Here is a 144,179-nt window from a genome sequence, read left to right as displayed (position 1 = left end):
CTTTTGTATGAAATACAAATTAGGATATTTAAATAAATTGCAGGAGAACCATTTCTATACTGGTTTGGGCCAAAGCCTCGCATTTGTATCTTCGACTATGATTTGGCAAGGCAAGTTCTGTCAAGCAAGTCAGGACATTTCGAGAAGAATGATGCACCCCCGACTCTGGTGGCTGCGATCGGCAAGGGACTCGCGTTGTTGGACGGCTTAGATTGGGTGCGTCATCGTAGGGTAATCAACCCTGCTTTTGCCATGGATAGGCTCAAGGTAGTACCTGAATCTCTTAACTCGTTATCATGCTAAAAAACTGTAGTTGCAGGAGCAGCAACTTTAATGCAACCTAAACAGCTGTTGCATGAGCGGACCCAGCATTAAGCGAGCGGGGCACAGGTCTCGCTCAGATTCTTGTTTTTCAGACGACTTTAGTGTATCTAGTATTTTTTTTTTTAAGTTGCAAATGCACAATCATTGTTATGCCCCTGCTCAATTTTTAACCTGGGTCTGCCCCCAGCTTGTTGTATGAGGGACTCCATACACAAGGAAGAGAAAAAGAAAGGCATATCTCAAATTTGGGCCAAAGGCTCTAAAGAAATAGCAGGCGCCTACGTGTTTCTAAAAAAATAACTTCATGTTGCCTTTTCACATTGTGAAACACAGATGATGACAGAAACAATGTTGGCTTGTGCTCAAAGCATGGTCAAGGAGATGGAAAATCAAGCATCCCAAAACAAGAATGGAGAAATAGAAGTGGATTTCAACAAAGAGTTCAGAGAACTAACAGCTGATGTTATATCGCACACTGTCTTTGGAAGAAGTCACAAGTTAGGAAAGGAAGTCTTCCAGACACAACATGACCTGGTGGCAATCAACATGGCAAGTCTCCTTGATGTGCAGATACCAGGATTGAAGTAAAACGTCTACTTCCTTCAATCTAGAACTTGTAGAAGAGCACTTGGTTAAATTTCTAAACACTTCTGCGCTTATGCATTTTCAATGTACCCTTTTCAATTCAGGTATCTTCCTACTGAAAGGAATAAGCTCAAATGGATGCTTGAAAAGAAACTTAGGAGCTCACTTCTGCAAATCATACAACCACGATTAGCTTCTACCAGTAGTGACTGTGGAAATGATCTGCTCGGTCTGATGCTTGACACTTGCATGGCAGCCAAGCAAGGAGGGAAGGAAGGGGGTCCCAGCTTGAGCATCGATGAGATTATACATGAATGCAAAATGTTCTTCTTTGCTGGTCATGACACCACATCACTTCTGCTAACTTGGACAGTGTTCTTGCTCAGTGTATACCCAGAATGGCAAGAAAGGCTCCGGAAGGAGGTTTTGAGGGAATTGGGAAGGGAATATCCCAGCGCCGATGCCCTTAGCAAATTGAAAGAGGCAAGAAACAAAAGAAAATTGGACCTTTTTACTGGAATGTTTGTGATTCTCTTATAATATTCGAGTACATCTGATTCATTTGATATTTCAAGCTACAGCTGACTATAACAATATATTGCAGATGACAATGGTGCTCCTCGAGACCTTGCGGCTCTACTGCCCTCCTCTTTTCATGCAAAGAAAGACCGTAACTGATATGACAGTGGGAGCAATAAAACTGCCCAAAGGCACAGCAATTGTCATACCTATTCCAATTATGCACCGAGACAAGGAGGTTTGGGGTGACAATGCAAATGAATTCAATCCATTAAGATTTCAGAATGGGATCACAAGAGCAGCAAAGGTTCCACACGCCCTACTAGCATTTTCAATAGGACCAAGATCATGCATCGGTCAGAACTTTGCGATGTTGGAAGCGAAGTTGGCACTGGTCCTGATGCTCCAGAAGTTCTCGTTCACTATTTCCCCTAAATATGTGCATGCGCCCGTGGATCTGTTTATGCTGAAACCTAAGTTTGGTCTTCCTGTAATTCTGAGGCGGCTGGATGTATGCAACTAGACTATTTGGCATGTAACAATGGCATACATCCGAGAATTTGTGAACCTGAGTTGTTTATGATGATATGTGGTGTATTGTATCAGTGAATCTATACATGCAAAATAAAGTGTATATATAGTGGAGTATTTTGATTAACAGTCTTGCCTTGCCCCGAAGTCATCTATTCAGAATATTTCAAGGCCATCTTGATGTCTATGCAAACATGTCATAATCTAGAAATACAATAATTGTCTTGGGCTCTAGCCATGTATTTTCGAATAATTAATCATTTTTTTCTGGCATGTGTCATCATAGCTTTAAAAAACAACTATTTTGGAGGAAAGGTGGTGATTATCAACTTTATAAAGTAAAACTCCTGTAGTCGGGACTTGGGAGGCCGTTCGATTTACTCTGAAATTGCTTAAAGACGCTTCATTTGGAAGGGCCGACAATGGTGGGAACCCAACTCGATAGATTGGGCTCGAAATGCACAGATGGAGGAGTTCAGATTTGGCCATGGTGCGATTCGGCCGTACGGTCTCAACTTGAGACAGGCCCGCTTGTGCACACCGAGCTGAGTAGACCACGCGGTAGAGCTCAGTGGCCGGCCCATCCTTTATATTTTATTTATTTTTTAGAAACAGCCATGCTGACTCGGCCTTTATGAGAGGCCTTACTGGGGTGTGCGAGACGAGGGAATTAAACCTGCACCGGTTTGGCTCCATCCTTAAAGCTTTACCATCTACTTCTAGACTTGCAGAACAATGCACCAAAAGTCCAAAATTGTGTCCTACGAATGAAACAATGAGGATATCATCCTGCCCATTGAACCTGCCTCTCCAATCTTTCTCCGATGACCACGACTAGTTTTCCTACAAATCGCATAGGAACAACATCCATGCACAACTTGTTAGTTGCATCAGCGTGGCATGTTGGTATATCAGTGCCTCGTGGCCCATGCTTAGGCCGCATTACAAAAATATTGTAGTCGAACATAAAATACAGATATTCGTAACCTCTGCATAATAACTATAGTTGATAACCACAGAGTAGTGTTATAGTGGTTATGAGGATTCTCGATCTGTAATTTTTAAGTCTTTGGATCATCAACGTCGAAATTTCACCAATCGACTTATTATATTGCCTTTCAAAAGATCAGGCAAATACGCATCAAGAGGTATCAGAACCTCGGTTGCCTGTTAGGTAATATCAGTTATTTCCTTTATTTCGTCGTTTTTTATTACCCAGAGTCCAGAAAATTACCACACAAAAATATTTAGATCTTAATTTTTTCGCTGTCCAAACTACTTTCTGCCTTCGTAATTTCGTTTTCAGTATTCGCGTTATTGAGTTTGAGTCCATCGTCGGTGTCTTTGTTGCTGGTTGAGTCATTATGATCTAGTTTCTAGTGTCAAGTCTTGCTGTTTAGTCGTCGTGTATCTCGGTCTGACCTTGTTTGCTATAGCCGAGATTGTGTCTCTAGTCAAGTCGTCCATCAACTCGTATTCGACCACTAGTCGCTTTAACCATCTACTCGAGTTCGATCACTAGTTGAGTCAACCATCAAGTCGTATTCGACCATTAGTCGCTTTAACCATCTACTCGAGTTCGACCACTAGTCGAGTTGACCAACAAGTCGTGTTTGACCACTAGTCTCTTTAACCATCTACTCGAGTTCGACTACTAGTCGAGTCGACCATCAAGTTGTATTCCACCACTAGTCGCTTTAACCATGTACTCGAGTTCGACCACTAGTCGAGTTGACCATCAAGTCGTGTTCGACCACTAGTCGTTTTAACCATCTACTCGAGTTTGACCACTAGTCAAATCGACCATCAAGTCGTGTTCGACCACTAGTCGTTTTAACCATCTACTCGGGTTCAATCACTAGTCATTTTGACCACCCACTCGGGGTTCGACCAGGCACTCCGACCACCCACTCGGGGTCCCGACCAGTTATTCTGACCACCCACTCGGGATCCGACCAGGCACTTCGACCACCCACTCCAGGTCCTAACAAGTCACTCTGACCAGTCATTCCGACCACCCACTCGAGATCCGACCAAGCACTCCAACCACCCACTCGGGATCCTGATCAGTCACTCTGACCACCCACTCAGGTTCCTGACTAGTCACTACGACCACCTAGTCAGAATCGCTCACCCTCTTGGATCCGACCACCATAGCCGAAACAGAAGTAGCCAAAGTTTAGATAGAGAGAGTATCTTTTTATTACCTTTATACCCCTGCTCTCCGGAAAAAGTTTGTAACCCACCTATCTCACTGGTCTTAGAAAAGGCAGTAGAAGAGTTTTTGAGTTTATGTCACATTCGCAAAAAAAACGAAAGAAAAGAAAAGCAAGTAAGAAGCAAAGATTGCAAAAAAGAAGAAGCAAAGAGTGCAAAAAAAGAGAGAGAATTCAAGAAAAAGAGAATCAGTTTGCATTGCAAATTTTGTTTCATTGTGCTTGTGTCTATTATGGTTTTCGGCTTGCTTGAGCTAGTTCTAGGAACGTGTTCGGTCCAGCAACTGTGATGAGTAATGTGGACTTTTATTCAGCTTTGCTAATCTGATTTCAATTATTGCTATTCTTTGCTACTAAATATTGCATGTCCAAGCTACACCTTCTCTCGATCAGAACGGTTTCTTCCTTTGCAACTACCTCACTCGCACCAGATAAGGTATCACGAACCAGCCACCGGTTGTGCCAACTGCGGTGATCGGTAAGAACACTTGCAAGAGCGTGGTAAGACGCTTGAGAGTGTGTGACTCCACCTTCATCACCTAGTAGTCGATAGGGATAATTTAACTTTTGTTGGTTTCAATCTTCGACTAACCATGGCAGGAGAAGCATCGGATGCACAGGAGTGTGTTTTGAGGGAAGAACTCACAATGTTGTTGAATGATCATCGACAAGCTATTACTGACGACTTCGATAAGAAGTAGAGACAAACACTATATTGCAACGACTTAATGATAGTCTTGTCATGCTCAATACACGCTTTGGTTGAGTGGTTAATCAGCCACCAAACTATGGACATGTGAATCCTCATGGCGCAACCGATGAGGAAGAGGAGTCTTTCGCAGGTGATGAAATTTTGAGGCAAGAATAATACGCCTTTCATGCACAACAACGGAATCGATTGAACTTCAACCGTCAAGGTATGAGAGGTAATAATTTTCAGCAACATAACTCACGTGTTAATGATGATCCATTTGCTACGGTTAAGTTTACTATACCGTTTTTTACGGGTGCTTATGATACTGAAAAATGTTTAGATTGAGAGATGACGGTCGAACATAAATTTAATGCTTATTTGGTTCCTGAAGTGCATAGAGTTAGGCAAGCCACTAGTGAATTTAAGATTTTGCAATCATCTGGTGGAATAGAGTTTGCATCGATGGGTTAGCGCCTACTACAAAGTCATGTGAAAAGGATGACGGTGCAAATGACAAGGTGACCCGAGAGATTGGGAGTGGGAGAGACTTGCCGGCAATAAATATCGCAAGACAGAGGATACGTGTCGACATCCAAAGACTTGCTTAAGGTGTAAAAAAGTGGTTGCGAGTAATGCTTTGAGAATAGTGCAAGGTGGTTTCCCGGTTTGGTCGCAAAAACCGCCGGACGATGGAGTGCATGTGGCATCATCGAGAATCTTGCATCAAGACGAAGCTAAGTTATAAGACACCACAGCCGTCCGATGGACGAAGAAAATTTTGAACAAAACTGCCCCTAGTGGTAGGGGAGAGTGCATTATAAGTGAAGGGAGGTTTAGGGATAGGATTGCTTAAGGGTTAAGCTATCTCCTTAGTCCTACAAATAGAGAGGTAGGGCTATGTGGGAAGGTGAGCCAGTCATTAGAGAATTGTGTGGTTGAGTTTTTAGAGAGGAAGAGAGGAGTTCTTAGCCTATGTGTAGGTGAGATCTTTTATGAGCAAAATACTTTTGTAATCTGCTAAAAAGAGAGATGTCCTCAGTAAGAAATGAAATTTATTTTGTGTCATATGTTTATGTTCATCTCCTTCTAGTTTCCCTCAATTGACTCCTTTGCTTTGTTTCAAGTTTTTCTTTCTTGGATGAGATCTTCGTTTTGATTTGTGGGCTGAAATTTTTCTTCCATCTAAAGTTGTTCTTCTTGTTGCTAGAGGTATAAAATTTACATACGAATATATATAAGTTGGTATTGAATTCCCTTGCCTCTAGACATCAACTTATAGAACTTTTTCTTCCGTTGATCTTCTTTGGATCAAAGCGCTTCTCTCATCTAGTTGAAATCTTATTGTGACGATGATTTGTGCATTAAGTTTTATTAGAACCTAGAGTTCACATACAACCATGAGAGCCATGATTCTCATTGGGGGGGAAATACTCCAGCCTACAGATATTACTAAAGGGCCGTCATCAAGAGCTCCTCTAGAGCCATTGGGCTTTGGATCCCCAGCCGGAGGTCCAAATTTTGATGACTGTGAACCCCTCCTACGATTGCCTCTCAAGACAGGGGAAGTTGCTACTCTCCAGAAGAGATTGTTGGGGGTTGTCTTTAAGGACCCCCTATGCTCTTGACCCCATCAGCCTATTCTTGTGAATCTCAGGTCCTCGAAGGCCTCTCGGGTCTCCGAGCTCTGGATCTCTCCAGAGCCCTAGCCTCTCAGAGCCCCAATCCTCCAGAGTTTGGGCAAGCTCTCCGAAGCCCAGGGAGTGGGCCATCAAGCCATGGAGGAAAATCAGCTAGAGGGGCCTCACGAGCCGTCCTCTGCCTACAAGAAAGCGACTGATATTTAATGTCAGTGCAAGTGGTGGCCATCCTGACATGCGGGACAGTGCAGCATCATGCCACAATTAATGACCAACAGAGTATCGCACCCTCTTGGATCACTTACACTACTGTATTTGCTATAGTAGATAATATCTTCTAGTTAGGGGTAAATGTATGCTGCCTAAACTCAGACTGTATAATTCGACGCGCCCCATGTCCCTGTAGTATGGTGGTAACTTGCATCGCTATCTCTGTAAGGGTCTATTTATATACTTGCACCCCGAATAGCACTATAAATACATACTCATTGCCATCAGCAAGGGCCAATCTCATGGTGATAAACACATCAGTATTCATTTCTCTCCAATTTCTCTCCAAGCTTGAGTCCTCTCTATAGAGGAGGCTCTCGCCGTACTTGTTCGTGGAAGATATTTTCTTGCACCAACAATTATTTTTTACGTGGCAACTTGTTTCTCTCTAGATTTAGCTTCCGCTTGAGTTCTTTTTTCAGGTGCATTGGGTGAAACGTAGGAGAAGACCATCCGATTCGAAATAATTTGGTAAGGCGTCTTTTAATATTTCTTGTTAGCTATTATTTTTAGTCCTTTTGTTAGATCAGTTTTCTATCTGGTCGAGTCCAACTAGAACGGATGGTTCAGTTTCTTGTTCGAGTTAGACTTGAGGAGTTTGTGGTCGAGTCGGTTTGTAGTCAAGTTGGCCTGCACGCTGCTTTAAGCTAGGACCTCGTGCCTTTTATGGAACATGTTGAGTGTAGTCTGTTGTCGAGGGTTTCTCCTCCCACGAACAAGAAGAGGATGGACCCTTTTTCCTATCTATCCAGTTAAATTTTGCTTGCGTTGCTGCATGACCAGAGCTCCATGATCCCTGGGTGCATGACAAGTTCCTGCCATAATTTCTTCTATCTGGATCGTACCTTTGTTAGGTCATAGTTTGGAGAGTTTTCTGCTGCCGGTTTGCATCTGCTACCAGATTTATAAGCCTAATCCTATATTTTATATTCCTGCTACTGCTGTGCGAATTGGTGGCTCAGTTTTGCACAAGTTCTCGTTGCTATTTTTACTCTATCAGAGATCTAGGGCTGTTATTGTCGGGAAGAGATTATTGCTATTGTGTTTGTCCCTAAAAAGTGAAACTGAGCTGAAATATCTGGGTGTTTATTGTTGGGCCAATTGGAATATTTGAGGGGTTGTGGTTGCTGTTCACTTGAGCAGAAAAATTCAGGGAAAAGAAGTATTATTGTTATTAGTATCGTGAAAGAGAGGGAAAAAAATCATAGCATCATAGACGTGTGCTCATCATTAACCTTTCATCCATCTAACCAGAAGTGGGAGTCTCCTATAGTTTTTCTTACAGTTGAGAGAGGGATTTACTCATTCTTTGGAGCTAACAGACAACTGCAATTACCTCATTCTTTTGAGAAATCAGTTGCACAGTTTCTTTCAACCTTTTGGCATCAATAAGTCTCCCTCGCGTAAAATGATGGCCACTCTACAATAGTTGGACCACAGGTTTCTTGCTTGCACTTGCATATGACAAGGCGAGCAGAGCAGCTGTAGTTGTCACCCATACCGTCGGCCTGTGACTATCAGATTTTGTTTACTCTACCGAACTAGAGAATACTGCCACAGATCGACACAGACGACTGCTGCTCTTTGCCGTGGCATTCCGATCCTTCAAATCTTCAGCCTGCACACAAAAAAAAAAGGAAATGTCGCGTGCATTACAGAAATATTTTAGTCGAGCATAGCATGTTGTTAACATAAAAATTCGGAGAGATCTTGGTATCTTCTGCATGATTGTTGTGGGACCAGTCTCTCCTGTGTTGTTGCATCAGCCCTAGTGCACCATCACTTGTTGTCGACTTACCAATCATCGGCACTAGTACCCAAATGGCTTGTGCATGATCCCAGTCAGGTTGTTATTCTTGTTTGCTTTTGATCTAAGCGATTGTCACATAGTTTTCTCTGGACCATCTAACCCCAATAGCCCTGACAGAAGAATGTGTGGATGAGAAACTTACACGAATATATAACCCTGCATCTGTAAGCCTTTTAGCATCGAGGCGCGTACCTACACAGAAATTATTCCCGGAACCCAACGGTACTTGTATTGCTCCAGTCAAAAGAAAAGAAAATAAAAAGGAACTACTTGTATTGCCGTGATTGCACGGCTAGTAACCTAAGATTGTCACAGAAGCCTTGAGCCCGTGGCTATCAGATTACTTCATGTAGGGGTCACGAAGTCAAGATCTTCACAGTGATGTGTGTGTGAGGAAAGCACCTTTAATTGTTCTCTTCGATCCGTAAGTGCATCGCTTGCCAATGTTTTCTGGCAAGTATGTTTTCTGCTCTCGTCACTGTAGGGTAGAGAGCCGTGCCGGGGATTTAGAGAAGTAATTGTATCACACAAGTTGACCATTTTTTGGTTATGCAAAATGCAGACTTTCTGTGCATGCATAGAATGTACCCATCTTAGTGAAATTATTCTACATGAGGCATCATGCTTCACCGGTGACATGACCTACGTTTTTTCTTCCTACTGTGGCTGGTCACAAGTCACCATCCCTTTTAAAAAAAGACAAAATGGTCACGCCTATAATGCTGTAAGGCATGCATACAGTGTGATTCTCACTCTACATAGACTTTGTTGGATTGCATCCTGTGAATACATGGCGTACTTTCAAGTTACCAAAGTGGCCCTGCTGACCATCTCAACTCTCTTAGAATTACAAATTTACTATCCATATATTACAATGAAAAAATTAGATGTTGTAACATTAATCATAAACTCAAAGTATGAATATATGGATACACTATGGGAGCGCCATTGAACAAATATGTTAGAAGTAATACCGTAGTTTGATTTCAAATGAGATCCGAAAAATGAGAAGATTATCCGCTAATTTCTTTCATAATTTCTTTATTTATTTTCATTAGTAAAACAGATCTCATATTTGTAGCCGGTAACGAGGTAAGAAGGCTAGAGGACGAGGATGAGTAACAAAAGTAGGTAAATTATTTGAATTTTAAGAATTTTTAGTAGATAGGATGAGAGTAGTGGGGAGATGTGATGCAGCAACCAACTCGTGTTTTATATATGGACGCGACTAATGCAAGGTGGTGCATGCTATAGTAGTTTAGCATGCACACACCGATTAGGAAATCACCCCTGATTAAGAAACCACCATTTCTAACTAACTTGCATGTTCATCCATAAGAATAATCTATTTGTTATTTTCCTATTCACCCAACTAGATAAGTATTTTTTGTTAAAAGTTGTAAGCAAGCTAGAATAGACTTGGAAGCAAGATGGAATAAATGTGCAAGCAAATTGGCATAAACTCAGAGATCATAAAAGCAAATAAAAAAAGATTTATTTTGGTTAAAACAATAGATTGTCACAGAAGCCTTGAGACCGTGGCTATCAGATTACTTCATGTAGGGTTCACGAAGTCAAGGTCTTCACAGTGATATGGGTGTGAGGAAAGCACCTTTAATTGTTCTCTTCGATCCGTAAGTGCATCGCTTGCCAATGTTTTCTGGCAAGTATGTTTTCTGCTCTCGTCACTGTAGGGTAGAGAGCCGTGCCGGGGATTTAGAGAAGTAATTGTATCACACAGGTTGACCATTTTCTGGTTATGCAAAATGCAGACTTTCTGTGCATGCATAGAATGTACCTTGGCATTCGGACTCCCATCTTAGTGAAATTATTCTACATGAGGCATCATGCTTCACCGGTGACATGACCTACGTTTTTCTTCCTACTGTGGCTGGTCACAAGTCACCATCCCTTTAAGAAAAAAGACAAAATGGTCACCATATACAAAAAAGACAAAATGGTCACTCTACATAGACTTTGTTGGATTGCATCCTGTGAATACATGGCGTACTTTCAAGTTACTAAAGTGGCCCTGCTCACCATCTCAACTCTCATAGAATTACAAATTAACTAGCTAAGTACCCGGACATTACAATAAAAAATATATTAAACATTGTAATATCAATAATAAACTTAAAGTATAAATACACCATGGGAGCGTCATTGAACAAATACATCAGAAGTAATGCCGTAGTATGATTTCAAATGGGATCCAAAAAATAAGAAGATTATCAGCTAATTTCCTTCATAATTTCATTGTTTATTTTCATTAGTAAAACAGATTCCATATTCGTAGCCGGTAACGAGGTAGGAAGGCTAGAGGATGAGGATTGATGGTAAAAGTAGGCAAATTATTTAAATTTAAGGGTTTTTTTAGATGGGATGAGAGTAGGGGGAAGAGATGACACGAGAACCAACTCATGTTTTATGTATGGACGCGACTAATGCACGATCGTGCTTGCTATAGTAGTTTAGCATGCACACACCGATTAGGAAAGCACCCCTGATTAAGAGACCACCATTTCTAACCAACTTGCATGTTCACCCATAAGAATAATCCATTTACCCTGCCAGATAAGCATTTTTGTTAAAAGTTATAAGCAAACTAGAATAGACTTGGAAGCAAGATGGAATAAATGTGCAAGCAAATTGGCATAAACTCGGAGATCATAAAAAGCAAATAAAAAAGATTTGTTTTGGTTAAAACAATAGAGCTTATGTTTAAGATTGAAAAGAACCAAAATCACTGCAAGGTTTCACCTAGATAGTTGATTATAAGAAGCACAATTAGGATGGCTGCAAACAAAATAGAAAAGCAATTTTATATTTTTTTTTGGTAATGTTTTAGCAGTATATGTGCAGTTTGGTAGAACTACAAAACAAACCTAAAAAATCAATTTGATTTATTTTTTGGAAAATTTGAACCAATATATAGGAAAATTGATACAAAATACAAAAAGCAAATCAGTAGAATAGAGAGGTGCCACCGCTGGTGATGAACCATCATTTCTGTCTGCCAGATCTGCGTTCCCTGGTGGGATGCTCCAGTGACGCTCGGATTCGCTTTCCCCATTGCCCCCTTGTTTGGATTCCCCCTATCTTGGTGGGAGAGGAGAAGACCAGAGGGGATGGAGATGCTGACGGGTAGGAGAGGCAACGGTGGGATTCTTGGTGGGTGCTGCAGCTAATGGAGATGCATATTGACGAAGAGAGGAGGCAATGGTGGGGCTGTTGGTGGGTGCTGTCGCTGCTTGTTGAGGAGGTGGCAGCGGGGCGGGGCTAGTAGAAATGGTCGACGGTGGGGAAGGCGACACTGAGGATGGACGTGGCAGCGGGGCGAGCACAGAAGCTAGGCGGTTGCTTCTGTTACTGCTTGTTGAGGAGGTGGCAGCAGGGTGGGGGTAGTAGAAACGATTGTCAACAGAGGAGGAGACGTCAAGGATGGACATGGTGGCGAGGAGGGTGCCGGAGCTAAGTAGCAGCAGCTGCTGCTACTGGTAGGAAGAGGGTGAGTGAGGGGTGTGAAAGTGGAGGGGAACGAGATAAGGAGCAACATAAACAATGTGCGAACGAACACTATGTGAAAAAAAGATAAAAGAGCTATGAAATTAGTGACAGGTCGTAACATGGTGACGGATCAAGTTTAAGTGATGGGTCATCTTAGCTAGTCATTAGTAACGGGTCGTAACACTGATCTGTCACTAATGACAAACTCATCAGTGACAGGTCATCCTAGACCAGTCATAGGTGATGGGTCAAATTGTGATTCGTCACTAATGACGGTATTTTTCTTTTTTTTCCTCGTGTAGCACCAATGACGTTATTAGTGACGGATTAGTGTTACAACCCGTCACTAATGACTTATGACATAAATATTTTTTTATTTTTCTCTTATTATTTCTCACCTCTGTAGCACTAGAATAGGAGCCATTATACATTTCCGCTCAATTTTGATGTAAGGAGTGACGCTTATAGACATAAATGCGTATTTCGAAAACAGTGCAGAAACTTGAGAGGGTGATAACTGAATCTTCTAAGCCATTTTAGGCCTTATAAAATTTGGCGAACCCGATGAAGTGGGGAAAAAATGGATGTAACTTTTTCTGTAAATATCCGTAGAGTAAAAAAAACGTTGAAATCGGAGTTAATATGCAAAATTTATGCCTGTTTTACCAAAGGCACTCTAGTTCACTTATCAAATTATGATAGTTGGTATGAGATATTCAGAAATTCATAAAATATTTGTACAACTTTGGATGAAGAAATTTTTTACATGTAAATCATCAATTCAATAATCAACAATTCACTTAATTCAGTATCTAACAATTCAGTCGTCAACAATTCGGCAAAAACAATCATCAGTGAGCGGCAATGAAGGTTAAAATATCCGATTTCTAGCATAACGATGTGGTAGCTAAGGTGGTAAGGAGGGCTTGCACGTGAGGTGAGGTCATGGGTCCGATTCTCACATAACGTAGACTAAAAACAATTTAAAAAAGATGTAACTTGTGGGGCATATATGATAGGCCCTTGTGTTGGGGCGACTCGGTTGAATTTGTTTTTTGACTTTTTAGTGTCTAAAAATCACGAAAAATACTAATCTATCGTAAGTGATGGATCATTATTAAAACCTATCACTTATGTTCGGTCATAGATGATAGATTATAACAGTGACGGATGCCCGTTCCGTTATTAATGACGGTTACTACCGGTCACCAATGATCTTTTTGACAGTGAGAACGATAAAAGAATGCACTCAATAGCGTTATATATTAGATATTAAACATGCTGCTGCTGCACTTAGTAATGTGCTAGTTATGCTCGGCGACTCACCACCTATAATAATTCGACCCTCCTTTCTCTCGGCGCGAGACGCGGCCGATATTGTGTGAGAAGAACCACCACCCATCACACCTGGTGCGTGGGCGGCCCTGCAGGCAAATCTACCGGTCTCGCGAACGACGAGGAGAGAGGTATACGAGCCGAGCTGACACAGTTAGCTTGGCGGCATGGGGGCCGTGCAGCTGGCCGCACTCCTGGCGCTGCTGCTCGCGCTGTGGCGTCTCGCCTGGCGGCCGCGCGCCGTGGCGCGGGCGTTCGCGAGGCAGGGAATCCGGGGCCCGCCCTACAGGTTCCTGGCCGGGTCCTTGACGGAGGCGAAGAGGCTGCTCATGGCCGGCCGGAGAGGGGTGGCGCCCCTGGATGCCGGCTGCCACGACATCATGCCCGTCCTGTTGCCGCAGTTCCACAGATGGGTCGCTGACCATGGTAAACTGATCGCGCAACTAACAACTATTTCTTTTTCCCCCTTTTGTTATGATTCTGCCAAAATATTATACTGGCATGAAATGGTTGGTCAGTGATCCATTCAGTTTCATCCATATATACCTACCTTTAATTAACCTTCCATATTCACTCATTTTAATTGTTCATTCAGGGAGAACATTTCTGTTCTGGATTGGGCCAATCCCTGCAGTCTTCTCTACTGATCTACAACTGATCAAGCAAGTGCTCACGGACAGGACGGGCTTGTATCAGAAGGATTTCTTGATCCCCGTTTTGAAATTCCTCTTCGGCAACGGGGTCATATTGATAAACGGAGATGATTGGAAACGGCACCGGAAAGTGGTCCTTCCGGCTTTCAACCATGAGAAGCTCAAGGTCACGGCCGAGATTATATTATGCCTCTCCTTCACGAACCGGACATACTATGAACATTAATTGATTCAGTAATAGCTAGTATAGTAGCATGACTTTGATTGTGTTCATTGCTGTTTAGAGCATGTCGGCGGTGACGGCAGAGGTCACAGAACAGATGATGCAACAATGGCGCGACCAGATGCAGCAAAACGGCGACAAGGAATCAGCTGAAACAGTAGACATGACCCACGCCTTCAACGACCTGACCACAAAGATCAACGGCCGCGTCGCCTTCGGCACAAGCCACCAGGAAGTCGAGGAGGTCGTCGTCTTGATGCGGGAGATGCAGAAGCTTGCCACCGCGGCCATGCTAGATCCCCCGATACTCTGGTAGTAATCACTTCTATGTAAAGAATGCATGCATGGATCATTGGCGGGACCTGAATCCTAGCTCATGACGTACATTAACAAGAGTAATTTTGTTTTGTTTAGGTATCTACCAACTCGGCGCAACTTGCACGTGCGACGTCTGAATAAACTGCTGAGGAGCAAGATCATGGCGATCATGCAAGCGCGACTAGCCGCCAAGGGAGACAAGTGTGGCGGCGGCGGCTACGGGGACGACTTGCTCGGGCTATTACTAGAGGCGTGGACACCGGAGCGGCAAGGGAGCGGCGAGACGCTGACAACCCATGAGGTGGTCGACGAGTGCAAGACCTTCTTCGCCGCGGGGCAGGAAACCACCGCCACACTCCTCATCTGGGCCATGTTCCTGCTCGCCGTGCACCCGCAATGGCAGGACAAGGTCAGGGAGGAGGTCCTCCGAGAATTCTGCTGCGGTGGGGACGACGGCAAGGTTCCCAACGCTGAAATTCTCGCCAAACTGAAGCTGGTACGTACGTCTCAACTCTCGATCAAAGATACTACGGGCATGCACCACATGTAAACTCATCATTCCGACATGAATGCAGCTTCACATGGTTGTGCTCGAGACATCGCGGCTCTACCCCCCGATCGTGTACATACAACGGCGGGCCGCCTCGGACGTCGTCCTCACAGACATCAAGGTGCCCCAGGGGACTGTGATATCAATCCCCATCGGTATGCTGCACCGGGACAAGGAGGTCTGGGGCCCCGACGCCGACGAGTTCAACCCCATGAGGTTCGAGAACGGCCTCGCGGGAGCAGCCAGGGATCCGAAGGCACTGCTATCTTTCTCTCTGGGTCCGAGAGTATGCACTGGCCAGAACTACGGGGTCATACAAGTACAGATTGTTATGGCAATGATGCTCAGGAAGTTCTCCTTTTCCCTCTCCCCAAAATACGTCCACAAGCCGAAGTATCTCCTCTCCTTGACTCCCAAGCTTGGGATGCCTCTCATACTTAGGAACCTAGATGGGTGATAAAACATTACAAAAGTTCATTGTAATAATGCATTTACACAAATAAGGTAACATGTTCTTACCAGTTCCAATGTGATAGTATCATATGACTGATATAAGGCTCATGTATCAACTTCATAGTTTTTAGACAGTTCTGCCCAGGTTTAATTGAAACTCCACCGAGACCCAATTCACTTTTCAAACGCTTTCACAAGTTCCTTTTTCGAGTAATTGGGGGACGTTAAGTGAGCTTTGAAGAGAATATTCAAGCAGGCAGCTTTATTCGTTCATGTTTTTCACATGAGTTTTCATGCATGAGTTTGATGAATTTGAATTTTTAAAGGAACTTTCAAGAAAGCTTTGCATATTTAATCTCGTAAGTAGTTCGGGGCAGACAGCTATTATGTCACTAAAAATAATGTACATAAAGATATGTTAGTCCGATTGCCCTCAAATTTTAACATTAGAAACTAGACAATGTTATGAAACTATTACAATAAGAATCAAGTCAATTGAATCCCTAGATCAAGAGCTATAACCTTTGCAAGCAGACTATGACATGTTGTGACAAAAATAGATTAAACCATAAATTTGCAATTATGCAAGAATTACGAAAAATTAACCAACCAAAATTTTCAGAATTTTACTTTGATGCTCTATGAAGATTTTAGATAGATCAAATCAAAATAAATTACATTGACTAAAGGATACACCAAAAATCAACACGGAATGACAAAACAAAAAGCGCGGAGATAGAACGAAATTACCAATTCATCAAGTTACAAAATACGATCTTCATTGCATAGATGAGTTTACAGAATGTATCTGAAAGTATACCTAAAAGAGTCTCCACAAAAATCTAAATCGTTTTCCTTTGTTTCTAAAAGAAAAAACCCTCTTGGTCTGCTGTTCTGTTGCTTCACTACTGCAGATACCCTCATCAGTGTTGGGTCAAAATCGTCATGAGTGGCGGGTCTTGAACTGACACTGATTACTCGACACTCATAGTCTGTGACTATCAGTGATAGGTATAGAACCGGTACTGAAAATCACTATCAGCGCCGTGTTTTTAACAACCGGTACTGATAGGTATTTCCCGCCCTTTTCAAAATGTGGCGGTTGCTGCCAATACCGCGGCATTTTTAAATTTTGGTGGTTGCCAGCAATAGTATACGGCATATTTATGAACATGCACATATAAATTTAATTTATGAGACATCAAGCTTTATTGCAGCATATATATAACAAGCACATATAAATTTCATTTCTACAACATCAAGTCTCATCACACTATATATACACTGCCTAGGCTTCATTACATCAATGAAAAAGAGTTTAAGGTTTTTTGCTATCTGAAGGATCTGAACTCTGCGTTTTCTTGTTGGATGAAGGTATCGAGAGAGAGGAGCCAAATTCATGGAACTCGCCGGTTGGACTGATGACTTGGTCATTGATGAACCCGGCAAGTTGTTCTTGAAGTGCGCTGATTTCAATAGCCATGAGTTGATCTCTGGAAAGCGCTAGGAGCTGCAATTTCAACAATTGAAGAAATCAATCCTTATGAACACGTGTCGGACCTGAAAATTAGTCATCAAGATGTATGTCGCATACCTCAGCATCAAACACCTGGTACGACGTGTCTCGTTAAATCTGTGCATGAATTCCATTACATGAAAACCATTTATTGCCCGGGCCCTGCATCCTATAAGGAAAGTCATGTCGGATAATCCATTCTTTCACTAATGGCCAGTGTCTGACACTTTTGTTGATGTATCGTAGGTACACTCTGCATGTGTGTGATTATTACCGTAAGTAGACTTAGATCCAATCAAGTCAAATATTACAAGAGCAATAACGAAATGGTCGGGTTTTACCTTTGTAGCATGTCAATGACAGGTTGGTATGTTTCTTTTGGATTATTTTGTGAGTTGAAAACAACGATCTTGTTGATGTTTGGCTAGATGATAAGAGGATCCAGTGATAACTGCACATAGGTCATCATAGGTTAGTTGGTCCTAATTTCTAACTATGTATTGCTAAAAAGATTAGAACATTCATAGAGGGAAACACATAGCCAAAGTGGTAGGGCAAAAGTATGTATTTCTTCAATTGTAGCTCCAAAATATACTTCAATGCATAGTCCTCGGTTCCTTTTGGATCGGATTGCATCATTGTCAGATTTACATGATGTGGATCGATGAATCCCACATGGTCGATGCCCTCCATCTTGCATCTTTGTACTTCTATTCTACATAAGGAATAAGTTAAGACATTCAATCCAAGGGTACATGAATGTATACTGTGAATTATATGTACATGACACTTACAGAGTCCAACAACTCAAGGTAGACACATCGAGGGCATCTTGCTGGTACAGTCGATACATTTCCTCAAATAATATATAAATAGAGCCGTCCCTGTGGAGGAAATCTCAATCCTTGTATCTGGCCTCGAACATTTCTCTGCCATCCCACTACTCCTTCATGTATCACACATGGAATTTCTGAAATTGATATGTCAGTTTATCCCACATGTTTGGCGTGACCAAGAGTTTGCCCAACTTAAATTGCATCTCTCGGCTGTTTTTGGTTCCAGGGACTCGTCTAGAAATTGCTATTTTGTCATTTTAGGATCTTCAAGAAATCTTTCTAAATTCTGTTCTTGTCATATCTGTTCGATAGAAGACTCTTTCAAGTATTTCTTGCTTTTGATGCGTGCGTAGTCTGATTTACTCTTACGCTCAACAGGTTTGGCCATCTTCAAGAAAAACTTCTGTGTTTCTGCATGAATTGGTTTTTTCTTCTGAGGCTCTGGCTTTTGAAAGAATTTCTTGACACTGGCATCCACTGTCGATCTAGTTTTCTCTAGTGTTTGTTCATAAGGCAACTTCTCAGGTGCTACCACCTTCTTAGGTACTTTGCTTCTGGGATGAACCCAACTTCTGAGATGAACTCAAATTCTTAGACTGTGCAGCTATTGTCAACTTCGGAGGGGGAGAAGTTGCCTCTCTTGGTGGCACTGGTGCTGACTTCTGAGGGGGAGCAGTTGGCTCCCTTGGTGGCGACTTCGGAGTGGGAGGAGTTGCCTCTATTCTGGGTGACGGTGGCGGTGGTGGCGACCGTGGAGGAGTTGGCTCTCTTCTTTGTAACGGTGGCAGTGGCGATGACCGTGGAGGAGTCACATAAATTCTGTGTGGTGGGTCCGACTCTACATCGGACGACTCGTCGGTCTCATCTTCAAACACTATATAGCTCTTGGGCCACAGAACGAAGCCACCCACGTTTGATCCGAGCCTCTTGGAACCCGTCTCTCTGTGGTAATCCATATTAATCTTATGGTACGGCCTTTGCACGGAGTCCACATGGACCTTGGTGTATCCCCGTGGTATTGGAAGATCGTTGAAGAGGGCTCCTTCCACGCATTGGTCGACCCGCCCCATATCCACCGTTGTGGTAATGTTCAAGGTGGGCACGACAAGCTTGCACACTTTGCTTTCTGTGATGTCATCCACGGGGTAATGGGCTGATCTTCTTCTGCAAACCCCATGGACGCACAGCTGCTCTGACGACCACCAGGGCTCACAACATTTTCTTTGCCTTGTTGCTACATGTTTACTTGCTGAAATGCTTCTTTGATTTTGGCGTCTATCATCTGACGCTCCTGTACAAGTTCTTGTCGTACTACAGCCAACAGCTCTTTCAGTTCTTCTCTCCTTCTCTTCTGACTCCTGTAACTTTTGGCGACTTCTTGGAATCCCTCTTTCCAAGGCACCACACCCTTGCCTCTGGTGCGACCTAGGTGCTCCTTCGTTCCCAGAGCCAAGGTTAGTTGGTCTTTCTCCCTTTCTAGCCTGAAAGAGCCTTGGGAAGACTAGGTATGGGCATATGCAATTCTTTGCGTCACTTCTTGTTCTCTGTCGCTTTTGAAGATTAGGCTGCCATTTGCCGACAAAGTGACCCCTCTCGCATACAGATAGTGCTTCACTCGTTCAATCCAGTCGGGCCATCTGAGGTGTAGCACACTGCGGGTTACTTGTTCTTCTATCTCTTCCCACTCATCGTATTTCCCCACGTACCCATACGGGCCAGTTCTATGGGGGTACACGTTCTTATGAGAGTTGGTCTTGTTTACCTCACTTAGTCGTTGTGCTTCCTCTAACCGCCTGTACTCTACGAATTCATTCCAAAATGGTTCCACTATCGGATAATCATCCCATTTCGGTGTCTGACCCACCAAGTAATAATTTCTCCATAGCTTACACTTGAAATTCTTGAACGCGGTAGCCATTGTTGATAGGGCACAACGCTTTGATATGGCCATGTTGCATCCTTTAGGGTATTCAAACTTTGCCACCAACTTGCCCCACATAAGATCCTTGATGTTATCGGGAACTACCCACATGTCATCTCGTCTGTCTCTCCAACTTCTATATGTGATTGCAACATGGTCCCTCACTAGACACCCGATTGCTGTTTTGAATGGCCCCAGAACAACTTTAGGTCTCGTGGGCTCCCCAACTGAATTGACCTCCGTGATGATGAAACGTCCCTCGGGCATCCTCCTGAGACCTCGTCCACTCGTCTCTTCTCCTGTCATCTCGTTACCCTCCGGAGCATTAGCAACTAGATCGATCTGATCCTCTGGAGCATCATCTTTGGGCCTACTCTGCGCAACCTCAGCATTTGTCTCCAACTCAAACTGATCCATGTCCAGGTACGTACTCGAACTACCACCTCCCGTCTAGTCCAGCTCCATGTTTACAGGCTCATCTTGTACCGAGGCTGGAGTCGGATCTGAGGAGGGGCCTTGTATCGGATGGGGGATGGGATGGAGCAGTGCACAATGGTTGGATTTTGTATGTGACATTCCTACATAAAAATTTTAGAGACAAAATTAATGAGATACGTAATCAAATTATGGTCACAATATATGCATCGATTCACATTCAGAAAATGGCCAAGTAAAACATGCAGATGGTTAGTAAGTCGTTGTCATGCTCATGTACATGTCATAGCTGGCTAGGTAGCTATAAAGAATAGGACGCTTCTGATTTTCATATTAAGTTGCCAAGTTGTCGAACAGGCTGCCGCTAGACCATTAGTAGTGTTGATTGCCTCGAGCTCTCCTGATGGCTGTGGGGGTTAATGTCTCTGATTTGTCCGAAGTGCGTTCAAAAGACGTAAGTGTGGATCACAAGCAAGTTCTGAACCCAGGATCACAAGCAAGTTAATGTCTCTGATTTGTCCGCTAGACCATATCTGTATTGATTCTTTTTGGGAGAATAATTGTATTGATTTGTTTGAAGTTCTGAACCCAGGATCCTGATGTGAACACAAAAAAGTGAAAATAATTTCTTCTTTCAATCGAGCAGTGGAAAATAAGTTGATACGTAAGTTTGGATCGTTTGGTAAGATACCCTCGATCAGGTATAAAATATAAATTGATTTTTAACAAGTGTTAATTGGTATAACTGTGCAATTATATAATTCATCAAAATTTGTGTCTATTGTTTGACCTGAGGATTGCTAGGGCCTAATGACAAAAGCAATTACATCAATTGATATTTTTTGTGACGATGCATGCATCAATAAGATTTACAAGAGCTTGCAGGTTGTTTTTCCTAACAATTGATACACATATAGAAATACATCTACGTGAAATGTTACATACAATTCGCTAGTTTTTGACCAAATGCCACTAGTCCTTAGAGAAAACAGGCCAAAGATCAACACTAGTTTACTGCAAACCACGAACAAAACATGATATGTTCACTTGTTTCTTTGTGACGATGCATGCATCAATACGATTTACAAGAGCTTACAGCTAGCAGTACTGAGATTTCTACAAAGCATCAAACACTCGATCAAATTGAAAAATTGCAGCTAGTAGTTCTGAGATTTTCTAGTTGGAGTTCACGAACAGACCGGTACAAACATTCCATGTTTAATTAGAGGAATTGCTCAAAATTTTAAATAGAGGAATTGCACAAAGAGATACAAGTTTATGAAAGTTTGCTTATACATACTAGAAATTTTGCCTGCTAGAATTTCTAGAATTGCCTGAAAAGGAATCAGAAATGTAAAAAAGTTGCAAAGGATGTAATAGTAACTGGCCAGCATCATGTTTCTTCTTAGAAGATTTCAAGTATTCAATCTGTCCTTCAACAATAGCTAGAATAGAATTTATGTTTGCTGAGGCAACAAGATTTCCACATCCATTTGAAGGCCGGTGAAACATGACAGAATGTAATCAGCAGTCTACCAGCATACATGTAGAAGCATACATGTAGAATGTTGAAGGAATTACACCAACAAAACAACCAAAAGTGTTAGCTTGTCGTTCACATTTTTTCACTCACAAATTTGCATCCATCCATCCATCCATCCATCACCCATGAGCATCAAAATCTCTCAAAACTGCCCTAACCCTAACATACCAGCTAGGAGGAGGCGGCGGTTGGTGATGAGGAGCGTCGGTGAGGAGTGGTGCATCGGGGAGGACCGGCGGGGAGGAGCGGCGCGTCGGGGAGGACCGTCGGGGAGGAGGCACCCGTCGGGGAGTAGCGGCGCGTTGGGGAGGAGTGTCGGGGATGAGGCCCGTTGGGGAGGAGGCGATGTTTGGGGAGGCGGCGGCGCTCGGGGAGGATGTTGCACGTCAAGGTGAATGGAGCGAACGAGGAGAGCGGCTAAGTGTTCGACATATATAGGTAGCAGAAGTATCAGTGTTGGTTCTAGTTGCTAATTGGCACTGATATATGTATCAGTGTTGATTCTAGTAACCAACCAGCACTGATATTTGGAATATCAGTGCCGGTTGATACTTATAACCGGCACTAATAATGTTTTTATCCTAGACATATTCTTTTATTGTTAAATTCGGCTGAAAACTTGAAAATTTCATAGAAAAATGATTAGAGTTCAGAAAAATGTGAAACCAAATTTGTTGAGTTTGTATTACTGTCACCTACATGATAAAAATACTTGCCTCGTGAAATGTGCAGTGAATTATCTTTATTTCACTAATAAGTCCGTAACTTGTTAATTTCGTAACGAAATTATGAAATATCCATATATAAAAAACATGTGAAACCAATTATGTTAATCTTAATAATGACATTGTGGAATGAAAATATTGGTGACATGTAGTGGCAATGTACTGCTTTATCCACCAGTAGGCATATATTCCACTGCACCGAAACATCTTTCGGCCACTTTTCTAGTCCCATTGCACTGCTCCTTCTTTCTCTTTAGTATTGCGAATGGAAGATTTCATATTTTACGAGGAATCGGACTACTTCGACGGATTCAATTCTACCAAGAGGAGAGCTACTACTTTCACAATTTCAGGTAAGTATCCGTGTGTAAGTATATGGTTGTACAAACATTAGTTTTTTGTTTAGTACATTAGAAAGAAGATTTTATTGATTGAATCTGCCGTTTCCTTGGCATGCACCTTTCTGCCACACTTAGTGCTGATTACCTGTTGGGAGAGGAAGCGTTCTTCTCGACTGAGCATTTCTGTGCTAGTACTAGTTCATAGAACAGCTTCTCTTAAGGTGCTAGAAATCTTTGTAACAAGGATGCGTGCAAGCAAGCAAGCACTGTAATTTTTTTGGAGTTCATGTTCTTTCTTCTTGGAATGCAGATGAGTTTGACGACCTGTTTGAGGGTGACTCTGGAGTTTCTTGGCTCAAATGGAGGAAGCTTATCGCAATAGCAAGGAAGGAGACTGTGAGAAGGCACTGATCAAGCTGGAGTCTGATAGTGTGGAGAAGGGCACTCATATCAGAACTTTCAGAAAGTTACTCATCACCATACATGTCCTCCATACAAATTAAAGCTTATCATAAATTTATACAATTTTTATCAAATACATGAAAGCTTCTTTCTCTAACAATTAATGCTTCGTTATGGTCGCGGCGTATGTAGGTAGCTTCTTCAGTGTCATCAATGAGAGGCAGTTCAACATTCTCTCCAAAAGGAGGCAGGTCATCGAATTTGTCACAGTCTTCTTCGTCGATAACATCCTCAGCATCGACAATCTTTCTTTTCCTATGAAGAACCATGTGACGCTCCACCTTGTTAGCTGGGTCCGAGTCCTTTACATAGAAGACTTGTGCAACATCCTTGGCAAGAACGAACGGTTGTTCTCTGTATTCGATGAGTTTGAGGTCCACGGTAGTCATACCATACTTGTCGACCTTGGCTCCCCTAGGAGTTTGACCCATTGGCACCGAAACAGAGGGACCATCAAATTACCATATTCAAGCTCCCAAATCTCCTCTGTGAATCCATAGTAAGTCTCTCTATTAGCAGCGCGGTCATAGGCATCAATACGGACACCACTATTTTGGTTAGTGCTCTTGTTGTCTTGTTCTCTCGTATAAAATGTATAGCCGTTAATCTCGTATGCTTGGAATGTGTGAATCATAATTGACGAGCCATTAGCCAACAGTTCCAACAGAGCATCGTCGGTATCCTTACCCATCTTGTGTTGAAGTAACCAATTACCAAAATTATCTCTGTGCTCTCTTGCGATCCAATCATCTGACTTCGTTGGATTTGTGGAGCGTAGTATGCTCACGTGCATATTAACATACAAGCTCACTACAAATGACTGTTGCAGAACCGGAAAGTGTGCTTGAGTGAATGAAACACGATCTTTCATATGGATTGAAGTATGACTTATCATCTCTTTCCCCGTTAGCCTTCCCTCATAGCAAGATATAGGCATACCAATCGCGTTCAGTATCATGTAGTCAATGTAAAACTCAATGAACTCCTCCGTACTCCACCCTTGGGCAATGCAACCTTCCGGGCAACCTCGGTTACGAACATATTTCTTCAGAACCCCCATGAACCTTTAGAAAGGATACATCTGATGCAGAAACATGGGGCCAAGGCTCTTAATCTTACCCACAATGTGAATAATTAGATAGGTCATTATATCAAAACATATCAGAGGAAAAATAGTCTCAAACTAACATATAGTATGGACCACGTCTTCCTGCAGCTTTGCCAGTTTGTTCAGATCAATGCCCTTTTGGGAAATTGCGTTGAAGAACGAACACATCTTTATGATTGGGTCTCAGACCTTATCCAGCAAAATACCTCTAATTGCAACTGGAAGCATCTTCATCATCATCACATGATAATCATGAGACTTCATGCCAACTAACTTCTTATCTTTCATGTTTACTAGAATCCTGATGTTGGAGGAGCAACCACTCGGAACTTTGACATCACACAAGCAACCACACAGGCGTATCTTCTCTTCATTGCTCATAGTGTAGCAAGTTGTGGGAAGTTTCTTTTTACCATTGTCTAATTGTATGTAATGTAGGTCCTTCCTGAGGCTCATTTCTTCCAGGTACAGCTGTGCATTTAGTGTATCTTTTGTTTTTCCGGATAAGTCTAATAAGGTACCAATCAAGCTATCAAACACATTCTTCTCCACGTGCATGATGTCGATTGCGTGTCGGACCATAAGATACTTCCAATAAGGCAGTAACCAAAATATTGATAACTTTTTCCACATAGGAACATGCTGCCCAACTGGGATTTTTGTACTGCCTGGACCCTTTCCAAGTACAACTCTAAGTGTCTTTACTATCTTAAATACCTATTCTCAAGTGCGAATCTTCGGAGCTTGATGATGCTCCACTGTCCCGTCAAAAGATCTTTTATTCTTGTGGTATGGGTGATTTTGACGAAGGAACCTACGGTGACCCATGAAGATAATTTTCTGACTATTCGTCAGCCACCGCTCCCCCATTTCCTCCAAGCACTAAACACATCTATTGTACCCTTTTACAGTCTGCCCTGATAGGTTACCAAGAGCGGGCCAATCTGTGATCGTTATGAACAGCATTGCAAGGTGAAATTCTCACGTCCATCCCATACCCGTAAGCCATCTTTCCACAATACAAGAAGATCTTCAACCAATGGTTTGAGGTACACATCAATATTGTTGCCTGGTTGATTCGACCCACTAATCAGCAAAGGCATAGTAAGGTACTTCCGCTTCATGCATATCTAAGGTGGAAGGTTGTGGATGCAGAGAGTCACGGGCCAAGTGCTATGAGTACTTCTTGTGTTGCCGAAAGGATTCATCCCATCCGTACTCAACCCGGACCTTATATTCCTCACGTCATCTCGAAATTCTTTGTATTTTGAATCGAATCTCCTCCATTGCATGCCACTAGTAGGGTGTCTAAGCATTCCATCTTTCTTACGTTACTCAGCGTGCCATCGCATCAACTCGACATTCGCTCTGTTAGCAAACAATCGCTTCAAACGGGGGATTATAGGGAAATACCAAACCACTTTAATGGGGAGTCTTTTCTTCTTTCTCTTCACCCCAACGCCATCGCTCTCGATGTCATCAACGTTGTGCTTGTACCGTGGTGCATTGCAAACGCGACATGCTTCCAAGTCTGCATCATCGCCGTGAAACAACATGCATTCATTTTCAGATGCATGTATTTTCTCTACTTCCAATCCCAACGAGCAGACAACCTGCTTGGCATGGTACATCTTTTTGGGCAACACGTTCCCCTTTGGAAGCAATTCCTTCAAGAATTCTAACAATTCATTGAAGCCCTTATCGGCCCAATCATTGCTAGCCTTCATTTAAATCAGTGTCAGCACCACATTCAACTTGCTGTGCTCATGTTTACAATTTGGGTAAACTAGTGTTTTAAAGTCCTCTACCATGTGCTGGAACTTTTGATGTTGTCTTTCACTGGTGAAGTCCCCCTCCTCATAGCGCAACATTTGCTCTAAGTCGTCTTCATTGTTACCAACAAAAGTGTCCCCTCCATCATTCTCGACAAAAGTATCTTTAAATGCCGACATATCGAAGTCTTCGTTAGCTGTCATATCATAGCTTATGTCTTCTTCGACTGTTGGTTGCCCTTCACGCCCAAAATTTTCAAGTTCAACGTGCTCAGTCCAACGGGTATAGCCAGCCTTGAAACCCCTGCGAATCAAGTGTGCACGAATCTGCTCTATATTTGAAAACTGCTTCTCGTTCTTGTAGTTGACATGCATCCCTCAGAAAATCCTCAATGACAACAAAGAACTCTGACCCTCGATCCTTGTACATCCATGATCGGTCCATCTGCAAATCATCATAATTAAACACATTCAACTTATAATCATTAAATATTTGAAAATCTAGAACAAATTCATTGAATTACCTCACATCTTGATTGGTACCTATTTGAGGGCTCATCTTCTTGCAGTACTTGGGCCGGGTCAGGGGACCCGCTTTCCAAAGGTTGCCGTGTCCGATTGCGACTCGTGGGTGAACGTGCCATCTCTACAGTACAATATTCTATCAATTGTGTTAAATTGATTACGTTGATTAATGAACAGAGAAAATCCACTGGATTATTATTTAAATTCAAGACTTTGAAAATATACGCAAACCACATACTAGAAAATTGGAGCTAGATTTTAGGGGTATTTGCAAATACCTCCCTAATTTTTTATTCTTTGCCAGGATGCTACTCGAATGATAGTTCTAGTGGTATTTTTGCAATTTTTTAATGGCGATAACAGTTCAAGTAGTGGCAAATTTGCAATTCTCCGTAGATTTTAATGTACACACCCACATTTATTTACATGTGACTATTAATCTACTTCTTAAATCATCTACAATGACAAAATATCGATCTTTCTCTAATTTATACATATTGGAGCTCTTGCTCATTCCAAAATTCAACACCAAAGAACAACCATCTAAATTCAAATCTAGAGCAATATAGCAACTAAATCCAACTAAGAATCAAATGTAGATCATCTCTATACATCTAACAATGACAAAGTTGCAAACTTTTCCTAAATTAGATCTCAATTGCATCTCTAAATCTATAACCATAGAACAAGCACCAAGCATCAACCCTAGAGCAATCTACCAAGTAAATCTATCTAAAAAAGAAATATAGATCACTTATTAACCTTAGAGCACTTGACTCCTCCAAATCTTGAATCCTCCAACCATAGAGATGGCAAAAATGGTGAACGACGCTGTTCTGGTGGGCTTACGGCGGCTTTGGTCGCGCTGGTCACTCTTGGAAGAGAAGGAGGGCTTTATACTCTAGCGCCCCATCAGTGCCTATTTGTATATGGAATCGGCACTGATTGTGTCTATCAGTGCCGATTCTTAACTCCTTAGTGGTTGTTCGCGCACGGGAGTTTAAGAACCGGCTTTAATACATCAACAGTACCTGTTACTGTTGAACCGACACTGATGGACTGGCACATATGTGGTGTTCTATAGTAGTACTTGGTTCTCTTATTCACTGACTGGCACATATGTTGTCGAACACTACAGTAACTGACACAATCACGTTGCCGATTGGGCCACTCTAGTCCCGCACCATCCTCATGCCCATTGGGCCCCATCTCAACTTAGCCAAGCTTGCTAGGCCTCGCGCACTCGCCCACACGCTGTGCCTAGGCCGAGTTGTCCCCCATGTTGGGCCGGGTTTTTCCACTTGCTGGATTGTGGCCATGGTAATTCCCTCCATGCTCTGGTGCACTCCTCGTGCCCGCCTCTAGGCCAAGCCGCACGCTGTTGACCATCACTCCTTGCACCTTGCGAGCATCTCTGCGCCAACATGCCATGCCTCCCTTCCTGGGCCACCATCTCCTCGGACTTTAGTGGGTCATTGCAGGCTAGGCCGGGCCACCAAACTAGCTAGCACTGAGCTGACACTAATCCTCTCTCATGAGTGTTCCAGAGGTGACAAAAGCGGTGACTCAAGGGCGGAACAGGCTCCTCGTTGCCGATTCACCTAGCCTCCTCATCTTTGAAAACCTTCCAGTGTCAGAGGAGGAGGGTGGCTATAGGAATCGGTGACGTTCTAAGAGGAGGGGGTCAATTAGGACACTTAAAAATCTAAATGTCTCCAAAAACTTCACAAGATAAACCTATATCAATTTATATATATGTGTGCTCTAGGTTTTTCTAGTGTGTCCACTTTATCGTTCAAAAAGGTTTAAAACCTACTCTACGAAGGTAAACTGCAAGTATGTAAGGGCGGAAATGTAAATAAGGTAGAGATAGCATACTCGATACAAGGGATTTTATCCTACGGTATCAATGGCATGAATGCCACCCTAGTCCACGTTGGAGCTCCACCAAGGATATGCTCCTAGTCGCCAAGACTCTTTCGGTCATGGCTTTTGAGCCACTAAACCACCAAGACAAGGCCTCAAATCGGATGAGCCACCAAATCACCAACACAAGGCCTCACCACTAGCCTCTCTTCCAGTTACTTATCGTTGTCTTCACTTCAGAGCTTGAGCCACCAAGGCAAGGGTCTCTGTGTGCACGTACAAGTTTCTTACCACCGCTCCACACCAAGTTAAAGGGTCAACAAGCTTAAGCCACCAACATTCAACTACTTACTTATAACATAAGTGATGGGTCAATAAGTCACTCATCACTTATATGAACACATAAGTGATTGGTAACAAAGTTACCCTTCACTTATGTGTATTTTACACTGCAAGGTTGTATTGTTTCCTGGCTGCATCCTTGAGCATAACCAGGATTTGGTAGCCGTATTTTTCCTACAAACAACAATAATGCATCCAAATCCATATCGACAAACACACTTATATAATAACTCACTTCATCACAAAATCGCAAAGGTTACAAAGTTTTCATCAATTCATTACTAAATCACAAATGTTACAAAATTCTAATTAACTCATATTACATAAGACCTCTAGGGTATCTATAGTGCAACTCGTCATGTGGGTTGATGACTTCAAACATTATAAACTCGGTGATTTGTTGTCAAATCCTAGGGAGAGCACCATCATCAAGAAAACAAGCTAAAAAATTCTGCATAATTTGATGTGTAACCAAGGTCACGTTATCAGGGAATTAAACTAATTACTAAAATTAGTATTGAATAATCTTGTATTGAACTTACATCGGGGGATTTGATATCCTTTGATTGGAGCATGAGGAGCATGTTCCACGCAACATAGAATCCCCAGGCGTTGCCCGGTGGTTGTTGTTGGTACTGTGGAAAAGAAAATTTATGTTTAGATCAAAAGGAAAAAAGCTCGAAGGTACATCTGTTTGGTATCACTTACCATGAACCTGGTCTTGTGTGTCAGTCTGCGACTGTCTATCGTGTTGTAGTCAGAATTAGCTCGAAGGTACTTGTCAAAAGCTCTACATAAAGAGGGATTGATTGGGGAACATTTTAATGTTATAAAAGTTAAATATGTAAACTAAGCTAGGCAAAACTTACGTGAGGAGTCCTTTTACAACACGCTATCTATGTTTCCCTTTTGGTTCTAGTGTTCTTGATGAGTCGAGGTACCACACCAAGTTCTACTTGAGGCAAATGACTAGTAAGATCCAATGAACACCATTGTTGTAGGCGCCGAATAGGTAGTCCATTTTGGAATAATGTTGCATTACCTTGGCCACATAGTCCACATTGTAGTCAGGGCGAAGTTGGATAACTGAGATTGTAATGGCCTCTGGGTCAAGAAATCCGAGGAGCTCCTTGTTCTTCCTTGTTGCTCTAATCAAGTGCCTACAGATAAGAATATAGTTAGATTCAACAATTAGTGGCACTAATTAATCAATGTCCAGTTTCAAGGGACTTACAATGTGAAGATCTGTAATAACGATACATCCATGATATCAAGATTGAAGAGGTTGTATAAGTCATTGAAATCCACAAGGAAGTAGTCATCATCTTTTGAGAAGTGTTGTCGTTTGTACTGTATGACTATGGCTTAAGCATTGGTGTTCCTAGAAGTCTGTATGTAGTAATTATGTAGGTCGACACATGCTTGTCCCGCTCTTATTAGGTTATCTACTATCAGCAAGGGTTTCCCATATTTGAATTTCATGTAGGCACTAGTCCACGCTACTCCAATGTTCATAGACTTGTTCGCCGGTCCAATAGAATTCGATCTCTTTGGCATGTGCTTCTTAGAGTCTTTCTTCTCGGCCTCCTTTTCCTTTTAATTTGGGCTCTTTAGGGGAGACAACATTTGAGCTAGAAGCGAGGTTGCTGGATGTGGAGGAGAAGGCAGCGAAGCCGGCTTTGAGGAGGAGAAGGCACTGAAGCTGCCTTCTCTGGAAGTGAGGGGCATGGTGGCGGTGCACTTGAAGCTCATCCAGACTGGGATGCACTAGAGAACATGATGTCGCCCCTCTTCCACTAGATCTTTTGCCGAAGAGCTTCACCTAGAGTTGTCGCATTATCATTATGTGGGGAGCTCCAACACGTCATTGGTGGCATTGAGATGTACCATGTCCACCGTAACTAAGGCATAGCCAGTAGTATTAGGACTGTATGTAAGATACAGACGTCTGGAAGCACCTGGCCCCTTGCAACCTCGATGAGATACCCGTCAGGCCTGATTACAAGGCTGCAGGGCATGGGCCATTCTAGCAGGTCAATAGTATCCGGTTCAGTCACGATAGCAGTTACTTGTTGACCGACCTCCTTAGAGGCGCAACTACTCTTCCCTACAGTTTTAGGGCTTGCTTCTACTGGGATGGTAATATCTATTGCCTGTATTGCAAGTGTTTGCATGATGTTTGTGTAAACTTTCCAAGTGATGTCCTATATCAATGCATCCACGTCCATTGCACTTGACCTCTTTATCTTCTTATACATTCTGAAGTCTTCGGGAAAGCTTTATTTTCAGCCTTAAGAACTTGATACACCTCGCACTTGATCTGGGTGCTCTGGGTTTTCCAACGTTGCTGAGAGAACATCATGTTCCCTGACCCCGGTGAAAGAACCTTGGCTAGCTTCGGTTGCCTTTTTTTTTTACTTCTTATGCGACTGACTGGGTTTCGCTATTTCTAAATGTGATTTCTCCACTTTTAGATAGCTCACCCCTTGCACGTAAATATGATCGCGATCGTCCCAGGAATTGCAACCAAGGATTCTCATGGTATTCTTTGGCTAACTTTTCATCCTCTGCCTACTATTTCATCCTTTTCCCCACGTAACAGGTTGTGTTGGTCCTGTAGTTGTGCTTGTTCCTAGCCCGAAGCTGATTCTTCCTCTCACTCTCCTTTTTGAACTTCTGTGAGTTCTTCATCTGCACAAAAGCATCCCAATCTTTCTCTTTCAAGTGCTTGTAGCTCTCGAAGGGTGCCACCCCTTTAGCCAAGAACCGATTAACAAGTTTACTCTTAAAGCTTTGGTGAAGTTTCATGATGTCTTTCATTGCTTCATTGATCATGCCAATCGTTTGATGCTCACTCATATTTCCAGAGTACTCTCGATACTCCTTGACAACATTATCGATCAAGTTCCTCTTAGCTTCATCACTGAGGTCATCAAACTTAGTCGTTATTGGCACCCTCTCATGAGCAATGAGCCATGTGACCCTCCAAAATCTATTCAAGGCCTTTTCATCTATAAGCAGTCCATCAGCATCAATACCCATGATAGTAACCTTGTCCATCGCCACTGTGTTTGTAACATTGGCTTTCGATCTCATGCATCACTACCAGTTCTCTGGCTTCGAGAGTGTGTTTTCTCCATCTAGAGAGAAAACAAGGGGAGTTGACATAAACAAAAAATACTCCAACATTCAAGAAGTATAAAATGAAATGTATTAACTCATATCAATACCTATGATTGGTGCAGAAAGACCCGTCACTTATGACTGGTGTAGGATGACCTGTCACTTATGACTTGTTCAGGGAGACCCGTCACTTATGATTGGTGCAAGGAGATGCATCACTTATGACCAGGTAATAAGTGATGGGTGTAGTTATGACCTGTCACCAATGTGATAAGTGACGGGTAATATTATAACCCGTAACCGATGACCTGTTATCAGTGATGGGTCAATGTCTGGTTTCGACCTAAGGCTACATAAGTGATGGGTTGTATAATGACCCGTCACTTAATTGTGTCTCCTTTGTTTGTTTTTCACGTAGTTCAAGGCCCAAGGTGCCGACGAGTCACCAAGACTCCAAGGTGCCGACGAGTCACCAAGACTCAAAGGTGCTGGCGTACCACTTGGTACACTCTAGGATCACTTCTTGATCCACTCTCTAGGCAGCAACACCTAGCAAAAACTCTCTATAGGTCTATTAGCACTAATCACTCTCTAATATTGTGCTTAATTGCCTTGGATGATCACTTTAAGCACTTTGGTGGCTTGGATGTCTTCTGAAGTGTATGTGAGCTTCTTTGGACTCCAGCACCTTCAAATGGCCCAGTGGGTGGGTATTTATGGCATCAAACTTGCCAACTAGTCGTTACTCCAATAGCTAAAGTTTACTGTGAACACTGTATGTTCCGGCATTGATAGTGGTACAAGCACTGGAACATCTAGTGTGTACAACCTCAGAAACTAGCCGTTAGAACCCCACTCATAATCATTGTGAACACCAGACATTTTGGTGTAACTGCAACTCCATCACCGGACTATCCGTTGTGTTGTCTCGAGCCAATCAAGCCATTTCTCTTCTTCTCTGCAAGAAATACTCCAGTGTGTTCAACTCAAAGTCTTAGACCTTCTGGTATGTTGATCTTCAACTCCCTTCTTCTGGAAATGCTCCGGTGTGTACTGCACATTGAGCAATGGACCATCTGGTGAGGTGATCCCACTACTACATAAACCCCTATATATACCGGCCCATCACTGCCGGTTCATAAGCCGTGTGGGAAAATACAGTCATCGTGGCTTACGAACCGGCAGTGATAAGGGCATCACTGCCGACTGTTGGCTTGAGCCGGCAGTAATGCCCTACTCCATCTTAACTGCCGGTTTAATCCATCGGCCGACAGTGATGTCTCAACTATATAAAGTCACCCTCTCCTTCCCCAAGCCCAAGCACACAATAGAGAGGAGCTCTGTTTGCTCGGTGGTGGCCATTTTTGGTCACCAAGTTCTTAGTGGCTTCAAAATTTTGAGGAATCCTCATGCCCTAGGTGTTCCAAGGTATCTAACTTCATCTCCAATCCATTTCTAGTTGAATTTTATTTGCTAAATTGCTCTAGATTTTGAAATGATGGAGATGCACCTATGGCCATGATGTTTTAAGACAATCTAGATGCAATTATATCTCATTTATTATACGGAAGCTTCAATTAGTAGCTTATGGTGGAAACTGTCTTTATTATTGATTTACATTAGCTATAGGTTTGAGCATATTTATTTTTTATTTTTAATGAATTAGAAAAATTAGCCATAAAATTAAGATATATAGTAAGCTTCAATTATATTGTTTATATTTTAATTAATTTATCAAGCTCCAATATAGAAACTTTAGGTATGAGCATATTTATTTTTGATTTATAATGAATTAGAAAACTTAGCCATGATATTCAGGTATGTTGCATGCTCCAATTATATTTTTATATTTTAATTAATTAGCATGCTCCTATATGATAACTTTAGGTGTGAGCATATTTATTTTGATTTTTAATGAATTAGAAAATTTCTCCATGATATTTAGGTATGTAGCAAGATCCAATTATATTTTTTATATTTTATTTAGTTAGCAAGCTCCAATATATAAACTTTATGTATGAGCGTATTTATTTTTATTTTTACTTAATTAGTCCTACAAAAGTGTTGAAAAATAAAGAAAATTTCATGGGATGGAACCAATAAATACTCATCGGAAGCGTACGCGAAAGCATATGAAAGGCGGCTCCTCCAACCCGGACCAATTGCCGGTAAGAGATGATGAGGTAATTTATTTGTTGGTGATCGCAAAATCTTCTAGATGTTATGAATTTGGATTTACAATAATGATATAATTGTAGATGGACAGAAGATGGATGTACGATGCGAGCCATGTGAGCGCAGAGTACAAGAACAGTGTGGATTGTTTCCTGGTACAAGCCGCGGCGCACAAGTCAAATACACAGTCTCAATACATGTGCTGTCCATGGGTCGATTGCGAGAACAAGCAGTTTTTCACCACCCAACAGATACATTCCCACTTGATGCCAAAGGGCTTTATGCCTCGCTATACTCGTTGGACCGAGCACGGTGAAGCTGAGATCGTATAGGAAGGGCAATACATTGGCAGAGAAGACGAAGACTTGTGCACCGATATGCCGGCTAGCGAATACACCGATATGCCGCCTGCCAAGATACGTTGGTCGATAATGATCTAGAGGAGATGTTGGCCGACGCCGACGCTGATGATCTGGAGCAGATGTTGCGCGATGGGGAGGGGAACTTCACCAATGAAAGAGAGTTTCAAAAGTTCCAGCGTATGGTAGAGGACTCTAAAACACCGTTGTTCCAAGACTGCAAGAAGTAGCACGCAAAGTTGCGTACCGTGCTTTCACTGCTACAATTCAAGGCAAGCAACGGGTGGTCTGATATAAGCTTCATAGAGTTGTTACTGTTCTTGCAGAAATTGCTTCTAAAGGGAAATGTGCTGCTAGAAAACATGTAACAGGCCAGGCAGGCTGTGTGCCCATTGGGGTTGGAAGTGCAGAAAATACATGCATGTCCAAACGATTGCATGTTGTATCGCAGAGAGCAAGCAGACTTGGAAGCGTGTCTCGTCTATGGTGCATCACGGTACAAGCGTGACCGTGATGATATCGATGGTGAAGGAAAGAATAAAAGGCCTCCCATCAAGGTGATGTGGTATTTTCCTATAGTCCTCCGTTGGGAGCATTTATTCGTGAACAAAAGGCATGCCGAACTGATGCGGTGGCACACTGAGGAGCGCAAGGATGATGGAATGCCAAGACACCCCGCTGATTCTACACAGTGGAGAAACATTGATAGGAAATACATGGAGCCCTTTGCAGAAGATGTGAGGAATATACGATTTGGGTTGAGTACGGATGGGATGAATCCATTCGGCAACATGAGCAGTGGTCATAGCACTTGGCCTGTGACTCTATGTATCTACAACCTTCCTCCTTGGTTGTGTTTGAAGAGGAAGTACATTATGATGCCGGTACTGATACCAGGGCCGAGGCAACCTAGCAACGATATCGATGTAAACCTGAAACCATTAATGGAAGATATTGTAATACTGTGGAACGATGGTGTGTAGGTATGTGATGCATACAAACGAGAGAACTTCACCCTATTTGCAATGCTGTTCGTAACAATCCAGGATTAGCCAGCCCTTGGCAACCTATCCGGCCAGACTATCAAAGGCTATTGTGCATGCGTGCATATTTTGGATTAAATAGAGAGCTTGTGGCTGAAGAATAGCCGAAAAATGGTGTAGCTACGTCATCATAAATTTTTTCACAAGAATCACCCGTACCGTAGTAACAGGAGAGCTTTTGATGGGAAAGTTGAGACTCGATCACCTCCTAAGGATCGCACTAGGAGACATGTATATGACATGGTAAAGGGACTTAGGGTTATCCTTGGAAAGGGATGTGGGAGTACAGCGGTTCTGAAATCTAATCTTAGAGCTCCTATGTTCAAAAAGAAATCTATTTTTTATGACTTAGCTTATTGGCCAGATTTGGTGGTTCGGCATGCAATCGATGTCATGCACATTGAGAAGAACGTATGTGATAGCTTGATTAGTACATTACTAGAAATACCTGGCAAAACAAAGGATACACTCCAAGCACGGAAGGACCTGAAATGTTTGAAACTCAGACAAGATCTACATCCCAAAGCTATGGAAGAAGGTGACAAATATCTTGGTCCCGCTAGCTACAGTATGAACAAGGCAGAGAAAATTGCAATGTGCAAGTGCATGCATGGAATCAAAGTTCCATCGGGTTACTTTGCCAACATAAAGAGACTAGTAAACATGAAAAATTTGAAATTAACTGGCATGAAGTCTCATGATTGTTATGTGATGATGACACAGATGCTTCCAATTGCAATTAGAGGTATTCTGCCATCGAAGGTCCTAAACCCAATCATAAAGCTGTGTTCATTCTTCAACGCGATATCACAGAAGGCCATCGATCCGACCAAGCTAGATTAGCTATAGGAAGACATGGTCTAGACTCTATCCCAGCTTGAGGCGTTGTTCCCTCCATCGTTTTTTGATATCATGGTGCATCTCATTGTTCACATTGTGAAAGAGATATGGATTCGTGGCCCTGTGTTTCTGCATTAGATGTACCCTTTTGAGAGGTTCATGGGAGTTCTGAAGAAATATGTTCGTAACTAAAATCGGTCGAAAGGCTGCATGGATGAGGGCTAGGGAACCGAGGAGGTCATTGATTTCTGCGTCGACTACATGAATCTCAAATCGATTGGTGTTCCTGTATCTCACCATGAGGGGAGGCTACAGGGGAAAGGGACGAAAGGTGCAAACTCATTCCGCACTAACGACCCTGTTTCATTCACGCAAGCACATTTCGTAGTTCTGTAACAATCAGTTGTAGTGGACCCATATGTCGAAGAACAACAAAAGATGCTACGCACCATAAACCCAGGGAAGTCCGATGTTTGGATCGCGCAGGAGCATCGAGATCATTTTGGCGCCTGGTTACGTAGACAGGTGATGTATAAGCAGATAGAGTATGCTCAGTTGACTGTGTTGGCTTACGAACCGTCAACTACAATCCTCACATTCCAAGGATATGACATAAATGGCTATACATTTTATACGAGAGCTCAGGATAATAAGAATGTCAAGCAAAATAGTGCTGTCCGTATAGATGCCTACACTGCAATGGAAATAGAGAGACCTACTACGGATTCATAGAGGAGATCTGGGAGCTCGACCATGAAGTGTTAAAGGTTCCTCTTTTCCGGTGCCAATGGGTCAGACTCCCGGGGGTGTGAAGATCGACAAGTACGGTATGACAACAGTGGACCAAAAACTCGTTGGATACAGAGTAGAGCCATTCGTACTTGCAAATGATATTATGCAAGTCTTCTATGTAAAGGGCCCAGACCCGGCTAACAAGGAGGAGCGCCACGTGGTTCTTCAAGGAAAAAGAAGGATTGTCGGAGCGGAGAATGTTGTTGACGAGGAAGACTACAATCAATTCGACGCGCTACCTCCTTTCGGAGAGGACGTCGACCTAGGTCCCATTGAAGACACCGACGAACCTCCCTATGTACGCCGTGATCATAATGAAGGGTGAATCGTTAAGACAAAGTAGCTAAATTGTATTAATTACTATGTATGAATTTGTTTTAGATGCAATTATACCTCACTTTTGTTTTGGAACCTTCAGTTTCTAGTTTATGGTGGAAGATGTCTTTATTATTGAGCATATTGATTTTTTATTTTTAATAATGAATTAGCAATAGCACAAGCTAGCACTATTGCTATGTATTACTATTTTTTATTTTTAATGAATTACCTATAGTTATGAGCATGTTTATTTTTAATTTTTAATGAATTACCTATAGTTATGAGCATGTTTATTTTTAATTTTTAATGAATTACCTATAGTTATGAACATATTTATTTTATTTATTTATTGTATTAGAAAATTGAACTAGGAAATTTAGGTATCTACAAAACATAATTTTGGTATATAGCAAGTTAAAATTTAAATAAATATGTATTAGGATTTTAGGTCAACAGAATGTTAATAAGTATAGATAGTACAAATTAAATCGAAATCACTTGAGTAGCTCAGCGGTTTGTTTGGTCTTGTGCAGGTTGTGGGTTCGAGTCTCTTCGCGTGCGCGCGAAACTTAAACAAATTTTTTGCACCCCAAGCCACCAGCAGGGAAAGGGCTTTCACTGCCGGTGTACATATTTGGCCGGCAGTGAAACTACTTTCATTGTCGGTGGGCTTATTGGGCCGGCAGTGAAAGTACCCTTCACTATCGGTCGTCATATTGAGCCTGGCAGTGAAAGCCCTCCCCTATATGCTCGAAGCCCGCCCTCTGACACTTAGAAATTTTTTCCTTGTTTATGCCCTCCGCGATACCGCCGTCCCCGCTGCCTCCTCGACACTGTCGGCTCCTCCACGACACCACTGTCCCCATCGCATCCTCCCCGACGCCACCATCCCCTGCGCATCCTCCCCGACTTCGCCGTCCCCGAAGCCCCGTTGTCCCTGTCCCAGAGGCCGCTGTCCCCATCCCCGGACCCCCGCCGTCCCTATCTGGAGCTGAGGCCACCGTCTCCATCCCCTACACCGCTATCCCCCGTCCCGCTCATGCCGCCGTCATCCGCGCCCGCCCGTCTCACTAACCGATAGAACAAAGGTAAATCCCCTACCCTCCTTCCTCCGTTGTTGTGAGGCGATATCAAATTCGGCTGCACTCGTGTGCATTCAAAATCTACCACTGGTTGATGTCATTTTGATGATTTTTGCGGCATTTATTTGATTATGTGCTAATTTTTGGTAATTTGAGTTTGGCCTCTCCTTACTATTTGTGAAGATGGTGGGATGTGGAGGATGAAGGAAATGCGCTCCTTTTCCATGAAACATCATTTTCATCAGTGCAGTAATTACTCTTTGTTTACTGTTACTTTGTAGACTATGCAACTAAATAATTTTGCATGTTAATGGTACTGAAGGATGTTTTGGCCACCCTTTACTTTTGGGTCACATTCCGCCACTGCTCACTCTATCACTTGGTCTTCATCAAATTTCTCACCTCTACAAGTTTGTCAACTATCTGCAATTCATGGCTATTGTTGTGCTAGTGTTAGTCTTGATATTGCCACAACATGTCGCCTCTAAATTCATGTGAGGTCTTCCAAACCAAAGACCACTACACCTCAAACAGAAGCTACAAGATCAACCTCGATCAATTTCTCACCACCCTTCCTTGCAACGTCAGCTCTTCAATTTGTTGAAGTAGTTGTCGACAATGCACCCAATAAGATCTCACCCTTGCCCTTCACCGGGGTGATGTGGATGTCATATCCTACTATAGCTATGCTAGAACCATTCCCTAGGGTCTTCACACTAGCTTAATTACATCTTCTCAATTCACTTTGATTTGTTCCAATACCAGCTAATTAAACCGATATGTATCACGATCTATGATTCGAAATTTTTCCATCATGGAATTATCTTGGTGATCATGATTCTCCATATCTTGACACAGCTTGTAGCTGCGAGAAGAAAGGAATACATTCTTTTATCTATGGACTATGCAAACTAGCTATTATCTTGTCTACTATTGTGGTCTTGAGGGTGGCATGGTGATAGGAAAATATATATAGTGGCGATGATGATATGGCTCGAGGATGCTTCAACATGGCCTGTTTAGAGTGAAAGAATTCTTCTCAAGTCAGCATTTATGTGCCAGTCCTACTAGTTCAGAGAGCAGCTTCTCTCAAGACGAGCTGTGCGCCCTATCTGAGGTTGACCTCAAGAGTTTTCTTTTAACCTCCCTATCTGAGGTTGACCTTAAGATTTTTCTTTTAGGTTAAACCTCAGATAGGGAGGTTAAAAGAAAACTCTTAAGGTCAACCTCAGATTGGGAGGTTAAAAGAAAACTCTTGAGGTCAACCTTAGATAGGGCGTACAGCTCGTCTTGAGAGAAGCTGCTCTCTGAACTAGTAGGACTGGCACATAAATGCTGATTTGAGAAGAATGCTTTCTCTCCAAACAGGTAATCAGTACTGAAGTCCTAATAAGGCCATTTGCTAGAGCCACTGTGCTGTAATGTAACATGAACACTATGTTTTCTTCGCAGTAACATTTTTTGGTGTTAGTGTGGTTTGTAGTATATCATTTTTGCAAATTCTCTAAAATTTAGGACTGCTATGACATGGTATGTTGTTCATCGTGGTCGGCAAAGTGGAGTGCTCCAGTTGGGAGGAATGCCACGCACAAATTAATGGATTCAAAGGAGCATGTTACAAAGGATACAAGTTCAAACATGAAGCTGTTGCGGCATACAACAGTCAAGTCATCCAAGCCGAGCTAAAATTGGTTAACTTTGAAAATAAGAAATGTGATTTTACGTGTAAAGAAATTTGATTTCGCGTGCAGAGGAGGGGCGAACACTATAGGAGAGAACGAGCACACATTTATCGCGTGGGAGAAGGCCTACATAGTGTTTCCACCAGGGATAGCTCCCGAGAACATCTACTCTCTAGTACACCTCGAGCCGTCGTCGCCTCTTAGATCTCCCTCTCCTCACCCATCTCCTAGAAGAAGTCCACCTCCTCAGCCATCACCACAAAGAAGTCCACCGCTCAAGAACCCAGCACCATCAAGAACCCAGCCATCAGCTCGAAAAACACGATCAGGTTCTACAGCATCCAAGTAGATGACATCATCTAAGAAGTCGGTGGTATCTAAGAAGTTGGCGGAACCCAAGGATGTCTATTCACTAACTGCTGAGGAAACAAAAAAGATTGTGGATGCTAGTGCCACATCTCATTTCCATCCTCCACCACCTCCACCGAAGCCTGCTGTGCCTGAAGATGCTGTGAAATTTTTCACGAAAATGGCCAAAGTTAAACAGACGAGAGAAACTTCAAGAAAGCTGCTGACCGACTATGAAGGCATCAACAAGAAGCAGGCCAAGAGCAAGTCAGGCCCAATCATTAAGGATGCTCCAAGCATTGCGGACTTCCTAGCTGAATCAAGAATAACAACAGAGGAACTAGCACGGCTTACTGTGGGAGCGGATATCTTAAAGTTGGATATTACATGGCCGTTTGAGTTGACCGAACCTTTGGTCAAACCAGATATAGAAAGAAACCTTGCAACTCAAATGCACCGATTACATCAGTGGTACTTGGAGTATTCCAGATAGGGTTTTCAGGCGTTCCCCGTAAGATATACAGATGATTATTTCCTCAACAGGGATAGCTCCTTCTGGGTGTATTTCAATGACTTGTATGAACTATATAAGGTAGATGCCCTCGACGTGGCTATAGTCAGAGTGTGGAATCTGTAAGTGACTTATGCATATAATTCACGTTATATGATCTTGTACCTTGAAATTGCATAGCTAACTTCTCTCTTTCGTAGAATGGAGATCCAAGCATGCGGACAAGACTTAGATCAGCAAGTAGGATTCATCGATCCTGGGCTTCTGAATCAGAAACTTATAAGGGAGAATCCAGACTTCACTAAGGACTACTTATTAAAGTGTTTACTTCACCACCAATACAAAAAATTCATAGTCTTACCCTACAATTATGAGTACGTGTTTGCACGCTAGGGCATCCTCATTTTATGGGCAACTCAATTCTAGTACTAATTTTCTATGGTGACATATTCTGCAGTTTTCATTGGATCCTCCTTGTCATCCACCGAGACTTGAGTAAGATCATTATCTTGGACTCACAAAAGAGAGATCAGACGACTTACTAACACCTCATCGACATGCTAAACAGGTTAACTCGATCATTTAATCTTCTCGACGATTGCATCTAAGTTTAATTGGTATTCATATTCACGTACAGGGCGTACACAAGATACCAAAAAAGAGTATCATCTACTTTCCATTCAGGAAGCAATATGATGTAAAAACTAACTTTCTGGTATGCAGGGAATATTCATGTATTGCATTTCCTACTGAATAAAAAGGTTCAATTCATTTCACTAATGAACCATTTCCTCTTGAAGTGTATGAGGCAGGCAGCCGGCAACAATCTCTGCGCGTTTTATGTTGTTACTAACATGCACGGATTTAGCCCGGATGAAGACGTTGTTAGGTTCAATGATCTTGAGGTACGAAATAACATATCGATACCTTCTTTTCAATTTCTATACATGTTCAAGGACTTATTCTTTTGATTCTTCAAACGCAGCGCTCGAAACTACGCACAAATGTGTTACAACCTGCAGAAATACATGCCCTTCAAGAACATATCACCAGGTTCTTCTTGGAACATATTATCAACCCAAACGGCGAGTTTCATGAACCAATCATTCCGTCCACACGTGACAGATCTTCAGATGACACCATTCCTTCTAGTAGAGAGTATGCGACAAAGAGGAAGGCTACCAAGGGGCTTGACAACGTATTATATTTCGCCAAATGACACGATATTAATGTATGTCATTAATTACTATTTATTAATGAATGTTATAAATTACTATATATGATGCGAAGTTGGTATCGATGGGATGGCCTTCCAACGATGATGCGAAGGAGGAGCAAGAAGTAGCGGCTATGAAGCGTGCCTAGAAGGAGGATGAGAGGCTGACCCGTCAGTTGTGCGTTGCGGAGGTGCAAGAAGTTGCGTCTCGTAAGCATGCCCAGGAGGAGGAGGACGAGAGGATGGCCCGTCAATGTGCTGTGGAGAAAGTTGAAGGCTCAAACCGTAGAGGCGTTCAGGCGTCAGACTTCAATGTCTTTGACATGCCGACGAGTTTGGAGCTTAGGCAATGCTGCGGTCGATCAGGCGTGGCCGAGTCCTCTGCTCCACCACCATCGGCCCCCCGACGTTCCTGAATGTACACACACCAACAATCAACAGTGCGGAGATGAGGTCCTCATCGTGGGAGACGTAGAGGTAGAGGGATACTGGACTAGCTGAACTCGACTGACTTTTCAGGGGGTGACCTGTGAGAACTATTTTGTATATATGTGTGTTTGTCGATGCCTATGACTTGAAATATGTGTTCACTACTATGTATTAATGAAGGGGCTTTTATTATTGATTTACATTAAATATATGTATCATTGTATGCATGTATTGAGAGAGAGACGGAGAGATCGAGGAGTGAGAGGGAGTACAGAGAGAACATAGAGAGGGAGGAGGGGAGGGAGGAGAGGCAAAACACTGCCAGCTGAATCCTTCAGCCGGTAGTGATAAACCTGAAATCACTCCTCCAGACAATCTGGTGCGACAAACCAGTGCATTTTGGGCGCGTTTCGCATCGGTCATAACTTCCGTGAAATCCACCCTTTCTAGACTAAAGGATTTAGCCAGCAGTGATGCCTTGGATATAGCCAGCAGTGATAGTCATGACTATCACTGCCCGTTGCCCACTGCTGGCTCCAAAACCGGTAGTGAAGGTGGTTTTGGAGCCAGCAGTGAAGAGGGTTTCTGCAGTAGTGTCCTCACCCTCTATCAGAAATACTCCGGTGTGTTCATCGGGGTATCATCGGACCTTCTGATGAGTGCAACTTTACTAAATTCCACTAACAGAATACTCCAGCTTTGCCAAAGCTTTATCACCGGACCATTCGATGAGTTCAACAGCTTCTGAACAAAATACTCCGTTGAGTGGAAACTCTTCTGCTCTTTACCAGGCGCCTGTGATGTCCCTATCTCAAGAACAAAATATTTAAGTTAAAAGTCTTAAGTTCTAACAAAATATTGAGTTTTTATTATAAGGCTACCAGAAATAAGAGTCTTAAGGCGATGACAAAAACATCATTGCATCCACGTATCCCTTGGCTGGCCCGAGCACCACCTTCTAGAGTCCGCCCGAAGGACGTTAGTGTTAATGTCTTGGTAGTGTGCCTTCAAAAGGGCCAGCACCTAGGTGACCGCCTCCTCCGTGCCTCATTGATCCTGGCTCGAGACGTGGTCAACGAACTTACGCTATAGGCCTCTGAAGGCCTCGATGAGTTCGGTCGCCTAGGTAGCTAGTTCAGCGGCATCAGCATCTTCCATAGGCTCCACCTGGATTATGACTCCATCGAGGGCATCTGGGAATATATCTGGAGCCATGGCAAAGTGCTATCAACCAAAAGACATTCGGGCCCTCTCCTGGGCCAAGGCGTCATGTTTCTCAGATAGATCTATTGGGCATCATGTTCAGATCGAGAAGGTAAAGGCATGGCATTTACAAGATGTCGGGGCTTGCCTTTGGACTTGCCCTCCAGTTCAGAGCGCATCTCCTCCTTCTCAGCGGCCTCCCGAGAGAGTTGGGAACCTAACTCTCCTAGCCAGTGGTCCTTCCCTGTGAGCTCCCCATCAAGTTCAGCCACACGAGAGCTCATCTGCCAGGCCTCACCGTGAAGCATGTGCATCTACAACATGTACATCTGCAAAGCACCAGGTCAGTACCTATGATTCCATCGATTAAGCATTTGTTTTGCAGGGAAGCACTTACCACGAAGGGACCTAAGACGACCTTGAATCATAGCTGCCTAGGCCTTGGGCCCTCCTGATGACTTCTCTCCAGGGCATGTTGTTAGGCAACCCATGGATCAGGTTCACACCTACCGTAGGCAATAGAACCTCTACCTCCTTGCTCTCGTCGGCAAGTGCCGGGGGCTCAGTGGACTCATTCCCATGTCCCTTAGAGGACATGTTCTCCAAGATGTAGGGTAGTCAGGGCTCAGGAGTTGGTGGTGGTGCTTCAAATGTCCTGTGAGAAGGAATCTAAAAATTGTGTTCCCACGAACAAGAGGAAGGCATCCACGATGACAAACATACATGGGCCTTTTTATACTCTAGAAGGCATCGAACATCAGAGCTGAAGACATGATGAACAAGAAGAAGGCATCAGACATCAGAGCTGAAGGCAACATGGGATCACCAATCGGTGAGCCACCACCCGCTAACAGGACATCCTCATCCAGATCATCGCCGCTAGCGGAGGACGAGGCTAGAGACATAACCTCTCCACCCCCGCCTTCACCTGGGCCTATGGCTCCTGTGATCTCGATATTATCTAACTCCTCATCTCGGGCGCCTGTGTTCTCAGCCTTTGGGTCAGTCCACTCGCGTCTCAATCACCTTAGGATTCATTCTGATAGTCGCTTGAGGTCAGGCCTAATCGAAAAAAGAAAACAAGAAAAAGGAGTGGCCCATGAGGCTGACTGACAATACCTAGTCCCGAGCATTAGCCTCCACCTCTGCGATGGGGATTTGGACGTCCTGGTGATTAGGCTTGGGGGCTATGTCAAAGAGGAACTTGGTCCTCTGCTCAACTACATCTGGGGAAAGATATGCGTACAAGAAATATCTTTTGGCGGATATTCTCATAAGCTCCCCTAATAGCTACTCAAGACAAGTCGATACCTGGCTCACCTTCTCGGGTTGGGGACACAAGCGGTGCTTGATGAAGTCTCTGGCAACGTCCCATGCCATTAACCCCTTCTCCTTTAGATCCCAGATCTCGGTGATGTGGCCCTGAGAAACAGTGGTGGGTCTTGGCTCCTCTGTTCACAATGGCCTCACCAACGGTGCAAGACATCTATAGGGAAGTTTGGGCGGGCCAGGCTACTAGTAGAACCACTTCTTATGCCACCACGACCAGGAACTATTGGTGTAGAAGACGATATACTCTATCGACTTCCTTTCTCAGAGGTAGAATCCGCTGCCACTGGTGACCTTGCCTGCGAGTCCCTTCTGGAGATAGAATTGCTTGAAGAGGTCGATGGAGGGGTGCGCATCCTAGGTAGGCCTTGCACAAGTGTGCAAAGATGTTGAGCATGACAATGGAGTTGGGGTTGAGATGGATGAGTTTGATTGTATAAAACTTGAGCACTTGGAGGAAGAAGCTGGAAGCGGGAAAGGAAAGCCGCTGTGGAAGAAATCAAGGAAAACAACAACCTAGCTGGTGTATGGGTTGGGGATCGTCTCACCCACTACTAGCACGGTGGAGATCAGGGCAGGTAAGGGATTGACCTCATCGCGCTTCGGTCGGGCCAGAACCTTCTTTGAAACATCAAATTCCGACCGCATTAGGATTGCAGCCTTGCTGGCGTCGGTAGCAAAACTCTCTGGCTTGTCAGTCTTCTTGCAGCCCATGGCCTCAAGAGAAGGATGATGGAAGGTCTAGGGTTTTTAGAGGTAGTTCCTGGTGAGAAGCACGAGAGAAGATGGCTCAAGGAAAACGATGACGAAGGAAGTAAACGTTATGTGGGCTTCCCCTGTCTATCACATCCCAACACATTAATAATGTAATTAAGCATGCATAATTATCATGACGTTATGTTGATACATATTTGGTTGTTAAATTGAGTTAAGCATGTTTCAAAATTTCTTGGAGATAGTTTAGAGCCTTGTAGGAAAAACCTAAATGCCTTAGAGATGAAGAAGAATAGAAATTGAGGAATAGAATCAAGTTTTAGCACAAGACCGCTCTCGCGGTCTGACAAGGGGCTCCTACAGTCTGATAGCCAGAAGCACAGAGGCTCACTTAAGTGGATCAATCTATCTCTCTCTCGCTCTCTCTCTCATTTTCCCTCTCTCACTTCCTCACCTCCCCAAACCCTAGAGAGAGAAGGCAAGTTCCGTCCATCGCATTTGAAGGCTGGAGATCATCGATGAAGACTTGTTTGAGCTTCCCAAAGGCTTCCTTAACTTCTTCCCACTCTTTTCCCCATCGGAATCATCTCGTTAGGCGTTCTCCCACTGCAAGCTCCAACACCGCTCTGGGAGTTTGATCCGGGAATCAAAGTTCTCCCGAAGGATTCCAATCCGCTTGGAAGTTTCTCTACACCGAGGTAAACATCTCCTTACCATTTTTCTGTCATTTCCTAGCCCTAAGCGATTGCTGGTGTGATTTTCACCTAGAAACCCTAGTGAAAGCTAGATCTAGATCTCATTTTGGGGGTTTTACGTGTTCGGACCACGCATATCATCCAAATGACAACGTAAAATGTTCCCCTAGTTTTCTGGAGTACTTTGTTGCCCTTTGTCATTGAAGGTTTTGCTGGAGTCCTCGTCGGTGACCCCACAAAGGCGCTACTAGCAAGGTCTAGCAGTCTGACCGCTGCTAGGGCTGGTCTGACCGCCAGTTAGGATCAGAACATCTGAGTTCAAACCCCTATACAGGAGTCAGATCATTGTTAGGGCCGGCCTGACAAGTCATCGGTGGTCTGACTACCACCATGCCTTCGGTCAAACTGCCAGGAGCCAAAACTCTCCGCTGGCTGCCAATCTGACACCACTTCCACGTTGGTCTGATCGCTAGCCATTCAATGTTGTATGTACTTAGGTTATCTTGTCTGAGGTTTCAAACTTTGAAACCCTAATCTTTTGGTTGTCTTTTGCAAATGTTTTCAAAACACAATGCTCTATTATTGTTCAAGCATGCATCATATGCACACTTTTCTATCGTTTGATTATTTATTTGATGCGTTCATATTTTCTTTAGAGAGTGATGCGCCGTCGTTCTTCGTGGTCGAGTTTGAAGCCGGATCGATTCTGATAGTGAGCGAAGCACCTGGAGCAGCAGGCAAGCATCTAAGCATATTACCCCCTTTAGTTGAATTGAATGAAGTCTAAATTGATAAGTTGTCACTGATGTATGTTTTCATGTTTAGTGATGTCGATGTCGGGTTTGTATGGGTAGAACCTATATTGATTTACATTACCTCTACCTTGAGTTGTTGATTATCCCTATCCTTGTAGCCTGGATAACTTTATTGGTGTCTAACTTAAGATTTATTCAAAATGCTTAGCAATGCTTAGGTCCTCGCTAGAAGTCAAGCGATGGTTCAACCATTGTTTGCAAGCTTAGGGCTTACTTATTTTTCACAATAATATTGATTATGATGTTGGGATGTATCATATATGAGAATGAGATGAGATTTGGGTGGTGCTAGGGGTAGGTCAGGAGAGTAGCCAAGATGCCATAGACCACTTGGATCGGTTAAGCACCGACCGTTGTTGCAGTTGGCTTAAGCACTTTCTGTACTTACCACATACCCAAATATGGGACGTGTAAGCCAAGTACCATAAGTCACCGCTTTCATTTGACCCATGAGTGGAGGTATGAGCGAGAATGCTATTAGGGACACCTGAGATTGTGTCTGGTAAGTCATCATATGCTCACAATCTAGGTGGACTCCACATTACTCGATATGGGAACAAAGGTTCAGGGTGGGTACGTGAATGGTTTTTATGTGAATCATCACTCACAACTGACGGGTTGTCTGGGCAGTGGTCTCATGTCGTGTGGGTCCAGGAGTACCCCCCTACAGGGTGTGGAAACAATTTCAATTGCCGCACTCTCGGTCATGAGCATGCTTTTTGTCCATTTGCAGTAGTCATAGAGTTTTGACTTCGGGAATATAGGGTATGTTGGGTTCTGGTTGAGATGGTTATGTTCACAGCTATGACTGCTATAGTTCCAGTTATCTTTATGTTCCTATTATTGGTTACAGGGCAAAAAGATATATGTGGTTAAGTCTTGGTGCTCCCACATAGGTGTTAAGGATGCTTATGCATATAAATTTACTTAACCTTGTGGCCTACTCTTTGCTAATGGCTCAATTGCATAATCCTTGGAGTCAAGTTATATGTACCAAATATCGATTAGGTCTTGCGAGTACCTTTGTACTCACACTACTCTTTCAGGTTTGCAGGCGGAGAAAGGTTAGTTGCTGGCTACTTCATGTTCGCCGATGCTTGCAGCGGGCAAGAGTAGTGCTATCTACTCGAGTGGTATGCTTTTCGGTGGAGCCTAAGGGCATATGGCTTCACCTAGCTGTTGCTGTTTATAGATGTTACTTTTCCGCTGTGTAGTATCTCTATAAACTATTGTAAATTATAATAACTCATATGCTTCTAATATAATTGAAATACTCGCTCCTCCCTAATCTTTGTTGTGATGTCATATGTTGGAAAGGCACGTGTTCTAATCTTGGGTACAAAACACGTGCCAGAACTACCGGAATGGTATTATGGTTAATCATTGTAGTCGTGAGTATTTAAATAATCAATTTAATGATTAATTAGAATACTATTTGGATAGTTCCTTACACTGTCTCAATTTATATAAAGGTGGAGGCACTTTGGGTGGCTCTCTAACTAGCACAGTGATGGTTCCGAGTATGACTAGGGGCCACGTTCTCCTACTTTAACGTCTCATCACATTTAATGCTTGGAATACATTTCGACGCATGTAGAGGCAGTTGGAGCAATAATCCAGAGAAACCAAAGAGCTACTCCGCCATACGCGTATAGTTACCCAATGTCATCATGATCTCTTGCTAGGTAAACATTCTTTTTACTATTACCCAAAATCTTCATTGGAACGATTCAAAATTTAAGCCCGATCAATGACAAGTCTTTTCTCCCAGTCCTTTTTCAAAAGATTGGGATGATATTTCTGAGATGGATCAAAATTTCTACTCAGATGGAATACCTTCTGAAGGGCTCCCTTGAGTACTCGAAGGTGTTCAGAAACCTGGATAGATGATCTAAGGACTTTGAGATCCTAGTTAGATGTACATTCTTATCCGAGGACCCAAGTTCTACTCGAAGATGCAGTTGGTCAAAATAAAATACCTTTGTTGACTAAGCTTTTGATTCATCATAATCTCATTTCATATACTGATGGGGGGCTTAACGATGGGTGGTATAAAACTACCATATTTGGATACCCTAGGGTTTTCGTACATCCTTGGGGTGTATCTCTTTCCTCGGGAAGCAATTCCTGGATGTATAGAAACTGCTCGTAGATGCCTAGGATATCTCGTAAGCATGGTAGTTTATCTCTAAGAATTATAAGGCATGACTCCAGGAGTCATATGACGAACCCCTATATATACAGAGCTACACTACTATAGAACCAAGCTTATTTGCCAACCCATCACTGCCAGTTCCTTACAGGTCGGCAGTGATGGGGCATCATTGCCGGTTCATAGACCGCACGGAAAGAACTAGCCATTGTGGCTTATGAACTGACAGTGATAAGGGGAATCACTACCAATCGATGGCTTAAGCTGGCCATGATACCCAGCCACTTCATCACTGTCGGCTTAAGCCACTGACCGGCAGTGATAGCTGGATGTCACTACCGGCTGGTGGGATGAGCCAGCAGTGACGTGTCCAGTATAAAACAGTGGCCCTCCCCCAAGCTCGAGCATAGCACCATCCCCAGCGACCTTCCTCGCCCTCACGGACGCATCACCGCTTTTGAGCCCTCTCCATTCAATTCCTTTGCTTGATGATCTTCACAGTGCCATACCCAATCTTTTGCACGTGCTAGTTTGATCATAGCCTATCATTAGCCTAGCGCTCCACTGGCCGCAACCGCAAGCTCACCCACCTCGCCGACGAACTCCGGGCTGTGAGCCGCCTCTGCCCGAGCCGAACGCACGGTAAGCTTCACCGTAGTCCAGGGAACCTCACCGCTCCCTACCCTTCCACTCTCTCACTCTGCAGCGTGCCACCATCGTTGGCTTAGCTCTGCCACCTGCCATGGTTGCTGTTGGCCGTGCTTGCCACCATTTGTGCCGCACCAACCCCTCAAACGAGTTCGCCACAGTGCATTGAACATTTTGGTACCGCTCCCCGACCAAGCTCCATCGCCGGCAACCGGTCAAAGTCGGAAAATCCAGAAAATGGTGAAAGGAATATTAGTAGTATTAATAAATTGGCTGAAATAATCTACAATTTGTAGAGAAATATCTAGAGCTTAGAAAAATATGAAACCAAGCATGTTAGTTTTGTTTTGTCATGATATACATGATAAAAATACACGCATGCATGAAATGTCCACTGAAATATGCTGTAACTTGTTAATCCATAATTATATCTTGAAATATCCAAAATTGATCAATCCAACTTTTTTAATCTTATTGTGTCATGCTGTATATAGGAAAAATATATTTCAAGCATGAAATACTTGTTTAGCATTATTTTTTTGTTAATCTTGATTAAGCCTTTTTAACTTGATTAATCTCTATAGAAATTAATAAAAATCATAAAATGTGAAACTAATTTTTGAGGTCTTCTCTATGTATGTCTTACACAGTAAAAATACCTTTTTCCATGTTGAGTACCTCCCTCATGTGAGTTTGTTTGAACTACCTCATATAATTTTGAATTTAAAAACAATAAGCATGTAATTTGGTTAATTAAGTGGGCAAATGAACTCCAATTCATGTGATTCTTCCTCTACTGCATTCATAACCTCATGCAGTACATCTGTACTAAATTTCATGTCATTTGAATCACATCTCATGACATTTCATTCATTCTCATTTTGATGCACTTTATCGCTCTTCAGAGAATGATGTCATGAGGTCGATACCGAGGGTGAATGTGCTATTTAATTTTGATACGTTATCGCTGTATGTATATCATGCATGTAAAGGTTGAATAATAAATAAATATTCTAGGGATGGCACCAACAAAAACTCATCGGCCTGGCTAACAAGGAGGAGCACCATGTGGTTCTTCAATGAAAAAGAAGGATTGTCGGAGTGGAGAATGTTGTTGATAAGAAAGGCTACAATCAATTTGACGCGCTACCTCTTTTCGGAGAGGACCTCGACCTATGTCCCATGGAAGACACCAACAACTTATAAGATCAATGTGTCACTTGTCAGTACCTTTGTGCATATTTGTACCTATTTTGCTACGTAAGATGTGACTTCTTTTTGTTAAATGTGGTCATAATGTACTCAATTACAATATTGTATGTGTATGCATTCTATCTATTGACTCATTCTTTGTTATCTCTCTTTCGACAGCCTCTCTCCCTCCCTCATCGGCTTTATCTCTATCTCCCTCCTTCCTCAGCTTTCTATATGTGGAATACTCAACTGCTCTCATTATCGTATGCAGAACTTCCAGAAAGGGACAGCACCACCAACCTAGGTGCCAGAAGGAGTTTGTCGGAGGGTGAACTCCTCAAGCAGGGATCTGGAGGGACCCCCTTTGAGATTCGGCTGGGGGGATGATTCTGAATCCACCTTGGATGATGAGTATACATGGGAACCGATTGGGCCGGTGGACATGGAAGAGAAACGATTTATACAGGTTCGGACCACGTGGAGGCGTAATACCTTACTCCTGTGTGTATGCTATTGTATTACGAGGGCTCTTGGAATGCCCTTTCTGGATCTCCAACTCTCTAGAGCTGGTATGTATTACAATGGTATTTCTGTCTATCTATTTGGAGCCCGGGTCTTCAAGTGTCGGACTCTCTGAGCTCGATGAACTCCTGCTCTGAGAGATCGAGCCTGAGTCCTCTCTGTCGGAGTCCGAAGTCCCAAGGTGTTCTTAAGGTCTCTCTCTCTTCCTGATGGAGTGCTCCCCCTCTTATACAACCGGGGGAGGCTTGTGTGCCCAGCCTGGGGCACAAGTTCCCGTAAACAAAAATGGAGAGCAGCTATCATGGCGCTACAGCTTGATGTTACAGGGGTTGACAACACGCCCCCTGAGCTGTCCGGCACGCCGCTGGGTCAGAGGGAGTCTGACACAACAAAGGGGCAGGCGAGAAGCCTCATTGCATTGAATGCTCCCACGCCTCCCTGCCAGGCGGTGGTAGGGTCTGACGATAATCGTGGGGGGAGTGGTCGGAAGTGACAGGCCATGCTCCTGTTGAGGCAGCATCGGGCCTCCCACCGATTGACATCTCACCGCTGAGCCCTTGCGGGGCCCAGCGACAAGGGGCTTCTAACGTCGTCGGGGGATTACAGGTGCCCGGGAGCCACGCTCGAGCACCCCCTTCCTGGTACTGTTCATCTTGGGTCATCGGGGGACTCGGGTGCTCGGGGGCCACTGTTCTCGGCCCCTAGCACCCTCTCCCGGTACTGTTGGCTTCGTGTCTTCGGGAAGCTCGGGTACCCAGGGGCCACGTGTCCGTGGCCCCGAGCACGCCGCCGCCCGGAACTGTCTTCCTCAGGTCCTCGGGGAACCGAGTGCTCGGGGGCCACTATTCACGGCCCCGAGCACTCTCTCCTGGATATGCCTTTCCTTGGTCCTCGGGGAACTGAGTGCTCAGGGGCCACTGTTCCCGGCCCCGAGCACTCTCTCCCGGTACTGTGTGATTGGGTCCTCGTGGGACCGAGTGCTCGGGGGCCACTGCTCCTGGCCCCGAGCACTCTCTTCCGGTACTGTTCATGTTGGGTCTTTGGGGGACTCCGAGCACTCGGGGGACACTGACCCGGGCCCCGAGCACTCCTTCCCGGAACTTGGCTTCTCTTGGCTCTTCAGGGAGCTCGGGTGCTCGAGGGCCACTGTGCATGGCCCCGAGCACCCTCTCCCGGAACTTGTCTTCCTTGGGCCCTCGGGGACCTCCCGAGGAGGCGATCCCTGAGGCGTGACGCCATGTGGCACTGCTGCTGACCTAGCCCCGGGAGTAGGGGACCCCCCGATCCCATTTCACCGACAGAGTTGTTGTGTCGTTGTCAAACATTGAAGAAGGTAGCCCAAGCCACTACCTCAATCTGGACCAAACATACGCCTATGAGGTGATGAGGTAATTCATAAGTAGAAGAATGCATCTGTTCGACATATTATCGTATAGGTTCTTAATATTTTTTTTTTGCTTATGCGTAGATGCCTGATGTTCCTAAGGGTCACGACAATGAGCAATCCCAAGAGCGGCATTATGCCCGAGGTCCCTCAAAGATACCTACGAGATGATTTGTGAACACGGAAGTCTCACTAGCAGGAGAGCCAACTGCACCAAAGAGAGTCCTGGGGCCATACAAGTTAGTCTGTGGGATAGCTATTAAGGATCACGTGCCCATCAGCTACAAATTGTGGGTTGGCAAACGAGGTGATCTGCACATGGTTCCTAATTCAATCAAGAACGACATCATGTGACCCAAGATATTAGAGAGGTTCAAGTTCCCCACAAAGACAGATATGGACATAGTTAAGGGTAAGGTGCTAATGATTATGGGCCTTTCATTTAAGAATTAGAAGGGTACACTAAATAGAACCTATGTGCACAAAGGTACAATGCCAGATTTTAGAAAATGGCCATAATTGGGAGATCATTGGCAAGCCTTTGTGGAGTACAAGTTCTCAGAAGAAGCACAAAGGTTGAGTGATGTGAACAAAGCAAATTGGCAGAAGAACCTCTACCCCCACAAAGTTGGTAGTCGTGGGTATGTGAGGAAAGAACGGCAGAGGCAACAATAGCTCGAGGAACTATGGTAGAGAGGTGTCACGCCTGAGACAAAAGGCTAGAGTGAATGATCGACGCGCTTCCTTTTTGGGAGGGGTGCTTCTTACTTGTCTGATGGAAGCTTATGCTTTACAACCTCCAAAGACCAGAAAATGACACAAACTCTTAGAAAAAAGCTTGTCAAATCCCACGAGCAGTCTACACAAGGCTCTTTTAATCTAGATAGGGATAGGGATGAGCTCACCTTGTCATTGGGAAACAAGGAGCTTGGTGGTCGCACACGAGGCATTGGGGTGATGGGTTGGAAATATGGATTCTAGTCGACGTTGATAGTTACAAGAGTCGAAAGAAATCCCAAGCAGAGCGAGATGCAGAACGAGAGGCACAACAAGTTAGGATGATGGAAATGCTTGAAAAAGCTCTACAAAATGAGAGGGAACATATAGAGGAAAAGATAGCACAAGCAATACAACAAGCCATCATGCGTCAACGGGGTGCCATTGTGAGCGAAGAAAAATGGCCGGCAGCATCTCCTAATATTGCATGCTCTAGCCCGGGTGGTTGTCAGAGTAGTTGTGCATCCACGGGATGTCACACCCGGTTTTAATGGCCAAAACTTGATGCGGCTTATGTGTGCCCAGGATGTTCAACAAAAGAGTGAAATAGGTAAGTAGAGAGAGAAACTGAGAAGTCAGAAAAGCACGGGGATGGGTTTTTCAAAATAGGTTTTTAAAATATGACCTTATGGCATGACCATTCTATCTAGGCTTGCGTCATACGGTCAGTATGGCTCTGATACCACCTCTGTCACACCTGATTTTAATGGCCAAAATCAGATGCGGCTTATGTGTACCTAGGATGTTCAACACACATAAGGACGTCACAGGTGAAGTAACAAAAGCAATACTTTTATAGAATAAACGTTAAGCTCTTACAGCAATTGACATATATTGTCTTCTATAAAGATATCTGCAGCGGAACAAAAGCACTGGAGCTCAACAACACTGCAGGCAACCAACCGGGAGACACGCGCCTAGAACGTCACAACCTCATCTTGATAGTCTTCAACATCTTCACTCACTGAGCAGCAAGACACATGTCGCATGGTGTAGGGAAAATAGCAAGTGTGAGCACATAGAGTACTCAGCAAGTGGGGGAAAGTAATGATATGCAGGCTTATACCAAGAATAGGCTAACGTATAGTATATTTACGTAAATACGAGTAATGAAAACATATTTGGACCCAAAAAGCATTAAACAATTATTATGTGAATGTAACCCATACAGTCCAACACCCAGCATACAAGGCTCCCCACCTTGCACACCATAACCGTCTAGTACTCCCTGTACTATAACCAAAACCACAATCATCTAGTACTCCCTGTACCAGAATCATAACCACAACCATCTAGTACTCCCTGTACCAGAACCATGACCACAACCAAAATCATAACCACAACCCACTAATAATGTGAGGATCCAAGTCTCTCATATCCGTGAGCACGGCTGTTATAATAGTTTTACACTCTGCAGAGGTTGTCCAGCTTTCCCCACGAGTCAGTGAATTTCATGTTGCCGTGTTGCGCAAACACTTAACACAAGCCAGTGGTGTGCTGCCAAGAATCACTGTATGACACTTTCCACTAACCAGAGACTAATCCAGTATGTGTCTGCCCACTAGGTTTCACCGCCAGGCTTTATGCGAGTTCAACTCCTACCCAGAAGCCCCCTTTTGTGCTAACACAACACACACTGGATAGACTCTAATCAGTACGTCACGCCTTACCCATATCAGCCTCGTGGTTGGTACGTTACTTCTTGGGTTGTCACCCCACGAACCGGTTCTTACTTAGGTTACTTGAGCAAACACTAAACCAACATCATAACCATGATAACCATCAAAACCACTTTTCTCAAGGCCTAAGCTTCCATATTGCTAGACCATTAACAAATTAACGATCATTGTTGCATATGTTCATTAGTCAAGATTATGACACTTCTCAACATCCCAAAAGCATGGCTAAGCAACCTACCCATAAAAAGACACCTAACCATAAACCATCTAGGTTCCAAGGGATGATAAGGCAAAATCTAGGGAAAACCCTAATATAGGTGACTACCCATCATATTGACACTACATGCAATTTTGTAAAAACAAAACATTTAAAAACATAGGTTCAAAATGATCAAGGACACTTTCCTTTTTCCCAATGCTGCTCAGTGTTGTCGAAATCTTGGTCTTGAGGTCCCTCGAACTGCTTTGGAACATTATTGACTAATCGCGAGAACTACCGACAAACAACACAAAGGAAAAATACTCAGAACAACATACCAAACATCATCAAAACACTTTAAAAACACTATGGCTGGATAGGGATGATTTTAGAAATATTTAGACACAAGAATCGCCTAAATCGGAGTTAAGATGAAAAGAGAACAACTTTCGAGAGATGGATTAGGCTGAAAAGGAAATGCTGATTTTCCGGAACTATCTTCCTATAGGAAAGGCATTATTACGCAATCACTATGTCAGGCTTGACAACATTATTGTGCAAGATTCAAGAGGTGTAGGGCAGACCAGACTTCACTGACTAAGCTAAGGAGAATGATGTGGTGCTGACTTGACATGCTATGCAAGTACCATCTTGGATTAAAAAAGAGATATACTAAGGTCTAGTATTGACAACCCATGATGGACCAAAAAGGCTGAAGGCTGCGCTTCTAGGTTCAGGGTACTGCTGGTGTCTCTATGTATTGGTGGTGGTTCGGGTTTCGTCGAAGACCGCGATCGGGCATGTGGCCACAAACGATGTCGGCTTCAGTGGTGCTTCAGAGAAATGAGGGAAGCATAGCGTAGAACGTTGAAAGACTAACTCAGTGGTTTGGTTGGTTTTGGAAGGGGTTATCCGAGGTAGCGGCAAAACAGCGATGACTGCTTCTAGGTTTGGTGGTGACCGTGAACAGATGCAGGAACGAAGACGCTCGTGTTCCAAGAGATTGGCTATAAAATTTGAGAAAACGTTTAAATAGAGATGTTGATATATCCCAAGAACACAATGCTCTGGTATAGTTTTGGGTAGATCATCCACTGAGAGGAAGAACGATTAGCAGAGATGAGACGGGTGATGGCTGCGATGTGCTGTGGTTGGCAATGGCGTCCTGATCGCGTCGCTGCATAAACGGGGATGGGTTCCTGGGGTCACGTAGAAGACTCCATGGGACACACCGTGATGTGGTTGGTGCATCCATACGGCTTCAGATTGACGGGGAATGAGAATGCAATTCTCATGTGCACGCAGAACGCGTCCAGAAACCGGAAAGCGGGTATGTTGACCATGATTGCGGTGGTTTGGCTACTCTACTGGCCGACCTGGTTGGTAAGGGCGTGGGGAACATCATGGGACATGCACCGGTGAAAGGGCTTTGTGTTTTGACCACTGGTCGGTCGGGAACGTCGATGCCAATCGGCTATAGCGCGGTTGTCCCGCGGCTGTCTGCGACGACTGTGGCGGCGTAGATCGGGCTTTAGCCGGGGCTAGGGCTTGGCTAGGGACATAGTATGATGCTAAAATAGTATTAAGGGAGGAGAAGAAGGGGTCCTCACCTTGCTTTGATGGTGGAAGAAGAAGAATTCGCGGAGAAGACGACGTAGCGCATCACCGGTGGCGGCGACGACGGCTCCGGCGACGCACGGACATGGCAGCAGCGACTTCTAAGGCTTGGGGGCATGGAATAGGGGTAGGAGAGGTCGAGAGGATGTGCAACTCATATTTATAGGGCTAGGGGCGGCTGGTTGAGGTGGAGTCCAAACCGAATACGAATCGGATTCGAGTTCGAGTCGGTTACGATTTCCTTTTTCATAGCTCTCTATTCCGAGGATGATATCTCCCTCGTCCGGACTCCAAATTGGACGTTTCTTGATTCTAAATTATTGTACTCGAAAGGATCTACAACTTTGGTAGTCATTGGAACTTCTAAAAACTCTATCTTGATTTCCAAAAATGCACCACAAGATAAACTGTTTGAACTCGAACTTATCTACGCAGCACTGATTTCAGGGGCCATAACTCTTATCTCCATTATCCAAAAGGGGACTTCCATATATTCAAATGGAAGCTCTCGACGAGACCTACAACTTTGGTATTGTCAAGATTTGCATTTGAGGCCGTTTTGAACTCCGAAACTTCATGCGAAAATGAGGCTATCCAGGACTCCATGAAAATTTACAGATTTGGTGGATTTTTTGTTGGGCCATCTAGAAGACTTGGCTAAGGGTTTGGACTTAAGTAAGATTGAGCTCAAAGACACTTTAGGTATATCTAGTGTTTAGATAAGAAACTTTTGCAGAGAAATTTGAATAGGGATTGAATTTGAATTGAGTTTGGAGTGAATTTGAGAGAAACCAAAAGATAAGGTTGAACAAGAATAGGAGTAGATAAGGAATTTGAATTTGAATTTAGGTAGAATTTGAGAAAGATGAGAGATTAACTTTAAACAAGGATTTGGATAAGATTTGAATTGACCTAGAGAAGGATCAGGTATGATCAAGGATTGAATAGATGATGAATTCAAAGATTTTAAATTCCAACCATTAAGATCCTTAACTTATTCACTACTGAGTTTTGTAAAAACCTTTTCAAAATCTTTTTCATTCAAAACACCAAAAACAAAGAAAAGAAAAAGAATTTTAATGCATTTACCTAGCTCCTAGCAAAACTCAGCATGCAATGCACACAAAATAATAACCTATATTGATTGATTGATTAAAAAAATAGGTTTTAAACCTATACTACCGATGAAGCTATTCAATAATCTTCAAAAAATTTAGAAATTTGAGAAATTTGGAAATCAGGGTGTTACACGGGAGTTCTGAGAGCTAACCCCATCACTTATCCTATGGACCTCATCACAACACGAACACCATCTGAACTACACATTAGTGCTAGAAATATTACCATCAAGGTGGCTTCCAGCATGGCTTATTCTTGTGGCTCCCATGAATATTTGCACGAACGTTCGATACCGGAGGGCTACGCCGTGCTCAAAGTAGATGAGGTAGTTGACCATTACCACCATGTTGAGGTGGACTACCCCAGAGAGGAGTGGGTGAACACTATAGGAGAGAACAAGCACACACTCCTCGCGTGGGAAAAGACCTACATAGTATTTTGACTAGACATAGATACCGAGAACCTTTACTCTCCATGACACCCCAGGCCGCCGTCACCTCAAAGATCTTCCTCTCCTCAGCCATCTCCTAGAAGAAGTCCACCTCCCCAGCCATCGCCTTAAAGAAGCCAGGGTAGAAGTGCACCCGTTGTCAGTGTACCTGGTCCAGAGGATCCTATTGTGGCCTTTGACTAGCTTTCGGAGATGATACTATCGGACAACTCTTCAACAGAATGGCCTTCCAACGATGATGCGAAGGAGGAGCAAGAAGAAGTGGCCCGTAAGTGTGCCTTGGAGGAGCAGAATGAGAGGCTGACCCGTTAGCTGTGCGTTGTGGAGGAGCAAGAAGCAACGTCCCGTAAGCATGCCCAGGAGGAGGAGGATGAGAGGATGGTCCGTCAGTGTGCTGTGGATAAGCACGAGAGGGTGGCCCATCAGTGCACTGTGGAGGAGGCCGAAGGATCAAACCGTAGTGGTGTTCAGGCATCTAACTTCGATGTCTTTGACACGCCGGTGAGCCTAGAGCGTAGGCAACGCTGTGGTCGATCAGGCATGGCTAAGTCCTCTGGTCCACCACCATCGCCCCCCCGGTGTCCCCAAACATACACACGCCATCAGCCGTCCATGCAGAGACTCGGTCCTCATCGCGGGAGAGGTAGAGAGATATTGGACTAGCTCAACTTGACCGACCTTTTGGGGGTGACCTGTGAGAACTATTATGTATATATGTGTATTTGTCGATGCTCAGCACCTTCATTGTAAGACATGAATTACTATATATTAATGAAGTTGCCTTTATTATTGATTTACATTAAATATATGTTTCATTGTATGCATGTATTGAGAGGGAGAGAGATGGAGAGATTGAGGAGAGAGGGAGGACAGAGATGATAGATAGAGGGAGGACAAGGAGGAGAGGGGAGGGAGGCTAGAGAGGCAAAACTCTGTCGGCTAAAGGTTCCAGCCGGCAGTGATGCCTTGGAAAGCCGCAAGTGATTCCTAGGCATCACTGCCGACTGGAGTCTTCTGCCGGTAGTGAAAACACTTTCACTGCCGGTCCTCCACGCCGGCAGTGATAGTCTGCCTGTTATCCACTGCCGGCTCCAAAATAAGGAGTGAATGGGGTTTTGGAGCCGACGGTGATAGGGGGTTCTGCAGTAGTGTTAGGGGACCCTGCGGTGGACAAGCCAATACGTGTTCATTCAAGCCATTCAAACCTATAGGAGATTTAACCTATCAAGCCTTGTGTACTTTTTATTTACATTAGCAACCCTCCATGACTATGCATAAGGAGCCCCTCGATTAAGTTTAGATCCATCTAGGCTAGCCAGAAAACCCCTTGTAAACAGTCTCGGAGATCAACACAAAACAAAAAGGACGTATGTGAAGGGTTGCGGGTAGGCTACGCTAGCACAAAATAAAATTTCTCTACCGCATTCAACCAGGAAGCCATGCGAGTAGGGGATCATGAATCGTTACCACTTGACGAGCAGTGCAGCGGAAGAAGAGTTGGAGCAGACCAATCCAACGTCGTGCGCGTCAAGTAGTCGATCGTCAACCTCGTCCCGAGCACGTCCCGAGCACCTTCCGAGTACTCGCGGGTACGTCCCGAGTACTCCCGAGCAGATCAGCACCGCAATAGTAGCAGCGCCTCCACGGTATCCACACGTACAAGGATGGAATCGCCGTGCGCCGGTGTGCTAGCACCGCGCGCCCGGCTAGGGTTTCGAAGGGAGTTCGGGAATAGGAGGCGGCTAGGGTTTCTAAAGAACACCTTGCGCCTTGGCCCCTGCCTATTCTTATATAGAGCACGCTAATGGGCTTTTAATCAACATTAAAGCCCATTATGACTCTAAACCCTAATGGTCCTTTAATCAATATTAAAGCCCATTAGCAGATCCAATCCGCAAACTCAATCGCCTCTAGGGCATATCACCAACAATCTCCCACTTGCACTAGAGTCAGTACAAGTTTTATATTCCATCCCCTTAAGTGTGTGACCCGTTAGGTTCATGTGTAAACGGCCGCTATCCGGAAACCCTTTTCCGAATTGCAAGTCAATAGCGGTACCTAGCAGGACATATTGACTCCCGAATGCACACAAAGATCATATCGGCTGAACCTTGATATACTCATGCACCAATCCCTTTACCACACGATACCAGTCAAGCTCAAGGCGAGATTCGTGCCACCCTTGTGATAGCTCGACCATTCACTCGATCAAGTAGTGGATTCACCATGATTAACTCTTTAATCACATTGGCATGGCCATGCACTTTCCAATCCAACTACCTCGAGGGGCCCAGAGATATCTCTCCCGTTATTTAGGAGGGGTAAATTCCATCTTGATCACTCACATCCCACGACATGTTTCATAACATACCCGAAAGCAACCTTTATAACTACCCAGTTACGGAATAGCGTTTGGAAGCCCCTAAGTGTGTTACTACACATTCTGGAATCAATGATGATCTCAGGTCAAAGGATTCTGTAGGTACACCATTTGAGATAACAACTGATGGCACATTAAAAATAACAATCCCAGCAGTATCTCAGGGTGGGTCTATCCAACATCATGTTCTCTAACATGTGTCCACATTACTGATTTGATATCTCCATATCTATGATCCGTGAAACATGATCATCATTCAGTCAAATGTGCTAATCTATAAATCATTATTGTCCCACACAATGATATGAGATTAGGGACTATTTAGAATAACATCATAAAAACAAAGAGTTTCACAAACAAGTCACATACTTGCTGATCAATGTAAATGATTATTATTCATGGAACCAGATAACAATTATCCAAAAGTACATTAGCATAGACAGAACACATTCTCTCACATGCACTAGAGTCTATCCCGCAAGTATCTAATACCCATAGAGCTCAAGTGTGCCTCATGCTTGGGCTGTGGGAGAGGCTTCGTCAACGGATCAGCAATATTCGAATCCGTGTGCACCTTGCATATCTTTACATCACCTCTATCAATAATCTCTCGAATGAGGTGATAGCGCCGAAGTATGTGCTTGGACTTCTGGTGCGACCTAGGCTCCTTGGCTTGTGCAATGGCACCACTATTGTCACAATAGAGGTCCATTGGACTGGACGCACTAGGGACCACACCCAACTCAGAAACAAATTTTCTGATCCAAACAGCCTCTTTTGCAGCTTCTGAAGCTGCGATATACTCGGCCTCCGTCGTGGAATCAGCAACCGTTTCTTGCTTGGAACTCTTCCAACTCACCGCACCTCCATTAAGGCAAAACACAAAACCAGACTGCGATCTCGAGTCGTCCTTGTCGGTTTGGAAGCTAGCATCGGTGTAACCATTTACAACGAGCTCCTCCTCACCTCCATAGACTAGGAACATATCCTTAGTTCTTCTCATGTACTTGAGGATACTCTTTACTATAGCCCAGTGACATTCACCTGGGTTCGATTGATATCTGCTCGTAACACTTAGAGCATAGGAGACATCTGGGCGTGTACAAAACATAGCATACATGATGGACCCAATAGCTGAAGCATACGGGATCGCACTCATCCTCTCGAGCTCATCAGATGTCTTAGGACATTGATTCTTGCTGAGAGTGATGCCATGTGACATTGGCAAGAAACCTTTCTTGGAATCCTGCATATTGAACCGATTCAATACCTTGTCAATGTACATGCTCTGGCTTAATCCGATTAGTCTTTTCGACCTATCTCTATAGATCTTTATGCCCAATATGTATGCTGCCTCTCCTAAATCTTTCATTGAAAAACTCTTTTGCAATGAAGATTTGACAGCATCGAGCATTGGAATATTATTTCCGATCAATAATATGTCATCCACATATAAGACCAGAAACACAAGTGCGCTCCCACTAGTCCTTTTGTAAACACAAGGCTCTTCTTCATTCTTGATAAAACCAAACCCTTTGATCACTTCATCAAAACGAAGATTCCAACTCCGAGAAGCTTGCTTTAGTCCATAGATGGACTTTTGCAGCTTGCAAATCTTCCCAGCATTTTTCGGATTGACAAAACCTTCAGGCTGTGTCATGTACACATCCTCACTTAGGTTTCCATTAAGGAAAGCCGTTTTGACATCCATTTGCCATATCTCATAGTCGAAATATGCAGCAATTGCTAGGAGAATCCGAATAGACTTTAGCATTGCGACGGGCGAAAACGTTTCATCATAATCAACACCTTGAATTTGCCTGAAACCTTTCGCCACCAATCGTGCCTTATAGATGTGAACATTTCCATCAACGTCTATCTTTTTCTTAAAAACCCATTTACACTCGATAGTTTTCACACCATCAGGTGGATCGACCAAGTTCCAAACTTGGTTTTCTCGCATGGATTCTAACTCGGATCTCATGGCTCCAAGCCATTTTTCGGAGTCTGGTCCCACCATTGCTTCCGAGTAAGTCTTAGGTTCATCATTGTCCAACAATAATATGTCGCGTTGCCCCGTGGTTAGGAACATAAACCGCTCGGGTGCACGACTGAACCTTTCCGACCGACGTGGGGCTGGTGTCTCGACAACAGGTTCTGCAACATCTTGCATACCGAGTTGTGGTTCAATAGGAGTTGAAACACTTTCAAGTGGTTCCCGAATTTCTTCGAGTTGCACCGTACTCCCACTAACTCTCTTCGCGAGAAACTCTTTCTCAAGAAAGACACCATTCCGGGCGACAAACACTTTGCCTTCTTCCCGGTTATAGAAATAATATCCTTTGGTTTCCCTAGGATACCCCACAAAGAAGCATTTATCAGATTTGGGAGTGAGCTTATCAGACGACAAACGTTTTACATAAGCCTCACAACCCCATATCTTAAGGAAAGACAATCCGGGACGCTTCCCGGTCCATATCTCATATGGTGTCCTCTCTACAGCCTTAGATGGAACCCTGTTTAACGTGAAAGCAGCAGTTTCTAGAGCGTATCCCCAGAAGGACAATGGAAGATCAGATTGGCTCATCATCGACCAGACCATGTCTAACAAGGTTCGGTTCCTCCGCTCGGACACCCCGTTCCATTGTGGCGTACCCGGTGGAGTCAATTGTGGAACGATTCCACATTGCCTTAGATGATCACCAAATTCATGGCTCAAATATTCACCTCCACGATCTGATCGCAGAAATTTAATTGTCTTGCCTATATGATTTTGTACTTCATTCTGGAACTCCTTGAACTTTCCAAAGGATTCAGACTTGTGCCTCATTAGGTAGATGTAACCATATCTACTAAAGTCATCGGTGAAAGTAATGAAATACTGAAAACCACCTCTAGCTGTAGAACTCATCGGTCCACATACATCTGTATGTACTAGGGCCAATAATTCATTTGTCCTCTCACTTCGACCAGTGAAAGGCGTCTTAGTCATCTTGCCAAGTAAACAAGACTCGCATGTATCAAATGATTCGAAATCAAATGAATGTAGAAGACCATCTTTATGGAGCTTCTGCATACGCTTCTCATTTATATGACCTAATCGACAATGCCAAACAAAAGTGGGATTCAAATCATTAAGCCGAGGCTTCTTTGTATCAATGTTATAGATAGTTATATCCTCAAGATCCAATATATATAATCCATTTACTAATGGACAATTACCATAGAGCATACCATTCAAAAATATCGAACAACACTTGTTCTTTATTATGAATTCATAACCGTCTTCTTCCAAACATGAAGAAGAGATAATGTTTTTGCCCAAGGCAGGAATATAATAACAATTATTTAATTCCAAAACTAATCCTGAGGGTAGCGATAAGGAGTAAACGCCAACGGCCAACGCAGCAACTTTTGCACCATTGCCGACGCGAGCATCCAGTTCGCCTCTTGCACACTTCCTAGTCCTTTTCAGTCCCTGCAACGATTTGCAAGTATGAATCATTGATCCGGTATCAAATACCCATGAATCATCAGGACGAGTAGCAAGATTAATTTCAATAACATTTATACCTGAAGATGAAGTCTTACTTCCCTTCTTCTTTTTGAGTTCTTCCAAGTACAATTTGCAGTTCCTCCGCCAATGACCAGTCTTATGGCAGTGGTGGCAAGAGTCAGAAGCGGCAGGGCCAGCCTTGGGCTTTCCAACAGGTTTAGGCTTAGAACTCGAGATCTCATCCGAAGTTTTAGCCTTGTCCTTGCGCTTTCTCTTCTTGCTATCCTTTTGAACCATCATCACATGACTAGAGCTCTTCTTAATGCTTTCCTCAGCAGTTTTTAGCATCCCATGCAATTCAGCCATGCTTTTCTCCATGCTGTTCATATGAAAGTTCAAAATGAACGGCTCGAAGCTCGCAGGGAGCGACTGGAGAATTACATCCGTAGCCAACTCAGGGCTAAGGGGAAAACCAAGTTTTTCCAGGCTTTCAATGTAACCAATCATTTTGATCACATGAGGACTGACTGGACTGCCTTCTGTTAACCTGCACGCAAACAAGGACTTTGAGGTGTTGTACCTCTCGGCCCGAGCTTGGTTCTCAAACATGCCTCGGAGTCCCACAATCATATCATGGGCATCCCTGTTCTCATATTGCTTCTGAAGCTCAGAGGACATACAGGCAAGCATGAGGCAGCTAACATCCAGTGAATCGTTGGTGTGCTTCTCATAAGCCCTCCGATCCGCGGCAGGAGCATTATCAGCTGGTTCATCAGGATAGGGGACCTCTAGAACATATTCCTTTTTCTCTTGTTTGAGAACAATTCTCAGATTTCTATACCAATCAATAAAGTTTGTTCCAGAAAGCTTCTCTTTTTCAAGAATCGATCGCAAATTAAAACTGGAAGTGTTACTAGCGGCCGGTGCCATGATCTACAACAGAAAATGCAAGTTCAGCACTATGCCTATGTGAATCTTCTATTAAACAATTTAACAAAAGATACTCCACTATATGTGTTTTCCCTCTAACAACATATAGAGGATCAAGATCCATATTCAACTAAGTTCTAGTGAGCTTTGGCATCACTGCTAGAAACTTAGTGACATAGGTAAGCAACGCCTTGCTAATCACATTCCTATGTGACTCTTGTTTGCTGGGTGGCATCGAATGCCCCGGCGCCCAACATCATGCCCCAAAGCCCAAAACCGTTTTGATAGCTTTATCAAGTAAACCAATACTATGCGTGTGGATGTCCGACATCCACTCTAACTGGTTAAGATAAATGATGGCACCCTGCTTTGGCAGACCTACCACACAATGATCAAAACCTTTGTAGGTGCAGCTATTGGAAGGGCATCAATTACTCTTGATTTTTCTGAGGGAAACTACTCTATCATGAAAATCATATCCACCACATATAAAACATGAAAGAATAGTATGACAGGAACATAAAAACATCACAGGCAATCATATTAACTGTGACATAGTATGGCCCCTTCACATGGTGATCTCCATCGCCACGGTTCCTGTCCTCCGGGTCATCATGCTTCAAATCTTCATGATCTTGTACTAGTCTATTACACCTAATAGCACTAGATAAATTACATGAGAAGAAGCATCACAAGTCGACACGCAGGCCGTTATACAATAACATGACAGCCTTGGGCTGCAATTAGCCATGACTCGCAGGCCATGAAAAATTACACACATGCATCACATATCACAAGGCCATACCAGTCACAACATTCTCTGCAAAAACGAGTTAAGCGTAGAATCGAATTCTAATGTCGTGATGGGATCATGTTATTACAACAATCTATGCGTGTACGCAACGGCGGTCCCGCTGACCGGAAATACATAGATCGCATCTATGAAATCGCTATGAAAATCTCATCGGATCGATCGTATCGAGCCAATTCCGAGTCATTCATAATGCCTCAATTTCCATTAGATCAATCCCATTGATCATCGCGTGAGGTTTTTCCAGAAACGATGACAGCACACACAACCTCGATCTGCTGTTCTCCCGACCATGTCGCGATGCACGCAGTTAGCCCCGATGGTGATTCCAGCCGGTAGGGGCAAGTCGCACGCAAAAACAGGTGGGAGATCGAGCTAATCTTTTTGGCTATGTGGTTTCATCGACTGGCATCTCATCCGATCTCTAATTCACCTAACCAACCGTGCATTGATCAATCCATCATATGAACTGATCAAAAACAATAGATCTAATCTATTTCTATCACATATCTTCTATATGTGACTGATCCAGATCGAAAACTACGCAGGATGGCTCTGATACCACTGAAGGGTTGCGGGTAGGCTACGCTAGCACAAAATAAATTTTCTCTACCGCATTCAACCAGGAAGCCATGCGAGTAGGGGATCATGAATCGTTACCACTTGACGAGCAGTGCAGCGGAAGAAGAGTTGGAGCAGACCAATCCAACGTCGTGCGCGTCAAGTAGTTGATCGTCAACCTCGTCCCGAGCACGTCCCGAGCACCTTCCGAGTACTCGCGGGTACGTCCCGAGTACTCCCGAGCAGATCAGCACCGCAATAGTAGCAGCGCCTCCACGGTATCCACACGTACAAGGATGGAATCGCCGTGCGCCGGTGTGCTAGCACCGCGCGCCCGGCTAGGGTTTCGAAGGGAGTTCGGGAATAGGAGGCGGCTAGGGTTTCTAAAGAACACCTTGCGCCTTGGCCCCTGCCTATTCTTATATAGAGCACGCTAATGGGCTTTTAATCAACATTAAAGCCCATTATGACTCTAAACCCTAATGGTCCTTTAATCAATATTAAAGCCCATTAGCAGATCCAATCCGCAAACTCAATCGCCTCTAGGGCATATCACCAACAGTATGACTATTATACTAAGGGAGGCCTGATCCGATATAAACATCTGTGTGTATTGTGTGATTCGTCTACAAGAAGTATCCCCTACTCCTTCTACAAGTTGTAACATTAGCGATTTACAAATCATCGAGAAGAGTCTATGTAGTTCCACTATAGTTTTATTTGGATGTTAGCCATCGAAGGTTAGTTTTTTAAGACGTTTAGTGACAATTAAATGTGATGTTGTAATGATATTTATCAATGAAGTCACTATGTGTTAGGATTGATTCCTAGGCTCAATAAATATATGAGATTGGTCTTATCCTGGTCTTATCCTTAGACCGATCTCAATAGTGTTCTTGATTCTAAAGCCCTAGTTGGATGATAATTATTTCTGTCATAGATCTTCGATAGGTATGTATAGATTCTACTCGATTAGGCTTGATCTAGGGTTTTGCGACTTCATAGATCCTGAAAGCACGAGTTGCTCTGATGTTCAACGGCTAGTACGGGCTTCTTGTGCTTGTAGAAAGGTGTGGTTGGACATACCACACTCCTCTTTTTAGAATTGGGGCAAGGAGGACGTAACCTATTTAGATTCTTCCAAGCATATCTTTCCTGAATTATAAATCCATCAGATATCTATGAGAATCCTACCAAATATGAGAGTGATTTTCTTGTCGAGTATGATTACTTATCCAATGTTTATCTGCGCGCCTTAAATGATTACGAACCATACTGAAACGAGTAAAGAACATGTGCAATGGTATCTTTGTAGATATATCGTATTTGTAAAATATATAATAAATAATTATATATCCTCATCACTGATACGGTGTATTCAGACCCTGTACTCATCGCTAGGACCCAGGAACCTTCAACTTCGCGTGGAGAAAAAATAAAGCAGTATAGAAAAGCCTTACTCACTAGCAGCAGGGAGTAGACTGTAGAAGAGGGGTCTTGGTAAACATAAGTACATTTCGGTTACTGATTACTGGATGCACGAAAGCACATACGAACGACGGAACGAGACGAGCAAGACCGGTCGAGAGTGCCGGCCGCCGGGGACCAGCAGCCAACAGTCAGTGCTGCCACTGTTCGATCGATGCATGCATGTGTATGTGAAGGAGAGGTAGACCCACATCGATCCATGGAAAGATCAGGGATCGATGCTAGTACGTGTGCCGTCGCAAATAAACGGCCTCCATGCTGCACGGACCATGGATGCAACGGCAGGCGGCAGCTCAGCTACTGCACGGCTGAAAGGCTGAGGTAGATTCGTCAGGGACGCGAAAGGGAGGCTGTTAGAACCTGGCTGCTTTTTTCTTTTTCAACTGTCCTGCATCTTTCTGGCAGTTATGTTTTATTCTAGTTCCTGGGGTTTTTTCTTCCAACTTTCTTTAATTTTAGAGAAAACTTTTTCCTTCCAACTTCCTTGAGGAAAAACTTTGCAGGCGCATCATCTTTTGTTCATAACGTTAGTGACAGCTCATATGGTCTGGCTCTGAACATTTTCCTTGTCCTATTTCGTGACTCGCAAAGCGCACGAGTTATGTACATGCTTTCCAGCCATGCAGTGCCCGGATGGATATGATGGGACGCCTGAAAGTCAAGGATAGGAAGCGAGCCGATCGGTCGGTTGTCCGTTGCGCTTTCCTGTCGATCGTAGCTGCATCTTTCTTTATCCACTACTATAGGAGCTATTTTTTTAAGATACTTAATTTTATTTCTATAGACGATTTATATGGTAAATCGTCTTAGTAGTAGGTTACGGTTCTACGATTTTGGATCGTCTGTAAAAACTAATTTTCACAAGTAAAACTAATATTTATAGGTAGTTCCTTGTATGAACCGTCTCTGAAAATAACTTCATTTATACAGACGGTTCATATAAGAAACCGCTAGTGAAAATTGGAGCTATACAAGCGGTACACATAAGGAACCATCTGTAAAAATATATAAAGAATCACCTGTGAAAATTGGAGCTATATATACGGTTCACATAAGGAACCGTCTGTGAAAATACTTAATTTTCACAGACGGTTCACATAAAGAACAGACGGTTTGTTATGTGAACCGTCTATAATAATCTCTCCATAAACAGTGCTCGTAGCGGGGAGCTCGATTCAGACAGAGAGCTCATTGTGTCCGAATAGTAGAGCTTAAAGGCGACCATGGATTTTGAAAATAGAAGAAGAATGTTTTGTTTTTGAATTCCTTGGATAAGCCATCTAAGGTAAGAGTATCTCATTCCTAGCTAGCATTTTTTTAAGTATAGATTTAGATTTAAGGTTTAATTAGGGTTTAGATGTGATCTATAGATGCTCATGGTTCTAGCCATTTAGATCATCGAATTAGCTAATATTTGTGGCCAATATTGATTTAATTGTGTAGATTCACATGATTCTAGCATTATATTTCAAAAATGTTGCTAGATTTTTTATGTTTTTTAGCCCTTATAAGGTTTTATCATGAATGGGGATTTTTTGGATAGATCTAGATCTAAATCTAGAGGGAGAGAGAGTAATGAATCCACATTATTTTGAGTCATAAATTTATGCCAATGTAGATTCAATTGCGTAGACATATTATAATCATAACAAGCCTATTTTTTCTTTTTTTAGAAAAAATCTTTTTCATTCTAATTTTCTAATTAATTAATTAATTAATCTAATTTTGTGGTTGAAGTTAAAGGACATAGCATGGATGTATGATGCGCCAAGATATGGAGAAATATACATCAAAGGACTCTCTATTTTTATTGAAGTTGTCGAGAAGGATGCTTTGACTAAAAAGACCAAGAAAATATATTGTCCATGTTCTGACTACAAGAACCAAAAATTATGGGACAAATAAAATATAATCAAATCACACTTGATCTTGAGAGATTTTGTCGAGGATTACACATGTTGGTCCAATCACGGTGAACAATGTACATGTGAACTAAACGACGGCATAGTTGTTGATCCAGTGAATGGTGATGATGAGGGAGTCGAAGATGACACTGCTGTTATGATGGATGATGATACTGATTTTGATCTGGAGGAAATGTTACGCCACATAGAATCACATGTTTTAAGGGACACAAGAGGTTTAGATAATTTCAAGGTGTTATAGAAGGCATTAAAGGAACTTTTGTATGAGGAATCGAAGGGTTGTGATAAGGATTTTATGGTGTTGCATTCGGTGCTTGAACATCTAAGGTTAAAGGCCAGCAATGGATGGTCTGACAAGAGTTTCTCGCATCTGTTATGTCTCTTGGCAAAGATGCTTCAGAAGTCTAACTCCTTGCCCACCACCAGTTATCAGGCGAAGAAGCTTATATGCCTGTTGTCATTGGATGTGCAAAAAAAATCACGCGTGTCTGAACCATTATATCCTCTACCGTAAAGAGTACGAAGCCTTGGGTAGATACCCAGTTTGCAATGCGAGTCGGTACAAGAGGAATGATGATTGTGAGGAAGAAGATGCTTCTGCCAATATGAAGAAGAAGAAGAAGAAGAGTAATGCAAGTTGTGACGAAGAATACATTTCTTCCAACGTGGAGAAGAGAAGAAGTCCTGCCATGGTGATGTGGTACCTGCTAGTGATCTCTTGCTTGCAGCGTTTCTACTTGAATCCTTGGGACTAATGCATTGGCATTTTGATAAGCACAAGAAGGATGGAACTAAGCTTTGACACCCCACTGATGCTAGCCAATGGAGAAAGTTTGATGCTGTGTATCCAAATTTCGCTGAAGAACCAAGGAATTTAAGGTTCGCATTGAGTACCAATGGAATGAATCCTTTCGATGACATAAGCATCTCACATAGCACTTGGCAAGTGGTCTTGACCATCTACAACCTTCCATCATGACTATGCATAAAGCGGAATTACCTTTTGTTGTCCATTCTTATCTAAGGACCGAAACAACCTGGCAACGATATAGATATGTTTTTGGAACCATTGATGGAAGATATGGCGAAACTGTGGAACAATGGGGTTCGAGTGTAGGATGAGTTTCAACGACAGTACTTCACAGTAAAAGCCATGATTTTTGTTACCATCAGTGAATATCCTGCCCTTTTTCCCTATCGAGACAGGTTAAAGGAAAGCAAGGATGTGTAGTGTTCTTGGATAAAACCGTGTCCGTGTACCTCCCGTAGTCACAAAAAGTAGTGTACACACGACACCGATAGTTCTTACTCAAAACTCACAGATACCGCAAGATGAAGAAACATTAAAACAACATGATTGATCAAGGTACTGGCCTAAAACCTCGTAGCCAGACACTAGTGTTTGAAATGGTCAAGAGCATCAAGGTTGTTTTCGGGAAGCCATCGAAGGGTAAAAAGAGGAAGCAAATTGAGATGTTGACCAGCATGCTGTGGAAGAAGATACCGATTTTCTTTAAGTATTTGCCCTACTGGAATGGCTTGGACATTTGCCACAGCATCGATGTCATGCATGTTAAGAAGAATATGTGTGATAGCATCATTGGCCTCTTATTGGACATACTAGGGAAGACAAAGGATGGAATCAAGTCACGTAAGGACTTGGTGCATTTTAAAATTGGGCCAAAGCTACACCCTAAAGATAGACAAAATGGGAAACATTATCTTCCCCCGGCTAGCTACTCTCTGACACCTGAGGAGAAAAAAGCATTGTGCAAGTGCTTACGTAGGGTGAGAGTCCCTACTGGTTACTCATCCAACATCAAGAAACTAGTCTCGATGAAAGATTTGAAGCTAATCACATGAAGTCTCACGATTGTCATGTGATGATGACATAGATGCTCCCTATTGCAATCAGGGTTTTCAAGCCAGGATACATAAATGTGGTCATCACACAGTTGTGTCACTTCTTCAACGCAATTGCTCAGAAGGTGATCAATGCTGAAAAATAGGGTGCTCAACATAGTTACTTAGTAGATATTCTGTGCTAACTTGAGATGTGCTTCCCTCCATCCTTTTTCGATGTCATGGTCCACCTCTTGGTTCACATCGTGAATGAGATAATTGCACTGAGCCCTGTATTCTTACATCAGATGTATTCTTTTGAGCTGTACATGGGCATTCTCAAGGGCTATGTACGGAATCGTGCTTACCCAGAGGGTTCCATGATCGAGGGCTACAGTACCGAGGAAGTTGTTGAGTGTTGCATAGATTACATAAAAGATGCTAAACCGATTGGTGTACCTGTATCTCGACATGAGGGGAGGTTGTCTAGGAGGGGGACTGAAGGGAAGAAAAGATTAATCAATCACGATTGCAAAGCAATGGAACAAGCACATTTCACCATCTTGCAGCAGCTCCAGATAGTGGCGCCATGCGTCGAGCAACACCTGAATGAGCTTCACACAGAAAGTCAAGGCCGCTCATATGATTGGATCTTGAAAGAGCACAAAGCGTCGCTTGAGCACATGGTTCAAGAACGAAAACCTTCCAGATGGTGAATCCGTAGACAAAAAAATGTGAAAATATTGGCTTGTGGTCCATCAAGTTTAGCTACGTCATGACAAGTGTATGACATTAATGGGTACACGTTTTATACCAAAGCAAAGGACAAGAAGAGCACGGCCCAAAACAACGGCGTTTGGATAGAAGCCTATGACATAACAGGGGAAAAGATTACCTACTATGGGTTCATAGATGAAATTTGGGAACTTGACTATGAAGTGAATCTACGGATCTCCGTCTTTCGGTGCAAATGGGTCAAACACCCAAATGGCTTGGCGGTGGACAACTACGGGTTCACAACTGTCAACCTCAACATTGTAGGCCACAAATGACCCGTGGGTACTTGCTAATCATATCACACATGTTTTCTATATAATTGATCCTGCGGATGAAAAGAAGCATGTAGTTGTTGCCGGAAAACAAAGAATTGTTAGAGTTGAGAATATGGAGGATGAGGAAGAATACAATCAGTTCGATGACATGCCGCCTTTCGAAGATCCAACAAATATTAAACATGCAGAAGCAACCCTCGATAGATCAGTGATGCCATACATGCGCCTTGATGGTGTAGGGAAACAGTTCAAGGCAAATAGTGCCATGTTATGTAACTTAGTTTCCAATGTGATTTTTATATCATGCAATTTATTTTGCAATGTGACACTCATGTTATGTAACTTAATATCGAGGGCATGTATGGAGTACTAATATGCTTTAATTAATATACGGGGTTGTATTAAGCATATGTATTAAATATATGCATATAGAATATCTAACAGAATAATTTTCCTAGGGAGAAAATAAAAAACATATTTAAAATGATTTTGACAAGCAGTTTTGTTGAGTCGACCGCCAGTGGAAATCATTTCCACATGCGGTTGACTTAACAAATCCTATAGGCGGTTTCTTAAGTCAACCGCATGTGAAAATACATTTCTACAGGCGGTTTGTTAGGTCAACTACCTCTGGAAATGATTTCCACAGACGGTTGACTTAACACATCGCGCGCCACGCCGTCAGGCTGCCTCATTCCACCGCTGCCTCTCCCTCCGACCTCTGTTCCACCACCGACCCTCTATCCAGCCTCTGTTCCTCCACCATCCGCCACTGCCGGCGCCGGCGCAGATGCCATCTCGAAGTGCGAGCATCGCGCCCTGTCCCTCCATTCTACCGCCGCACCCTCTCCCTCCATTCCGCCGTCGCTGCCACAGTCTCCTCCCCGGTGGCCACCACAGTTACACCATCCCAGAGTGTCGCCACCCACAGGGGTTCGTCCCCTTCAGTCTCTCCGCCCGCTCGCCCTCTCTACAGTCTGCTCGCTGATTCTCTAGTGAGCACCCGCCCTCTCTCTCTCATCTCCTCTACGGTCCATGTCATGAATGCTTGCTGTTGATGTGAAGATTTATGTGGTGGAATGCTTGCACACTACTCGTGTGGCTTAGGATTCATGCTCAGTAGGTGAAATTTTGCACATTATATATGTAGATCGAATATTGTTTGGATGAGGCCTTTGATTTGCTATCAACTAGGCTTGATTGGAATGGATATTGTGGGCCTAAACTGTATTAAATCTGTAAATGCGTTATTGATTTGGATCTTTGGGGATACTGGCACACACTGCCAATCTGTTTGGGTGTGGACTGAGGAAATTTCTGCATTCATGATATGGAAGTGGATAACAGTGAAGCTAAATGTTGACATAATAATTGAAGCACTGTTATGAATCCAGATGACTTAAGCCACACATGTTGCTGCACAAGCATTAGCATTCATCCACCACTCTGCATTGCCATTTGGCTACTTATGTCTACTTGTGTGTTGGTCACGGTAGTTAAGTTTTCCTAGCACACTGATCACACAATGTTGATGTATGCTTTGATTTTTTTTTATTTGGTGCACATATAGGTCAGCTTTAGTCACTAGAGCATTATTTCTGTTGTTCTAATGTGTTGCCACCTATTGTGTTAATTGTATAGCACCAGCACCATACAGAAATGTCCTTTACTAGCAGTGCTAAAAATAACATGACCAAATTCAAGTCCTTGAACTTTTGACAGGTTAACAATGTGAGAACATCATCTTTAACACTGCTTGTTTATAAGCTATGTTGATTTCAGTAATTGATGTAACACTTTTGGAGTAGAAACATGATCAGTTTTGTTCAGTGAGAAAAATTGTACAATTATGTTGACAAGTAAAAAAAGGATCCCAGCATGGACTTTAGTGTCTTGACACCCAAAGAAAAGTACCATACCAAAAACAAAAGTGCAAAACTAGAGTAAGTATCATGAGGAAACAATAATCTAGTGGTCGAGTAAGTACCATGAGGCAAAAGAGGACAATAACCCTAAGAAATCATAAGCAAGCAGGAGGTCTGATACGAGCCTAAGCCCCCCTAAGAAACCAGAAGCACAAAGGATGCTCGCAATAGAGGCCTCCTCGGTATAGAGTACACTCGCAATAGAGGGCGCCCAGCACAGAGGACACTCGCAATAGAGGGCGCCCCGGCACAGAGGGCGCTCACAATAGAGGGTGCCTTGCATGGAGGATTCTCGCAATAGAGGGCACCCTGACACAAGATGGGGCAGATGCAAGCAAGAGGTCGGATAGGAGCCCAAGTCCGCACCAACCATCCTCCTCCGACAGCAGCGAAAGCTCAAGCTTGTATCACAGCCTGAGCCATGTTCCATACGAGAAGGAGAGCTGACATTGGGAAAGTGACAACGACTAAAATCCCACCGAAGAGGTATTTAGTTGAGTCAATGCATTTTATACTTCTTAAATGGAGGAATGTTTTTTGTTTATGTCAACTCTCCTTTTTTCTCTCTGAAGGGTGAGGGTGCAAAGATCTTCACATCGATCATCTGTGCCCCAACCTTTTGCACCACAACCTTCCACTCCCTCTATACCCAAAACATCGGGTCCCTCTGGGGGTACGCTAAAACGAAGACGGGGCGAGTGAAGCAGAAACATGTTGTCGTCCGGCACTTATACAATAATGCAAGTCGGTGTTAAAGGGGAGCTCATTGCACCTCATGAGGTCTACGCCAAATTCCACAACAGTTGTAGATTTTTTATCAAGGAGTACGTCCCAATCACTATAATTGATTAGTGGTTGCTGCCGGATGAGACAAAGGAGTTCATGTGGGCAACATTGCAGAGAACCATCCGATTCCACTCGGGAACAGATGAAGCCGCCAAATAGAATACATTAAAAAATATGTGAAAGAGCTTTCAGGGCTAGAAGAGTGAGCTAAATAAGGACTTCGTGCACAAGAACTTGGAACCCTTTAATAAATATAGAAAGATTACGCCAGACTAATGGACGGAGTTTGTCCGGCAGAAGACCACACCTGAGGCCATCAAACTGGGTTAATCGTTCAAGCACCTTGAGAAGAAGAACAATTACCACCATCACCTAGGCTCGTCTGGGTACGCCTCCAAAATTTTTGAATGGAGGTGGCAAGAAGAAGAAGTTGCCCGGGCTGGGAAACTCAACCCATTGGAAAATTATGATGAGCGAAGCAGAAACTGGGTGTACGCTCAGTCAGAACGAACTGAGTATGGGGACTTATCCTTCAAAAGCCCCCAGACCATGGAAGTGACCCAGACCATTCAAGAGATTGCTAATGAAGCGTCTCTAGAGCCCGACAGGGAGAATGACCTACTTACCAATGCCTTGGGGAACAAGAAACACCCGGGTCGCACTCAAGGCATCGGATCAAAAGTGGGCTGGAAGCATGGATTCCCAGACACCAGATGCCAGTATAAGACCCATAGTAGATATAAGAAGACCCTATCGGAAGAGATACAAGAACATGTTAAGGTGTAGTTCATAAAAGTGTAGAATGAAAAGAAGAAGGAAAGGGCGGCATTAATGATGATAGAGCAACCAACTGGCTCAGGATTTCAGAGCAGCGTCGGATCCATGCAGCCTGATAACTAGAGATATCCTATGGATGATATCACAGAAGCTACCCCTTGCATTCTACATGTTCTGGTCGACAAGGGATACTTCACTATCGAGGTTGCCACAGGCCAGGCAATTCCAGGCTGTGTGTTTCATAATTAAGACATTCCAGCCGGTTATGCCAGGGTACAAGTGGACTCAATAAAACCACTTTTCATGAAGTACAAGATTCGCGATGAGGCTGTTGGCAACTTCATTTTTTGGCCCAAACGGTTGAGATTCTTGATGAGGCCATTGGCAACTTCATTCTGTGGCCCAGACAAGTTACCATTTTTAGCCATCAGTAGTCACAATCGTCAGCGTCACGACCACCGCCGCACCCAACATATCTGCCTCAGGCACCTCCATCCCAGCGCCGAGCCTCTCCACCTCAGGCACATTTGCCCCCATGCCCAATATCTCCGCCTCAGGAATCTTCACATCGTGCTTCACCATCTGAGACTCTGGCATCTCCATCTCCAGCATCTGTGACTCCAGCATCTTCACCTCCAGCGTCAGCGCCTCTGCCACCTTCACCTGAGCATCGGAGAGTCCATGTCATGGTTACCCCATACGAAAAGACTCTAACATCTTCAGTGAAGAGTGGCTTCTATCCTCAAAAGCAAAAGTATCATCCCCTCAGGAATCTCCAGCGAAGGGCGATCTCGCGAAAGAGACCGGTAAAATATTAAGTACCCCTCAGTTGGATTTCTTGCCTACACAAATGTTCCTGCGAAATATGAGAATGGCGAGCCATTTTTGCCATTGTTTCAACTCCAAGAAGGTCCATAGGAGATGAGGAGATTCCACAAATGGTACATGAGGGCATGTCACCCGGGGTTCTCTAGAATCACTATTGCTGTCCCCGTAAACATTTTTCTAAGCAAACACTCCTATCTCATGGTGGATTTTAAGGACATGCATACTTTGTTCCGCCGCGACAAACTCAACATCAATCTCATAAGCGTATGGTGTTTGTAAGTGCATACAATCTACTCCTATGTTCATATATCTACCAATGTATGCTATAAGAAGCTAATGACTAGTGACTTATTCTGTAGGATGCAATTTAACGATGCGGAAAAGTTGAAGTACCGGTTGGATTCATTAATCCAAAATGAATTTCCCAGCCCAACTTGATCATGATTGAGGACTAATGACCCTCAAATTAAGGAGAAGAGTAACAAGGAGAAAGCAAAGGTCATAACAGAAATGACCAAATCACGAAAACTTGAAATGTCAACCTACATAGGAAGGGCTATGCTAGAAATGCAATACAAGGACTACATCATGTCTCCATACAACTTTAAGTAAGTGTGATACGTCAAGAACCTAACATAAGTATTTAACTTAATTGGTCAATCAAGAACCTAACATAAGTATTCATGTAGCAACCACTTTATTTGTATAATACTGAAGTTGAAGTCGAGCAGACTTGTGGTCCTTGACTCAGCCAATGACCCCCAGAAATCCTACCAAGATCTCATCAACGTTATACAGAGGTAAATAAAATCCCCATACATAAAATTCTTATAAATCATTATTGAATTAATAATTACTTATTGGCATTCAAATAGGGCCTACAAGTAGTATGTAACGAAAGGTGGGATACACGATACAGCCAAGCCGAATGCGATGACAGTCGGTACACACTTTCCTATAGTAACACACTTCTAATGCTTGTATCTCATTATTTGTGACGAAGGGTCTTATTGAACTAACGAATACGTTGTGTTTTTATTTGAAGTGCCACAAGCAAGATTTCGATATCGTTCTTTGTGGATACTATGTTTGCTAGTTTCTTAGGGTAAACGGGAGGTACACAACTAACCATTAGGACGTAAGTCATCATTGCGCTTGCACATTCTTATTTGGTTATATTTTTGTTATCATTAGTATTTTAACTCGTTTAGTTGTGTTTTCACTTCAGGCACAGATAATCGAACGTACCCACACCTCTCTCAAAGACAAAGATATGCAAAACATCCAATGTGACATGTGCCAGTTCATCATGTATGAATTCATCCACAAGAGTGGCAGATTCTTCGGTCTCGGAGGCGAATTGCATAGCCATCCGAGGCTTTGTGAGTGGGAGAAGAAAGACTTTTAGCAATGTTAGCTTATAATGTAAATTGTCATATTATATGTACTTGTGAATATTATTGTACTTGTGTTGATTCAAATGCTGTTGAAATCTATCTTAAAAATATGTTGAAATCTGGAGAGAATAAAATATATGCTCATTATTTGTTTCAATAAAATCTATTTTCAGAGGCGGTTACTTAGAGAAACCGCCTGTGAAAATCTATCTATCTCTACGTGGATGCTAAAGTGCGCTGCCAGTAAAAACCATTTCCATAAACGGTTCGCTTAATGAACTGCTTGTGGATATAGTTTTTCACAGACGGTTCATTAAGAGAACCGTCTATGAAGACTATTTTCACGGTTCATTAAGAGAATCGCCTGTACAAATAGAGATTTTCACAGACAGTCTATTTATGTGAAAATCATTCATTTCCGCAGGCTTTCGATCACAAATAGTTACGTTAAACATCTATGAAAACAAGTTACAAACTGCTTTTGTAAATAGTTTATATAGTAGTGATCCGCCTGCTGGCTGCAGCTCGCTGGTGATCATTGCCCTCCAGAAAGACGCATCATCTCCTGGCCAGAAGGATCGAAAGATCGATACGCTTGCTGACGTCTTCCTACTCTCCGGCCACTCCGGCTGTGCGTCGTGCTTCTAATCATTGAACCGATCGAACACCACTGCGCGCAACGATCCATGGGGAGTGGCAAATATTATTCCTTTCCATGAGGGTTTCCTACCGGCGACTTACGTATTGAGCCATGGGTCCACAGTCCGGGTTCTTTTCTGAGAGGTCCCACGGTTCAGGTACTATACGGTCCAGATACTTCAGATGGATAGCTTTATCCAGAGTAGGGACGCAACATTTATCGATCCGTGTCACACCTAAAAACTCTAAAAACTCTGACCTAGTAATTAAGCACACTTATGCATTGTGATATTATGTTTTATGTTTTTGGTTTCATTTTAAGTGTTCAAAAACGTTTTTGAAATATTACGTTGTTAATCAACGCGAGTTCCCACTATATACTTATCAGTTGAAATCATTTTGAAATAGCTTATTAGATGGTTCAAAATGATTTAGGAAATAATGGGAAATGAACAGGAAGAAACAGGAAAAAGAAAGAGAACTTTGTGCACGTGAGCCTAGCCTGTGGTATGATCGACACTCCCTGTGGTCTGACCTCTAGGGCTCAAGGCAGCCACTTAAGACCCATCGACCACCTCTCACTCCTTCACTCATTCATTTTCTGCCCCGTGGTCTGACCGCTAGAGTAAGGAGAACTCTGTCACTATTCCTCCACTTTGAGCTCAATGGAGGTCGTAGATCGAAGGAGGATGTCGTCCACTCTTTATAGCTATAGGACCGAGCTCGACCTAGCCATAGACATCGATCCATAGGGCCTAAGCTTTTGGTTTCATGCATGTCGCTCAAACCATCTAAAATGGTCTGCTAGTTACATAGAGTGCTTATGTTCTGGCCTTGGCCAAACGAATAGCCGAAATCATCATCGGCGAGGTCGCCAATTGCCACCGACCGAGCACAGCGTCTGACCGTAGTTCTTAGAGTCGGACCACCCCTCGAGCCGGTCTGACCACCAGGTATCAAACTGACACACTTCTTAGGAGTCTGACCACCCTTCTCCATGGTCTGATTGCCACTCCCAATGGTCTAAATGCCCTTATTAGCTGTCTGACCGCGGTCAACTCAGTTAGAACCGTTTTATTGCAGTTTACTAGTTTTCTAAAACTTTAAAATTCATACTAAATTCTTTATAGCTCCCAAAATTGTGAAACCAACAAAATTGGTTTCATAATTTTTGGAGCTATAAAGAATTTATTATGAATTTTACAATTTTTAGAAAAATAGTAAACTGTACTAAAACGGTTCTGTCTGAGGTGACCGCGATCAGAACGCTAATATGGGCATTTAGACCATTGGGAGTGGCAATCAGACCATGGAGAAGGGTGGTCAGTTTCATAATAATGTCCTTTACCAATTAAAAATATCTAAAGTCATGAGTTAATTAATTATGTTTCTGAGATATATTAATCTATTAAAACTTTATTAATTAAACATTAATTCATTATAAGTCAGAAATTGGTAAACCCATATTTGCTAGTTGTCTTATGTTATGTGATAACTAGGAAAAATGTTTCATGACATGTCTTGTTGCATCTTGTTCATGATCATGCATTATAAAGCATATTTTATGGTATTTCATCACGCTTATTGCAATGCATTTTTCTCTTTTAGTGATCGACGAACTGGAGAGTGTAGATTTTCTTGAGAAGATTTTGTTATTGATCTTGTTTGTGAAGCTAAGCACCAGGGCACGCATCTATGCACATCTCTCCTATATTTTAGTGGATTGTTGGTCAACTTGTTAGATATTGCTATGTGTCGTATATGCATGTTTAGTTAGTTGATTTAGGAATCTGGTAGGACCTATCGTGTTGTATATATTCCTACCTTGGAATATTGATGATCTCAATCCTTGTAACATGGGGATAATCATATTAATATCTAACTTAAAATTTATCCAAAATGTTTAGCAATACATAGGTCACCGGTAGAAATCGAACGGTGGAACGTTCCAATGTTTGTGAGCTATAGGCTTAATTACTTTCACGATGATAATGATGTTGGGTTGATGAGTTGTGAGAATGAGACAAAATGTGGGCAGTGCTAGGGGTAGGTCGGGAGAGGAACTCGGATGCCATAGACTACTGTAGCATCTAGGTCCTTAGGTAAGTAGTAAGTGTTTCGGTAATTAATGATAACTGTATCATTATGGCTAACAAATTTATTTTGAAGGGTATCAAAAAATTTAGTTCACAATGATGATGGGTATTGTTAGTTTCTATGTTATTTATATGGATAATCAAAGGAGATGTGCATCAAGATTAAGAATCTTCTACATCCAAGTGTCACAAGAGAGAGGAAGGACACTTAGAGTAGTATAAGTCTTCTTTATTAATCTTTTGACCATACTATAAAGAGGGGCTAAGAGAAATAGCTTCGCCTAGTTGAGTCTAGACTTGGTTTTATGCACACTTGTGAAATTCTAGTAGGTAACTCATAGAAGCCCATGATAGAGATGTCGAGAAGTTAGAGCTCAAAGAAGTTTGAATTAGACGAGCTCAGAGATGTTTACCTCACCGGATAGTCCGGTCATGTGAAAGGTGAACTCATCGGATCAATTTAGCTTCTCAACTCAGGAAGGTACTAAGTAGGTCCGGTGAAGGCAAAGAGGAATTATCAGACTAATTTTTTCAGAGAAGATTGCAAAAGGTAGTCTAGCTTGGTTCGACTAATTGGATTGTCCGGTGATGAACTAACGCACACTGGATGAATCCACCAGATCATTTATTAGCAGTAATGGCTAATGACAGCTGGCACAGTGGGCTTTGAAGATTGTACTCACCGGATTGTCCACTGAGTGCGAGGAGATGTTCACCGGATCATCTAGTGCTAACAGAAAGTTTGGGTGATTGGTTAACGGCTAGATTTCGATCTTTAGCCTATGTATACCCCCTCAATTGGTCTCATATGAAGCTCTTGTGACCCCAGAAGAGCTCATACACCATGTGTGTCATCAAGAAGTAAGAGAGCACTTGAGTGAATTCAAAAGTTCTTAATTGAAGGTTAAGGACATCTTTAGTCCTTAGACAGTAGCAAGCGTGCATCTAGCTATAGTATAGGCTTGGTCTTGGTCATGTGAAGCTATTGAATTGTTACTATTGGTGGTTCGCAACACCTAGCCATTCTTTAGTGACTGGAGGTGTCTCGATGAGTTGTTGGAGTTCTTGTGACAACCCCAGGAAGAGCTATGTGCTTAGTTTGATACCAGTCAATCCAAAGATGGAGAAGTGGCAATCATGAGTGAGCGCTTGAGACTTCGTGACTCAATAAGGAGCGATATCCTTTGTAGAGTCTCCAAGGAGGACTAGGGGAAGTGCAAACTCCTCGAAACCTCGGGAAAAAATCGGTGTTCTCTTGTTCATCTCCTTACTTTCCTGCATTTACATTTGAGCATTTACTAACTTGCAAGCTTTACTTTCCGTATTTACTTTGCATTCTAGCTTGCTTGTTTACTTGTTTCTGTCTAGTTTGATCATGTAGTCGTACTTCAATTCATCTAGGCTAAAGTTGCTACTTGTTCTAGAATTCGGTATGAGTGTTTTTTATTTTAATAGCCCAATTCACCTCCCTTTTGGGCCTTTCGATCCTTTTAATTGGTACCAGAGCCTCATGCTCTTCATAGGCTTAAAATCCTACAATAATGGCCCCTGGGAATGGAAGTAGCATGCTAAGGTTCGAGGGAAAGAACTTCTCTTATTGGAAAGTTCGCATGACAAGCCATCAGAAAGCTATTTCCCTCGAAGTTTGGTTAGCTGCTTCCATTGGGTTTGATCAACCATTTACCGAAAAACTAATTAGATGGAATGTTGAGGCTAAAATGCTATTTTTGAGGGAATTAATGAAGAGGTGTTATCTAGAGTAAGGAGCAAGTAATTAGCTCATGATATTTGGACCGGCCTTTGTAAAATTCAAGAGGGTTCTATAAAAATCTTGGAGGAATGATATAATGTGCTAATGAACAACCTTAATCAATTTAAGATGCTTCCCAATGAGCTATGCAATGATATGTATTCTCGCATGAATATGCTTGTTGAAAAAATCAATTCTCTTGAACTCACTCAATTTTCTCAAGGAGACATTATTCATAGGATCTTGATGGTACTTTCCAAGCCACAATACAACATTGTCATCTCCTTTCTTCATGAGAAAGACATCAATGACATGACCGTTACCGATGTCGTGGGCAAGATTCGTGTTCATGAAATGTTCTTGTTTCGAGATCAAGAAAAATCCTCCTCCAAGAAGAATCTTGCTCTTAAGACCAAGATGATTGACAAGAAGAAGAAGAAGGTGAAGATTCCATCAGCAAAGTGAAAGCGATGAAGATGATGATGATGACTCTAACACCGAACTTGCTCTCCTCATGAGAAGAACTACAAGGATGATATCCAAGTTAGGCAAGAATGGCTACAAATATGATCCCAAGAAGAACAAATTTTGCTCCAAGAAATTTGACAAGTTTAGTCACGGAGACAAGAAAAATTGTTACAATTCCGGTGAATATGACCACATGTCATATGATTGTCCTCATCCCGATAAGAGAAAAAAAAATAAGAGCAAGAAGATTGATGCAAATGAGGATGAGGACAAGCACAAAAAAAAGGTCAAGACAAGAAGAAGAAGAAGTTCTTCAACAAGAAGGGTGGAGGTCACATGGCTTATATTGTTGGTGAATGGGTCTCCTGCGAAAGCTCAAGTGAAGATTTAAGTGATGATGAAGACAAGGACTTCGCAGGCCTCGCTATCACCAATGATGATCCACTACTACCTCCACCACTTATGTGCCTCATGGCAAAAGGTAACACCAAGGTGAGTAGTGAGCATTATGATAGTAGTAGTGATGATGATGGTCTTTCTCCTAATGATCTATCTAAGCTCATGAATGACTACACTACTATCATCAAGAAGAAAAAAGCTAAAATCAAGTCTCTTGAAACTATTAATGCTAAGATTAAGTCTAATCATGATGACTTACTTGCTAAATACAATGATTTGCTTGAGAAACATGATGAAGTAGTTGCATCTAGCAAATCTCTTGAAAAGAGCCACAAGAAGCTTAAGCTTGAGCATGTAAAATTGAAATGCAAATATCAAGAACTTGAGTTAGCTTATAATGTTATTGATTCTAGCAGAATGAATTACCTAATGTTGATGTTGTTAAGGTGAATGCAACTACTTCTTGTGATGATCTTCTTGATATCCCAAGCTCTTTTTCTTGTGATACTATATCATCTTCTAAGACTAACCATGCAAGGGAACAAGAGCTCATGAATGAGATTGCAAATATCAATTTGTGTGTGGCCCGATTGACTAAGGGAGAGTACAAGCACAAGAAAATCCTCATGAAGAATGCCATGTACTACAATAAGGGAGGCCTTGGATGCTTCCCCAACCCGGTGGAGAATATCACCAAGTCACCAGAGATGAAGAAATGCTTCATCAAGGAAGTAGGTTCATATTCCCAACATTGCGAGGTCACCGGTCACCACACAAGGGAGTGTCCAATTGTGACTAAACTCCTTCCTACTTTACCTCCTAAATACAAGCCCGCTTTTAATGATCATCATTTCCTATCGTATAAGCTTAAAGATGGAAAAGTTATGGCTAAATTTGTTGGAACTCAAGCTAAGGGCAAGATTCCTAGGCAACTTTGGGTGTCTAAAGCTCTTGTATCTCACATGAAAGGTATCAAACTTGGTTGGGTACCTAAACAAAAAGCTTGATCTCATGTGTGTAGGTAAACTACAAAGCTAGTGGAAAGCATTGGGTGCTTGATAGTGGATGCACAAAACATATGACTGGTAATGTAAATATATTCACATCTCTAGAAGATGAATTGGGTGATCATGACAAAGTAACTTTTGGTGATAATTCTATGGAAAATATGGTACGTTTGGGTAAGTGGCAATCTCCAATGATCTATCTATTTCTAATGTGCTTTTAGTAGAGTCTCGTAGTGTTAATTTGCTTTTGGTAGCTCAACTATGTGATTTAGACTTCACATGTTTATTTAGAGATGTTGATGTTGTCATAACTAGCAAGAAGCGTAATGATCTAATATTTAAAGGCTTTACACGTGGACATATCTATCTTGTGGATTTTGATCTAATGAAGCGAGCTTGACAACATGCCTCTTCACCAAGACATCCATGGGTTAGCTTTGGCATCGTCTACTTGCACATATTGGAATGAGCCAACTCAAGAAGGCGTTAAAGAATGAAATGGTGGTTGGTTTGAAGGATGTAGTGTTTGAGAAGCACAAGTTGTGTAATGCTTGTCAAGCGAGAAAGCAAGTTGCAAGCTCTCATCCATACAAGTCAATGATGTCTACATCAAGAACCTTGGAGCTTCTACATATGGACCTCTTTGGACCAACTACCTAAAAAAGTCTTGGTGGTAATCTCTATTGCCTTGTCATTGTTGATGATTATTTGACATACACTTGGACTTTGTTTTCAGATGACAAGAGCAACACTATTAGGATCTTCAAGAAGTTCACAAAAAGGGTTCCAAATGAGTTTAAGGCTACAATTGTGAAGATCTAGAGTGACAACAGCATGGAGTTTAGGAACACTCAAGTTGAAGATTATTGTGATGATAAAGGTATCAAGCATGAGTTCTCATCAACCTACACCCCTCAACAAAATGGCGTGGTGAGAGGAAGAACAGAACCTTGATCATTCTTACAAGAGCAATGTTGGATGAGTATGGTACGCTGGAGAAGTTTTGGGCCGAACTAATCAACAAAGCGTGTCATGCACCCAACCGAGTGTATCTCCACTGACTCTTGAAGAAGAAGCCATACAAGCTTCTCATTAGGAGGAAACCCAATATCTCATACTTCTAGGTGTTTGGGTGTAAGTGCTTTATCTACAAGAAAAGAGAACACCTAGGCAAGTTTGAAAAATGTTGTGATATTGGTTTCTTGTTGGTTATGCATCGAACTCCAAAGCATATCGAGTATTCAACAATATCACCAGTTTTGTTAAGGAAACTTGTAATGTGGAGTTTGATGAATCTGATGGCTGCCAAGGAGAAGGTCTTTCTTGTGATGATGTAGGTGATGAATCCTTGAGAGATGTGATGAAGAATATGATGATTGGGGATATCAAGCCTAAGGAGGATGATGAAGATGTACCTTCTACTTCCACTCCACACACCTCCTTGGCACCCCAAGTTGATCAAGATGATGAGAAGGATGATCAACCACTTCCATCACAAGATGTCCATATCTCTCAAGAGGAAATTCAAGCTCAATCTCAAGATGTTGGACCACCACAAGATACACCTCAAGAACCACAAGTGAAGCAGGATCACCCAATTGACTCGATCATTGAGAGTCCATCTAGGGGAATAAAAGCTTGCTCTCGTCAATATGCTTCATTTTATGAACATTACTCATTTATCTCTTGTTTGGACCCACAGATGTAGATGAGGCTCTTAAAGATCCGAATTAGGTGATTACTATACAAGAAGAACTCAACAATTTCACCCACAATGAAGTATGGATACTTGAAGAGAGGCCTCAAGACAAAAATGTGATTGAAACCAAGTGGGTCTTCCGCAACAAGCAAGATGAATATAGTGTGGTGGTACGCAACAAGTCAAGACTAGTCGTGCAAGTCTTTGTACAAGTTGAAGGTTTGGATTTTGGCGAAACATTCGCTCCTATGGCAAGGCTTGAAACCATCCGTATCCTTCTTGCATTTGCTTCACATCATAACATCAAGTTTTATGAAATGGATGTGAAGAGTGCATTTTTAAATGGCTTCATTAATGAACTTGTTTATGTTAAACAACCTCTCGGTTTTGAAGATTCTAGATATCCTAATCGTGTCTATATGTTGCACAAGGCTCTGTATGGACTCAACCAAGCCCCAAGAGCTTGGTATAAACGCCTATATGACATCCTTATCAACCAAGGATTAAAGATGGTACGATGGATACTACATTGTTCACAAAGATCATCGATAATGAGCTTTTCTCGTGTCAAATTTATGTTGATAATATAATATTTGGTTCAACTAATAGAGAGTTTTACAAGGAATTTAGTGATATGATGTCTAGGGAGCTCGAGATGTTGATGATTAGCGAGCTCAACTACTTCCTTGGATTTCAAATCAAGCAATTGAAGGAAGGAACGTTCATCCATCAAGAATAGTACACAAGGGACATCCTCAGGAAGTTCAAGATGGATGATTGCAAGCTAATCAATACCTTCATGCCTACTAATGGACATCTCGACTTCGATGAAACGGGTAAACCAGTTGATAAAAAGCTTTGTCATTTTATCATTGGGTCACTCTTTTACCTTACTACATCTAGACCCGATATTATGTTTAGTGTATGCATATGCGCTCACTTTCGAGCTAATCATAAGATATCGAATCTTAGAGCAGGTAAGAGGATCCTTAGATACCTAAAGCATACACCTAGCATAGGCTTGTGGTACCCCAAATGTGCTAGTTTTCTACTCTTGGGTTACTCAAATTCGGACTTTGCCGAATGCCGTGTGGATCGTAAGACTACTTCGGGTGGGTGCCATTTGCTAGGTTGGTCCCTAGTCTCATGGTCTTCTAAGAAGCAAAATTTGGTAGCCTTGTCCACTACGGAAGCCTAATATATAGCCGCTAGAGCATGTTGTGCTCAAATTATTTATATGAAGCAAACCTTGTTAGACTTTGGTGTTCGTCTAGAGAAGGTTCCATTCCTTTGTGACAATGAGAGTACAATAAAAATTGCAAACAATCTCATTCAACACTCTCGCATAAAGCACATTGTTATTCGCTATCACTTCCTTAGAGATCATGTGGCTAAAAATGATACTTCTCTTGGTAGTGTAAGGTTGGAAGATCAATTGGTCGATATCTTCACAAAACCTCTATATGAAGCTACATTTTGTAAATTGCGAAGTGAGTTGAACATAATAGATGCTTCAAATGTCATGTGATGCCTTGTCATATAGATGCATTTCATGATAGGTGCTTGTCTAACCTTCTCAAGATAATGGTGAACATGGGTTTTTCTTGAGTTGGTGGCCCTCTAGTTTCACTCAAGGTATGTTGTTTGGTTCACCATGAAGAAGCTTGAGAAGGTAAATAATATGAAAAGATATATTTATTTTATACTATGCATTCACATGTCATATTGCTTGCACTCATGTTTACTTTCATGCACTTGTTATGTATTGCATGTACATTAGTGGTAGAGAGGTCAGCATATCACTCTTTGAGATTGTTGTTCGCTTTTGATGTGAACATATACCTCTATAAGTGTGATTAGAAAGATGTAAGTGCTTAATTCCTATTGAGTCATGTTCTAGCAAATTTAAAGTCTTAATCTTTAAGTTCATAGGCAATACGGCTCATACATTTCCTTGGAGTTTTCTCTCTCATTTTTATTTGGTTCTTATTGCCTATTAAAAAATTGTGTATGCTATAGCCACTTTGGCAACTATTTGCAAATGAGTGCTTGAGAGGCTAAGGATTTCACTCAAACTAGTCCAAACATGTGTTTTTGTTGAATGTTTGTTCGATGTTTGGACTTAGTGAGAAATTTTAGTTCAGCAGAAAGTTTTCCTTCTCACCGGATGATCTAGTGCTCCTTCCTTTCTTCTCAACGGATCATCTGGTCTTCTGTTATATCAGATCAGCTTTCCTGATAAAAGGTCTGGTGCGTTTGTATGGTGAGTAGTTCAGAACCAATGGATTATCCTATGTTTGAAAATGGAATTTCCCTCAGAAAAAGGTCCAGTGTTGGCAAAGAGTTCTGGACTGGACCTTCCAGTGTTCAGTGGGTGCAGGAAAAATCACAAAGTCAAAAAAATAGTTTGATGCACATCTTCAGTCCTCAAAGTGGTGTCATCGAAGTATCCAATGTTCAAAATTGATAATTTTCCGAGTGAAGGTCTGATGGGTTAGTACGGTGCTCAATTTAATATCACCAAAGCATTCAATGCTTGAGTTTGGTTTCAACTAAAGTTTGACATCCTCTCTACAAATTTTTGTCAATGCCTTGTTTAGTGATATGTCTAAGCTTCACCGGACCATCCGGAGTTTGAAATTTTAGCAGGACCCGCGTGTCATATAAGGCTTCGTCTTGGCCAGCCTCACCTTCTCATTTTTGATCTACGCTGCTTCTACCCGTCTCTCCGACTCACCGTCGCCCATCCTCGAGTCACCATCGTGTTGCCCTGGCACCCTGCTACCTTGCCGCCGCTCCACCGTTGTAGCTCACCGATGCTCTGTTGCTTGCGTGCCCAGGACCTCTAGAGCTGTCGCGCCGTTGTGCCCTAGCGCTACCGCTCGCTGCCTCCTGCTGATGTGCCTCCTCACCACCGGTATCCATCTGTTCTTCATCGTGGTGAGCATCATTTTTGGTTGGTTTCAAAATTTGGCAAACCATAGCTCACATTGTTGCAAATTTGCACCAAATTCACACAAAAATCATACTGAAATCAATCAATTTGTTGCAAATTCCATTCAATTGTCATGAATTGAAGGCATGTTCATCAATGTTGTGCTTAAATTGATAAATTCGTTCAAATTAATGCTAATTTTGCCTCAAATTCATGCCAAATTTGATCAATTAGTTCAAATTCCAGTCAAATTCTCTGATATTGATCAATGTTTGCTGTCACAAACATGAATCCATAGCATGTTTGTCAAAATTCGTATTAATTTCATGCTTAGGGTTCAATTTTGGGTAATTTCATATCACATCATTAGAACCCGAAGTGCTCTCTCATCCGTTTTCATCTTTCTACCTGTCAGATGGGTTGTGAGCATAGTGATAAGGACAAGGGAGGGACCGTTGAGCAACCGAAGAATAAGAAGTCAAAGGCCCAGAAAGAGATTGATCATGCCATTGCTGTCGCAGATGCAGCTGATGCTCAGAGAGATTTTGACATCAGAGACATCGCTTCTCCACCGCATCGGTCCACCTGTAGTCGTCCTGCTACGAGGTTGGGCTCAATGCCTTTCGGCTAGTCAGGAAACCGGAAGAGGTTCATCAGGAGCTAGTGGTAGAGGGGAAGGAGTAGGAGCAGTTTGACCAAGAGTAGATAGAGTAGCCTCAGCTCCAGGGAGAGATCCATTTGTGTAACTTGACCTCTTACAACTCATGAAAAATCCAGAAGCTGAGGTTTGTGACAATCGAGAGTGGTTCCCTCCAGTTAGAAGCTGAGGTTCTACACCTTTGTAACACCCTAATTTTGAGTTTTGTGAATTATTAAAATTTTGCCCACAAATCAGTGATAGCATCATCATTAGCATAGGGTTAAAATGATATTTTCATTAGTCAAATAAATAACTTAGGTTACATTTTGATCTATTGCATTCATGATGGCTCTGTAGTTGGAATAGGCCCATTTTTCTCCTTCTCTAAATTTTTTCGGTGAAAAATGTTTCAAAACCTTGTTTGAATTTGGTTTCGATTCGAATTAGAAATAAAATTCAAAAGAAATAAAAAGAGAAACACAAGAATCATCAACCTAGGCCAAAACCCCTTCAAAATCTCGGCCCAAACACCCTTTCCCCTCTCCCTCTCTCTCCTTGGGCCGAAGCCCGTTCGCCCCTCCCTTCTTCTCAATTCGAGCCGAGCCCACCTCCTGAGCTGGCCTCCTCCCGCGCCCGAGCCGAAATGCTACTCTCGAGCTGCCCCTGCCCTCACTGGCCAGTGGGCCCAGCTCATGCTGTGCCGAGCCGAGCAGCCCACCCGACTCCTGTCTTCTTCCTTTGGACCATGCTTGAGCTTCCTTAGGACGCTGTCTGTTTCTTCTTCCTCACGCCCTCTCCTCTCCTCGAAATGGTTGGATTTAAGCACTTATGCCCCATCATGACACCTCCCTCCATTTCCCCCTCATTTAACCCCTTTTCATTGCTCTAATTCGTGCAAAAACCGTCGACCATGAAAGCCATGGCCGCCGCCCCTTCCTCTTTGATTTTCGGCCACTTCGCTAGTCCTCTCCTCTATTTAAGCCGATCTTCTTCTTCTCAGTGAGGTTCCACACATTTTGCACCTGCTCACACCTTTTTCCCCACTCAAATCACTGTCGCCGCTGCATCTTCTTCGGTTCTGATGAGGAGCTTCGCCTCACCACCATTTCGTGCCACCGTGCCATCTCCGGCCTCCCTGACTGCCCCTTCATCTCCGCAGGTATCTTCAAAGTCAATTAATCACTCGTCGTCACCATTTAGTCACCAGAGCACCCCTCCCGCTGCCTCACCGATCGCCGCCGCCATCCTCGCCATCGCCTAGCCAACCCGACGCCTCTCTGGCCTCCTTGTTGCTCTAGGTGAGCTCGCTGGCCCCTCCCTGCCATTTTTCTCTACTTGCCGGAGTGTTCTAGCAGCCAGAGTCCCTTACCGGCCAACTCTGGCTACCTTCCGGCCATCCGTCGCCGGCTCGAGCCATCTAGAGCCGCCAGTCCATGGTGTACCCATGGACTGAGGCCTTCTCTGAGTTCACCGTCCGGTGGACCCGATCCACCAATTTTCCAGTAGAAAAATAATTCTATTTTGTTTTATGTCATCATTGTTGCATAATAATCTAGTTTTTCAAGATGAAAATAATTGGTTTATTCTCTATTAATAAGTAAAATTTGCAAAAACACCCCTGGAACTTCATATGCTTATAACTTTTTACCTGTAGCTCCGATTTAGGTGATATTTGTGCTCAAATTCTCATAGCGACATGTAGAATCTTTTTACATGGTTTTTATCTAGTTTTAGTGCTGTTTGGCATCCTGGGTGTCTCGTAGTGATGTCTTGGCGCACACCTATGAAGTGTGTAAGGTACTGATGGGTACCGGCAACAGAGGTGATCACGACTCGTGGATAAAGTGTAGAAAATCTATAGAGTGTCAAATTGAATATTTAACCATGCTCACGGTTATGAGCAGCATGGACCCTCACATGATTAGCCGGATGGACATTTTTCATTTGTTATGAATTAGTCAGATGGAGGTTAAAGGAGATCGGTTGCACATCTTTCCTTTTCAAAAACTGCTTTTCCGTAGCTTTAGGCGAAAAATTGGCTTTTATGCAATAAATGCTAGAGAATAGGAAATCTTGGTTCAAGACTCCATGTCATACTTTCCTCCACTTGCTGAGTATTGAAACGACTCACGTTTGCTTTTTAGAAGGTGAAGCTTACGAAGAATTTCCTAAAGATGGCGCAGAGTTCTAGGCTTGTGAAGCTTCTGGTCGACTACCTGTGGTGTGGAGCTACGCTGTGTTTCTTTTCCGTTGCTGTGTAATTTTTCTTTAGACCTGTGTGGTCATTTTGTAATAAATAATGTTGTAATTATGAGTACTGTATATGTTATCCACTAATGACATCGCTATATGTATGTGTAAACTGATCTTGGCTTACATATAGTTTATATTTGGTTTTGGTCTTAAAACTGGGTGTGACAGAAATGGTATCAGAGCCGTATTGACCGTAGGTCACAAGCCTAGCTAGAAATGGTCACGTGTTAAGGGTTAATTTATAAAAACTATATTTATAAAAAAAAATTGTTACCCTTGAGCTTTGTTTCTATTTCTTTATTAATAATGTTTTACTGATACTCTCTTGTTTTCAACCTGTAGATGGCCCACTCGAAAATCACCCCACGCAAGCGTGTCCTGGTCCCCGAGCAGGAGGTCCCTACTGGTGCTTCTTGGGCGCACGAACCCCCTGCTGAGTTCTACTCTGACGGACAACACGCTGGCTACTTCTCCCGCACTTTGTGGTACCTACTTTAGGGTCTGAGCTTCCACGACGCCCCAGTATACAAGGGAGTTAGAGTTCCTGTTAGAGGCCGTGGTTACTCCTGGAGAGTGGAGATGACTATGTTCGAGAAGCCTACTGATGGTGGTATCCAGCGAGTTCACCGTGTTTACTCCTGGAGAGTGGAGATGACTATGTTCGAGAAGCCTACAGACGATGGTATCCAGCGAGTTCGCCATGTTCACTCTGTCGTCACCCCAAGATCTACATTCGAGGCTGGAATCGAGGACGCTGTCCGCCAGGCTCTAGATGTTCTTTGCCAGGAGAAAAGAGAGGTTCTCCACTTCACCCAGTTCAGCAAGTCTGCAGCGTTCGTTTGGAAGTCTAGAGGTCATCTTCGTACCTGTCAACAATGAACCAAATGGCTGTCTCAGAGAGCAGGTCCACCTCACTGCTGCCCTATACGCTGAGCTTGACAAAACCCTCGACGAGCTTGTGGATCTACACCAGCGTCATGTGGAGTAGGAGCAGAGCATCTACGAGCTTTAGATGTTACTGGATGACCCCAACCAGGTTCCAGAGCAAGCCCCCGAGGGACCCGTGGCTGCACCACCCCATTCCCCTCCACGCAGGAGGCTTCATTTGGAGGCTGCAGCAGGTCCAGCAGGCCAGGAGTAGTATCGAGTAAGGTGGATGTTTCCCCACAGAATAAATTGTTTAGATCATTTGTGTCGTCTGTTCTAGTTTGTGGTTGTGGTTGTGTCTTTGGTGTGAACCTTGTTAGGAGTTGGATCTTTGTATGGTTATGGGTGTAATGTGGGAGTTTGCCCTCCACGTTACATCAGTTATCTAATAAATAATATTAGTTGGGAGTCCTTTGCTCTTGTTCTACCTGTTCCTGTTCTTTTCATGTTCTTTCCACCTTTGCTATATCTTTATATTCCCCGCTTGTATCTTGGCAACCAACAGATGGTGAACACCAGGAGCAATCCCCGCGCTGATGGCAATAATAACAACAATAACCAGCAACTGTTGGATCCACCACCACACCTCAGTTTAACCTAGAACAAATGATGGATATGCAGACACAGATCCTTCAGGGATTAGCTTAGACCATGGCAAATATGCATCAAGCCCCTGCACAGATGCAAGCTCGTCCTCCACTACAGAATAAGTTGGGGGAATTTATGAGAACTAATCCACCTATGTTCTCCCAGGCCGTGGAACCAATGGATGCCGATGATGGGTTAAAGGCTACATAGAAGAAACTCCGGATAGCTCAGTGCAATGATAGAGAAAAGGTCTTGTTCGCTTCACATCAACTCTCTGGACCAACAGCAGATTGGTGGGATGCTTATACCAACGCTCATGAAGATTCCAAAGCCATTACCTGGGCAGAGTTTAGAAACAGCTTCTGTATTCATCATATACCAGCTGGAGCAATGAAGATCAAGAAGAAGGAATTCCATGATCTTAAGCAAGGAGCCATGTCTGTGAGTGAATATGTGGCCAAATTCACTCAATTGTCAAGGTATGCCCCAGAAGACATGGATACAGATGAGAAGAAGCAGGAGCACTTATTGAAGTGACTAAATGATAGGATCCAGTATGCATTGCTTTCTCAAGACGTTGCTAGCTTTCAAGCAATAGTGAACAAAGCATTGGTGGTGGAACACAAACACTGCCAGATGGATCATATAAGGAAGATGTCTTATCAAGGCCAAGGCTCAAGCAGTCACTCTCGTCCCCGCTATAACCTGCCTCAGCAAGGACCAATGTTCCGCCAACAAAATCAGAATCAGAATAAACTGCAGATGCAAGTCCCGCATCTAAACTACCAGGCCCCTCGTCAGGCACCACTGCCAGCATCCCAGCAGAAGAATGGCAATCCAGCACCCTCCACTGGAAGAGCGTGTTTCACTTGTGGTGAAGAAGGGCACTATGCCAATAAATGCCCGAAGAAGCTAAACAACACCCTGAAGCAAAATAGCAATGGGAATGCTCTAAGGCTAGGTTAATATCAAGCTTAATCTTTGGCAACGCAGATGGCTAGAACTGATTAAGGATTATGATGTGGGAATACATTACCACCCTGGTAAACAAAATGTAGTAGCAGATGCCTTGTGCAGGAAAGGTTTTTGCAATATGGTTATGTTGCAAGGGAGCCAGCCAGATTTATGTAAGGAGTTCGAAAGGTTAAATTTGGGTTTTGTTGCTGATATGTACACAACAACAATAGAAATGAAGTCAACATTGGAACAAGATATCTGAAAAGGACAATGCGAAGACAAGAAAATAAAAAAAGATCAAAGTAAAGCTCCGGGATTCTCAGAGGATAGTCAAGGAATAGTGTGGTTTGGAAAAAGAATTTGTGTACCAGACCAAAAAGTTTTGAATGATTCAATCTTGCGAGAAGCCCATGATTCTACATATTCTATTCACCCTGGTAGTACTAAGATGCACTACACCATGACACAGTATTAAGGGCAGTTAATTGTTGTGAATAATATGAGATTGCCAACAAGTTACTTGCCGGAAATACACTTTCTGCCGGAAATTATGGTAGAGGTCAAACCATCTGCCGGGAAAAAATAAATACGGGGGCAAATTGACTGCCGGCAATATACTATTATTATAAGGGCAACTTAGCCGCCCTAGATAGAATTGTAGGACACCTCATCTGCCGGGAACTCAAGGAACCCCTGATGTACGTGGTCCATTTGGGCGGGAAGGGGAAAAGTTATATGTATACGCAGGAAGAGGGCCAAATTGGAGGGAGATACTAGATGCCCATCTTATCCCCAATGTTTTAACCAGCCACTTCCTCTCACAAGCCAAATCCCTAGAATTCTCCTCCCTTCAACCTCCTGCTCACTGCCTCCTGCGTTGCGGCCGGCCATTGCCCAGCGCCACCCTCCCCTTGCTGTCCTCTCCCAGCACCACCTTCCTCTTGCTATCCTCTCTCAACAGCACCCTCATCCTTGGCTCATTCCCTGCACCTCCCTGTACGCCACCTCCCTCCAATCCACTATTTGTCTTTGGGAGTTTAGTGGACAGCACAAAGAAGGAAGCAGGTTTGTGATTGCTCCCCGCTCTTGCATGCCAAGTGTTTTTTTTTTTGTCAAAACCAACTATATTATGCTCAGATTGATTTCTTCCTTGGTTGCCTTGGTATGGACTGACCTTGCTACTCACTCAAATGGATATTCCCCTCTTGTAGAAGTAGTGATTTTCTTGTGTAGAATCCCACTTTTTTTGCTGCACTGTGAGCAATCAAAATCCATTCTTTTTCTCCTCCTCCAATCTACCCGCTATGTTCTATTGCGCCCAAATTTTGTTTGCTACATCGTGTGAATGGTGGTGTACTAACTGATACCTACCATCTTAGGCTTGGACATTTGGGATTGGGGATGGCTCATTTGGGATTTTGTTCATGGGCAAAGGGAGCATGCTGTTTTGGGATATACAATATTTGTCCTATTCTATTGTTTGTAATGCAAAAGAAATCTATTCCTTTTGAAGGCAAATGATGGAGCATTTTAATCAAGTCTGTAATTGTAGTGTAGACTGTATGAATGGTCTTTTATACTATTCCAGAAGGCAATCCTACCTATTAATGTAGGGAATGTTGCTTTGCTTTCAATATCTTTTATACTAATTTCTGATTTGTTTGTGTTATGGAGCAGTTCAAAGGGGAACCTTGGATTCTTTGTTAATCATTTTGCAGTTTCTTCAGTGTGTGATCTGAGCTGTCCCTAGCTTTGTGGTTAGTGCTTTCATTCTTACAATGAATGTTCTTTTGAGATGGCACATCTTGCTATTCTATAATTCTTACTTGTGTGAAGTTTCTCACTCGGTCTTTGTGCGTAGTTGTAGCCTGATGGCAAGCAGTTGTGCTTGATATTTTGTATATAACAACAGAACACCACTATTTATTTATTAATTTATTTTCTAACAATTTCTATAGTCTATAATTTTAGGTGACTTGTGAAATTTTATAATACCTAATAGGTATGGATAAAAGATGGATGGACCTTCCCAGGTATATGACAAGCTTACATTTTTTTTATTTTCTATTACTTTCTCATGATCAATCTTATAACAAGTAACTAAATGTAGGCACACATCTGAATATGCACAAGGGGTGAAAGAATTTATACAATATGCTTTTACACATTCGGCAAAAGCAAACACAATTTTATGCCCTTGCAAAAAATGTGTGAATAGTTGCTGGAATGAAGCTAGTGTTGTCTATGTGCATTTAATATGTGATGGATTTTTAAAAGGGTATAAGAGATGGATTTTTCATGGAGAGGCATCGTCTTCTTTTGCACAACATAGTGATGAGTGTGATGAGGTTCAAGTAGAGGATAATTTAGAGCAAGATGATGAAATGTTTGATATGATTCGTGATGTAGTGCATGGGTTAGATGAAAGAGGGGATTTTAGTGAAAATAATGAAGTTGTTGGGGAGGATCCATGTGAAGTTGCCGAAGATATTTATCAAGTATTAGCTGATGCCAACGAAGAGCTTTACCCAGGGTGCAAAAGCTTCTCAAAGCTTTGCTTTCTAGTTAAATTACTCCACACTAAATTTCTTGGAGGTTGGAGTGATAGAAGTTTTGACATGCTACTAGAGCTGCTTATAGAGGCTTTCCCTGAAGGCACGGCATTACCTATGAACTTTCATGAAGCTAAGAAAATGGTTAGATGCTTCGGGCTTGGATATGTTAATATTCATGCATGCAAGAATGACTGCATATTGTTTTGGAAGGAGCATGAGAAGGCAGATTTTTGTCCCAAATGTAAAACTTCACGATGGAAAACAGAGAAGAAAAATCTTGAAGGGAAACATGTTCATAGAGTTCCCAGAAAGGTTCTTCGCTATTTTCCAATAAAGAAGAGGCTTCAAAAACTGTATATGTCTCCGAAGACTGCAACTAATGCACGGTGGCATGATGAAGGGCGCACAAAGGATGGATTATTGAGGCATCCAGCTGATTCTCTAGTTTGGAAGGATTTTGATTTCAAATATCCAGAATTTGGTGCAGATAGCCGCAATATTAGGCTAGCTTTAGCTACAGATGGCTTCAATCCATTTAGATCAATGAACTGCAGCTATAGCATTTGGCCTATTGTCCTAATTCCATTGAACCTACCCCCTTGGATATGTATGAAACAACCAAATTTCATACTTTTCTTGTTAATTCCGGGCCCAAATTCACCTGGGAAGGATATGGATGTCTATTTTGAACCACTAGTAGACGATTTGGTAGAAATGTTTGAGAAAGGGGTTAGAACTTATGATGCTTCAAGGGCTGAGCACTTTCAGTTACATGCTGCCATACTATCAACTATTACTGATTATCCAGGGTTAGGTTATGTTTCTGGATGTATAACTTCAGGCAAGTTAGCTTGTTTTCACTGCAACTCGCATACTTGTTCTCTTCGTTTGAAGAATGGTAGCAAGTCTTGTTACATGGGTCATCGGAGGTTTCTAGATGCAAATCACAAATTTAGGTTTGATGTAGCATCATTTGATGGTAATATAGAGTTAAGGACTGCACCGAAACCACTAACTGGAGAAGAGGTTTTGGATCAAACAAAGGATTTGACTTCAGATTTCGGAAAGGACCCAACCAAGAAAAAACCAAAAACAAAGGGCAAGGGCAAGGGCAAGGGCAAGGTCAAGGGCAAGGGCAAGGGCAAGGGCAAAGATAGACAAATAATATGGAATAGGAAATCAATTTGGTTTAGGTTGCCATATTGGAAAGATTTGTTGCTTCCACACAACTTTGACGCCATGCACATTGAGAAAAATGTATGTGACAACATCATTAATACACTGTTGGGTATAGATGGGAAATCTAAAGATAATCTTAATGCTCGAATGGATCTCAAAAATCTAGATATACGAAAAGATCTTCATCCTATTGAAGTTGGAGATTCTTATTTTTTGCCTCCTGCACCTTTCTCAATGAGTTCTGAAGAGAAAACATTGTTTTGTGAAGTTCTGAAAGGAGTAAAATTTCCATATGGTTATGCCTCTGATATACGCCACCATATACATGTTAAAGAGAAAAGGATAATTGGACTAAAGAGTCATGACAACCACATCCTCTTACAGCACTTAGTTCCACTAGTTGTGCGAAAGACATTGCCAGAAAGAGTTAGTGCAACGTTGATTCGTGTGAGCAATTTCTTCAAGCAAATCTATTCTCCTATTATTTGCATAAGTGATATGGAAAGGTTAGAGGCAGAAATCGCTGAAACGTTAAGCCTTCTGGAAACTATATTTCTACCAGCCTTTTTTGATATTATGGTTCACTTAATGGTACATCTTCCTGCCCAAGCGAGGCTTGCTGGTCCAGTTCATTACCGGAACATGTATCCAGTAGAAAGGTAATATTAAAAAAATCAACAACCAGTATCATATGGTAATTTATCTATTTATAATCTCAAGAGTCTCAATTATATGTAGGTTTTTAATGAGGTTAAAGGGATATGTACGCACCAAGAGTCATCCTGAGGGATCTATTGCAGAAAGCTATGTGTTTGATGAGAGTCTTACTTTTTGCTCTCATTATTTAGAAGGATGTGAAACTAGATTTACCCAAAAATGAAGAAATGGTGTTGCTAATCCTAATACTTCATTTAGCACCATGCCATTCTTTTGCAATAATATGGGTCGACATTTGACCGGCAAGTGTATTGTGACCTTGGACTACAAAACATGGCTCCAAGCGCATAGATATGTCTTATTTAATTATGACCATATAGATCCATACTTGAGGTAAGATATGCTACATGCTAATTGTCTTATTACTATACACTATAGGGTTATTTTATTAATTTACATCCTAAAAATTATAGTTTAACCATTGCACAAAGGAAATATTGTGCTTTTCAAATGTGACTGGGTTGACAATCGTGTACAAGATAAGTGGGTAAAAGTTGATAAATTTGGTATCACAGATGTTAACTTCAGGCATTTATTCAATACTGGTGCTAAGTTGAGTGATGAACCTTTCATTTTGGCATCTCAAGCGACCCAAGTATACTATGTTGAAGACCCTGATGATAATGGTTGGAGAGCTGTTATTCAGTCAAAGCCAAGAGACTTCTATGATATGGCTGAAGTACATATTGGAAATTTAGAGACTGAAAATGAACATGTAGTAGCATGCCCTGATATAGGTGGCGGTAACATAAACATTAGCATTGAGCCTGGAGATGTGCCTCCAACTAGGTTAGACATCGATGGAACATTTGTTGATGCAAATAAAAAACAAAAGTATGCCATTTTACCCTCTTCTCGGCTGCTATCTTTTCCTTTAGTTTTACATAATTTTATTTCTTTATTTATAGATAATGCTAGTAGTTTGCACTATGAATAAGTTTGCTGATGCAAATATTTTTTCTGTAGGAGGAAAAATGGTAAGCAGAGTAGGAAGAGGGAATAAATACGAAGAAGAAAGGGCAGAAAGAATTAGAAGAAACAATGCAGCCCTGCAAACTCTCATTGCTAAGAAAAGGGAGTTGGCTATAGGAGTGGAGGGCAATCATGGATCTGGCTCTTCTAATCAGCCAAAAGGAAAGAGAAAGGTTAGGTATCTCTTCCTCGCAATTGCAATATATATGGTAGTTGTTGAGAGGAAATTAATTCTACCTTCCTTTAGGCAATGGGTTGTGCTGAAATTGAGCCAATAGAAGCAGAACTTGGGCATCGAAACCTGCAGTCCAGGTCCACAAGAGTTGGCTTAGATACTGACCCAATGGAAGTAGAAATTGGATGTTCAAACTTGCGGTCTGGTGTAAATGATGATTACATGCATGATGAGAATAGAAATGCTGAATATGTCCCTAATGACCTGTCAGAAGAGGATGCTGCCATTGAAGAAAATGCAGGTACCTATATTAGTAAAAATCATGATTTAGCCTTTCAAATTAATACACTAGAGCTTACTACATGCTATTTATGTCTAGATCTTGGATTGAATGGTGGACAAGCAAAGAAAAGAGAAGGCAGGAAGCGTACTAAAAAGCACAATATTTGGTCTAGGGGAAATCAGCCCCCAATCCAGTTGCAGATCAATGAGCATGGACAACCTGTTGGTGACAATGCTACAGAATTTGCTAATTTTGTCTCTACAATGGTGAAATCTAAGAAAATATCACTTGCACATATGGATTGGAGGTTGGTTGACCCAAGCGAGAAGTTGAAAATGTGGAGCAACTTAAAGGTATTGTCTTAAATACATCTTCGCTGTGTAGTGCCAATTTCACATGATTCACTTCTACAGTTTTGGTTTGGGTCTAATTGTGCACCACTTTTGGCAAACAAGTTATTCTATGCGGTAGATGAAAGAGTACGGGACTGGGTCATGGGAACCGCTGCCAAGAAATGGAAGGATTTTAAGGCTGATTTGAAGGCAACATATTTTGATGAAAATAAGACCGATAAAGAACTTATTGTTGCCTGTCCTAAGGAGGTTAATGAAAGCGACTGGAAATGGCTTATTAAGCATTGGAGAAGCCCCATAGCCAAAGTAAGCCCAACATGATTAATACATGTTTTATTATTCAGCTGTACCTTTTAATACAACTTCCATTATTATTTAGGAACGCAGTGAGAGAGGAAAAGCTAATCGTGCAAAGATGTCAGCGTTGCATACATCTAGCAGCAAAAGTCATGCCCGTGTCACTCATGAATTGGTATGTAGATATGTTTCTTCTAATAATACAACTAGTGCACTTTGAGACTTTTCTATCTATCAGATTAATTAATGCTGAAACTTGACAATGAACATACTCATATTCATAAAGAAAATGTCTTAGCGGTTGGGACCTTATGTTGTATATAGATCTTGAATTTTCCATTTGAATGTAGCACATGGAGGATGGTGTAGCGCCCCGTAGAGATGAGGTGTACATCAAAACACACACTCGTAAGAATGGACTTCCTTCAAATGGAGCAGAAGCTCAGATTGTACGTATCAATAAGTATGCACATATTGATGTATGGAACAACAGCTTTATATACTTTTCATATTTGTAGAAAGCACTTCAAGATGCCGCTGAAGATCATCCTGAGTGGACAGAAAAAAGCATAAAGGAAGGTGACCTGATGCCACGTGTCTTTGGACCTGAGAAGAATGGGTATGTGCGTTCTGTAGGTCTAGGCCCAACACTAGGCAATTTGGAAATGCCCGGGAAATTGAAGTACAGATCAACCAAGCTCCAAATGGCCATTGAAGGTTGTCGACAAGCTGAACTTGACAAAGAATTTCTGCTAGGGTGCCTTGGAACTATGAAAGAAGATAGTGATAGAAAAATTGATGCACTTTCTCAACAACTAGCAGAGATGAAAGAATTGATACTTGCTAATTCTCATATGGGAGGACATGCACATATTAGTCCACGTTATGCATCTAATTCCCCAGTGCATCAGGTATAATGAAATACAATACTATGTTATCAATTCTATGGTAGAGAAGGACAATGTGTGTTTTCACATTAATTTTTATTGGCCTATTATAGGATCAACAAGATGAAAGTGGCAATGTGGAGGCAGAGTCCATTGCTGCAGAAAACATGTTCTATGAGGTGGTACATTATACTCAAAGAAAAATATATTCTTTGCCTCTGTAATGTGCAGTCCATATCTAATGTAGTGTATTTTCTATTTTATTTGTAGACATTGAATAGGCGTGTAGTTCCTACACAAAAGGGATATGTAGGAGTAAGTTTTTACATATCTCATTCACTGTTGGTTTGCTCCATACTATTTTGCACTTTATTGACTAGATTTTGCAAGAATATGTTCAATGATAACTTTTTTCAGGGTGGGAAAGAGGTTATATTGTTCTCTACTGTTGGGTTACATGATGTCCTTGTGGCAAAGGCTACCATTCTATCAACTGATCCTATGAGAAAAGTTGGTGGTACTCTGTTGGGCATCGAATTCTGCGAAGTTGTCATTAATCATGTGCTGAAAAGGAGTGCTGAACTACCTCGTCCTTATGGAGATATGAAGATCATGGTTGATACTTACGGGAGATCTATTGCATGGCCACGTCAGCATGTAATCATTCTACTTTTGTTCATATTCCATCTATTCATTGTTCCCTGAACAAATGTTTACTAATCTGTCCTATTCTAATCACTAGATGAAAGAAGATAGGAAGACATCAAGGTGACTACAACATGATTTACGCAGCAAGGTGTTTATGTGATGTTGTCAATATTGTCGACAACTTTTGTCTCGATACTTTGTATGTCAAAGCTAGAATGATATTGTGGTAGAACTTGGAACATTTCCATGAACTTGGCAAGCTTTTGATTGATTGGACTTCTATCAGTTGGGATGCTTTGGGCTAGTAGAATGCTCCTGACTACTGCATTCTCTGGCTGATGTAACTAATGCTCATATATACTTGTGATGTGCTGGCTATGAACTATTCTATTAAGAAGCTAGATTTTATTTTTGTGTTGTGCATGCTTGAATTGACAAAATGACCTGTGTTTTGAGTGATACAAGTTTAATACCAGAATATATATTTTTTGCACTTAAACCTGATTGAATAAAAAAAATCCTAAAAGAAAGAAACTTGCGAAAAATCTGCTAGAATCATGCAAATGTTGTCAATATATCTGCCAGGGATAGTTATAACTGCCGGGGATATTGTGATTGTCGTGGTAAAAATAACTGCCGGGTATGATTTCAACTGCCAGTGAAAAACAGATAATCTAGGGCAGATATCTGCCGGTAATCTGAATATCTGCCGGGAAATGTCTTTCCCAACAGCACAATCTAGGGCAGGCAATAAGTGTCGGGGATAAATTTCCCGACAGTTAAAGCACCATGGAAGGCTACTTTCTAGGGCAGTTGGATTGCTCTATATACTATGTCATGGTGTAGTGATGTATCTAGATCTGAAAGAATATAATTGGTGGTATGGTATGAAGAGAGATGTCGCAGAATATGTAGCTTTGTGTGACACCTGTCAGAAAGTAAAGGCAGAACATCAAAGATTGGTAGGATTATTGCAGCCCTTGATGATTCCTGAGAGGAAGTGGGAAGAAATCGGTATGGATTTTATTATTCGGCTACCCTGTACCCAAGTAGGCTTTAATTCCACCTGGGTAGTGGTGGATCGTCTAACAAAAGTTGCGCATTTTATCCCAGTTAAGACAACATATTCAAGTGCAAAACTTGCCGAGCTGTATATGTCAAGAATTGTGTGCCTACATGGTGTACCCAAGAAGATCATATTAGATTGAGGTACCCAATTTACCTCTCGCTTTTAGTAGAAACTGCGTGAATCCTTTTACACTAAGCTAAACTTTAGTTCTGCATATCACCCTCAAACCGATGGGTAGACAAAGAGGACCAACCAAGTATTAGAAGATATGTTGAGAGCCTGTACCTTGAAGTGCAAGCAGAATTGGGATAAAAGCTTACCATATGCAGAATTTTCCTATAATAACAGCTACCAAGCCAGGCTTAAAATGTCTCCATTTGAAGCTTCATAGAGAAGGAAGGGGTACTTCCCGATTCTACCTGGCACAAGAGGGGGCTTCTGGGGTAGAGGGTTACTCTACTTATGTACGGCGGTGAAACCTCAGTTGGCAAGTACATACTAGGAGACTCTTTGGAAAAGCCTTGTAGTGATCTCTTGGCGCACACTATGGAAGTGTGTAAGGTACAGATGGGTACCTATCGGTGTATCAGGAACTGGGGGTCCCTGAGTCCCGAGGCCAGGCCAGCCATCCGCCACGTGTCGCCATCCCGCGAGGTCTCTCCCGCGGGGTAAGGAGAGTTCGAGTCCCGGGAGAAGGTGCTCGGGGCCACAGTCATTGGTCCGCGAGCACCCCAGTTCCCCGATGATCCGCGGAGTATAAGTACCGAGAAGAAAAGTGCTCGGGCCGGTGCCAAGTCACCCTCGAGCACCCTAGTCCCCCGATGACCAGAAGAGCTAAAGTACCGGGAGAGAGTGCTCGGGGCTGCGAGCAGCAGCCCCCGAGCGCTCGGTTCCCTGAGGTTCCACACAAAGAGTGCTCGGGAGAGAGCGCTCGGGGCTGCACGTGGCGGCCCTCGAGAACTCGGTTCCCCGAAGGATCGTGCAAGAGTGCTCAGGAGAGAGCGCTCGGGGCTGCATGTGGCGGCCCCCGAGCACTCGGTTCCCCGAAGGATCGTGCAAGAGTTCTCGGGAGAGAGTGCTCGGGGAGGTGAACAGTACCCCCGAGCACTCAGTTCCCCGACGACCTAGAAAGGCCCCCGAGGGGCCCACCGATGAGGTGTCCTCCAGTCAGAGGTCTGAGGCCGCATTTAATGAGCGTGCGTGGCCTGACACATCCAACTGCTCCCGCCGCAGCGTCAGTCCCTGCCATGCTTTGGCAGAGGGGCGTGGGGCTATTAATTGCACGGGTCCCTTCCCGTATCGCCGGTATCATCGCAAGGATCGCGTTCCGTCTGCTGCCCTACTGTGGCAGAGGAACAAGACAGGGCGGGCACGCCAGGTTGCTCTGTGGCTGCCCGGTGGGCCCCCTCCATGGCGCCCATTGCCAGGGCGTCCACAGTGATAGGTGGCCGGGCGGGCGGCATTTTTCCACCCTCCGGTCACTTCGCCCAGAAGAAATGATGACGCCTTTCCCAGTGATGGCATCTTGGAACTTGTGCCCCCTTCCTTCCCGTTCGGGGCATGTCGTAGCCGGCAAGTGCTTAAAAGAGCCGGTGGCACAGAGGAACAGGGACAAGTGAAGGATAGACAAAGAAGGCCAACAGGGACAACGAAGATGGAACCAAAGAACAGGCATCAGAAGCCGAACCATAGAGGAACACAAAGCGCAAGAGCAGAGCGTAGTTCTAGCGGAGGCAGAGAGAGCCTCAAACTCTTAGTTAGATCATATTTCTTGTAACCAGCTACATCCTTGAGAGATCTCCCTCAAGACAGTTATTGCATCCATACAGGAGTAGGGAATTACGCCCCCGTGCGGCCCGAACCTGTCTAAACTCCGGTGCACTTACTTCCTTTTGCACTAGGTCCTCATCCCCCACCACCGGCCGTTGCATTTACTCTCATTCATTTCTCCGACGAACTTATTCAGGATCATCCCCCCGGTCGAATCTCTAAAAAGGGGTCTCTCGGGATCCCTGCGACATGAGTTAATCCTCTGACAGTTGGCGCGCCAGGTAGGGGGGAACATCCCTGAATCTGTTTGTTTATTTTCTTCCGCAAGAAAAATGGCCGGTGGACACCGTCTCCAGCGTTCCGGCTCCACTTCCAGCGAGGAAATGCTGCCGGTCGTCCAGGAGGCCCCAGTCGCTGCTGCGTCCCAGCAGCAGCCACTATCTGCACGCGCGGCGTTCCCCTCCCAAGGGGACCAGGGCGCTGGGCCCAGCAGCGCCGCCGCCGCCGCCGTCGGTGCACCGTCCGACCCCCACCAGGTGGTTGAAACCCGGGCCGCCAGGTCCGCCTCTGGACAGCGCCGGGTGCCTCTCCGGCGTAGGCTCGCCTTCGGCGAGGCCTGCCCCGGGAGTGCGCTGCTTGCGGTGCACGCTCTCCTCAGGCATCCGCCCGTCCAGGCAACGCTGAACACTCCGGAAGGCCGCTGGATCCAAGACGTCGCTGCCCTTGTCGGCACTGCTCACTGCCAGGTGCTGGCCGGGAGTTCTCGCGCCACCACCCAGCGTGGCGCTGCCAGAACCGGCTCTTCAACGGGCAACGTTCGCACGGGCCGGGGGGCCTCCATGCGGAGCGCCACCCCCCTGGCCGCATTCGAAGCCCAGGACCTCCGCTTGCGTCTCAACGAGCGGAGGGCCACGAAGATGCGTGTGTCACCCTCGAGCGCCAGCGGGAAACCCGGCAGGAGGCCGAGGCTGAGGACCAGGCTTCCTCTTTTCCGGCCCACAATCGCCAGGAATCCCCGGCTCACCGGCATTCACCGCCAAGGAATGCCACCCGCGCCATGGGGTACGGCACCGGCTGCCGTGCCTTCTCTAGTGAACTCCGACGGGTCAAATGGCCCTCCAAGTTCCGCCCTGAGCTGCCAGAGAAGTACGACGGGTCCATCGACCCCGTCGAGTTCCTCCAAATATACACTACGGCCGTCCAAGCGGCCGGAGGCAGTGAAAAGGTGATGGCGAATTATTTCTATGTTGCCTTGAGGGGCTACGCCCGTTCTTGGCTCATGAACTTACCCTCGGGATCTATTAGCTCCTGGGATGACCTCTGCCACCAGTTTGTGGCTAACTTTCAGGGCACGTTCACGCGCCCTGGCTTGGAGTGCGACCTCCACACCATCAAGCAACAAGAGGGGGAGACGTTGCGACGCTTCATCCAGCGTTTCAGCATGGTCCGCAACACCATCCCGCGGATAGCCCCCCACGTTGTCATCGTCGCCTTCCGACAGGGCGTCCGCGACGAGCGGATGCTCGAAAAGATGGGTACGCACGAAATCAAAACCACTGCGGAACTCTTCTCACTGGCCGACAAGTGCGCCAAGGCGGCGGAGGCTCGGGCTTGGCATGCCCTGCGCCCTGAGTGCCCTGCCGCCGACCAACCAAGTTCTTCCCACTCCGACCGGCGGGAAAAGAAAAAGAGAAGAAAGCGTGAAGCCGCTCCTCTCGAGCCGGCCCGGGGCCCTGCCCATAGGCCGGCCCAAGAGCCCGACCGCCGGCAAGAACGCCTGGCAGCCGCCGACCGGCGGCCTACGCCCGCAAGGCCCCCGGCCAGGGCCCCTCCTAGGGCTCCGGCTCCCATGAGGGCCCCGGCACCCGCAAGGGCACCAGCTCCCGCAAGAGCCCCGGCATCCGCCCGGGCTCCTGCTCCAGCGAGGGCCCCCGCTCCATCGGGGCCCGAGCCAGGCAAATGGTGCCCCATACACCAGACTAGATGGCACGATCTCACGGAGTGTCGTACGGTCAAAGGCCTCGTCGAGCAGCGCCAGAGGGAGCGCGATGAGTCCCGCGGGGGAGGCAATGCTGAGGCCGCCCCCGGCAACGCCGAGCTCGGCTTCCAAGAGCCCGAGCATACAGTCGCCTTCATCGACGGAGGCGCCTACACGCCTTCCTCACGGCGTGGCATCAAGACTATGTGGCGCAAGGTGTGCTCGGCAACCCCGAGCGAGGAGGCCGCCAGGCCCCTGAGGTGGTCGGACGCCCCGATCACGTTCAACATGGCCGATCACCCCGCGAGTACTGCAGCCGTGGGGCGACTACCCCTGGTGGTGTCCCCCACCATCTGCAATGTCAAGGTCAGCAGAGTGCTGATCGATGGGGGTGCAGGCCTCAACCTCTTATCCAAGGAGGCCTTCGAGAAGTTGCAGGTGCCCTCCAGGCGCCTAAAGTCGTCGCTTCCATTCTACGGAGTGACGCCCGGGCACTCCCTGCCTCTCGGGCAGGTTGAGCTACCCGTGACCTTCAGGAGTCGGGACAACTTCCGCACAGAGAACGTCCTCTTCGATGTCGTGGAGCTCCCCCTCCCCTACAACGCCATCCTCGGGCGCCCGGCGCTCGCCAAATTCATGATGGCCGCCCATTATGCATATCTCACGGTTAAGATGCCGGGCCCAGCAGGCCCCATCTCCGTGACTGCCGACTCCAGCGGCGCCGTTTCCTGCGTCGAGCAGTCGTACATGGCTTTGGTCTCAGCTCAGGCCGAGGTTGAAGGCTGCCCAGGGGGCCCGGGACCCTCTTCATCCAAACCCCGACTCGCTGCCGACGCCTCTGTTCCCACGAAGGAGGTCGTGGTGGGCAAACACGCTTCCCAGGTCATCCGAATCCAGCGGCGCTCATCACCTTCCTCCGGGCTAATGCAGACGTGTTTGCATGGCAACCGTCCGACATGCCCGGGATCCCTAGGGAGGTGATCGAGCATCACTTGGCGGTGCGTCCGGATGCCCGCCCGGTGAAGCAGAAGGTCCGGCGGCAGGTGCCTGAGCGCCAGGAGTTCATCCGGGAGCAGGTCAGCAAGCTCCTTGACGCCGGATTCATCCGAGAGGTCCTCCACCCCGACTGGCTGGCGAATCCAGTTATCGTCCCGAAGGCCAACGGCAAGCTCCGCATGTGTGTAGATTACACCGATCTAAATAAGGCTTGCCCTAAAGATCCTTTTCCCTTGCCCCGCATAGATCAAATTGTAGATGCAACCGCGGGATGTGATCTTTTATGTTTTTTAGATGCAAACTCTAGCTATCACCAGATCCGCATGGCCGTAGAGGATGAAGAAAAAAATGCCTTTACCACCTCGGTGGGGACTTATTGTTATATTTCAATGCCTTTTGGTTTGCGCAATGCTGGGTCTTCTTTCCAGCGCACCATTCGCATCACCCTTAACTCGCAGGTTGGCCGCAACGTCGAGGCCTACATCGACGATCTTGTGGTCAAGTCCCGAGACCGCGCCACCCTACTCGAGGACCTTGCCGAGACTTTCAACAGTCTCCGCACCACTCGCCTCAAGCTCAACCCCGAGAAGTGTGTCTTCGGGGTGCCGGCGGGCAAGCTCCTCGGTTTCTTGGTTTCCGGCCGAGGGATCGAGGCCAATCCAGAGAAGATCCAGGCCATCGAGCAGATGCGACCCCCGGCCCGACTCAAAGAGGTCCAGCATCTCGCCGGCTGCATGGCGGCCCTCGGGTGCTTCATCTCCAAGCTTGGGGAGCGAGGGCTCCCCCTCTTCAAGCTTCTGAAGAAGACCGGTCGTTTCGACTGGACACCGAAGGCCGTGCAGGCATTCCGCGATCTGAAAAAGTACCTCACCTCACCACCCGTGCTGGTTGCTCCCTCCGAAGGCGAGCCCCTACTGCTCTACATTTCGGCCACTCCTCAGATCGTGAGCATGGTGCTGGTGGTGGAGCGCGATGAGTGCGCGGGGCCAGGTGCCGGGTCCCAGCTCCCGGCCGCCCCCGGGCACTCACCCATCTTCGCGGCTCCCCCCGAGCAGGGGGTCGAGCCCGAGCACTTGGCTCCCCCCGAACAGGGGGTCGATTCCGAGCGCTCTGCTCCTCCCGACCAGGGAGTCGAGCCCAAGCACCCGGTTAGCCTCGACCACGCCACCAAGCCTGGGGGCTGTAACAGCCCCTCGGTTGAAGCCGCCGTCCGGGCCCGCCGGGTACAGCGACCGGTGTACTTCATCAGTGAAGTCCTCCGGGAGGCCAAAACAAGGTACCCCCAGGCTCAGAAGCTGCTCTACGCCGTGCTCATCACTTCCCGAAAGTTGCGCCACTACTTTCAAGCGCACAAGGCCTCGGTGGTTACCACGTATCCGCTGGGACCCATCCTCCGGAACCGAGAAGGCACCGGGCGTGTTGTCAAGTGGGCGGTGGAGCTGGCGGAATTCGACCTACACTTTGTCAGTCGCCAGGCGATCAAAAGCCAGGCGCTCTCTGACTTCGTGGCAGAGTGGACACCCGTCCCCGAGGTTGTCCCCGAAGAGATTTCTGCATATCCCGGGCACGATGCGCCCGGGTACTGGATCATGCACTTCGACGGTTCCCTCTCGCTGAAAGGCGCGGGGGCCGGAGTGGTTCTCACCTCTCCAACGGGTGAAGAACTTCGGTACGTTGTGTAGCTGTAGTTCCGCGCATCCAACAACATGGCGGAATATGAAGGTCTCATCGCCGGCCTCCGAGCTGCGGTGGGGCTCGGCATTCGTCGCCTCCTGGCCAAGGGAGACTCCCAGCTGGTGATCAACCAGGTGTCCAAAGAGTACCAGTGCACGAATCCTCAAATGGCGGCGTACGTGGCAGCAGTCAGGAAGCTGGAGAGGCGCTTCGATGGCCTTGAGTTGCGGTACATCCCTCGTCGCGACAACGCTCTAGCCGACGAGCTCTCCCGCCTGGCCTCCACCCGTGCGCGTGTCCCTGCCGGAGGCTTTGAAGAAAGACTCACACGGCCTTCCATCCTGCCTGCCGAACAGGATGAAGGGAAACCTCAAACCCAATTCAGGGGACCCCGGCGGCGCCCTCAGTGGGAAGCCCCGTCAGGGTGCCGTCGTCCGGTGAGTGCCCTGCACTTGCTGAATGTTCTCAAGATGCCTCGTGGATGGACGACATCCGAGGGTACTTGAAGGAAAAGTCCCTTCCCGGGGATGAGGCGTCTGCTGAAAGAGTTGCTCGGCAGTCCAAACGCTATGCCATAGTAGATGGGGATCTCTACCGGCGTAGCGCAGGAGGCGTCCTGAAATGCATCTTCCGGGCAGAAGGCGGCGAGATTCTCTCTGAGATCCACGAGGGCGAGTGCGGTGGCCATTCATCGTTCCGCACGTTGGTCGGGAAGGCCTTCCGGCAAGGTTTCTACTGGCCTACAGCTCTCCAGGATGCTTCCGAGCTGATTCGGCGCTGCAGGGTGTGCCAGTTCCATGCAAAGCAGATTCACCAGCCAGCTCAGGCTCTTCACACCATCCCCCTATCATGGCCTTTTGCGGTCTGGGGGCTGGACATTCTGGGTCCATTCCCCCGAGCAGTCGGGGGCTATGAGTACCTCTACGTCGCCATCGACAAGTTCACCAAGTGGCCGGAGGCTGTCCCAGTCATCAAGGTGACCAAGAACACGGCGCTCCAGTTTATCCGTGGCATCACCAGTCGCTTTGGCGTCCTGAACCGGATCATCACTGACAATGGCACCCAGTTCACGAGTGCCCTGTTCGGGGACTACTGCGAAGACCTCGACATCAAGCTCTGCTTTGCCTCCGTCGCTCATCCTCGGAGTAACAGGCAAGTTGAGCGCGCCAACGCGGAGATACTGAAGGGCCTCAAAACCCGGACCTATGACGTGCTCGCAAAGCACGGGAAGGGATGGGTGGACGAGCTGCCCGCCGTGCTATGGGCAAATCGGACCACGCCAAGCCGCGCCACCGGGGAGACTCCTTTCTTCCTCGTCTACGGCACTAAGGCGGTCCTCCCCTCTGAGCTCACCCTAGGCACCCCTCGGGTGCAAGCCTATTCAGAAGGTGAACAGGAGCAGCAGAGGCGCGACGACGTTGACTACTTGGAGGAGCGCCGGCGGCGTGCCACCGTCCGGGCGGCTCGGTACCAGCAAAGTCTGTGGCGATACCCTCAGCGCCATGTCCGGACCCGGTCTCTCGAGGTGGGGGACCTAGTTCTCCGACGCGTCCAGTCACGCGAAGGAAGAAATAAACTGTCCCCTATGTGGGAAGGTCCCTTCATCGTGATCGGGGTCCCGCGAGAAGGTTCTTTCAGGTTGGCAGCTGAAGATGGGCAACCGCTTCCCAACCTGTGGAATATCGAGCACCTGCGCAATTTCTACCCGTAGATGGCCATGCTCGCGGCTCAGGTCAACCAGGCCAGGGGCTTCCCCCCCTCCCAAGTTGACCGGGGGCTACCACTAATTGGGTAAGTCACCCAACCTTGTAAAAAATTATCAATCCAGTATGAATATTAATGTACAATCATTGTGTCAATTTCACTTTTCTGGATTCCATATGTTTAATCTGTCTGGTGAGATGCTCGATTGTGCGAGAAAAAGTTCGCTCTCTCATTTTCCCCGCTGATAAAAGAATCCCAATTGGTATGCGTGCGGGCAGTTTCCGCTAACTTACGTCCGACATGGTAGGCTGTGGTGTTCGGTGTCGTGGCAGGCTCCCGGGCACTACCGAGTCCCTGGGCGCTCTGGGTAATCCTATCGCTCGAGCTGCTCGAGTAGTCCGAAGCCCAGGCCCCAGGGGCGGGCTGTCGGTGCTCGGTCTGGTCTGTCATACCCGGGCGTCACCAAACCATAGGACCTCTGAGTTATGCCTATGCCTGCTCTTGTCCGCCGGTCTGGGTATTTGAGAGGTCTCGGGTCGAAAACGAGAACAGTCTATAACAAATACCGCACTAACAGAGCGCACCAAGCAAAGAAATTCCCTATTTTCTCTTAAGTCACAGGTCGACAATCAAAGTAAAAGCAGCTCAACCGCGAGGGCCTCGATGCCCAGGTCGCTGCTCGGCCCCAAGGGTCATCGGGTGGTCCTACCGCTTAAGCATGAGTGGTTGAGATCACCCGACCCCGGTTTCCTCGTGTGCCCCTTGATGCTCGGGTGCCCCGGCTGCAGGAACCAAGTCCCGGGCACCCCGAGCTCGGAGTGCACGCCCCTCCTGGATCGGTTGGCCGAAAGGCCAACAGCTATCCGGTGAGTGGTTAAATTCAGACGAATCTACATTCAATAATATTTTGTTACCGAGTTTTCCTCGGGGGGCCCTCGTATTCTAATCTGCCTGGTGAGATAGTCTCCTCGCGCACAAAACCCTACCGTGTGTCTACTTTTTCCTAGAACGACAGAACGGTCCGTAGAAAGGTGTACCGTACGTGCGGTAATGTCCGACCGAAATCCTTCATGGTGGTCGTGGTGTTCGGTCCGCTTTTAAGGGCCCCGAGCACTACCGAGTCCCTGGGTGCCCTGGGTAATCCTATCGCTCGAGCTGCTCGAGTAGTCCGGAGCTTAGGCCTCAGGGGCGGGCTATCGGTGCTCGGTCCGGTCTGTTTTAAGCCCGGGCACCACCGAGCCATGGGGACTCTTGGTCGCATTTCTGCCTGCGCGTGTCTCCGGTCTGCTGACTGAGTGGTCGCAAGATGGAAAAGTATTCACCGGTCATGGCGTGTTCCGTGCTGGATCGATCTATCTCCCGAGAAAGTAAGTTTGTGTCTTTGTCTCTTGACTTAGTCGATGCGGACTCGCGAGGGCTCGGGGGCTGAACGCGCCAAGAAAGACGATCGGGACGACTTCGTTCTCAGGGACGGAAAGGTCGGGAACGGTCCGACTGAGTACTCCTCGGGGCTTCAGGGCAAAACATCAGAAGAAACGCTCAGTACTCAAGAATGCCGGAGTTGCGAGCCCAAAGAAAAGCTTCCATTATATTTACAAAGGGAATACAAGCATTTCTGAGGGATCACTCCCGTATTTACATCAAGTCAAAAACAATGAAAGAAGAAGAAACTATAAAAAGCCTAATCGGAGGCAGAGTCGGCGTCGGAGCCGGAGTCGTCACGTCCATCCCCGGGGGCTGGCGGCGGCGGCACTTCCCGCTTGAAGCCGGTCGCCACCTCGGTAGCAGTGCTCCGAACCGCTTCCCGGGCGGCCTCTCCCTCGGCTTCGTCTACTCCTTCCCACGCTGGCTCCAGCGGGAAGTTCGAGTCTCTGCTCTGGTAGCAGGCCAGAACATGTTCGGCCACCGCCTGGGCCAAGCCGCATCCTTCCCGGGCTGCAAGCTCCTGGACGGCCCAGGGCAGCGCCTCGAGGCGCTCGCAGACTTGCTGGAGTCCCAGGACGTGTCGTCCGGGGGCATCGCCCTTCTCGTCCATGACGAGCCGCCCAAGGCCGGCCCTCGCCACGGACCGCCGCATCCGCTGGAGTACGTCCTCCAACATCTGCTGCAGGTTGACCCGCGCGACAAAGGCATCCTCGAGCTTTTCCTTCGCGGTCTGCAGCTGCTCCTCGAGATCCTGGCCCCTGGCCGCGCCAGAAGAGCTAGCGTCGGGTGCAGGGCCGGCGGCTTGCTTCACCTGCACCACCAGTTTGGACAGAGCTCAATCGCTGGCGGCCAGCTCCGCCTCGTGCTTGGTGATCTGTTCCTCCCTGGCAGCAACGGCCGCCGTCGCCCTGGCAGCCTCATCCTCCTGGCGGGCCAGCAAGTCCTCCCGGGTGCCCAGGTCCGCCGCCGTGATTCCGGCGTCCAATTCACGGAGGACGATGTCCTCCGCCCAACGTCGGTGGTCCCCTTCGGTGTTCTGGAGCTTCGCTGCCCAACGCTGGAAATCGACGCGATCCCGGTCGGCCTCGCCCTCCCGATAGGTCAGGTCAGCCTCGAGGACCTCCCGCTCCTGTACCTGCCTCTCGCTGGCGAGGGCCTCGGCAGCTTTCTGCCATGATGCCTCGGCCAGGCGGGCAGCGTCTTCTCGCTCCTGCGCAACTTCTGCGCGGGCGCCCTCCAAAACTTCCCGCTCCCACACGATCTCCGCGCCGGTATCCTCCAAAAGCTTCTGCTGCCGCGCGGGCCTCCTCCACAGCGCTTTGCTCTTCCTCGTTGGCGGCGCATTGCGCGGCGAGGCGGGATTTGAAGGCACGCCAGGCGGTCGCAAGCTGCGCCCTCTCTGAGTCTAGCCTGGCGCGCTCCGCCTCAAGCTGCTCCTCCTTCGCGTCCACCGCCGTGCCCAGCCGCCCGACCGCCACCTGGACGCACTCAATCGCGACCAAGAAATGGTCGGCAGGCCGGCCGGGCACCGGTGGAGCGCTGGTTTCCCCGCGGCCCTCCTCCAGGAGGTTCGGGGTCCCCGAAGGTTGCGACGCCATCATCCGCCCCGGGCTCAGCACACCCGGGGTAGGTTCGACCGGCGCCGGGGGCTCGGGCGATGGCTGTGTCTCCGCCTCGGCCGTCGCGTCTGCCGACGCCCTCTCGGCCATAACGTCCACCGGTCCCGGCGAGTTCGGCGCGTCCGCCGTTCCCGCCTCGGCCATCGCTTCCGCCATCCCCGCCTCGGCAGCCGCGTCCGCCGTCTCCGTCACGGCCGCCGCGTCCACTGGCTCTATCACGGCCGCTGCTTCCGCCGTCCCCACCTCCATCGCCACGTTTGCCTGCCCCGGCTCCGCCGGTCGGCTTGGCCCGGGCGCTAGCGCCGGTGCCGGCGCTTCTTGAGCCTTGGCGGCGCCCGTAGGCGGTCTGCAGGAGAAAAACGAAAATCAAGATCAAAGTCTAGTTCGGGTGAAGCACGCCCAGGAAGAAATGAAGAGCGAAACTTACTCGGTCTCGATCCCTTGGTATTGCCACCTGGCAGCTGGGATCCTGAACTCCGGGCCCGACAGCGCCGGCCTGAAATCCTCCCTCCTCCTCTTCCGCCGGGGGCTCGGCGGGGCCACCACGCGATCTCTGGGTGCTGGATCGGGCCCCATCCGAACGAAGCGCCGCTCCAGCACCAGGAACGTTGCCGACGCCGATGGCGACGGCGAGGACTCCTGCGCGGGAATGTAAAGCCGTGGGCGCTTCCCTCGGTCCTCCGGCGCCACTTCCGCTCTGCTGTCGGCGGTGCCTCCTCCTCCGGTGCGATGGCCACTGCTCGCAGCGACCCCACCGCTGGTCTGCGGCTCGCCGCTCGCGGTGCCCGGGCCACCGGTCTCTACCGGACTACTCGCGGCCCCCTCACTGGCCGCCTCATCCAACCCAGGGAGCTCGGGGGCCTTGGGGCTCCAGCTCCTCGGCCGGTCGACGAGCCCCTGGGCGTCGAACTCCGGCAGCTTCGCCAGGATCGTCGCGCGCTCGGGGTTGGCGCAGAGCGCCATTTCCGGCCACGGGAGCTCCATCCGGCTCATGTCCTCCACGCCGGTCACCACCCGGATCATGCCTCTCAGCGCCGCCGGGCCCAGGTCCCAGCTTGCCCCGATTTTGGTCCGGGTGATGTCTTCGGGCCCGGTGTAGTACCAGCACGGCCGGGCCTACTCCCGCAGGGGCACCAGGCGGCGGCGCAGGAAGTCCGCCACCACCATCACCGAGGTCAACCCGGCGTCGCGCAGGAATCTGATGCGCTCGAACACCGGCTCCAACCTCGCGTCCTCCGGCGGCGCCACCTCCCACATCGATTTCTGGGGCTCCGCCACCACGTCTGGTAGGGAGAGACGGTCATGGGGGTCGACGTCGATGAAGAACCAGTCCCGCCACCAATCCTCCCATTTGCTTCGCAGCACCTGGGGGATGTACCGCTCCCCCATGCCGTCTCGCAGCCGAAGATTGTAGCATCCCGCGACGTCCGCCGTGGAGTACCCCCTCTTCTTCCCGGCCGGCCGCAGGACGAAGAAATGTCGAAGAAGCGTCACCGAAGGCGCCACTCCCACGAACATCTCGCATAGATGCGCGAACACCGCCAGCACGACGACGGAGTTGGGGCTCAGATGCACCAACTACACGCCGTAGGTGTCGAGGACTTGGAGGAAGAACGTCGAGAACGGCGGCACCAGTCCTGCCGCCACGAAGGATGTGAACAAGATGATGCGCCCGGAAATGGTCGTCGCCGGCGGGAAGTTGGCCATCGTCACCACCGAGGCCCCCTGCTGGCCCTCGGGGACCACCAGCTATCGGACCTTCTCTGCTACCTCCTCATTCTTCAAGCGAGACTCCGGCAACACGCCGTCCGGAGTCCTGTCGCGGCGGCTTCCCATGGCTCTCGGCATCTCGTCGGAGGGGGAGGTTGTCCGGGTGGTGGAGAGGAAGAGAGAGAAGCGCTCTGATCGCCTAAAGGACTCTAAGGGCTCAGGAGCGCGAACAAAACGAGAATAGGATCGCAAGATGGCGTAAAGAGGGGGTCGGACTGCTCCCCTCCCTCCTTTATACCTCAGAGAATTCAAACATTTCCCGAAATGGCTAACTCGGCAGGACGGTTTCCTCGATCAGCGAAACTGCCAGGCGAATCTCCAACTGGTCGTACGGTGTCAGTGGTTGCCAGGCACATTTTCCTCGATCTGCGCGGCAGCCGCGCGTGCTGCCCGTCCCATTGTCATGCCCGTCGGGAGTTGTGTGAACGCGCGTCCATTCGTCTCCCCGTTGGGCCGTACCAAAGGCCCGAGTCGGAGGGGCCACCCTCTGAAAGCTTGCCTCGTGGCGTTCGCGCCGGCCTCGGCCTCGTTCGTGACAAAGGGCCCATCCGCAGTCTCCGTGCCATCGCCTGCCAATAGTTCCGGGGGCTACTGTCGGTGTATCAAGAACCGGGGGTCCCTGAGTCCCGAGGCCAGGCCAGCCATCCGCCATGTGTCGCCATCCCGCGAGGTCTCTACGGCGGGGTAAGGAGAGTTCGAGTCCCGGGAGAAGGTGCTCGGGGCCACAGTCATTAGTCCCCTAGCACCCCAGTTCTCCGATGATCCGCGGAGTCTAAGTACCAAAAAGAAAAGTGCTCGGGCCCGTGCCAGGTCACCCCCGAGCACCCTAGTCCCCCGATGACCAGAAGAGCTAAAGTACCGGGAGAGAGTGCTCGGGGCTGCGAGCAGCAGCCCCCGAGCGCTCGGTTCCCTGAGGTTCCACACAAAGAGTGCTCGGGAGAGAGCGCTCGGGGCTGCACATGGCGGCTCCCGAGCACTCGGTTCCCCGAAGGATCGTGCAAGAGTGCTCGGGAGAGAGTGCTCGGGGAGGTGAACATTACCCCCGAGCACTCAGTTCCCCGACGACCCAAAAAGGCCCCCGAGGGGCCCACCGATGAGGTGTCCGCCAGTCAGAGGTCCGAGGCCGCATTTAATGAGCGTGCGTGGCTTGACACATCCAACTGCTCCCGCCGCAGCGTCAGTCCCTGCCATGCTTTGGCAGAGGGGCGTGGGGCTATTAATTGCACGGGTCCCGTCCCGTATCGCCGGTATCATCGCAAGGATCGCGTTCCATCTGCCGCCCTGCTGTGGCAGAGGAACAAGACAGGGCGGGCACGCCGGGTTGCTCTGCGGCTGCCCGGTGGGCCTCCTCCATGGCGCCCGTTGCCAGGGTGTCCACACTGATAGGTGACCGGGCGGGCGGCGTTTTTCCACCCTCCAGTCAATTCGCCCAGAAGAAATGATGACGCCTTTCCCAGTGATGGCGTCTTGGAACTTGTGCCCCCCTCCTTCCCGTTCGGAGCATGTCGCAGCCGGCAAGTGCTTAAAAGAGCCGGTGGCACAGAGGAACAGGGACAAGTGAAGGATAGACAAAGAAGGCCAACAGGGACAACGAAGACGGAACCAGAGAACAGGCATCAGAAGCCGAACCATAGACGAACACAAAGCGCAAGAGCAGAGCGTAGTTCTAGCGGAGGCAGAGAGAGCCTCAAGCTCTTAGTTAGATCATATTTCTTATAACCAGCTACATCCTTGAGAGATCTCCCTCAGGACAGTTATTGCATCCATACAGGAGTAGGGTATTACACCCCTGTGCGGCCCGAACCTGTCTAAACTCCGATGCACTTACTTCCTTTTGCACTAGGTCCTCATCCCCCACCACCGGCCGTTGCATTTACTCTCATTCATTTCTCCGACGAACTTATTCAGGATCATCCCCCCGGCCGAATCTCTAAAAAGGGGTCTCTCGGGATCCCTACGACAGGAGTTAATCCTCCGACAGTACCAGCAACAGAAATGATCAAGATCATGGGTAAAGTGTACAAACTCTGCAGAGTGTCAAACTGAATATTCAGTTGTGCTCATGGTTATGAGTGGCATGGACCCTCACATGATAGTCGGATGGACGTTTTTCCTTAGTTAAGAATTAGTCCGATGGAGGTTAAAGGAGATCTGTTGCATATCTTTCCTTTTGAAACACTGATTTTTCGTAGCTTAGGAAAAAAATTGGCTTTTATGCAAATAAACCCTAGAGAATAGGAAATCTTGGTTCAAGCCTCCATGTCATACTTTCCTCCACTTGGTGAGTATTGGAACTACTCACGCTTGCTTTTAAAAAGGTGAAGCTTATGAAGAGTTTCTTGAAGATGGTGCATAGTTCTAGGCTTGTGAAGCATCTGGTCGACTGCCTGTGGTGTGGAGCTGCGCTGTGTTTCTTTTTCGTTGTTGCATAATTTTTTTTAGACCCGTGTGGTCATTTTGTAATAAATAACGTTGTAATAATGAGCATTGTGTCTGTTATCCACTAATGACGTCACTATATGTATGTGTAAACTAATCCTGGCATACATATAGTTTACATTTGGTTTTGGTCTTAAAACCGGGTCTAACAGAACTCCGTTATACTGGAATGAGACTGGAGAAAGTCATGTGTTTGGACCAGGAGTTTTTAGAAGAGCAGAAGAGTAGGTTCAGACCATACAAGAAAACTTGAAGATCGCACAGTCTCGACGGATAGTTGACGAAGAGAATTAACCTTTGAAGCTGGAGATATGATGTACTTAAAAGTCTCACCTATTAGAGGTCTCCGCAGGTTCATGGTTAAAGTAATGTTAGCACCCAGATATATTGGACCATTCAAGATAGTTGCTAGATGTGGAGAGGTAGCATATCAGTTGGAACTACCATCTGCACTGGCCGATGTGCATGATGTCTTTCATATATCTCAACTAAAGAAATGTTTAAGAGTGCCAGAAGAATAGTTATCTCTAGAAGAAGTGGACCCAAAAGAAGATCTTACCTATGCAGAGTATCCTATCAGAATTTTGGACACTACAGAGCGAAGAACAAGAAGAAAGGCTATTAGAATGTGCAAAGTTAGGTGAAGTCACCACTCAGAAAATAAGGCAACATAGGAGCGAGAAGATGATCTGAAGGCAGAGTTTCCATAGCTGTTCGAGGGTCAACCCGAATCCTGAGGGCGAGATTCATCCTAAGGGGGTAGGTATGTAACACCCTAATTTCCAGTTTTGTGAATTATTAAAATTTTGCCCACAAATTAATGATAGCATAACCATTAGCATAGGGTTAAAAAGATATTTTCATAAGTCAAAAATAAATAACTTAGGTTATATTTTGATCTATTGCATTCATGTTGGCTCTGTAGTTGCAGTAGGCCCCTTTTTCTCCTCTGAATTTTTGGGGTGAAAAAAAAATGTTTCAAAAACTTGTTTGAATTCGGTTTGGATTCGAATTAGAAATAATATTTGAAAGAAATAAAAAGAGAAACAAAAAAATCATCAACCCGAGCCAAAAACCCTTCAACATCTCCGCCCAAACACCCTTTCCCCTCTCCCTCTCTCTCCATGGGCCAAAGCCCGTTCGCCCCCTCCCTTCTTCTCAATTCGGGCCGAGCCCACCTCCCAAGCTGGATTCCTCCCGTTCCCGAGCCGGACTACCACTCCCGAGTCATCCACACCGACGCCTACCAATGGTCGTAGCTCAAGCTGCGTCGAGCTGAGCCGCCAGCTGAGTCGCTCGCTCGGCTACTTTCTTCTTCCTTTGGACTGCGCCGGAGCTTCCTTCGGCCGCTGGCCATTTCTTCTTCCCCACTCCCTCACCTCTCCCCGAAACAGTCAGATCCGAACACTTATGCCTCATCGCAATGCCTCCCTCCATTTCCCCTCATTTAACCCCCTTTCATTGCTCTAATTCGTGCAAAAACCACCATCCATCAAAGCCTTGGCCGCCGCCCCTTCCCCTTCAATTTTCGGCCACTCCGCTCGTCCTCTCCTCTATTTAAGCCGCTCTTCTTCTTCTCAATGTGGTTCCCCAGATTTTGCACTCGCCCACGCCTTTTTCCCTGCTCGAATTGCCATAGCCACCGCATCTTCTTTGGTTCCAGTGAAGAGCTCCACTGCTGCCACCATTTCACTCCATCGTGCCGTCTCCGGCCTCCCTAACCACCCCTTCATCTCCGCAGGTCTCCCCAAAGTCAATTCTGTGGCTCGGCATCACCATTTTGTCACCGGAGCACACCTCCCACCGCCTCACCGACCGTCGTCACTGTCCTCGCCATCGCCCGGCCACCCCGACGCCTCTCTGGCCTCCTTGTTGCTCAGGTTGAGCTCGTCGACCCCTCCTCGCCATTTTTTTCCGCTCACCGGAGTGTTTTGGCCGCCGGAGCCCCTTTCCAGCCAAGTTTGGCCGCCTTTCGACCGTCCACCACTGGCCCGAGCCCTCTAGAGCCGCCGGTCCATGTTGAACCCATGGACCGTTGAGGCCTTCTCCATGTTCGTTGAGACTGCCTATCATATTGACACCTGAGGCACAGGCTAACCACTTGGCCCTGAGATACAGCTTGTTGCCGAGGATTAGCTACGGAGAGGCTATCACCATTTTGCAGTAGTGATTGATCCTCTCTATCCTCACTCACTAGTGATTTGATATCGTGGACCTTATTCTTTGTGAGATTGAGGATGCCATAGCAGAGGGGATGTCTCTGGCCAGACAGCCGCTGTATGCACACTTTATTTCACATATGCTAGCTCACGCAGGTATCCTGAGTTCCTCGAGATCTATGAGGGCTCTCCTACATAGTTCCAGGAGTATATCCCTAGTGCTCCTATAGACAGATGCCTTGGTCAGTGTGCCATGGTTCACACTAAAGAGAAGATCCCAGTTGGGGAGAGGGAGAGAGAAGCAGTTGAGGACCAGGCCCTAGCAGAAGCCGAGGTAGAGCTCCCTTATGCCATCTTTGACATAGACATTGACAGTAACTTTAGGCACAGAGGACATTGAGTACTTCCCTCTAGTCGCTAGGTCTCGCGATGTCGAGGCAGGAGGTTCTTCTTAGGCTGCACCATAGACCAAAGTTCTACTCTCTTCAGCACCTGAGATGACACCTTCTGTACCTCCTGCTGCACAACCTTTAGAGTTTACCCTCTTTCTTCAACAGATGTAGTAGCAGCAGATGGCAGCCCAAGCAGAGATGCAGGTGAAGCTTTAAGCTAATATGCTTTGCTAGCAGGAGGAGCGAATGGTGCTCATGCAGTCTCTCTAGTAGTAGCAGCAGACCATGTTTACAGCGCTTCAGACAGACAGGGAGAACAACGCTCGGATGTTCTAACTCCTTTTTCAGCATACATGTCTTCAGTTGCTAGCTGCACCTCCAACACCAACTCCAGCCCTGAGTCCTCTCCCAGACAGTGTTGGTGGTCTCTTGAGTACTCTCGCCACAGGCTTCCCTCTTTCAGCACTTTTCAGCATCGAAGTCTTTTCTCTACCTACTGGGACTCTCATAGGCCAGTGCTTCCTCCGTTGATGCCGCCTCTAACCACTAGACCTCTCAGCTTCGATGACTCTCCACAGCAGACAATCCCTATTTAGCACCCCTTAGTCGAGCAACCTTCTATTGTGCAGTCAGCTTATGTTGAGCTTGATGCCACTCTTCAGCAGATGACACCTCATGGTGTCGATACATCCAACTCTGACCCCCATCGAGGCGTAGTGTCATCAGAGGTTCCGGCTCCTTCTAGGTCTATTCAGCCTTTAGCTGGTTCTCTCTGACCTATCGTCGATGTCGCTGACAAGATCCTTTCTTCTGACTCCGAGTCCGATGCTTCTCAGTTCGTGGTGTGACCTTCTTCGACAGCGTTGGCTCCTTCGTCTTCTTCGGCCTTGGATGTTTAGTAGGGTTCTCTTTTTGGTGCTTAGATGCCAAAGTGTAACACCCTAATTTTTCCACCTTTAGAAATTCTTAAAATTTGCTAAAATTTAATATGAGTTTAAATAATTTGAAAGAGAGAAATCCTATTTTATATGAAAGAATATATATTTGACATAGGATATAAATGATTATTTTACATTCATGCTGAATTAGGCAAATAGGATTTTTATTTGGTTTTTGATGAAATTTATTTGAAGAGTTTTTGCTTTGATTTTGAATTTGAAGTTTGGATTTGAATTTAGAAAGAAAAGAAAAAAAAGAAGAAATCCTTCTCGGGCTGCCTTTTCTTTTTCCCGGCCTGGCTTCTCTTCGGCCTCAGCCCAGCAGCCGGCCTCGGCCTTCTCTTCCACCTGAGCCGCGCCCCTGCCTCGGCCCATTCGCGCGGGCCAGCTAGCACGCCGAAGACGCCCCCGCCAACGCCGCCTTCACCTGTGCCACCGCCATGCAAGCCCCGCTTGTCAGGCCCTTCTTCTTCCTTCGGTCGGACTCCGTCTCAGACACGAACACGCGCCGGCCGCCACCTCCTGATTCAAATCCGAGTCATCCCGAACCCTAGAGCTTCTAGAAAATTGCCAAATCAAAGCCCTAGACCTCCTCTATCTCTAACCGACCTTATCCCTAAAGATTGCGCGTTTAAACAAGAAAACCGAGATCAGATTTGGCCCCACCGCCGCCGAACCCTACTCAGACTCGCCCGGCCAACTTGAGCCTCCCCGCCTATATATGTGCGCCCCTACGCCTCCCCTGAAGCACCACACAGCTATTCCCCAACTCATCGACGAGTTCCCGAAGCCGTAGCGCCCTTCCCGCGAATCTCCGACCGCCCGAAGTCGCCGCCGTCGTCGCCAAGCCTCTCCGGTGCCACGCCGCTTTCGGTAAGCCTCAAAACGGATACCCCGCGCTCCCCCGAATCTTTTCCGCCGCTCATCGTCAAAGATTGAAGCTGGCGACGACCATTTTCCCCCTGCTCCAGCGTGTCGCCGCCGTGCCGAGCTCGGCTCCGCTGCGAACCCCTCCGCCGACCGTCCCCTTTGAGCTCAGCTGTCGGATCCGAAACCCACGGCCCAGATTAGATCCCATCTATACCCCTTCGCTGACCAACCCGAGGCTGCCACGTGTCACTACTTAATCCAGTCAGCCGCCATGCCATGTCATCCAGCCACCTCAGCTGCCACCTAGCCCTCTCTGCTGATGTGTCGTCCCTGTCACCAGGCCACATCAGCCAAAGCAGCCCAGTCAGTATTTCAAGCCTTTTTCAGTATAAAAATAAATCTGATAATTCCTTTAATTGGTAATTTTGCAATTTAGCCTCTAGACTTTTCTAAAATAACAAAAAGAGCACTATCTTTTTACAGTTAAGTCCCTATACTTTTTCATAATTACATTTAGGTCCATCTATTTTTACAAAAAAGGTCCCTGAACTTTCTGTTTTTACAAAAGCCCTTTTTTTCTAGATTTAACCCTAGACTTGTTTTAGCCCTAACTTTTTCATCGTAGCTCTGATTTAAGTGATTCTTGCGCCAATGGATTTGTTTTTCAGTGCTCTTTCTTTCTAACCAGTTTTTATCTCGTTGTTCTTTTATTTTGTGCTTTGTTCTTAGTGTATCTTGTTTGTTTGTTTGCCGGTTATTGTGCGATTAGCCAACAACGTCCCGGATCAATTTGGGGAACATCAAGACCAAGAGCAAGAATTCACTGAGTAGCAGCAAGGAAACGGCAAGTGTCCTTGATCATATTGAACCTATGTTCTTAAATATTTTGTTTTACAAAATTGCATGCAGTGTCAATATGATGGGTAGTAACCTATGTTAGGGTTTTTCCTAGATTTTCCCTATCATTCCTTGGAACCTAGATGGTTTATGGTTAGGTGTCTTTTATGTGTAGATTGCTTAGCTATGCTTTTGGGATGTTGAAAAGTGTCATAATCTTGACTAATGAACATATGCAATAATGATGGTTAATATGTTAATGGTCTAGCAACATGGAACCTTAGGCCTTGAGCAAAGTGGTGTTGATGGTTGTCATGGTTATGATGTTGGTTTAGTGTTTGCTCAAGTAACCTAAGTAAGGACCGGTTCGTGGAGCGACAACCCAAGAAGTAACATACCAACCACGAGGCTGATATGGGTAAGGCGTGACATACTGATTAGAGTCTGTCCAGTGTGTGTTGGGTCAGCACAAAAGTGGGCTTCTGGGTAGGAGCTTTGCTCGCGTAAAGCCTGGCAGTGAAACCTAGTGGGTAGACACATTATGGATTAGTCTCTGGTTAGTGGAAAGTGTCATACAGTGATTCTTGGTGGCACACCACTGGCGTGTGTTAAGTGTCTTGCAAACACGGCAACATGGAATTCACTAACTCGTGGGGAAAGCTGAACAACCTCTGCAGAGTGTAAAATTTTTATGACAGCCGTGCTCACGGACATGAGAGACTTGGATCCTCACATGATTAGAGGGTGGATGGTTTTGGTTCTGGTACAGGGAGTACTAGGTGGTGTGGTTTTGGTCATAGTACAGGGAGTACTAGACGGTTGTGGTATGCAAGGTGGGGAACCTTGTATGCTAGATGATGGATTGTTTGGGTTACATTCATTTAATACTTGATTAATGCTTTTGAGTCCAAATGTGTTTTCATTACTCGCATTTACGCAAATATTACCATGTGTCAGCCTACTCTTGAGATAAGCCTGCATGTCATTATTTTCCCACACTTGCTGAGTACTTATGTGCTCACCCTTGCTTTCTCCTACAAAAACATATGCTGCTCAGTGGAAGACATTGAAGATTTCCAAGACGACGACCTGGTGTTCTAAGGAGTGTGTCTTCCAGTCGGTGCCTGTGGAGTGTTGGTCGCCAATGATTTCGTCCCGCTGCCGTCGTTTAGATGCTGTCGTTTAGGCTAATTTTGAGGTTGCTTAGGTGAAGTCTTTTATTTGTGAGAAGTGAACATTTATTTAATTAAAGTATTGCTTTTGCTACTTCACCTATGACGTTCTTATGTGTGTTAAACTTCCTGGGCACACATAAGCCACACTTTGTTTTGTCCGTTAAAACCGGGTGTGACAGAGGTGGTATCAGAGCCATACTGACTGTAGGATCGCAAGCCTAGTTAGAATGGTCGTCCTAAGGAATTACCTAGTCGTCTAAACCCATCCATGCCTTTCCATAGTTCTCAAACTTGTCTCTTGCTATCCATAAGTTTATTTCTTATATCACATCTCTTCCTTTATAGATGGTTCGCCAGCTACTTACTGCCCGCAAGTCAACCGGAGGACGTCCACCCATTCTACAACGTGTACCAACTGAAGAGGAGATTGATGACCCCACCTTCCGGAGTATGGATCCCGTTCCTGACGTTTATGAAAGTGATGGCCTTCATGCTGGACACCTTCCGTGCCTCCTTTGGGGGATACTTTCTGGACTTGGACATACTCAGAAGCCAGTCTACAGGGGAGTGAAGAAACAATACTCTGGATATGTGGAATGGAAGGTTGAAGTCACTATTTATGATTACGAGCGAAGTCAAGATGAGGGTATGGAAGTTCGAAGAGTGGTGGGCATTCACTCAGCAATGGTCCCAAGAGCAACCTTCACCGCTGGTGTTCGAGATGCAGTGTTCGTGATCAATACAACAGCAAGATGGACAACTCTCCTTATGCATATTGTCCCCGTAGAGCTCGTGGGAGTAACAAACCGTTCGTAAAGAGCTCCTTTGGAGAAAATCCCAAGCTACGAACTCAACTGTGCTTTATGGGAGTTGGGAGAAGTTCGCCGACACCTTGCCTTCATCTCTGCTTCTCTCGAGGATGAACAAGATGCCAACCAAGAAGGATCTGAAGATGACGAGGAAGACTTGTCTATCCACTCGCCCCCGTGCAAGAGGATCTGCTTCAACACCCCCGCCACCTTTGAGGATGGATCAGTTGATTCCTCCCCCTTAGGGTCTCGCACTAGAGAGGAGTCCCAGTAGTGTGGTCTTTCCATAGGTAGTCTTATCCTTGTTAGAACCTAGCGTCGATGTAATCGTTAAGGGTAATAATAATGTTAGTGTGAGCTTTGTTATGGTGCTAAGTGTGCAAGTTGGAGTTTTTGTTTGAGTGCTGATGTGAGCTGTGGAATGCTTTGGCACCTTGTCCACAGATGCATCTTTATTTCTATATAATATAATATAGATGGGTTTCTTTAGTTAAACTATTCCAGACTTGCTTATCTACTTTTGTTCCCTTCTTCAACCCTAACTAGATGGTTAACACAAGGAGGAGCATTAACACTCAAGAGAAGAACAACAACAACCAGAATCCACCCCCGCCCCCTCTATCAACCTTGGAGCAACAGATGGCTATGCAAACTCAAATCTTGCAAGCTTTAGCTCAAACTATGGTGCATATGCAACAACAACAGCCAAACCATGTTCCTCAACCGCATCAACCATCAAGACTTGGAGAATTCAAAAGAACTCAACCCCCAGTCTTCAATCATGTAGTGGAACCAATGGATGCAGATGATTGGCTGAAGGATATAGAGAGGAAACTACATGTTGCTCAGTGCAACGATAGGGAGATGGTTCTCTATGCCTTGCATCAACTCACTGGTCAAGCCCTAGACTAGTGGGAAGCATACTGCACTGCACATGAAAATCCTGCATCTATCACATGGATGGAGTTTAAATCTAGTTTCCGCACCCATCACCTGTCATCTGGAGATGTTCGTCTGAAGAAGAAGGAGTTCATGAACTTGAAGCAAGGACCAATGACTATAAGGGAGTACCTAACCAAGTTTACTCAGCTGTCCAGATATGCATCCAATGAAGTGGACACAGAGGAGAAGAAGCAGGAACATTTTCTAGAAGGCCTGAATGACGCCATAGAATATGCTTTGCTTCCCCAAGAGTTTCCCCATTTCCAAGCATTGGTAAACAAAGCCCTAATGGTTGAGCACAAGCGCCGCCAGCTGGAGGAGAAGAAGAGAAAGATGTCATTCCAGGGACAAGGAAGCAACACATGATCCCGTGGAGCAACACAGATGTCTCCGCAAGGCCCTATGTTTCGTTCCAACGTTCAGTACAGGACTCAATCACAAATCCCTGTTCAGCGCTCCAACTATCAGACACCCCGATCAACCCCACCAGCTACTCCTCAAACCAAGAACAGTCCAGCAACTCCAGGCCCAAACAAAGGATGTTTCTATTGTGGAGAGGAAGGGCACTATGTGAATAAATGCCCTAAAAAGATGCAGGATCTGGCCAGAACCAACAACACACCAAGGACAACTCCAGTTCCAGCCCAGTCACATAATGGAAGTTAGAACCCCAGTCAGAACAATCGTGGACAACAGAACTATGTTCATGGGAAAGTCAACCATGTCACAGCAGAGGAGACTATTGATGCTCAAGATGTGGTGTACGGTATGTTCCTCGTTAACTCCCGACCTGCATCTGTTTTGTTTGATTCTGGAGCTTCGCATTCTTTTATCACCATTTAGTATGTTGCAAAACATGGATTGCCTATGGTTATGATGAAGAGTAATATGTTTATTAGATCGCCTGGAGGGAATTTGAAGGCAAAATATATATGTCTTAGGATGAGGCTTAGCATAAGGGGGGTAGAATTCCCCGCGAATCTTATAGTCTTGAAAACCAATGGCATAGATGTAATCCTTGGAATGGATTGGTTAGCCAAGTTCAACGGAATTATAGAATGTGCCAGAAGGGCAGTTCACCTAACCAATGGAGAAGGTACCAAGGTTGAGTTCGTAGCCACTATACCAGCAGCAGAGGATCGGTCTCTCAATTCGCTTGAAGGAACAACCATTGATCAGATCAAGGTACTTTGTGAGTTTCCTGATGTCTTCCCTGACGAATTGCCAGTTATGCCACCTGATCGAGAAGTCGAGTTTGTCATTGAATTGGTACCTGGTACGGCCCCTATAGCAAAAAGGCCATATAGGATGTCGGCTAACGACCTAGTAGAGTTAAAGAAGCAAATTCAAGAGCAGTTAAGGAAAGGTTTTATTAGACCAAGTGCATCACCTTGGGGAGCCCCAATTCTTTTCGTGGATAAGAAGGATGGTAGACGAAGGATGTGTGTAGATTACAGGGCACTCAATGAGGTAACCATTAAGAACAAGTACCCGTTGCCTCGGATTGAGGATTTGTTTGATTAGATGAGAGGAGCCTGAGTGTTCTCCAAGAATTATCTAAGATCAGGATACTATCAGCTGAAGATTCGACCGTCAGATGTACCAAAGACTGCTTTCAGTACCCGATATGGGCTATACGAGTATACTGTTATGTCATTCGGATTCACCAATACCCCAGCCTACTTCATGAATCTCATGAACAAGGTATTCATGGATTATTTGGACAAGTTTGTAGTGGTGTTCATTGACGATATTCTATTTTTCTCTAGAAGCAAAGAAGAACACGAAGGACATTTAAGAATTGTGCTACAGACACTCAGAGAACATCAGCTGTATGCCAAGCTTAGCAAGTGTGATTTTTGGTTAGATTAAGTCACGTTTCTTGGCCATATCTTAACCGCTGGAGGTGTAGTGGTAGATCCCAATAAAGTAAAGGATGTATTGAATTGGTTACCACCGACCAACGTGTCAGAAATCAGGAGTTTTCTTGGATTAGTAGGGTACTATCGCCGTTTTATAGAAGGGTTCTCTAGGATAGCCCGACCTCTTACCTCTTTGCTTCAGAAAAATGTGGTATTTAAATGGAGTCCTGCTTGTCAAGCAAGTTTTGAAGAATTAAAGAAGAGATTGACTACGGCCCCAGTACCAGTTTTACCTGATATTAGCAAGAATTTCGACATCTACTGTGATGCTTCGCGACAAGGACTTGGATGTGTTCTTATGCAAGAAGGTCGAGTCGTGGCCTATGCGTCAAGACAGTTAAGAAAGCATGAAGAACACTACCCTACACATGATTTAGAGCTAGCAGCTGTGGTTCATGCTTTTAAGATTTGGAGGCATTACCTCATTGGAAAACGATGTGAAATATACACGGATCATAAGAGTTTGAAGTATATTTTCATTCAACCAGATCTAAACCTTCATCAACGCAGATGGTTGGAGTTAATTAAGGATTACGATGTGGGGATTCACTATCACCCAGGAAAAGCAAATGTTGTGGCCGATGCTTTGAGCCGGAAAGGTTACAACAATTCGATGATGGTTCAAGATAGTCAACCTGGGTTATGGAAAGAGTTTGAGAAGCTCAACCTTGGATTTGTGGCAGACATGGAAACAACCACCATGGAAATAGATTGTACCCTTGAACAAGAAATTCGAAAAAGTCAACTGGAGGACGAGAAGCTCAAAGAAATTAGACAGCTTATTAGGGAGGATAGAGCTCCAGGTTTCACAAAAGACAGTCAAGGTACAATATGGTTCAAAAAGAGGGTTTGCGTACCCAACCGGGAGGATATTAAAAAGATGATTCTGAGAGAAGCTCATGAATCAGCATATTCCATTCACCCTAGGAGTACCAAGATGTATCATGATCTTAAGGATCGTTATTGGTGGTATGGAATGAAAAGAGAAGTTGCAGAATACGTAGGTCTGTGTGATACTTGTCAGAAAGTCAAAGCAGAACATCAGAGACCAGCAGGTTTACTGTAACCCTTGAAGATACCTGAATGGAAATGGGAAGAGATCGGTATGGATTTCATTGTTGGATTGCCCCGTACCCAGAATGGATATGATTCTATTTGGGTGCTAATTGATCGGTTGACAAAGGTTGCCCATTTTATTCCAGTAAAGACTACATATAGTGGAGCTAAACTAGCAGAGTTGTATATGTCAAGAATAGTATGTTTGCATGGAGTACCAAAGAAGATTGTTTCGGATAGAGGAACTCAGTTTACCTCCAAGTTTTTGCAGAAGCTATATGAGTCTATGGACACAAAGTTGAATTTTAGTTCTACCTATCATCCTCAAACAGATGGTCAGATAGAAAGGGTAAATCAGATATTGGAAGATATGCTGAGGGCGTGTGCTCTGAAGTATGGAAAGAGTTGGGACAAAAGTCTGCCTTATGCCGAGTTCTCGTATAACAACAGCTATCAGACAAGCCTCCAAATGTCTCCGTTTGAAGCCTTGTATGGAAGGAAATATGGAACACCGCTGTTCTGGAATGAGACGGGAGAGAGTCAGGTTTTTGGCCCAGAGGTCCTACGAGATGCAGAAAAGCAAGTCCAGATGATTCGAGAAAATCCGAGGTGATGAGGACATCACTCTTTAGGATACACACACACACACCGAGTATTCCTCCAACAATAGGTCCAGTGACACGAGCTCGTGCATGTCAACTAAATCATGAGGTGAGCTCGTTCCTTAGTGTTCCTTTATATTTTGATAAGGATGGGATGCTACTGAATAATTGTGATGTATTGTTACTTAGGAACACGGGAGAAGACCAGCAAGGGCGCCCAAGCCAAGGTGGAGGTCCAATCAAGTTCGAATCCGTTTCAGAGTCCAGGACCAGACTGCACTAAAATCGTCGCCCAGGACGCATAAGGACTCCGTTTTCGATGTTCTCCATATGGTTGGAAAGCTAAGGAGATAGGCTTTCCAACGGGACTAGTCCCATGTCCAAATTATTTCTGAGTCAACAGTAATTGTCGAAACAAGTGGATATCCAGAATCTGTCAGGGTGCTGCGCCACCATCTTTTGGCCTGTTGGGCCGTGTAACATGTTGGAGTCCATTAGGGACGCGTCTAGGGGTCCTTGGCTGACCCTAGTCTCTTATATACAGTAGACGCCACCCCAATTAGGGTTGGGTTTTGCTTAGATTTTGATCTACACACAGATTGTGAGATTTTCGCTCTTGTTCCGGACCGACTAGGCCGCCGCAAGTGTTTGTGGAACCCCAACTTTGAGTGCTTAAATTCTATTCGCAATATTTCAGATCGCATCTTCTACGTTCTTGCTTGTGTTCTCGGTACGCTTGCAGGATTTGAGCCTTCTTGGCGAGATCAACCGCGTGATACGGTTGATAACCAACGGAGCTGTGGTGTAGTGATTGCAAGGGAGACGATCTGTTCGGGTCAAAGCCTTTGGATCATCAACGTCGACTTCTCCACCTATCGACTTATCGCTACCTATCGGAAGATCAGGCCAACAATCCCATCAACTGGTATCAGATTTTCAGGTTGCCTGTTAGGTAATTTCGTTTTCCCCTTTAGAATAGTCTGTTTTTCATTACCTAGAGTCCAGAAAAAGCCAAAAAAAAATTCCGTCAATTTCCGCTGCCCTAGAACCCTTTGTGCTTTTGCAATTTTTGTTTTCAGTTACGCGTTGTTGAGTTTGTGTCCGTGGTCGAGTCTTGTTGCTAGTTTAGAGTCGTATTCTTGGTCTTTAGTCAACGCTCCGTGCTATTTTGATCACGCCGCTATCCCATCACCACCATCCCCACCAACAAGTTGAGCCACCACATTACTCGATTTGCCACCGCGAGCCGCCTTGTGTTACTTTCCGCCACGCCAACCCTAGATAGGTCGCAAGCTGCCTTGTATCAATTGCCCTCCCACCGCTGCCCTCCTTCTTCATCTCGCGATCCTATTGCTTGCCATACCTTAACGAGAACAATTTCTGCAAGAGGTGCTTTAAAAAAAAACCCTAACTCGACAGGGGTTAAGTAAAACGGCCATAACTTTCTCATACGGACTCAGAATCAGGCAAAAAAAAATTTCACGGACATCTACAGAAAAAGTTACATCCGTTGCTCCCCGGCCTTGCCGGGTTCCGCCAAATTTTTTTTCCCAAATTCGGCTTGGAAGATTGAGTATTCGAGTAGCGAAGTTTTCGCACGCTTTTCAAAGAACGTGCTTGATTTTCTATAGGCCACATTTTGCATCCGTTTGCACTGAAAATTTCTGTGGTTGTTTCTTGTGTGCTCCTAGTTCAGAAAAAAATATCAGAAAAATACAAAAAAAAATTCGTGATTTCTACTAGTGCTAAAAGACAAAAAAAGAGGAGCACATAGAGAACACCCAAATAATTGTGCTGTTTGTTGTGTCTTTCCATCTTGTGCTTTATCTGATCATCCTGTTTAGCTTTGTTTCAGCTGTTGTGCTAGGACTAGGGACAGGTGATAGACCAGCAACTATGATTCATACTTTGGACACTTATTCAGCTTTGCTCATCTGATTACAGTTATTGCTAATCCTTGCTACCATATTGTGCCTTTCCAAGCTCCACCTCCTTTGATCCGAACAGGTTCACTCTTGCAATCATCCCACGCTTCACACGGTTTCTAGACTTGTCACCGGTTGTTCCTCCTTGCTGCATTGGTAAGAACATTTGTAAGAGCGTGGTAAGACGCTTGAGTGTGTGTGATTCCACCTTCCACCACCTAGTAGTTGATAGGGATAATATTGTGTTATCCTTTATTTTCTACTAACCATGTCAGGTGATGGCTCTCCGTCGGATTTTAAGGATTGTGTGTCCAAGGAAGAACTCAACAAAGCCTTGCAGGATCACACTAGACTATTGATAAACATTAGAACAAGCATTGCTAACCTTGTCACGCGAGTGAACGACCTTGAGTTGCGATAACCACCACATGATGATGAACATTCACATGATGATAATAATAATGGTGACGGAGATGGTGACCAGGAAGATGGTGAGGTTTTTGTTGGGCAAGATGCGCGTGCTGAGTAACGTCGTCCTGCTGAACAATTACGTCGTGAACAACAACAATGTCGTCAAGGTAACGGAGGTAATAATGTTAATCGCAATGGTCGCGATGATCCTTATTCTAAGATTAAGTTTTCAATGCATAGAGTTAGACTAGCCACTTGTGAGTTCACGAATTATGCTATTATTTGGTGGAATGGTTTAGTTTCTAGTGGCTTAGAACCTGAATCATGGCCTAGACTAAAGCGTGCCATGCGCAATAGATTTATTCCTCCGGATTATACACGTAAATTGAAAAAGAAATTACAGCGCTTAAATCAAGGTTCTAAATCTGTGCATGATTACTATCAAGAGCTTCAAATTGCTATGCTTCGTTGTAATATACAGGAGGATGATGAGTTTACCATGATTCGTTTTTACTCCGGGTTGAGACGTGAAATTCAGGACCTTGTTGATTATAAAGATTACAATACTACCAATAGGTTGTTCCATTTTGCTATCTTGGCAGAAAAAGAACTGCAGGGTCGACAACCGGTGCAGAAATTGAGGAACAATTTTGGGAGTACATCTACTTCACGAGTACCACCGGGACAAGCAAAAAGATTCCCTTCTACATCTACACGATCTGCTGCCCCCTCCTCCAACACTCGGGCGCGTTCAGCAGGAGCATCACCATCATCACGTGAGGTGAGCAAATCTACTGTTTCGTAGGATCCAATGCCAAGCTCTTCTTCAAGTGCAGCTACCATGGGTCGTACAACGGGCATTGTGTGCCGTCACTGCCAAGGTATTGGCCACGTCATGAAGGATCGCCCAAGCCAGCGAGCATACTCCGCAACAGCAGATGGTGGTTATGTTAGTCATAGTGATGTCGAGGAAGAATATGCATTTGAAGCTAATCTTGTTGCCGATCATGACATGGATAGTGAGGAGGAGGAGATTAGTAGTACTGCTGCCACAGAGAGTTATGCAGCACGCACCTTCATTGTGAAGCGAGTTTTGAGTTCTCAAATGGAGCAAGCAGAGCAGCTACAACGCCATAATCTATTCCAAACATTCCTCATTGTCCAAGATGCACGTGTTCGTACTATAATTGATGGCGGGAGTTGCAACAACCTCTTGAGCTCCGATCTTGTGAAGAATCTTACCTTGCCAACACGTGCACATCCTCATCCATACTACATTCAGTGGTTCAATAACAGCGGCAAGGTTAAGGTAACACAATCTGCGAGAGTACATTTTTCTATTGGTTCCTACCATGATTATGCTAATTTTGATGTAGTGCCTATGCAAGCATGTTCACTTTTGTTAGGCCATCCTTGGGAATTTGATACCGATGCTACACACCATGGTAGAAGTAATAAATACTCTCTCATGCACAAGGGAAAGAAAATCACTTTGCTTCCTTTGACACCTGCTGAAATTGTGCAATGTGATAAAGCGCTAGCTGAAAAGAAAAGAAAGAACGTGTTTTGGAATCTGAAAATCAGCAAGTAGCTCAATCTGTTTTCCCACCTAAGAAAGAGAAGAACACACCTAGGTCCGAAGGCATTAAGTTAAAGGGTGGTGTTATGCTTGCTACTAAATTTGACTTTGCTGAAATTCAAGATAATGATGCTTTGTGCTATGCTTTGGTATGCAAAGAGGTTTTATTTTCAATTGATGATATACCTAGCTCTTTGCCTGCTGTTGTCACTAACCTTTTGCAGGAGTATAAGGATGTCTTTCCAGCTGAGATACCCCCGGGGCTGCCACCAATGAGAGGGATAGAGCACCAAATAGATTTGATCCCGCGAGCGACTTTGCCAAACCGCACTGCATATAGGACCAATCCGGAGGAGACTAAGGAAATTCAGCGACAAGTCCAAGACTTGTTGGACCGTGGGTACGTACGAGAGAGCCTTAGTCCTTGTGTTGTTCCTGTTCTTTTGGTTCCTAAGAAAGATGGTACATGGCGCATGTGTGTTGATTGTAGAGTCATTAATAATATCACAATAAGGTATCGTCACCCTATTCCTAGGCTAGACGACATACTTGATGAGTTGAGTGGTTCTATTATTTTCACGAAGATTGACTTGCGTAGTGGTTACCACCAAATAAGAATGAAATTGGGAGATCAATGGAAAACTGCTTTCAAAACTAAGTTCGGTCTATATGAGTGGTTAGTGATGCCTTTTTGTTTAACTAATGCACCTAGCACTTTCATGAGATTGATGAATGAGGTTTTACGCGCTTTCATAGGAAGATTTGTGGTGGTGTACTTTGATGATATTTTGATCTATAGCAAGTCACATGAAGAACACATTGATCATCTACGTGCTGTTTTTACTGCTTTGAGAGAGGCACGTTTGTTTGCTAACCTTGACAAGTGCACCTTTTGCACGAATAGAGTTGCTTTTTTTGGCTATGTTGTTACTCCACAGGAAATTGAAGTGGATGAAGCTAAAATTGAAGCCATCAAGAGCTGGCCGACCCCTGGGACTATCACATAGGTGAGAAGCTTTCATGGCCTTGCAGGGTTCTATCGGCGTTTTGTGAGAGATTTCAGCACCATTGTTGCCCCACTCAATTGTTGCCCCACTCAATGAGTTGACAAAGAAGGGCGTTCCGTTCCAATGGGGGCCAGCACAAGAACAAGCTTTTAATACGCTGAAAGGGAAGCTTACGCATGCACCTCTACTCCAACTTCCGGACTTTGGTAAGACTTTTGAATTAGAATGTGATGCTAGCGGCATTGGAATTGGAGGAGTGCTACTACAAGGAGGTAAACCCGTTGCTTATTTTAGTGAGAAATTGAATGGGCCATCTCTGAATTATTCGACTTATGATAAGGAGTTGTATGCTTTAGTGCGAGTTTTAGAAACATGTCAACATTATCTTTGGCCCAAGGAGTTTATTATTCATTCTGATCATTAAGCTTTGAAACATATTAGAAGCCAAGCCAAACTGAACAAATGTCATGCTAAATGGGTTGAATATAGAGTCATTTCCTTATATCATTAAACACAAGAAAGGTAAAGACAATGTCATTGCAGATGCGATATCTAGACGTTATACCATGCTGTCCCAACTCGATCATAAGATTTTTGGTTTAGAAACAATTAAAGGATTATATGCTACTGATTTGGACTTTAAAGATGATTTTGAACATTGTAAAGAAGGAAGAACTTGGAATAAATATGTGCTGAATGATGGATTGCTATACCGTGCTAACAGGCTATGCATCCCAGCTAGCTCTATTCGCCTATTGTTCTTGCAGGAAGCGCATAGAGGTGGTTTGATAGGACATTTTGGAGTGAAGAAAATCGAGGATGTACTGGCTGCTCACTTCTTTTGGCCTAAGATGAGGCACGACGTCGAGCGCTACGTGGCACGCTGCACTACTTGCAATAAAGCTAAGTCTCGCTTGAAGCCACATGGACTTTATATGCCTCTTCCTATTCCTAGTGTGTCTTGGGAGGATATTTCTATGGATTTTGTTTTAGGATTGCCTAGGACCAAGAGGGGGAGGGATAGTATATTTGTCGTTGTGGATCATTTTTCAAAACTGGCACATTTTATACCTTGTCACAAGAGCGATGATGCTACACACATAGCTGATTTGTTTTTCAGGGAAATCATTCGCTTGCATGGAGTGCCTAACACCATTGTTTCGGATCATGATGCAAAAATTTTGAGCCACTTTTGGAGGTCACTTTGGAATAAACTTGGGACAAAGCTGCTGTTTTCGACGACATGTCACCCTCAAACCGACGGACAAACAAATGTTGTGAACCGCACATTATCCACCATGTTGCGGGCTGTTTTGAAGAAAAAATTGAGGATGTGGGAAGAGTGTCTACCCCATATTGAGTTCGCTTACAACAGATCAGTTCACTCCACCACCAAGGTAAGTCCGTTTCAGGTAGTGTATGGTTTTAATCCCCGTGCCCCTATTGATTTACTGTCTTTACCAACTTCCGAGAAATTGAATTTTGATGCTAAGACACGTGTTGATTTGATTCTGAAAATGCATGAGTTGACTAAGGAAAATATTGAAAAGATGAATGAGAAGTATAGAACTTATGGTAGCCAAGGTCGGAAACATATTACTTTTGAAATTGGTGATCTTGTGTGGTTACATTTGCGCAAAGATAGGTTTCGTAATTTGAGAAAGTCTAAATTGCTGCCTCGAGCTGATGGTCCTTTTAAAATTGTGGAAAAGATCAATGATAATGCATATAAGCTTGAGTTGCCTACAGATTATGGGGTTAGTCCCACATTTAACATTTCAGATTTGAAGCCTTACTTGGGAGAAAAAGATGACATTGCATCAAAGACGACTCCAATTCAAGAGGGGGAGGATGATGAGGACATCACTCTTTCGGATACACACACACCGAGTATTCCTCCAACAATAGGTCCATTGACACGAGCTCGTGCACGTCAACTAAATCATGAGGTGAGCTCGTTCCTTAGTGTTCCTTTATATTTTGATAAGGATGGGATGCTACTGAATAATTGTGATGTATTGTTACTTAGGAACACGGGAGAAGACCAGCAAGGGCGCCCAAGCCAATGTGGAGGTCCAATCAAGTTCGAGTCCGTTTCGGAGTCCAGGACTAGACTGCACTAAAATCGTCGCCCAGGACGCATACGGACTCCGTTTTCGACGTTCTCCATATGGTTGGAAAGCTAAGGAGATAGGATTTCCAACGGGACTGGTCCCATATCCAAATTCTTTCTGAGTCAACAATAATCGTCGAAACAAGTGGACGTCCAGAATCTGTCAGGGTGCTGCGCCACCATCTTTTGGCCTGTTGGGCCGTGTAACGTGTTGGAGTCCATTAGGGATGCGTCCAGGGGTCCTTGGCTGACCCTAGTCTCTTATACACAGTAGCCGCCACCCCAATTAGGGTTGGGTTTTGCTTAGATATTGATCTACACACAGATTGTGAGATTTTCGCTCTTGTTCCGGACCGACTAGGCCACCGCAAGTGTTTGTGGAACCCTAACTTCAAGTGCTTGAATTCTATTCGCAATATTTTAGATCGCATCTTCTACGTTCTTGCTTGTGTTCTCGGTATGCTTGCAGGGATTAAGCCTTCTTGGCGAGGTCAACCGCGCGACACGGTTGATAACCAACGGAGCTGTGGTGTAGTGATTGCAAGGGAGACGATCTGTTCGGGTCGAAGCCTTTGGATCATCAACGTCGACTTCTCCACCTACCGACTTATCGCTACCTATCGGAAGATCAGGCCAACAATCCCATCACGAGGATTGCACAATCCAGACATAAAAGTTATGCTGATAACAGGCGAAGAGAATTGGTTTTCGAAATTGGAGATTTCGTCTACCTTCAGGTTTCGCCTATAAGGGGTCTTCGTAGATTTAAGGTTAAAGGAAAGTTATCACCAAGATTCATTGGACCCTTCAAGATCTTGGATAAGAGGGGAGACGTGGCTTATCAGTTGGAATTACCGCCTCAGTTATCAGATGTGCACGATGTTTTTCATGTTTCCCAGTTGAAGAAGTATCTTTGAGTACCGGAGGAACAATTACCAATGGAGGAATTGGATGTTCACGAAGATCTCTCCTATATAGAATATCCTGAGAAGATTCTTGAGAGATCAGAAAGAGTAACCAGAACCAAGGTAATACCAATGTGCAAAGTGCAATGGAGTCACCACTCGGAAGATGAAGCAACTTGGGAAAGAGAAGAAGATCTGAAAGCGGAGTTTCCTCATCTCTTCCCTGCTCCGTGTGAATCTCGAGGGCGAAATTCATTCCAAGGGGGTAGGATTGTAACAGCCTAATTTTTCTACCTTTATAAATTCTTAAAATTTGCTAAAATTTAAAAAGAGTTTAAATAATTTAAAAGAGAGAAATCCTATTTTATATGAAAGAATATATATTTGACATAGGATATAAATGATTATTTTGCATTCATGCTGCATTAGGCAAATAGGATTTTTATTTGGTTTTTGATGAAATTTATTTCAAGAGTTTTTGCTTTGATTTTGAATTTGAAGTTAGAAAGAAAAGAAAAAAAGAAGAAATCCTTCTCGGGCTGCCTTTTCTTTTTCCCGGCCCGGCTTCTCTTCGGCCTCAGCCCAGCAGCCGACCTCGGCCTTCTCTTCCACCTGGGCCGCGCCCCTGCCTCAACCCATTCGCCTGCGCCAGCCAGCATGTCGAAGACGCCCCCGCCAACGCTGCCTTCACCTGTGCCACCGCCATGCGGGCCCCGCTTGTCAGGCCCTTCTTCTTCCTTCGGTCTGACTCCGTCTCGGACACGAACACGCGCCAGACGCCGCCTCCCGATTCAAATCCAAGTCATCCCGAACCCTAGAGCTTCTAGAAAATTGCCAAATCAAAGCCCTAGACCTCCTCTATCTCTAACCGGCCTTATCCCTAAAGATTGCGCGTTTAAACGAGGAAACCGAGCTCGAATTTGGCCCCACCGCCACCGAACCCTACTCGGACTCGCCCGGCCAACCCGAGCCTCCCCGCGTATATATGTGCACCCCTACGCCTCCCCCGAAGCACCACACAGCTATTCCCCAACTCATCAACGAGTTCCCGAAGCCGTAGCGCCCTCCCCGCGAAACTCCAACCGCCCGAAGTCGTCGCCGTCGTCGCCAAGCCTCTCTGGTGCCGCGCCGCTTTCGGTAAGCCTCAAAATCGATACCCCACGCTCCCCCGAATCTTTTCCGCTGCTCGTCGTCGAAGATTGAAGCCGGCGACAACCTTTTTCCCCCTGCTCTGGCGTGTCACCGCCGTGCCGAGCTCGGCTCCGCCGCGAACCCCTCCGCCGACCGTCCCCTTTGAGCTTAGCTGTCAGATCCGAAACCCACGGCCCAGATTAGATCCCATCTATACCCCTTCGCTGACCAACCCGAGGCTGCCACGTGTCGCTACTTAATCCAGTCAGCCACCATGCCATGTCATCCAGCCACCTCAGCTGCTACCTAGCCCTCTCTGCTGATGTGTCGTCCCTGTCACTAGGCCACGTCAGCCAAAGCTGCCCAGTCAGTATTTCAAGCCTTTTTCAGTATAAAAATAAATCTGATAATTCCTTTAATTGGTAATTTTGCAATTTAGCCCCTAGACTTTTCTAAAATAACAAAAAGAGCCCTATCTTTTTACAGTTAAGTCCCTATATTTTTTCATAATTACATTTAGGTCCCTCTATTTTTACAAAAAAAGGTCCCTGAACTTTCTGTTTTTACAAAAGCCCTTTTCTTTTCTAGATTTAACCCTAGACTTGTTTTAGCCCTAACTTTTTCATCGTAGCTCCGATTTAAGCGATTCTTGCGCCAATGGATTTGTTTTTCAGTGCTCTTTCTTTCTAACCAGTTTTTATCTCATTATTCTTTTGTTTTGTGCTCTGTTCTTAGTGTATCTTTTTGTTTGTTTGCCGGTTATTGTGCGATTAGCCGACAACGTCCCGGATCAATTTGAGAAACATCAAGACGAGGAGCAAGAATACACTGAGCAGCAGCAAGGAGAAGGCAAGTGTCTTTGATCATATTGAACCTATGTTTTTAATTATTTTGTTTTACAAAATTGCATGCAGTGTCAATATGATGGGTAGTCACCTATGTTAGGGTTTTCCCTAGATTTTCCCCTATCATCCCTTGGAACCTAGATGGTTTATGGTTAGGTGTCTTTTATGGGTAGATTGCTTAGCCATGCTTTTGGGATGTTGAAAAGTGTCATAATCTTGACTAATGAACATATGCAATAATGATGGTTAATATGTTAATGGTCTAGCAACATGGAACCTTAGGCCTTGAGGAAAGTGGTGTTGATGGTTGTCATGGTTATGATGTTGGTTTAGTGTTTGCTCAAGTAACCTAAGTAAGGACCGGTTCATGGAGCGACAACCCAAGAAGTAACGTACCAACCACGAGACTGATATGGGTAAGGCGTGACATACTGATTAGAGTCTGTCCAGTGTGTGTTGGGTCGGCACAAAAGGGGGCTTCTGGGTAGGAGCTTTGCTCGCGTAAAGCCTGGCAGTGAAACCTAGTGGGTAGACACATACTGGATTAGTCTCTGGTTAGTGGAAAGTGTCATACAGTGATTCTTGGTGGCACACCACTGGTGTGTGTTAAGTGTCTTGCAAACACGACAACATGGAATTCATTGACTCATGGGGAAAGCTGGACAACCTCTGCAGAGTGTAAAACTGTTATGACAGCCGTGCTCACGGACATGAGAGACTTGGATCCTCACATGATTAGAGGGTGGATGGTTTTGGTTCTGGTACAGGGAGTACTAGGTGGTGTGGTTTTGGTCATAGTACAGGGAGTACTAGACGGTTGTGGTATGCAAGGTGGGGAACCTTGTATGCTAGATGATGGATTGTTTGGGTTACATTCATTTAATACTTGATTAATGCTTTTGTGTCCAAATGTGTTTTAATTACTTGCATTTACGCAAATATTACCATGTGTCAGCCTACTCTTGAGATAAGCCTGCATGTCATTATTTTCCCACACTTGCTGAGTACTTTATGTGCTCACCCTTGCTTTCTCCTACAAAAACATATGCTGCTCAGTGGAAGACTTTGAGGATTTCCAAGATGACGACCTGGTGTTCTAAGGAGCATGTCTTCCAGTCGGTGCCTGTGGAGTGTTGGTCGCCAATGATTTCGTCCAGCTGTTGTCGTTTAGTTGCTGTCGTTTAGGCTAATTTTGAGGTTGCTTAGGTGAAGTCTTTTATTTGTAAGAAGTGAACGTTTATTTAATTAAAGTATTGCTTTTGCTACTTCACCTATGACGTCCTTATGTGTGTTAAACTTCCTGGGCACACATAAGCCACACTTGGTTTTGTCCGTTAAAACCGGGTGTGACACAAAGGGGGAGAGGATCTAGTGGTTGGGGAGTTGAGAGAGAGAGTCTTAGCATGAGTGTATAGAGAGTTTTTGTTTCAGGGGGAGTTTAGGAGTTTGGGTATTAGGTTCGTCTTGTTGGATCTTCATGGATTTTTATGTAATGACAAGCTATTTGGTTCTCTCTATGGATGTGTTTCGCTTGTCATCATATGATGTTTAATTCATGCTTGTTTAATTCTTATTCTTCTAGCATGATAGGTTGTTATAGTGCTAGGCTTTCTCTTGCTTAATTGATATATGCTGTCAATAGCCTAGTATGATAGGGTGTACTTCAATTCATGTATGTCTTTTCTCTTTTGTGTTGTCATCAATCAACAAAAAGGGGGAGATTGTAGCATCTAGGCCCCTAGGTAAGTGGTAAGTGTTTCGGTGATTAATGACAACCGTATCATTGTGACTAACAAATTCGTTTTGAAGGGTATAAAAAAATTTAGTTCACAATGATGTATGGGTATTCTTGGTCCCTAAGATGTTTATATAGATGATCAAAGGAGATGTGCATCAAGATTATGGATCTTCTAGTTCTAAGTGTCACAAGGCAGAGAAAGGACACTTAGAGTAATATAGGTCTTCTTTCTTAGTCTTTTGACCGTACTATAAAGAGAGGGTAAGAGTAGTAGCTAGACCTAGTTGAATCTAGACTTTGTTTTACACACTTGGGAAATTCTAG

General features: G+C 44.9%; 5 protein-coding genes and 1 long non-coding RNA gene across 6 annotated transcripts in view; 4 read left to right on the top strand and 2 right to left on the bottom strand.

The window, feature by feature from the left end:
- The window catches only part of LOC133916043 (cytochrome P450 709B2-like), a 3,036-nt gene extending 948 nt beyond the window's left edge, over nucleotides 1–2,088 (top strand). Inside the window, exons 2-5 of the mRNA XM_062359528.1 lie at nucleotides 44–267; nucleotides 658–908; nucleotides 1,014–1,392; nucleotides 1,514–2,088. Of these exons, the coding sequence (XP_062215512.1) occupies nucleotides 44–267; nucleotides 658–908; nucleotides 1,014–1,392; nucleotides 1,514–1,951 (1,292 nt within the window). The 3' untranslated portion in view covers nucleotides 1,952–2,088. The remainder of the gene's footprint in view (nucleotides 1–43; nucleotides 268–657; nucleotides 909–1,013; nucleotides 1,393–1,513) is intronic.
- Nucleotides 2,089–13,375: 11,287 nt separating this feature from the next.
- On the top strand, nucleotides 13,376–15,903 carry LOC133916041 (cytochrome P450 709B2-like). Its single transcript, XM_062359527.1, has 5 exons — nucleotides 13,376–13,854; nucleotides 14,024–14,247; nucleotides 14,366–14,616; nucleotides 14,719–15,118; nucleotides 15,198–15,903. The coding sequence occupies exons 1-5, from the start codon at nucleotides 13,596–13,598 to the stop codon at nucleotides 15,627–15,629; spliced, it is 1,566 nt and encodes a 521-aa protein (XP_062215511.1). The 5' UTR covers nucleotides 13,376–13,595; the 3' UTR covers nucleotides 15,630–15,903.
- Nucleotides 15,904–62,297: 46,394 nt separating this feature from the next.
- LOC133914306 (secreted RxLR effector protein 161-like) lies at nucleotides 62,298–62,972 on the bottom strand (the record flags this gene model as incomplete). Its single annotated transcript, XM_062357427.1, has 1 exon — nucleotides 62,298–62,972. A coding segment is annotated over exon 1 (675 nt), but the record flags the coding sequence as incomplete, so codon positions are not given.
- Nucleotides 62,973–65,146: 2,174 nt separating this feature from the next.
- Nucleotides 65,147–65,918, bottom strand: LOC133914305 (uncharacterized). Its single transcript, XM_062357426.1, has 2 exons — nucleotides 65,387–65,918; nucleotides 65,147–65,291 (listed from the first exon to the last, which is right to left on the bottom strand). Exons 1-2 carry the CDS (start codon nucleotides 65,916–65,918, stop codon nucleotides 65,275–65,277), a joined length of 549 nt encoding a protein of 182 aa, XP_062213410.1. The 3' UTR covers nucleotides 65,147–65,274.
- Nucleotides 65,919–74,482: 8,564 nt separating this feature from the next.
- On the top strand, nucleotides 74,483–79,679 carry LOC133916042 (uncharacterized). Its single transcript, XR_009909448.1, has 6 exons — nucleotides 74,483–78,509; nucleotides 78,594–78,842; nucleotides 78,952–79,034; nucleotides 79,110–79,177; nucleotides 79,280–79,372; nucleotides 79,463–79,679. It is a non-coding gene; the product is annotated as an uncharacterized LOC133916042 (long non-coding RNA).
- Nucleotides 79,680–103,185: 23,506 nt separating this feature from the next.
- On the top strand, nucleotides 103,186–104,179 carry LOC133914713 (uncharacterized). The gene is made up of 4 exons (XM_062357757.1): nucleotides 103,186–103,431; nucleotides 103,521–103,586; nucleotides 103,678–104,064; nucleotides 104,150–104,179. Exons 1-4 carry the CDS (start codon nucleotides 103,186–103,188, stop codon nucleotides 104,177–104,179), a joined length of 729 nt encoding a protein of 242 aa, XP_062213741.1.
- Nucleotides 104,180–144,179: the final 40,000 nt, after the last annotated feature.

This window comes from Phragmites australis, chromosome 4, assembly GCF_958298935.1.
Source record: "Phragmites australis chromosome 4, lpPhrAust1.1, whole genome shotgun sequence".
NCBI lineage: Eukaryota > Viridiplantae > Streptophyta > Magnoliopsida > Poales > Poaceae > Phragmites > Phragmites australis.
The sequence above is the reverse complement of the archived record's forward strand: the minus strand, read 5'-3'. Positions and strand labels throughout refer to the sequence as shown.

Coding starts and splice junctions, on each gene's coding strand:
- LOC133914305 (XM_062357426.1), bottom strand. CDS start 65,918: ATGTTTGAGAACCAAGCTCGGGCCGAGAGGTACAACACCTCAAAGTCC.
- LOC133916041 (XM_062359527.1), top strand. CDS start 13,596: ATGGGGGCCGTGCAGCTGGCCGCACTCCTGGCGCTGCTGCTCGCGCTG. Junction 14,617..14,718: donor CTAGATCCCCCGATACTCTG/GTAGTAATCACT, acceptor TGTTTTGTTTAG/GTATCTACCAACTCGGCGCA. Junction 15,119..15,197: donor TTCTCGCCAAACTGAAGCTG/GTACGTACGTCT, acceptor ACATGAATGCAG/CTTCACATGGTTGTGCTCGA.
- LOC133914713 (XM_062357757.1), top strand. CDS start 103,186: ATGCCCGGGAAATTGAAGTACAGATCAACCAAGCTCCAAATGGCCATT. Junction 103,587..103,677: donor CAGAAAACATGTTCTATGAG/GTGGTACATTAT, acceptor TTTTATTTGTAG/ACATTGAATAGGCGTGTAGT. Junction 104,065..104,149: donor TTGCATGGCCACGTCAGCAT/GTAATCATTCTA, acceptor TCTAATCACTAG/ATGAAAGAAGATAGGAAGAC.